Here is a 144,179-nt window from a genome sequence, read left to right as displayed (position 1 = left end):
AGGAAGAGCTAAATGCAAGCTTTTGGTACTGTAGCTTTGCAAATTTTATAAGCACTGAGTCTCAAGAAAGAGCGAAATAGTCTCTAGTTACTTTAGCTTTACAAAGCTTTCAAGCACTCAACCTCAAAGGAAGAGTTAAATGCAAGCTTTTGGTACTGCAGCGTTGCAAGTATTATAAGCACTGAGCCTCAAGAAAGAGCGAAATACAGTCTCTGGTTACAATAGCTTTACAAAGCTTTCAAGCACCCAATCTCAAAGGAAGAGTTAAATGCAAGCTTTTGGTACTGCAGCGTTGCAAGTATTATAAGCACTGAGCCTCAAGAAAGAGCGAAATACAGTCTCTGGTTACAATAGCTTTACAAAGCTTTCAAGCACTCAGCCTCAAGAAAAAGAGAAAGATAACCTCTGGATAATGTAGCTTTGCAAAGTTTACAAGCAAATATATGCAGCTTTGCAAAAATTGCAAGCAAATATCATGTATGTAATTCCACCTTAGCTTCACCGATATTAGCCAAAATGTAAAAAGTTTTCTGTTTGATGCTAGATTTGCTATGAGCCGAAATTAGGCAAGCTAGATGCTCGTTATTTTCCAGAAACATTCCCGATTTTTTTAGTTTATTTTAGTTGTGCATGCGTGTTTTTGTTAGGCTCACAACCGCGTCCCATCAAGATCATATGTCAAAACAAGAATATATACTGTCCGTTCTCGAAATCAAAGACTAGCACTCAGGACAGATTCTATTTTAAAAAGGGACGATAGGTTAAAGATGGGCACTTTCCGTTCGCACTGGTAGAACTGCTGAACACGCCATTTTGCTCCTTTTACTTCCGGGTTTCCCTCTCTATTTTGATAAAATCAGAACAGACCTGACGCATGTGCAAATTGGAGGAAAGTCTCGGCAAACGAAAACAGACAGTAACTGTCCATAAAACATAACATACAAATAATTTGAAATGTTCTATTTCAAATGGTAGAATTATCATTTTACTGTATTTCAATGAATATCAAATTAAAATGGCGAGTCTAAAATCAAATGTTGCCTACCATCGTTCACAAGATGATGATATTTCTTGATGTTTATCAGAAACTAACTAGCGTTGAAAGCTGTTTATCAAACCAGATTGCATCGAATTTCATCTAGAATGGTATCATTAAAGGTTAAATGTAAAATCAGTAATGATATTCGAATTAGGGCAAGAGATTATTGTAAATTCGATAATCTGCAGGATGTAGTTTGCAATTTCTAGATTTCTAAATCGCGTATTAAAGATAATAAGGATATCGAAATAGCAATTATGATTCAAATCTTACTTTACGAATATTTAGAGTACTAGTAATGAATGTTGTTAAATTACTATAAAATTACTGGAAGACTGATTTTAAGATTATTTACTGTAATTAATTGTTGTTTATTTATTTATTTATTTATTTATTTATTATTATTATTATTATTATTTTTTTGAGAATGCTTGGAACAGTTTAACAAATAACTTTCTCAACAGCAAAAAATATTCTCATTTGTAATTCAGTTTTTTTTTTTTTTTGAAACAATTTAAAGAAAATTTATGAAAGTGACAAAAATTCGCTCACAGAAATAAACAAGCTATAACTAAATCTAAAAAGTTGAAGTTTTAATTTTTAGAAAACAAGTTGATAGAAAAAGTATAGCATTAAAATTTTTAATTATAAATAATCAGCATCCGATTAATCGAAATCGATCGATTAACATTTGCCGATTAATTAATAATCTACCAGTTTGATGATCGGTGCATCTCGAATTTCTATTAACACTTTTGATTGTTTTCAATTTTTTTTTTTTACTTTTTGTAAATATTAGGGGATGAAAAAAATCAGATTAATATGTATCAGTTCCTTTTCATTGTAACTCAAAGGCCAAATTAAATTAATATAGTGACCGATCAACTAAGTTTTTTGCGTAAGCGAGTTTCTAATCTGCAAAACCTACGTACTTATCAATAACTATTGTGTCGACAAAATATCGGGGGGTTTTTTAGTTAGTATTCCAGACAGAGAAAAAGATATTCGAAACAAGAATTAAAAAGTAAATATATTTCTGCATTATCCTGTCAGCAATCTTACCTCGAAGTATCATTTTCGAACATATTTCTCGAGTGTCTCAGCTGATCTCTTGAGACAGAAAATACACATTTCTCATAATCATAAAATAACTTCAGACGCTCATTTCTACAACCGTATCTATCATTTTAATAAGTGAAATATTTTAGCTTTTAGCGATCTCTAACAAGGTAGTATCCCTTGAGAAATTCGCATGAACTTTCAATGTCTTGTAAATGGAGTTTCACACGGGATTAGGGGAAACATATTTTTAGATTAAATGTGCATTATATACCGAGTGATCCAAAAGTCAGGACCAACTTTAAAAGTGAACAATTCGAAAACGTATAAAAGAGAGAAAAAGATGCGGTTTACACTAAACGGATGGAAAATAATCCGGGTTTTGTCTGGCAATGAACCAAAAATAGTTCTGTTGGCCACTAACGGATAGCTCCTGTAACAATTTTGCTCCTGTATGCAATAATTTTGAGTTTATGCATATCAGGTAGTCATTCAGAAAATTTTAATTCAGACAGGTTTTTAGAATGATTCACAACTAAAAACAAATGTACGAACATAATTGTGAGGGGGGTGGGTGCCAATTATTATTTTGAAACTAAATTTGCACATGCAGCGCAAATACACTGTAAAAACAGATCAGAAACGTTTCTGGAAAATAATTGGCAGCTGATGAAGAAAACAGAAACGTTTTCCGCTAAATGTCAGTAACCTTTCATAAATTGTCCTTCAAACTTTCTGAAAATTTTCGAAATCTCACCGGTTAAAGCCAGCCCTGTATCGGAGGCCTTAGAAAAAAAATCATCTTTATATATTATTTCTGTAGCCTGTTTTTGGTTTCTACGCCAAATTTCCCTCAATTCTTGATCGATTTCTTTGATTTACGGCTTATTTTATAGCTTATGGTGCTGGCTACTGACGAAAAATCGACCCAAGGTCTGAAAATTGTTTCTTTTAGCCGAAAAACCTGTTTTAAAGAACCATAATAAGGTTTTCGGTCAAACTTATAACTTTAATTTTCGCTGTGACCGACAGAGCTGAGTAGCTTGATCGGCAGAGCGTTCTCTTCGTAACCAGAAGATTACGTGTTCGGGCCCACGTCCGAACAATCTGCAACAAAAAAATTAAGAGAAATATCGCGCATTACATGAACACTGAATTAAATGAATAACAACTATGAGGGAATAAAATAAATGAGAAGGAAATGCTCCTTGCTGATAGGAAAACATTCAGTGATTTTGTGCTAAATTACTTCGAAATTGCACGTGTTTTTTTTTTTTTTTTTTTTTTTTTTTGAAGCTTTGGCTCTGGAAAGAAAATTAAAGCATAATGTAAGCGAAAATATAAGTAACAGGTTTAAGATTTCAGACTACAATAGAATTGTTTTTTGTTCAGAAAAAAAATAATAAATCGTACATTGAAATATATATTCTTCTAATGAGTTTTTGACTCTTTGTACAAATAAATAAAATACTACCTCAATTTGAAGGGTAAAATATATATTTTTTCTTCTTTCTGCTAAAAAACAAATAGCTTATCACATTTTTACTACATTCGAAAGCATAGTTCAATTTATTTTGTATTTTAACCGTGCTGTTAAATGATGAACACGTGCTGCCATCTAAGTTATAACGGTTTAAGCAGCCTGCGATAACAAATTGTAAAAATTTTCAAAAATAAAAGCCATTTTTCTTCAATATCTTATCCTTATATATTATTTCTGTAGCCTGTTTTTGATTTCTACGCGAGATTTTCCTCAATTCTTGATCGATTTCTTTGATTTTCACCATATTTTAAAGCTTATCGTGCAGGCTACTGACGAAAAATAGACCCACGGTCTAAAAATTGTTTTTTTCGGACAAAAATACCTGTTTTAAAAAACCAGAATGAGGTGTTCGTTTAAATTTATATGTTTAACTTGCACTGTTACCGACAGAGCTGAATAGCTTGATCGGCAGAGCGTTCGCCTGGTAACCAGGAGACTGCGTGTTCGGGCCCACGTTCGGACAATCTGCATCAAAAAATTAGAAAAATATCGCGCATTACTTTAACAATGAAAAACAAATATGAGGGAATACGTGAGGTAGAAACGCTCGTAGCTGTTATGAAAACTGGTAGAAACGCTCCTAGCTGTTATGAAAACTTGATGGAACACGGAACTAAATTGATACTTAATTGTAAGGTTTTTTTTTTTTACGATTTGGCTAAGGGAATAAAATCAAAGCATAATGTAAGCGAAAATCTAAGTATCAGGTTTAAGATTTCAGACTACATTGAAATTGTTTTTTTGTTCAGTAAAATATAATGAATCGTATGTTAAATTCAGATTCTTCTAATGGGTTTTTGACTCTTTGTACAAATAAAAAAAATACCACCTCAATTTAAAGGGTAATATATATATTTTTCTTCTTTTTGCAAAAAAAAAAAAAAAACAAATAGCGTATCACATTTTTACTACATTTGAAAAGCTACGCTTAAAAAAGAACTTAGTTCAAATTATTTTGCATTTTAACCGTGCTGTTAAATGACGAGCACGTGCTGCCATCTAAGTCATAACGGTTCAAACAGCCTGCGATAGCAAATTGTAAAAATTTTCAAAAATAAAAACACTTCTCGGCAAAAAAAAAAAAAATTAAAATTACCTGTGGGTTTTTTTTTTTTTTTTTTTTCGGTAGAGCGTTCGGCTATAAACTGTTTGAACTTCGGGCCAGTTGGGGCTGTCCGACATAATAGCAAATTTACAGTAATATTACGCATTACATGTACTCATAACATACAACAGATAACACACGTTATAAAATAAATGCAGTGGGAATGCTATTTGGTGTTTCGACTCTTTATGCAGGCTACAGTTATCATTCAGATAAGTTGACTGCTAATCGAAGGGTGTTCTTCCCTTTTTTTTTTAAAGCTTTGACTCCGTCCAGACCACTGAGCATAATGTAAGCATAAAAAAAAGTATTAGATATACCTCAAGGGAATCCTTTTTGTGCAGAAAAACATTTTCATTGCATGCTGAAATGTAGATTTTTCCAATAGCAGTTTTCGAACTTTTGTACAAATGAAAAAATACTACGCCAAATGAAAAATACGAGTTTCAACCAGTAAATCTTTAATTATTTATTCGAATACGATATAAAACATTAAAATTATTATCAACTTCATTAGTAAGAAATCATTTTCTACTCCTTTGCTTTCGGCTGACAAAAGAAAAAACATTTTGTCTACGTTTGAAAAATTACGCTTAAAAAACGGACTCAGCTCAACTGGTTTTGGTTTTGAATTTAAAGTGTTCGATTAGAAGAAAAACAAGTGCGAGCATTTAAGCGGTACAGATTAAAGAAGCCTGTTATGGGAAATTGTTGAATATTCAAAAATAAAAACACTCATTTTCAATCGAATTTATTACTTCTCTAGAATGTTTGTTCCAATCACTACGTGAGATCTTCCTCATTCTTTAATCAAATTCCATGTTTTACGAATAATTTTAAATCGTATCATGCTGGCTAATGACAAAACATAGACGCATGATCTTATTATATTTTTTTCTGCGAAAAACTTTTTTACTGTGTTTTATTACGCATTCCTTTAATGAATAGCATTCGAAAAGGAAGGCACAGTTGCTAGGTTTGTTGGAGCGTCGTACTGTTAATCAGAATGGTGCCAGTTCGAATCCGTGCCACTAAATATTTTTAATGTTTCTTTTTTTTCCGTCAGATGATCACATGGGCAGGACTGTATTTGCCACAACCTGTTTTTTCACATGCAAAATTACTGATTTTTCACGTGTCACTCAGCCACTTTTAATGATATTTATATTTGCATTGAAAATACGTACAACCAAAAGGGGAGCGATGATCAAATTATCACAACGTTGTATTTAACGAGGTTTTGTTACTGATGTCTTCAAATTACATGCCTTCTCTTGTGCGCTTACTTTTTTCCGTTTACTTTTTTCGGTTTTTCTTCATAATATTCTTTCTTTGAAATTTTTAAACAGCGATTCGATTCTTATGAAACGATTCGAAGTGCAGTGCGGAGTTCCGCACGGGTCGACTAGTATGGGTTTATTATTGCAACCTATGGCCAATACCAAACCAGAATTGCAAAAAGTATTATGCCCTACCTAAGCCCTACAATACTGCAGCTTTCCACTTTCGCTCTATCGGGAGATTGATAAATCTGAACTAACCACATGCGGCTAGAAGCCGATACTCTTAATAACCACGCTGAGTCAATTTTTAAACTGGTAGCTAAAAATATTTCAATCTAAGAAACTTTTTTACAAATACGTTACTGAATTTTACGGGAACATTGCGAGTCCATCCGCAATCGCTGAAATTTAAGCCTCGCGATTTTTTTTTCTTCTTAAGAACATAATTCAGTTTATAGAAAATTTACAAAATTTTCAGCTTGTAAAATCATAGGTAATTTCATTTTCGATGGCAAATGTATTTTTTATGAGTCAAGTCTCTTGCATAAGGAAATTAAAACTCTTTAATTTAATACTTTCGAATTAGGAAGAGAACTGTGACTGAAGTAAGATAACTGATTATGGAGGCCTTGATTTAATGCGAATACTAGGTTTTGTGAATGTTCTTTCGATTAAAGCAGGATTACATTTATGCTTTACAAAGTATTTATCAGTATTTATTGACTTTGTGCTTGAAATTGAGCCTAGAAGAGTGTTATTAAAATAAAAAATATATTACATCTTGGGGTGGGAGGGGGGCAAATATGACTTTGTTTGATTTCGATAATGCATCAAAAAACAGTTGGCTTGTTCTTAAACAAAATTTTATTTTTCTCAAAAAAATTGAAAGAAACAATCGAATGCAAACATTGCAGAAATATTACAACATCAAATTATCATAAAGGACTGCTATTTTTTGTTAAATGTTATTTATTATATTGGTACTTATTAATTGAAAATAGAAGCATATTTTCCGCTGGGGTAGTTAAAGAGCTTAAGCATTAAAAAAAAAGTTCTATTTAATACCGTTAAAAAAAACACAAAATTGCAGAAAAAAGTGTTTTGTGTTTTTTGTATTTTTACAGGGCTATCGTTTATGTTTCTTTTCTTTTCTTTTTTTAAAAAACTTTTTACCACAAAAGTGTTTACATTTTTGAACGAATTAATGTTTCAAACCTTAGCACATGTAACCTCGTGCAGAAAAAAATATTTCTTGAAACTTTACGTTAAAAAATACCAGTATCTATGTTGGCAGTACCTTTTAACGTAAAATCCTATTTTACTGAAAATTTTTACAGTAAAAAAGGGGGAAAACTGTAATGCTGAGGCTGGTTGTGCCGATAAAAAACGGTGAGAAAGATCAAGCAGTTCGATTCGAACCAGCCTCCTCACAGTTTTTAGAACGACACGCTAACCCCAGTACTGAATGGGACTCGCAAGAGGTCTTAAAAAGGTGCATTGTACGCTTTGCATCATAAATCACGTGTTGTTGTACCAATTGATGCAGCAATAGTTTACTTTTTTACTTCCTTTTACAAAAAAGGAAGTATTGTATTCGCGAAAAAAATTTCACCCAAAAATCGACCTTTACTTTTTTCGGTACAATTTAAGACTAAAATCTTCTCTGCAGTGTAAACACTCCAAATTACAGTAATATTTATATTACACTTTTACTGATTTTTTAACAGTAGATAACTAAAAATATTGAAAATCCATTTTCTTAATTTAGAATCACGATAGGACACTTTCAATTCTTAAAAGTACATGATGTTTTTAAAATTACTTTTAAAAATCATAATTTATTTTTAATGTCTATATAGTTTTGCAAAAACTGAACCAATGGCGAAAGCAATAATAAACTCATCATCGGTGAAGTAATAAGTCAGTCGGAAATCATTTCGGAGTAAATATAAGAGGACATCTTTGGCATTGATCTTGCTCTTTTCCTGTTACCATGTCAACAGAAAATATATCTTATGAGAAATATTTCCTGGACAGATTCATTTCCTTCTGATAAGAATTCATTCTAATTTCAAAGCTATTATTTTCCAATAAATATTCCTATCCGGAAGTCGAACAGAATTATATTTCTAATATTAATCTGTCGCTCAGATTTCGTAAGGTATGATCCATTGCTCGGATATATGTTTCAGGGAATTGATAATTGTATGCCTATAAGTTCATTATCACATTTTCATGTAATTATTTATTTTGCATTAAACGAAATAAAACGCATATCTAATTTTTTAGATTATTCTTATGTTTTACCTTCTATTAGGCCTTCTACACATGAGGCATTTAGTTGACTTAACTTTTCGAAAAAGCCTGTCAACTTGTTGATTGGCGTTTTTCGCTGTTTTCACACGAGGCAACTAGTTGAATCAACGTTTCTTCTAGAACAAGACCGAGTTGACTCAACTTGTTTACTAGTGTGTAGACTTGAGTCAACGTTTTAGTTGATTCAACTCATCGGGATGATACTGGTAGCGGCACGAGTGCCTGACTAGTTAGCTGTCGTGTGGACGATGCCGATGGATTGCTTCACTTTTCTTCCTGTTACAAAATTCGGTAATTTCTGGGTGAGTTGAATCAACTAAAAAGTTGATTCAACTCTTCGGGATTGAGACTAGTAGCAACACATGTTTCTGACGAGTTAACTATCGTGTGAACGATGCCGAGCGATTCCTTCACATTTCTGCCTTGTTAGGCTGGAAAGCTTGTTTTGCATTGATAAGTTGTTAGGAGCGGAAGAAGTTTTGAGAAGCAGCTTTGTTACCCAATAACGGTATACCATTTCAACATCAAATCAAAATTTATTGAGTGAAACTGGGAACAGAAAAATTGGTTTCCAGCAGATGAACTCTGAAGTGCAATTATGATCCATACTCGAGCATGGACAGTGTCATAGGTTTTACAAATGAACAGTAATGGATTTTAACATCATGAAATATGTAGTTGCACTGCGTTTTCTTCATATTGATTGTTTCTGCCAGAAATTCCCTTTAAGAGATCAGAACATTCTTCTATGTTGTTCTTTTTAGGCAGGGAACACAAAAATTCAGCTTTCTCTTTAACGTTTTTTATGTTGTCTCACACAACAAATGTGGTTACTATTTGCCTTTGATGAAAATAGTCACTTGGTTCAGTTTATCAAAAAAAGTCGACCAAATAGTTATCAACCGTCGTACTTAATGTAAAACATCGAAAACAGCTGAAATATTGATGCCTTTTTGTTTTAGTTGAAAAATCCTCATTTCAACTTCATACCACCTTTTAAAAAGTTTTGTTTTGGATAGCCAGCATATTTCTTATGGAAAAGTAGTGATTTTTGCTACTTACTCCTTTGTTCATAAATCTTGCCAAGTAGTCTTAACTGAAGAAAATGAGATTTGTCAAAATAAACTATTTCTGAAGCTTCTCAAGAACTTCCCTCAAGTCCGATGGTATTGACACCTCCTTAGCTTTTTACTGATAGATTTAATGAAGAAAGTAGTTCCTAAATCTTAGCTAAGCCTAAAAAAGTTCGAGGTAAAAACGCAAATAACTCCCGCCGTATTTAAGTTAGAGAATTGAAACTAATTGCGTAGAACGCGGAGAATTCTACCCTTTCCAACCATGTGTATTATTAATATGTGCAAGTAATTTTTCACCCCTTTACTAGGCAATAATACGCAATTTACGCGAAATTTGAGCCAAACAATTAATTACAAAAAAACTAATTCGAATTTTAAGAAAGAAAGACCCACGTGCAAACCAACAGGGTTTGAAGTAATTTTGTACAAAATTGCAAGGATGTAGGTGCTATTGGGTCTCTTGGACGCAGGCCCGCCACAGACTTAATTCCAGAATTTCTTTGAAACTTTACTTTTATCTCTACATAGTGTAAAATGAAGTCTCCAAAAAGTGTCTGTGTGTTTGAACTCGCAAAACTCAAGAACTACACGGCCGATTTTGCTGAAGTTTTCAGTTTGTTCCTTTAAGTCCTGAAAGGTTGGCAGACCAGTTCGAAAAAAAAATCGATGAATTGTTCTTTTTTTATTCCAATTTAGGCCAAATTTTTACATTAATTCCTGAATATGGGGGTGAAAAATTACTTGCATATATTAATATTATGTATCGTTGGAAAGAGTAGAATTTCCCACGTTAAATGCAATTTATTTTAATGCTCTAACCTACTTACGGCGGGAGTTATTTGCTTTTTTAGCTCATATTCGTTTAGGCTTAGCTGAAACATAGGCACTACGTTCTTCATTAAATCTATCAATACAGAATGAAGAAATTGTCCCACAGTTTTTTTTTTTTTTTTTTGACACCCCAAGAAAAAACGACATTTTTTACTACGCATTTATCTCGACCTATGGTCAATAAAACTGAGCTTCTATCTCAAAAGGAAAAAAAAGTTATAAGACTTTTTAAATCAAGTTCAAAAAATCTCATTTCCATTCAAGTTGTTAACCATTTTATTTTCGCGTTTCCACGGTTACGCTTTTTGAATCCATTGTTTCTTTCCATCTTTCTCTTTTATTTTTTGTTTCCATGGTTACGCTTTTTAAATCCATAAAAGTATTTTAAAAGCTGTCGTCATTGTTTGAAAGGGAAATTTTGCATGATGTCTTTTTTTTCCTTCTTTTATTTAGTCCTAAATTTTAAATATACGTCACTTGACCCATTTTTTTTTCAAGGTAGACCGGGCAAAGCCAAGCAACGTAGCTAGTTTACTGTAAAGAGAAAACGTTTGGAATCGATCGATGGGTAACTTTAAACTCAATTTTCTTTCATGAAAGTTTCTTCCAATTTGATCTGGAGACACCAAGACATAAAAGTGAGCCTTCTGAAGCAGAATTAAAATTACAATTCGTATGTATACGCAGCGAAAACCTTAATTTGAAATCGTCATTTACTAAGATTTTACAAATATGAATTATGGCTTCTCAGAAATCGATAATCGATTTTTATTTTAATGGTGTAATTACTTTGTTTTCGTGCAGGAGGACAGTAGGACTTCTTGTGATGCGTGTTATCCTGTAAAATGCGGTCACGTGGGCCACAATCACGTAAACTGTAGAGAAAAGTCTATCGTGGATGAAGAATGCTAACAATAGATCCAAAATCATCATGCCTACATTTTTCTAAAAGAGTTGAAAAATCAGCAGAAAATTGTTCCCCTGTTCAAGGTTTCTTCGGACGTTCGCGGCGACAACTCGGAATGGACCCAAACCGACAAGTGCTAAAATCAACAGTAACATGGTCGCTTGGCGATAAATGGAGCTTTGAATTCATTTATTGAATTGATAGATTATTTTGCATTTCAATGCAACATTGGGAGATTTCGAAAACTGGAAAATTTACACGTTCTACAAATTTTGAGCAGCACACGTTTTGTTTTGAAAATATCAATAAGTCCAAAATGCATTAGTTCTTATAGTCTTTGGCATCAAAACATTTAGCTACAATTGAGAAAATTGCCAAACTTCGAGTTTTGTTAATCTACCCAGAACTTTGTAAGTTGTTTATTTCCTTGTTTAATTTATTTGCCAGAAAGTTTTAAATTTCAATAATTGTTCTTTTAAACCGTAATGTGTTTATTAGATGGAAATTTTACATTTAAGTGAACATTTTATAATGACTGTGGCACCTAGGTTTTTGAAAGCTTATCACAGCAAGGTTACCGTAACTCTGCTATCAAATTAGTTACACAAATAAAACGATGAAATTATAACTATACGGTTAAAAACAGAAAAAAGTTTAAAAATAGCAAGCCTTGACGATCGCCGCATAGCTGAACTTTGAAAAAATTGCTGTTAGCAACGATGTTATATTTAATTATCAGTTTGATTAAAAGTCAGGTAGATTATTGTACTCAGTAGCATATGCCGCCCAATATGAGCAACATTCGTGTTCGCGACAATTTAGAAAAGTGGTCGTTAACACGTGGTCCTTGTCACATATAACTGATTTTACCAATTTATAAAAATGAAAAGGAAAAAGAATATGAGAAAAGAAAATTTAAATTTCTGACATATTGAATTAAAGTAATGTTTTTCGCAATCACGTGTACTTGTGTGTGTGTGTATGTGTATGTAGTTAGATAGTGGCGTACCTAGCATGGGTGACACCCGGTGCAGCCCTTTGTGGTGTCACCCCCCCCCCCCCTTCTCCCACCACAAACGCAAAAAAAAAAAAAAGATTTAATATTCTCAAGCATGAAATGCCCAATTTTCAGTTTAACTACTTTCAATATGAAGCCAGTAGCGTAACTATGGAGTCTAGCGGCCCTGGCGAACTAAAGAAATTGCGCCAGGAACTAAAGAAATTGCCAGGGTCGCCCGCATGGGAAGGCATCGGTGTCATTGTGACCCCCCCCCCCCAAAAAAAAAAAAAAATTGTTGAACATTTTGATTAGTTGATTAGACAAATAGGAGGCAGCATTGTAAATTTATTTTCTTATTTTCCTTCTTAGAATTGTTTTCAATGATGGCCAAGGTTCCGTCTCAGTAGATGCTATGTATATTTTATTGCGAGTTTTTATTTTATTTTTTTTCCATTTTTTTAAAGCATTTTTCAAAAAAAAAAACTTTTTATTATTATTTTTTAATCAGTTGGAATGACACCTCCCTGGCTGCTGCGCCCCTGGCGACAGTCACTCCTGCCAACCCCTAGTTACGCTACTGTAAGAACCTAATGATGAGAACAGTATTCATCCCATGACGTGGAGTGGAAGAGAGGGGAATTCCGAGGGGGAGATGGGTTCTTCCTGAAAATTTTTTAATTTGTAGTCTTAAAAATGCCTTTTTGCTTCTTTTTTTTTTCCAGAAATTTGCTATTCCACTTCGGTGTCAACTCTCAGACAAGTAACACCTGGGCGAACCATCCCCCCCCCCGAATTGACGCCACTGGGTTAGGTGTATGTAGTTACGAGTGCATATGCGTGTGTCTTTAGCAACTGTGCGGGTGCTTAGGCGTGAGTGCGTGTGTATATGTGTGTGTGTGTGTATATGTGTGTGTGTGTGATAGTTCACAAGTGGACAAAACCATCTGTGGCATCCGAATGGAGGTGCTTGGTACGCAGCGAGTTATGTAGCGGTCTACCTTCCAAAGTTTGGATTAAATGTGAGGACTGTAAATCGTTTTCATGGGACTTGTCAGTGGCGTAGCTAGACCCGACTTTCGGGGGGGGGTTACTTCTTATATATATATATATATATATATATATATGTATAATCGCTTGGAATTTTTTCCTTTTCTTCTTTTTTTTTCTTTCTCTTCTCTCTTCTTTTTCTCTTTTTTTTTTTTGAGACTAACTTTTCGGGGGGGGGGTTTTGTCCCCAAAACCCCCCCCCCTTAGCTACGCCCCTGGGACTTGTCATGATGAAATGTCTTGACATTTAGTAACGTTAATAACAATCGGTGCGAAACAAATTATTTAGGTTAATAAAGACTAATTTTATGGTTGTGATTACAGTAAAAATGAATGCTTGCAACTATGAGCTGCGTTACCGTCCAAGTTGATTTGATCTCATTTATTTACTCGAGCTCACTTTGCCCGCTTTTGGCTACGGGAAAAGCGGGTTTTTGGAAAGGTCAAGGTTATTGTTACTTCTTACATTAAAATAAAGGATTTGTCTAGGATTATCTGTTCTTTAAACATAAGCAATTATTACTGTCGAAAATTATAAATGATTAAAGAAGCACGAAATGTAAATATAAACTTTGTTTTCATATTGCTATAAAGTTAACGTACCCACTTTTGGCTAACCTCCCCTCAAGAGGAACCAGAACATCAAACAATATTTTTAAGTATTATTCTATGACGCTATCCGTTTTATTACCAGTTATTTTTGTGATGTATAGCTAACATATAATTTAAAACTTTTTTTTAAATTATTTGCTTATTCTTTCGAAATTTTATAAGTTAATATTGAAAATTTCCAAAATTTAGGGATTTTTTTTTTTTTTAATATTTAGTTTTAGTTAAAATTTAGGTTCATATCATAAAAATATACCAGACAAACATGCATGAAAAGTTTTTGCGGAAATATATAAGAAACTTTCTGAGATATATCAAGCGCGCAAAACGAGAAAACCGAAGAAACCGGCACCTGAGAAAAAGTGGATTAAACAGCTGCTGTGAACATCTATCTCCATGGGGAAAGTTTACGCATTTTTGAGATAACTTGAAAAATTTTTGGCGTTTGGTAATAAATAACGTATCACATTGTTCAGAATTAAATTATGCATAACATATTTTTTTCCAGAAAATCGAAAATTTTGAAGATTAAAGGTCCTTAGACCCCTTAAGGGGTCTAAGACCTCGTCACATACTTGGATGTAACAAATATTAGTTAACTATGGCATCTCAAGAGGTCGACAATGTTTATTTCGGTGATGTTTAATTGATCGGTTGTTTGCACAAAAGAGCACAAGAACTTTCTTCGACACGTGATCTCCTGCAGAAAGTGGTCACGTGGGTCACATTCACCTTAAGAGTAGGGGGGGGGAGATTATCGTAGTAGAAGAAATCGTGCTACCGTTCGAAAATCAAAAAGCCTGTTTCATTCTAAAACAGCTCAAAAACCCCCAAAAATTTTGTTAAAAATCCCCCCTCCCTGTGCTAGTTTGAATTCAGTACCACTAATGTTCATGTTGGCGACAACTTGGAATGGACCATAACCGATGAGTGCAAAATTGACGATAACATGTTAACTTGACGATAAACAATAGAGCTTCCAAATCTTTTATTGAATTGATAAATTATTTTACGTTTCAATGGAACTTTGGACGATTTCGAAACGTGGGGAATTTGCACTATCACAACATTTTGAGCATTGCTTGTTTTGTTCTTTAAATATCAGCAACTCCGAAATGCATTAGTTCTTAATCTTTGGCGTCAAAATAAAAAAAAAAAGTTTCAAATGGGGCTTGTTTCCGAAATTTTTAAATTTTTTTTTTCTCAAAAAGCATGCTTCAAAATATAGGATTTAATATTTTTTAAAAATAATATGACTAAGGTTAATATTCTTAAACAATTATTTCAATCGGTGCGCAGATTCAATTTAATTTTTTACGCTTCTGCACATGTAATCACAAGTGATGAAATGCCATTCACCGATGCCATTAGCAAAGAGCAAAATATTTAATTCACTTCTTTACTCATATATAGTGGCAACGGTATGGTTGATAGCAAGCGTGTGGCGCAATATTTAATTCTCTTCTGAATTATCATAATCTGGAAACGCGGTAGACAGTAAGCGTAATCATTCAGTTAAAATACCTTCTACATATATAAATCAATCCAGAACTTTGATCGTTATTCGACATATTTAATGAATCTTGTTTCATTTCATTGGCGGGTACTTTTAGTTTTAATATAACTTTTTTTGTTCTTTCAAACCTAATTTATTTATTAGACGGATTTTTTTTCTTTTTGCATTTAAATGGACATTTTAGAATGGCTGGGGCACTGAGATTTTTGAAAAATTTCCATGACAACGTAACTGTAACTTTGATGGCAAGTTAGTTACACACATAAATGAAAGAAATTATAACTATACGCTCAGAAATAGCAAGGTCGTGACGAGCACCATGTAATTAAAATTTGACAAACGAGGTGTTAGCAACATCTTATATTTATCTATTTGATTAAAAGTAAATTAGATAATATACTCTGTAAAATAAAACCCCCAATATCGGCAGCGTTTGTGTTAGCGAACTCAGAAAAGCGGTCGTTAACACGTGGCCTATATCTAGTTTTGCCAATTTATAAAAATGAAACAAAAAAGAAAAAAAAAGGAAAGGAAAATTTTTAATTCCGACACATTGAATTCAAACTATGTTTTTCGCAATCACGCGCGCGCGCGCGCGTGTGTGTGTGAGTGTGTGTGTGTATGTGTGTAGACGTACGTAGTAGTGTGTGTGTCTTCAGACGTTTTTGCGAGTGTGCCGGCATGTGTGTGTAGGCGTTTGTACGTGTGCAGGTATGAGAGCGTCTTTATGTGTATGAAAGTTCAGAAGTGGGCAAAATCATCTATGGCATCTGAGTTAAGACGTTTGGTACACGCACACGCACACACACACACACACACACACACGCGCGCGCGCACTCGTAATTGTGAACAACATAATTTCAATGTGTCAAAATTCAAATTAATTTTACATATACAGTTAAGTCTCGACTTACGCGAGGGATGCGTTCCAAGACCCCTCGTGTAATCGAAATTTCGCGTTTGGGAAATGGGTATGCAAACGATTTTTTTGTAAATATACCTTGTTATTTAAGGCATTTGTAAATACCTCTGAAACTGTTTTAAACCATTTCTTAACCATGTATTACCATTTCTTACATAAAAAAGTGAATTTTTATTGAATGTTACAAAATCTGTATTATTCAACTTAAAATATTGTTACGATGCACAAAATTAATGATCGTTGGGAGAAAGAGGTATAAAGTAAAACAGTACGGTGCGTAAAATATGTAATAAATAATAAAATGCAGGACTATTATAGTCCTGAGCAGTAGGTACAGTAATTATATTTTTACTTAAAATATATAGATGACTAGCTGTACCCGACGCGCGTTGCTACGCCAACAAAAAAATACATCAATATACTGATTTTCATGACAGTCGGTTGAACGGGGCAGAAGTTGCTACTCTGCAGTGCCACCTGGTGGCGAGTGGCTTCAATGAGCATATTATACACCTTCTCCGTGGAAAAATACTTATATATATAGCAGTTTTCATAATGATCGGTACAGGTATCAAGTGAAGTCGTGACTATACTCAAATTTTGTACTCACGCAGCTTGCAAGATCAATCAATCGCTAAAAATATCAAATAGAAAAAGTTTTAAATCCATGAAAAGCCATAAAACAATAAAAAAAGAATTTATTTGTTCAAACTCAAGAAAAATGGCAACAGATAACTTCTTATCAATGAGATCTTTCACGAGAATTAATTTCTGCAGCCGATAATTTTATTCGTATTTATCCAATGAATTGTGACTTAAATTGGAATAAAAAAGGAACTATCGGTCGGATTTTTTTCGAACTGGTCTATAAACATTCCCAGTACCAAAAATAACAAACGGTGAAAGTTTCAGCCAAATCTGCCGCCAAATCTGCAGTGCCACCACTTGTGCCCACTTGCAGTGCCACCAGTTTTTGAGTTCATGGATGACATACAGACAAACATTCATTTATATATATATATATATATATGATGATGATGATCTAGGATGCGCGATTAGATCGTTATTAGTCTTCCCGTGACACTGCATTGACCTTGAGCCCCTTGAAAAGTACAGGGTGACTTATCCGATATTTTGGGTCCAAGACAAAATTTTATCCAACCTAGTTTCTAGTATTTATAAATACGTTATAATATTCGCTGGTTGCTATGTCGTAAAACAATTGATGATAAGTTGAGTAAAATGTCACTTAAGGTGAATCTAGAAAAATAACTTAGTTCACAAATTCAACAAAAATGTATCGGGATATGTTTACTGTAATGAACTTCATTTTCACACCTTATTTGCTTTTAATTTGTATTAATTAAATCGTCTTCATCTACAGAATAAAATAATCGAATATGAGGCAACACATTAGATCAGGCAACACATCTAAAGCTTCGTCACCAGTTTTCTGCAATGAGGCTTTTGCACAAATATTATTTTTTTCCCCCGACAATTTTGTAACCAAAATGTCAGATAAGTCAGCTCCCCTTAATAGGAACCTTGGATTGACCACATGCTTGTCAGGAAACTTTTTAGAGGAATGAGTGATGACTTGTTCTTCGACTCTCTGCCGAAGATTTTCGCGTTGTGCACGAAAAATTCGCGTTTGCTCTAAAATTCGTTCCTTGTGAAAAACTAGCGTTGTAGCTATTTCGCATAAGTCGAACTGCGATGCAGTGTATAATTTTTCTTTTGCTGATTTTGGCCATAGACTTGGCGCAGATTCCTTTTCAAATCTTCATGTAAACAGTACAAAATATGCATTTTATTTTACAAGAAGAAAGCGATAAAAAGGCTATTTTAACTAATTTATGACAGGAATTAAAACTGCCTAAATGTACGGTATGAAAAACTATTTCGTAAATTATCAATTAGCATAAGCAAATGAAAAATGCTGGATGGGAAAGTCACGCATTAAAAAGGCATATACGTTGTTTTGAATTTCATTGCAATCTTTCCAAAGTATCAATTTAGAGTAAAAGAAAGATTGTATCTAAAAAACGCCTGCCAAAGCTTCTGCATTTATTCAAGCAACGGCAGAACAAATAATTTAAAAAAAAACTTAAGGTTGCATTTCATTATTTCCGCCAGTAGCTTATTTCACGTTTCCCACCATATGCTAACAGAAAGTGATATTTTGTAACTTTAAAAAAAAGAAAATTAGCCAGCATAATTATTTTTCATTCAAAGCTGTTTTAGAATATCGCTTTTATCTATAACTGAAGTCATTAACTCATAGAAATATTTCATACGCTCAAACGTATTCCGTTTCAACTTAACGGGATAAAACAGTTATCTTTTAAAATTTGTTCACCATGATATTAAAGTACCATAAATTCCTGTGGCGTCATCAATCATTTTTCACTTTCTTTTTTTTTCTTTTGCTGTCAAATTAAGTTGGAGAGAAACTCTCGCTATTTGATAGAATCTGCGTTCCGTTAAAGCCTGTAAAGTTCACCAGGTTCTTTGTAACATGATTAATTCATGTTGTCGTATGCCATTTTTGAGCTTTTCTACGAAGAAAGCTTTGGTACCTGTATAATTTATTTATATTTTACCCATCATTTTCATAAATAAAAATTTTTGAAGTAAACAAAAGCGTGTTTTTATTAACTACGGGACAATAATGGACATCGTAAAGTTCGTTATTTAATAAATATAAAACATAAATCATCCTTGTTTGAGCAATCACGATTGCTAATTGTTTTTATTTGACCGTCTTTGATGTTATGGTCCCTTTTACAGCTCGGACCAGGGGCCTCTGCAGCACCACCACCCATCGGCCTCTGCAGGCGCGCCTCCTCCGGTTCCTGACCACTGTCTCCCGGAATCCGGTGGCGTGCATGTCTTACACACGTGCGCTCATACACACTCACACACACACACGCGCGCGCCTTTACACACTGACACACATACACGCTGACACACACACACACACACTCGCCTTTACTCACATACACTCATGCCTACGTGCATAGACGCAGTTCTACACACACACACACACAAGTTTAGCCTACACATGCATGTACGCACGCACGCCTACGCACACACACGTCTACACACACAACTATACACATGTAACCGCCCAGGAGGAGGGACAGGCTTGGGGGGACAGAAGCCGTTTCTAGAAACACTTTCTCCAATGAGTAGGGTCCTGCCGAAACTCGTGATTGTGAAAAACATCATTTGATTTCAAAATTTCTGAATTCAATTTAAATTTTTTTTCCGAAAAAAAATTTAGACATACAGTGGCTCCCAAAAGTGTTCGTACACCTACGATTTTCAATGAAATAGGCCATAATCCATTGGTTAGAATTAATATTTCGGAATAGGTATTTTATTATAAGATCTATGATCTATATTTAACAAAACTACATGAAAATTTTTAATAAAACATTAAACATAATTTTTAAAAAATCAAAAACCAAAAATTGCCGGAAATTTTATCTCACAAAAGTCTTCGTACACTTTGAAAAAATGTCAAAAAATTAGTAAATAATCTAACTTTTTGCAAAGTTATTATTTAGTAGAACATCATGCAGTATCAACAAGAGCTTTTAAACGTCTGGGAATAGATTTCATTGTTTTTTCTTTCTTTTTTCGCGTAATTTCTGAGTAAGTGTTCAACCACAGTTTGAGTCTTACTGTTTCTAGCTCTATTTTTGTTTCAAAGCGTTATTTTCGTAATCTAGCCGACAGATATCTCTAAATATGGTACATTAAGTTCAAATCTGGAGATTGAGGGGGTATTTCTAAGCTTAAGGACAATTTTTGAGGCACCAAACGCAAACGTGTGCTTCTTATCGTTATCTCGATAAAAAAACAAAGTTGTTTCCGATTACCGAATTTTGGGCTGATAGTTTAAAATTGCTTTTTAAAATATTTAAATGAACAGCATGATTCATTATTTAATCAAAAAATTCCAAATTTACAAGTCCGGATGCTGTAATGCACCCTCACACTAAAACACCTTCACCGTCCTGATTAACTGATCCAACTAAGTTCTTCAGATTAAATTCCTCATTTTTTTCTTCTATTTATAATTATACAACAATTTAACCCAAAATGTTGAATTTATTTTCATCTATAAGTAAGACGTTGTTCCAAAACGTTTTGAGCTTATTTATCATTGATTTTGCTACGGAAAGCGTAAGCTTACTGTTATTCGCACGAACAGGAAAATTTCTGCAGGAAGAGGTCCCATTTAATTCAGCTAATCAGAGAACTTGGCGAATAATTTTAGGTGAAAATTAAACGTAAAATGTTTCATTCAATTCTTCAGAAATTTTTTCAGGACTCAAATGTGTACTTTTCATAATTTTTTTAACTGTAAACCTCCGATCACGCATTGTTAACTTTGCTAGTTGACCTTTTCTTACCGTGTTTTCGATCCGATTCTTGTCTTTAAAGCATTTTATCAAGCACTTCACTATATAATGGTATGAATTACCTAATTTAGAGACATTTCAAACCAATTTACCGCTACTGTGAGGAAACAATTCAAATTTCGAATGGTGTTTGTGGTGTTTTTCTAATATCAGTCATTTTAAAGTAATAAGCACAATATTAAGGAATAAATCAACAAAAAATTAAAGCCAAAATGACTTTTAAGGGTCAACACAATGCAAAATAATAAAAAAATGACATATGATAGTTTTAATCATGAATTTTTTCGAAAAAATTTGAGCGTACGATGACTTTTGTGCCGTATTATTTCTGCGTCTCTTCATTTTTTGACAAATTTCAATAATAAAATCTCGCAATATTTGAAAAAAACTACTGGGTTTTATTCCGAATGGCATAAGAATGGTGTGAAAAAAGAATTGGACTTCATATTCAAATTCAGTTTTGCGTTATTTTGGTTTTACTACAAAATCTCAAGGTGTACGAACACTTTTGGGAGCCACTGTATATGTTATGGGATTCCAACTAAACGAGCATAACTCTAAGAGAAATAGATTAGGATATAAATTTGTTGAACATAATTTAACAATTTTTAAGTCCTAATATTTCCAAAAATATGTGTTATCAAGACGAAGTAAAAGTGTGTTCGTAAATAATCTGTTTTTGACATGAATCATACTGAACGATTGAAAGCAAATGTTGCAAACTTTGCGAAATCCGTCGCCTATCCAAGAATCATTGAAATTCATCTCATTAGATCGGTGATAACTTTCTAAAGCTTTCAGATATTGAAATGGAATTTTATTATGAGTTGAAAAATTTAGTTGGGTTTTAGATTATGAAAGTTACAAATTGCTATCTTACGCACATGCGCAATGGACAATTGATTGCTTTAAATGTCCATATTTTATCCAATTTTCAACATTTTGATTTCAAATTTTAGTATCATGCTTCTCTCGTACGCTGTCACGTTTTCTGAAAGTTTGGTAAGCTTTGATGGAAAACTTTGCGTGTTATGAGCCAAAAACCTTCACAGCATTCTGGATTTCACTAAATAATTTGCTTAATCTTAAGGTACAACTTAACGCTGAAAAATTAAAATTCTGAAATAAAATTATTATTTAGGATGGAATATAACAACTTTCATGTAATTTCCCCATTAAATGTTTAAATAATAAAACCCATTGTTACAAATTTCGTTGCCTTGCAGCAGTAATGTTAAAAGCAATCATAATGAAAATTTTGAATCAAGGCTTCTCTGAAGCAAGGATGAAATTAGCAATCATAAATCCTAAAGAGGAACAAAAATTAAATTTTAGTGCCAACTGCTTAAAATTTTTGACACGTATATAGTTTTTTTTTCCCTTACCGAGCATTTAAATGAAAAAATAAGGTGTAGTTTTGTGATGGTAAAATTATTCTATTTCTGAAATTGCATTTTCACTAAAAAGAACAAAATAACAATTTTTTTTAAAAAATACTAAGCATTTTTCATAACGTACTCAAAAGGACAAAATAATCTTTCTGGGTCAGAAAGGATAATTTAATTAATCCTGTAGTTTTCGAAAAATCCAAGATAATGACACCACTAACGAAGGAAAGTAACCTTCCTGAAATTATCCTTAAATTTCTCTGATGAATTTGGAAATATCCCCAGTTAAATCCAGTTCGGAACCTACAAGGAAAATTATAAATTAATTTAAATATTTTTATTAATTATTTTTATTTATTAAAAATTATTTAAAAAAATATTTTTATTAGTTATGTATTTTTAATTACAATTATAATTTGCATGTATTTTTCTCGTTTCAGTTAAACTTGAAGTTGAAGTATTTTAATGTAAATTCATCACGTGATCCTTTGAATTGACTAAATGCCGTTTTAGTTGACTTGATATGATTCGACTTGACTTAATCGATGCTGTAGTCTTGATGTTATCTTAGCACATTTGGCAATCACGATTGCCGTGACTGAATTATCCTGATGTTAAACACTTACCTATTTTGCATATATGTAAATAAACGTATTTATTTTAAAATAATGAGTCATGAATATATTGCTAGCATTTTAACTTAACTCGAATACTAAGGAAAATTATTATAATTAGACCAAACTTGGAAATTCAACTTGACACACTATATTTCCAATACTGATGAATTTGGAAATATTCCCAGTTAAATCCAGTCCGGAAGCTTCATGGGAAATTAGATACGGTTAACGAATGATTACAACCATCCTGATTTACTAACATTGCTCAAAAAGCGTTAACACAACCATGAGCAACGATCAGGCTGAATTGCAAGTAAAAACCGGACATGGGAACAGAGGCCTACTGGATGAAACGCAATTAGGCGATACACTTACAAACACGCTTATTCAATCCTGAAACCGGTATATTCAGTAAACTACAAAAAAGTAATATTCAGTAAATTACTAAAAAGAATGAGAAATATATTCAGTAGTATTCTGAAGAAATATATTTAGTAAAAAACTAAAAAGAATGAGGAAATAATTTACTGAATATACCTTGCCTTGCGTTCAATCTTCGAGTTGAACCGAACCATTGCTTCGGTCACTCGTCTGGTCTGCTAATTCTATATTAGATACCAGTTTGTTTCGCACTCTTGGCTTCCTTAAGAGGATTTCCATCTCCAGCTCAGTCACTTTCCTATGCCTGCTGATGAGTGCTAATGAGTACGAAACTGCAGTCCTCGGCTGGAAAATGACTGAGCTGGCGGTGTATTTCATGTACTTGAAACCGGTAGCTAAAAATAGTTTTCAGAACAGTGAAAGTCTGCATTCGTCTATCTTAAAGCAATTAAAGAAACGTTTTCGCAAAGATACTTGGCTTTACGGAGAAATAAATCAAAAACCGTGAAATCCTGAAACGTTGCACGGAAATAGTCAGTGACGTTTCTTAATTTTTGACAGTGTGTTTTAAACATCCCCAGTCTAACATTTAAAGCACCATACACACAACTTCTGCCATCAAACTTGATACCACTTTCCAAACTCACAAATGCCATTGATTGATTGTCAGATTATCTCATTCAAAGCCTCAAGCTGTGTGTGATTTATTTTCCGAGTTGCGTTATTTTGCGTCCAAACAATTTAGACTTTCAGCACTTCTCAAGTGTCTAAGAAAAACACAATGTTTGGAGAAAAAGTTAAAAGTTTCAGATAAATGAAGCCAAAAGTGTTTTCCTTTGGGAATCACAAATTGGATGGAATTGAAATAATGCTGAAGCAATGCAATTGACTTTTCAATGTTTTTCTTTGCTTATTTCTTTGAGAACAACATTAATTGTGTTTTTTTTTTTTTTTTTCAATGCCTCAGGCGTCATATCTCAAGAAGTAATGCTACGTTCTGGGTTAAATTTGGAATAAATGTGAATCTATTTGTAAATAGGCGTTGTTTCAATTTTGGCGCCAATCGCTCCATGGGGGGAGGGACTGATTTTTTTTTTTTTTTTTGTGTAAATAAAAATAGCTTTATAAATGCAGCAATAAGAAAGATAAATTGTAATACTGTCGTCTTCTTATTTCACGTGATTTTAATTTGGGGGAAATAATTGGAAATGTTATCGCAATGATTTAAAATTTTTAACTTTTGCAATCTTATTTTTGTTAACAAATAAGACATCTAATTAATTCAAGCAAGGCTTTTAAAATAACTTTCAAGTCGTTCTTTGCTTTGCTTTTGCGGGAATTCAGAAATTCGGACGGCCGTCAAGTTTTTGTGTGCATATTTTTTTTTTTTTTTTTTTTGAGCAATCACGATTGCTTATTGTTCTCACCGTCTTTAATGTCCGGTTCCTCTTTCAACTTGAATCAGCGGCGTCTGCTGCACCACCGCCCACCGGCCTCTGCAGGCGCGGCTCCTCCGGTCCTTGAGCAATCCACTTCTCTTAGTCGGAGGTGTCGATGTCGTACAAACACGCACGCTCACGCACTCACACACACTCGCCTTCACACACATACACACACACGCCTAACTGAATACACATTGGTCTATGCACGCAAACACACACAACTATTCACACGTAACCGCCCAAGAGAAGGGGCAGGTTTAGTGGGGCAGGAACCGTTTCTAGAAACAATAACTCCAATGAGCAGGGTTCTGCGGCAGCTCGTGATTGCGAAAAACATAATTTGAATTCAAAATTTCAGAATTGAAATTATTATTATTATTATTATTATTATTATTATTATTATTATTATTATTATTATTATTATTTTTATTTTTATTTTTTTTTTTGTTGCTGGGAATATTGCATTCTTCAAGCATAGGGAGGGATCATAATCCACAAGAAAGATAAAGAAGAAAGTTTCGTGATAGCCACAACATACTAGTTTCTTCTGAAAGACTGTCTATTACTTTAGATAATGTTTTGGTTCTATTACTTCAGTTAATGTTATGCACTATACATTTTGATATCATATAATTGCCTGTAATACTGTCAAAACTAGATTCAAAATAATGAGACTAAATAAATGATCATTTATTGAAATGGAAGGGTTTATATTATATTAAGAAGTAATACATTAGCCGCCTGCACTGTCTAGTGGTCAGAGAAGTCTGAGTGTGACAGGAAGGTCCGGGTTCGAACCCCGGCTAGGGCATGGACGTAATTTCTCTCTCCTGTCCTTGTCCTTTCTTTGTGTGAATGTTTTGTTATGCTGTGAATGGATGCCTACCCTATAAACGGGTCCTTATATCATATGTGTACTGTAGAAGTCGGACTTCACACCAAACTACGGTACAGTTGGAAAAGTGAAGCAGCGCACCTCAAATTGCCAGCCTAGCTGGCACACGACAACAACAAGTAATACATTTTTTATTTATGCTATATTAGAGGCACTGTCCCTGTTCGCTAGCACTTGCCAACTACCGAAGATTGCGAAGCACCCTTATTTGGTTCGCGTAAGAATTGATTTCTAGAAATCTTTTAATTCAAATACACTTCACGTTTAGATACAAAATAAAAATTCCGCTCCTATTTGTAGAAAAACTTTGGGATCCCAACTATTTTTGTCTAAAACTTCTCAGCAATAGGTGTTAAGTGGGTCCCTGTGCATAGCAAAATGTCCGTATATAGTGTTTGAAAAGTCGTTTTTAAATTCGTGGGCTCCAGGTTTGCTCTTTATTTTACACTGTAAAAAAATTCCAAAATGTTACTGATTATTTCCGAGGAACGTTTCGGGATTTCACAATTTTTTATCTATTTCCCCGTAAAATCAAGAAACTTTGCAAAAACGTTTCCTGAATTGCTACAAGTTACACGAATGCAGACTTTTCACTGTTGTGAAAAATATCTTTAGCTACCACTTTAAAGATTGACTGAGCTTGTTTATTAAGTGTACCTGCTTATAGTCGATTTCGGATTACCCAAACTGACTAAACTGCCAATGTATGAGCGAATAAGGCATTCGACCGTTGCAGCTTTGCAAGGTGCTTGATTTTTTTTTTTTTTTTTTCAATTCTATCTCAGAATTTCAGGAAGGTAGGGGAACATGGGACAAAGTGAAATGGTCAAATATTTACTCCACATTTATAGCCACCTGTCTAGTATTACTTTTATTATGTAGTACCATATGTAGTCTATTCTAGTCATTAAAAAAATTCCACCGAAGGTTAAAGCATTTGGAAATAGAGGCAATTTTTAAAAAATGATTCTCATATTGTAATATTTTGTTGTAAGTCAAAGATTATTTATGCTGCTATAAAATGATAAAGTTTTTGTAATCAACATTTTAGATATTAATTAAGACTTCCTAATATTCAATGCAATATTAATTTAGTTAATATTAAGCTTATTTGTATTTCAAATAAATTGTACAATTCGCCAAGTATTTGCGGGGCAAAATGGAAGGGGGCTGAGTGAAATAGTTTCTTTCATTTACTCATTCAATCATTTAATATAAATCACTTACGTTTTCATTTATTAATTAATTCATTTACATTCCTTCATTTGGTAATTTACTTATTCATTCATTTTTTCACTTATTTTCTTATTAATTCATTCTTGTACTCGCTCATTTATTTTTCTTCATCTTTTAAGTGAATGATTCATTTAATTATTCGTTTATTGCTTTATTATTTTTTCATTTATTCATTCAACCTTTTATTTACTGATTCTTTTGATAAAAAATATGTTTTATGATCGAATAAAAACTATTTCGTTAGAAAAATATTTTTATTTCTCTTTGCCCCAAGAAAAAAACGTAAAAAAAAAATCAAATTTTTTTGAAGAGCCAAATTTACTGCCAAAAAAAAAAAATACTGTTTCAATGCAAGTTTTATTATTAAATACAATGTTCTTTCTTTATGTACTATAATTTTCAAAACAAATTTCTGATTCGTTCATTTTGAAAAAACTTGATCATCTTAACCATTTTACTTTGCCCCACATTCCAGTACTAATCATTTACATTAGACATTTCTAAATTTTCTGGAAGGTTTCCAGACATGATTGGTTTAAACCGGGGATATTTTCAAATTCTTCAGAAAGATTCAAGGATAATTTCAGAAAGGTAACTGACATTTACCGGAAAACGTTCCAGTTTTTTTGCAAGATACTATGTTACTGATAAAAATTGGGCTCATCAGCTGTCCATTATTTTCCGGGAACGTTTCTGAATTGTTTTAACAGCGTAGTGCTCAAGTTGATATGTAGAAGAAAGAAGAAAAAAGTATTCTCACTTACTTCTTACAACGTTTTAGCAAATGAAAACAACTCTACTTTAACCTACTCTTTATTCTTTTACCCTAGCAATGGCATTTGTTTTCATTGCGTAATGTCCGGAAGGGCTTTTTAGTGTTACTTGTAAAAAGAAAGGGAAATAATTGTTCTCTCTCTTAATTGCAGCAATTCTATCTCGTTCCCACAAGCCACTAAAGCTGTGATACGATGTTTTGATGAAAGTGAGTTTAGAAAGTAATTTGTCGAATTGGGATAACAAGATGCTTATTTATGTTTGTGTGTGGATATGGATGCTGCAACTTATAAAATTTTAAAATAAATGGACTTATAAATAATTTTAAGGTTAACCTGGAATAAAATGAAACTTGAAGATAATAAAATAGATGTCTTATATATATATATATATATATATATATATATATATATATATATATATATATATATATATATATATATATATATATATATATATATATATATAATGGCATTTCTTGACCAAATCGAATAAAGTATTACATTCACTAAAAATGTGTCACTAAAATTGCAATGTAAACATTTTCATTTTCTTTTCCCCTAAAAAATTTTTGGTTCGTTTTTTTTTTCGCCACGTCTGTATGTGTGAATGCGTATGTGTAAGCAAATAAAATATACATTTGGACCATCGATGAGTTAATAGTAAGATTTTTTGGGAGGTGTGTATACGTGTAAATATAGGCAAACATAAGTCTTAAAAAAGTAAATAGCTAAAAAAAACGGTAAGCTGTAAATGATTGAAACTTCGAACTTAGGGTTTTTAGGGAGTCCAGTCATGTATTGTGTACCTCACTCTTAGTTGCAATCGGATGCTGAAAAGGATTTTTTTCTCGTTGTTGTGCAAAATCTGTGTTAACTTCGATGCAAATTAAAATAACGTTCTGAGTTGGCTACTACTTGGCGTTGTAACGCCAATATAGACTGCCAACTTGGCGATTTGTTGCCAAATATACGACGTAGAATGCGATAAAAATAGAACAGTGACGTGAATTAAACAATAATGTTTTTAGTGCTAAGCACATAGATTTTGAATTGCATTTTGGATTTTAAAAAATTCATAAAGTAAAGAAAAAATATGTATCTCAAGCGCAAGACGGGGGAACGTTTTTTGTCAACGCAATAATATTTTTTTTCCTTTTACTACGTATTAGAAAACTATTTAAAAAAGAGTAATTTCTAAAAGAAATGTCGAACTTAATTGAACAATATAAAATGTACAAAACACATTTTAGTTGAAAAAAACTAGCTTGTTCCTTTTTTTTTTTAGAAAGTCATTTTACATATCTAGAACAAATAAACGAATACGAAATCTATTTTAAATCTAAAATATGCGAATAAAATTAAATATTAGCAAAATGGATAGTTAAAACATTAATAAAACACCAACAGTTAAACAAAGAACACTTATTGTAAGCAAATAATAAATAAACATTGAGTTGTTTTATCGTTTTACATAGAACTCGAAGAACAATTGATTATATTTGTGAACACTTTTTCCATTTGAAACACTTTTCCCCGTTTTTTAACTTCTTTTCTGGGAAGTAGGGAATATGATCTAGGTAATGAACTTTTTGCGATACAAAACTTTTGCTACATTTAATGCATTTTTCTACTATATTTTTTCCTTGTTTAAAATTCGAGTGACTCTAGGTCAAACATATATCAACCATATTATAATTTTGAAGAAGTATTGTACCTTTTAGAAACACACTTGATTTGACAAATTAATCATTTTGGAAATCTTAAGCAAAAAAGTATATGATTTTATTTGAAAGTTGACATGCTAAAGAACAATAAACAATAAACTCCTTGAAATTATCTGAACTATTTCATCGTTAAGAAATAGAGAAATACCTCTGTTCAGAGAAGTAAAAGGAAATATTACAACGTTAAATTTTACAAATTTGCAAAGAACTGATTACACCTGTTTCGGGGTAACAATTTATCCCGTATTCAAGGCAAACGAAGTGAGTTTAAGTATGAAAAGACATTCAAGCTCCCATCTTTTGCGTTTAAAAGCACTTCCTTGTAACTCAGAAACACGTGTATGCAGTTCTCTGCAAATTTAGCATTGTAATGTTCACGTTTAATATGTCATCGTTGTTAGTGTGAGACAGTACGGTTTTGCAACGTTTTCGCTAGCATTAGAGACGTTTTTACACCTTATAACGGTAATTATTTTTTAATCATTAAAAAACAACAAACGATTAGTTTATACTTTTTAACCTAAATAAATTAATTTCCCATGATTCAAGTTTCAACAGACGCAATTAACCTATTTTAACAAATAGTTATAAATCCAATGATACAAATTTCCAATGGTGAAATCCATTGATAATAACAATTTCAGATAACGGCTTGTAAACCATTTGCGTAATGCTTCTCCAAACACACATTAATTACTCCACCTAATTTACTCTGCGGATGACAGATCTTCCTAAAAGATTATAAACATCTGTTTCAAAGTGGAAATGCGTAATTCAAGAGAAGCTCGATTAAATATAATGCATTCCCAAACAGCGCTCGTCGATACCGTCTGATAATTAGTCTTTTCAGTTGCTCAAATGAAGCTAAATCATCAAATAATATTTTATGGATAAAAAAAGAAAATAAGTAGAAATTCGTTTATCCGGCTTTCATTGATCCGGATCTCAATGCAACCCTGATCAAATCTCTCTCTCTCTCTCTCTTTTTTTCAATTTTGCGTTCAAGATGCTAATTTTAAAATAGTAAGAGTGTGACTAAGTGCGGCAACATACGCGCTTTATTTTTTTCTAATAATAATCTAAGAACCCACTGCAAATTTCTCCTCCCATTGCTTTTCTTAAACAAAACTCATCTTTTTTGCAGAATTAATGTCTGACGAATGTGTTTCTATCGTGTTGCTTATTACAATATGACGAAAAAAAAAAGTAGGAGAATTTCCCGCCACTGTCTTGGATTTTAGGAGCACTTCTTCAGTTTTCGGTTCATACCTCAAAATCTATCTACCTGAAAGTAAAATCATTAGTTAGTACTGTCTGACCACGGATTGTATGGAAAGGCAAACATCCGTTTTACAGCCGGAAATGGACGAATCTATTATTTTTTTAGGGATGTAAGCTTTTGCAGAAGCAGAGTCTCATTCAAATGAGCGGAATATGCGCATCAAATTTTTACTTTCCCCTCTCTATCAGATAGATTCGTCTTATTGGACGTTTGCCAATTCCATACAATACGTGGTTGGACAGTAATTACGGAGAAAAAAAATGACCTATAAAAAGGGGACTTTATTGTAGTTGCAGAAGGTGCAGATTTAAGCTCGTGAATTTCGAGCCGAAGATGGAACTAAAAAGAAATGTCGTTTGCGAGCCTTTTACAAAGCACCGAAAATGAAACAAGGAGAGAAAATAGTCATTTTTTTAGAAATTTACTAACTTTGAAAATAAATATCTCTGCACCTCCTATGGTGTCAGTAAGTATAAAATGTCTTCTTGAAGGGGACTTTATGTTCTTATAGTTTAGCAAATGCATTTAAACCTATTTTTCTGCCGTGGATAGGGACCGCATAAAAATCACGTTGAAAAAATCGTCCAAAACTTCAGAAGTACTATTAAAAGATAGTTTTCATAACAAAATTAAAAATATATAAAAATTCAGTGAATAAAAGTCGTATAAAAAAGTCCCTCGTAGAAAATAACTCAAAACCTTACGAAATGACTTGGAACTGCTTCAAAAATCAAGACACGGCAGTTACTTCGAATCTCTTCAAAATTACTTGAGTTATAACATAGAAATGCGAACATTTTTTTAAATATTTTATTTACATATGTTTTTGTTTTACACATGCAAAACTTTTCAAAACGTATGACCATTATCCTTCGTAGTCTGGTAACACGCTAACTTTCTTGTGGTAAACTAGTTCACTTTCGTCACGAGAAGACACTACCTCACGCTTTCTCAAAGGTAACTTCGTCAATAAATTGTGACCCAATTTGATTGAAATTTTCATAGACCGCACAAAAAGAAAAAAAAAAAGAAAGAATGAAAAATGCACCAAAAAATATTACACAAAAACAGGTTTCAATAATGACTTTGTTGGCAAGTGAATTGTTTTTTTTTTTTTTTTTGATATCAAACAAAAACTGAAATTAAGAAAAAAAAAGGGAGTTCTAAAATGCAAGATGGTGGCTCGAGTTGCTCCTTCTTCTAACCTTATTTTGATAGATAACGTTGCGGAAATTTCTCCACTCATAATGATGTGTAAAGATTGCGTTTTGTTTAAAAAGTAGATACGGGTATAAATTTGCATTGGGATCTTGAACTATAAAAAGTTAATTCCAGCGGTAACAGAAGGACAGTTTTTATAAAAAAATTGATGCATTTCTGTCTGTGAGCATATCAAAAAACATATATAAAATGCATATCAAATACTGATGCATAGATTTTTATATAAATCATGGTAAGCCAAAAACAATTTTTTGTAACTTTTTTTTCAATGAAATTTAAAAAACGGTAACGGAAGGACATTTTTGAGACAAAAATGTCCTTCCGTTCCCGTTTTTTAAATTTGATTTAAAAAAAAACGTTACTAACAAAAGATTATTGGATTTTGCTTTTTTAGCAAATTTACTATGTTGTGTATAAATGTCTATACATCAGTTTTTGAAAAATATGTATTTTGATAAGCTCACAGACAGAAATGAATCGATTTTTTTGTAAAAAATGTCTTTCCGTTACCGCTGAAGTTCACCAATAATAAAGCGTTAGCTCGACCGCTTTATTCAAACACCACTCATGATTGAAACAGAAGATAGTGGTGTAACACTTTATAAAGAAATATGAAAAATGATGCGCATACTTTTTAAAGTCATAATATTCATTCTTTATAGTTTCGTGGCAAAACGGCGTTTTTCTCATAGTAAACAGTACAGTTGCATATTAAAAAATTTGTTTTGCTTGTCACAGTCCGACGACCGATGAGATGGAAAGGCTAATATCCGGTTTACAATTGGAAATGAACGCATCCATTAGTTTTCAAGGATGCCAGGTTTTACAGATATGTGTAATCCTCTAAATTAAGCAGAGTCACATTCAAATAAACGGAGGACGATCATCAAATTTTTACTTTCCCCCCTCATTTAGATAGACTCGTCTTAACTGGACATTTGTCAATTCCATAGCAACCGTGGGAAGGCACACTACATTACACGGATCTATATTACACGGATTATTCAGATATTCAGTTCTCCGGATTGCCTGTGGTTCAGTTAGTCCGAATAAACGAGGATTTATTGAATCATATTTTCCCCCCATGGCTCACTTTTCCCGATTTTTTCAAAATGCCTCAAAAAGAGAGAAAGAAAATGAAGAAAATATTTCCACGCAATCAAAAAAGGATCAAGAAAAAGACCTTATCTTACTGGTTCTTGGACAACTCAATAAGGTTTGTAATACAAAAAGAAAAGAAATCAGCAAGGAAGGATGAAACTTTAAGAATGTTCTGCAGAGTTTCGAAGTCAATCCTATTTGTTGAATCCATTTTTGAAAATCTAACTTCTCAAACCTTTAAATTTGTTTTCAATCCTTTCATGCACGTCCTAAAACTAGGTAACAAGCGTATTTTGGGGTTTTGTTAAACCTTTTTCATACAAGAAGCGAAACATATTTTAAGAATTGCCTGTTTTGTGAGCCAAGAAGTTGCTTACAGATTCTACAAAATCAAAGTTATGTATTTCCACGCACAGACTATCCAACGCTTTTACAAACAAACGAGTAAACTACATTTATGGAAATACTTCCTAGCAAATCTATCTGTGGTCCATGAGGAAAAGAACGATAAAAATCTCTGAGAGATGAATAAATGCTTTTGTGTAACAAAGGAAAAGTAGGAAAACCCATAGCGCTGTTTTACATTCTGTTCTCAGTACAAAGTCGCAATAACGTTGTTTTTCCTAGAAACACTGTGGAGGGCAGGCGGACATTTTCGGTCTAAGAGCAGTTTGGTTCATCCCTTGTTTCAAGTGCAGTGGTAGTAAAAAAATTGCATCACCCGCGCCACAAAGGAGAGGAATATCATCCCGACTGCATTCAACACACAGTCAAGCATCCCGTTTCCCAGATGATTTGGGGATGTATTTCTGATCAAGGATTTGGTGGGCTTCGCTTTGTGCAAGGAAAAGTAAACGCCCAGGTGCATATTGGCATTTTGAAGGAGAGATTGCTTCCTACTATCCGGGATCACTTTACTTCAGTTCCAAACGTCATTTTCCGGGATGATTCTGCTTCGTGCCATAGGGTAAAACTGGTAAGTAACAATTTAAAGACTTTATCCTGCCGTTAGACTTAAATTGAGATGGGGTTAAGTAATTTTTTTTCTCTAAACTTACACGCAGGTTCAGAAATGGAGAAATGAGCATGGGGTCAGCAGTGTGCCTTGGTTCGGAAACAGACCCGATCTACGTAAAGAATTATCGTATTCCTGCTGTTAAATGTTTATTTCATAAGTTTTGCAAAATTTCACATACATTCATCGTTAATCAATCGACGAAAACTTCTCACTTAACCCCCATTGTTGTGAAAATGCGAGGGTGATGCAATTTTTTACCAGCACATACTTGAAATTATACCTTGTGGCAGTCGCTGATTGCTACGTCATGAAAGAGAATTGGAGTAAACCGCCACTTTTAGTATATCGAGCAAAGTTTTCTGAAGTTAATAAGATTTTCTAAATTAAATAATAGCTTTTGGAAATGCTTTTAGAAAAGAATCCTTTTTCCATTCCTCACTTGCTTTAAATCTGAATTAACTAGAAAATCGCCCGTCAAAGTATGACGGGTGAAAATTGCTTCTATATTTGAACGAAGCAATTACCTGTTTGGTGATATTTTGATAGTTGAAATTGTAACACTAACTCCAGTGGATTAACCCTAAACTTCAGTAGATAGCGTTCATTGTTGACCACTTTTTTGTTTCTTCATTCTCCTTAAATGACAGTGTTCCCAGTAGTTTAGCTACCGGATCCAGTTCACCCTTGTCAAAATAAAGTATTTCCCTGCATGGCAAATATAGCCAAAAAAATATTTAAAATTATAAATAACTCACTGAATTTTTGGTGCTTCAACAATGAAATAATGCCGTCGCGCATGCGATGGCGCGAGTTTCATTACTATTGACGTCAGAGCGTTACTCGATCACTGATTTTGGCTATTACATATATAAGGATGATATATTCTCCTTTGAAGCTTAATCGCCAGGTACTTTTCCATTTGGTTTTTGCACATTTTATGGTGGTATCTTGCGGATACTATTGGAACCAAAATGCTGAATGTGTTAGCTCCACATATATAGTGGCCTAAGGAAAAACTAAGGCAAGCTGACTCATCCGGATCCCAAATTTTGCAGGTGATTAAGTTTGAGCGTCTACAAAAGCCACGTTGCTGAAAACTGATTGTCCAAGCTTAAGATGAGTTGCCTGATTGCTATTTGATTATTTTATGGTGTAGATGAAGAAGTTTTAATATTTCAGATTAAAAACAAGTATAATGTATGAAAACCATTTTCATTACAGTAAACATTCCCGGATAAACTGTCGTTTAATTTGAGAAGAATGTTATCTTTCTTGATTTACCTTAAGTGAAATTTTACTCAACTCATCAATTGTTTTACCGCATACCAACCAACAACTATAAAAATGGGCCCTGGTGGCCTGATCGGTAAGGCATTGGACTTGGGGCCGGAGGGTCCCGGATTCGATCCTCGCTGGTCGAAGATCCACCGTCGTCATTTATGGTGACTGGGCAACGTTAAATATGTTCGTAGTCACAATGTCCTCCAAGTGAAACGATACTTCTGGGGGTGCCAGACCAAAAAGCTATTCTGTTCCTGGCCTGGTTCTAAATTCTCGAACTGTTCATAGATAGCACCACCATCTATTGTGTTGTCTTCTGAAGGCAAGCGCATGGCACGCAGTCCTTCATAGTTTGAGGGCCAGAGGTCCCTTTGATAGTTGAACTATAAAAATGTATTTATAAATACTAAAAATAACATACAGAGTCCCCGTTATGGACACCACAGTCTGGAATCGACAATGACAGAGCTTGAGGGAGATATCATTTCTTATATCCTGGAGTGACAAAAAATTGATAGCTGAAGTAAATTTAGTTTACCAGCGAGTGTCCGCAGCCATGGTGCTGTTCATAGATTGTATGCAGGATAGTTGAAATAAAATCAGATGTTCAGTTACGTATAACTTATATCTGCTTTTAAATATTTACCACAGTTTCTATACTGCCAGGTAAAGAGAATAAATTATTTCTTTTGTAAAGAGAAAACATAAGTGTTTTGCAGCGCTGTAGTGTGATTGTCAATAACACACAATTGGTTCGTGGTGACAAAATACAGGGTGTCCTGAAAAAGACTGTTTTAAAAAATTGATAACAGAAGAACGGTTAATGATAAAAAAGAAATTCTTGCAGAAAATTCATGTGGTTTGCGCTGAATTTTTTCCCCTCAGAGTTCCATATTTTAGTTCAAAAATGTTTCAATGGATGACTCTGCACATAGCAAGCCGGTAAGACAAAAAACAAGAATTGAAATTCAGCGATTTTTCCTCCGATTGTGACATGGGAACACAGCCGACGATTGTTTGAAAATATTGTTTTGTCCTTTTTTTCTTTTTTTCCGAAAAACTATGGTGTAATTTTCCATCTCATTTTTGATTTACGGGCTTACTATCTGCATCACCATCTATTGCAAAAATTTCTACTAAAATTTTAAAATCAGGGGGGAAAATTTACGGCCCGCCACATGAATTTTCTGCAAGAATTATTTTTTTATCATTTACCGTTTCCCTGCTATAATTTTTTTAAAAACTGTCAGTGTTTTTCAGGACACCCTGCATTTCGCTAACATAATACATTGATCGAAGTCAAAACACATCGAAAGTTGAAAATCTAATTAAAAATTTCCCTCAATGATTAAATCAAGTTTTTCCACACAATAACCGGCAGCTTTAGCTTTGCAAATCGTGACACGATTACTTAAATATGACTTTATCGTGGCTTTAACTAAAACGCAATACTGATGTTCACTAGAGTTATTAACCATTTACTCCAACGCTCAAACATTTTAAGACCTTTGTTTAAATGGGGTTGTTTCCTTCAGTCAAAAGTAGTACTTTTTGTCACTAAAATTGATAGAATAAGCAAAAAAAAAAAACATGGACTCGGAAAATACTTTCATTTTCCCAACAGTTATTTTTGAAGTTAATTTTTTAAAATGTAAGGCTCTTCAAACAAGGCGTGGTCTTAGTGACGTCACAAATGATGCACTATGGCGCATCTTTCTACCGCATTTCCACGTTATAATAATCAAGAAGCGAATTACAATTGCACTCTACGCTTGCTATCAACCATATCGTTGCCAATACACGTGACTAAAGATGCGAATTAAATATTTTGGACCGTGAATGGCAACACTGAATGGCATTTCATCATTTGTGATGTCATCCGCAGAAGCGTTAAACGATGAAAGAGCACCGATTTAAGTAATTTTTTAAAAAATATATTAAACTTAAAGAAATTATTTGAAAAAATGTCAGGTTCTATGTTTTTAACCACGCTCTTTCAGAAAAAATGCTTTTAAAATTTTGGAAACGACCCCATTATTTGAATGTATTTTGCACAACCACTTTTTTTTTTTTTTTTTGCCAATAGTCATGCGATTAGTGGAGCATTAATTTATTGATAGTTCACAAAGTGGGCAATGACGTTTAAGTAGCAATATGAACTAGTCAGTGTCGCAATTATTATGAAAACTTTTTCTTCCATTGGAACAGATTTTTGCACAAAAAACCTTTATTTTACAAATCGTTACCCTATTGGTGAATCATTAATTTATTATTGATTCACCAATACAGGCGCGTAGTACTTTCCTGGGAAGGTAAACAACAGTATATACAGACTTTGCACGTTCATTTAGAATTCGTTTACGATGACAATTAAGCACGAAAAGAACGTCCAATTACAATGTAAAAAAATTCGAAGAGTTACTGATTTTTTCCGTGGAACGTTGCAGATTTCGCGGGTTTTCACCTATTTCCCCGTAAAATCAAGTATCTTTAGAAAAACGTTTTCTGAATTGATTTAAGTTGCATGAATGCATACTCCTCAATTGTGTGAAAAATATTTTTAGCTCCCAGTTCAAGAGAAGTCTATTTGAGTCTATTTATTAAATGAATTTTCTTCAGTTCGACTACGGTCCGTCTAGGTTGACTAAGCTCTCACGGGGAACTTATCTCACAATGAGAGATCTCCATATTTTTCAGAAAGATTAAAGGATAATTTCACGAAGGATACTGAGTTTTAGCAATAAACATTTCCTTGGATTCTGCAAGTGATGTTATTGGCAGAAATTGGGCACATGAGCTGCCCATCATTTTCCAGGAACATTGCTGAATCGTGTTTACAGTGTACATGCCGACGAAAGAATAGTACTTTCCCTGTACTGTTAATTATTTTGCACAACAACCACCATTTTTACAAATAGGTTAAGTGGGCAGTATCGTTAAGGTAGGGAGGTAATCGGCGTCCAATTACCTGCCCACGAAAGAATAGTACTTTCCGTGTACTGTTAATTATTTTGCACTACCATCACCATTTTACAAATTGAATAGGTAAAGTGGGCAATATCGGTAAGGTAGGCAGGTAATCGACGTCCAATCACCTTCCCATGAACGAATAGTACTTTCCGTGTACTGTTAATTATTTTGTACAACAACCATCATTTTACAAATTGAATATGTAAAGTGGTCAGTATCGGTAAGGTAGGCAGGTAATCGACGTCCAGTTACCATCCCACGAAAGAATAGTACTTTCCGTGTACCGTTAATTACTTTGTACAACAACCATCATTTTTACAAATCGTGAAGAGAATAGTAAAACATTCAATTATTCATGTTTTAGCAAACGAGTATTAATGTTTAACTTGTATTACAGACTATTCAATTAACGCCGCCAACATTCTTAACCCTTTCAGACGGAATTTTGAAATACTCAACCAAAAATGTTTTTATTTGGTAGACAGAGTACTATGGTAAAGAGTATCTTATAGACAAATTTCAAGTTTATAGGTGAAAAATTAAAAGAGTTATGAGACGTCCAACATTCCGGACATTTGTTATTGAAATACATATTCCAAATTAAAAAAAAACGATTAAATATGGACCAAATTTATTTCTAAAATATTCTCTAAGCAATAACAAAACATAATATAAGCATTTGAAGTGATTAATAAAAGATTATATATTTTTTAGAAATCAGAAAAAAAAACCCTCGCTTTTGCGACGAGAATCCGTGTTTGAGCAGTCCCATTCTCCCAATCGCTATTTCTTAATGTTTTCAATCTCAAACGGAAAAATTTTTGCACAGATAATAATAAGCAAACTGTAAAGAGTTAACTACGAAAAAAATCGCGTAATTTATTCAACTAATAAATGATTAACAGCTGTTTAAAGTTCATGTCCGGTATACCGGACGCCACGTCTAAAAGGGTTAAACTTTTCATTCATTTAAAGGTTTTTGCTCAGTACCACTATTTTTTAAAATGTAACGTGATTGGTGCAACATTAATATAGATGATTCACGACTACTTAGTTGTAGTAGTTTCATCATCAAGTTGCTAGTGAAAATCCAGGTAGAAAACTTAACTCATATCCAGCTTTCTTCACTGAGAAAAATGAAGTTTTCAAGAAGGAGTACGTTCATGCTTTCAAATTTTCTTGAAACCTTGTGTTTCAAATATGGGTACGCATGTTTTAAAATAGCGTGTTGAATTATTTTAAATTACAGAATGAGTACGTCACTCGATTGATACTAAATTTTGAAATTATTACGTACTCAAAAATGAGCACATAATGTTTCATTCCTGAGTAAGTTCAAGGTTTCAAAATAAGTATTTGATTGCATCAAACTTGAAATCCACACCATCGTAGTCATATCAACTCGGCGATATGCTCAAATTTGAGTACTTTTTCGTTGTTTTTGAAATTGTCTGTTTTAGAGTGTTTAAATGCACAAGCCATAGCTCTTAGGAGTCATTGAAATAAATACATCTGTAAAAAAGTCTATAAAAATAAACAGAAGGGTTTTGAAACATGGTTTAAACCACGTGTTTTACTGATTTTTGTAAAATCTTTAAGTCGTTATTCATGTTAAAATAGTTTTTTATGCACATTTCATCATATTATTACGCTCTTAATGTTTGTGACATAACGCAATTTAACAACAGAATTATATTTTTATTAGATTTTCTGTGTTAAATATTGGAAGCTACTACTTGATGATTTAAAAAGTTTTCCACTCAAAGCATAAATTTCTTCTTCACACTTTCATCTAAATTTATACACGAACTCCTCAGGTAAATAAATGTAACGAAGTTCGATAAATTATATTCGAAAGAAATTATGAAAAAGAAACACTATTCTTGTTAACGAAGTTTGCTGTCTTTCCCAATCTCAGAAATTATGTTTCGTACAACAATACAAGTTCTTAGATTGAGATGGTTAGTTAAATTATGTAAAGGGTTAAAATGTGTTACATATTGTTTACATGTAGGGTACAAGATCATGTCGAACCTGTTGTCCTCTTTTAGCGTCTCATTTCAATTTCATCTTTTTTATAAAAATAGATTAGATCATCCAAAGAAAAGGACAACTCAAGCATCATGTAACATCATGCCATCTACCTCAAGCATCATGCGATGGAAAATGTGTTGCATACAATCTATGATAAAATAATTGAACCATTTGTTCTAGAAGTGCACTAAGTACTGAAGGTTTTTCATATAAAACTGAATTTATAGTGTATAACTGAATTTTAATGTTAAGTTGCAACTTAGAAGTACATAATAAATGACAGACGTGGCGTCCGGTATACCGGACATGAACTTTAAACAGCTGCTAATCATTTATTAATTGAATAAATTAGTCGATTTTTTCGTAGTTGACTCTTTACCTTCTGCTTATTATTATCTTTACAAGAATCTTTCATTTTGGGATTGACAACATAAAGAAATAGGGGTTGCGAGAATGGAACTGGCTCATTTTCCCTACCACGGATTCTCGTCGCAAAAACGAGTTTTTTTTCTGATTTTTTAAAAAGTATATAATTTTATATTAGTCATTTCAAATGCTTATATTATGTTTTATTATTGTTAAGAAAATATTTTAAAAAGAAGTTTGTTTGATGTTCTGTCGTTTTATTATCTGAAGTATGTATTTCAATAACATATGCCCGGATTATTGGACGTGTCATAACTCTTTTAATTTCTCACCTATAAACTTGAAATTTTGTCTATAAGATGATCTTTACCATAGTACACTGTTTACCAAATAAAAACACTTTTGGTTAAGTATTTCAAAATTCCGTCTGAAAGGGTTAAGTTTCTTTCAAAGCAGAAAAAATGATAAAACTAATAAGTGTATGGAGATACTAATTTGGCAAGCGCTGCAATTGCAAATTATTGCATACACTTGTTTGGGGGGTACAAAAACCATTTTAAATTCATAAGATGTGAACTATTTTCCATATTCTCATGTCTTTTCCATCGAAAAAGAGATCCTTTATAATGCGGAAACATGTCTTTGCAATAATTGGAATTTTGTGCTTGATTAATATTGTTTCAATAAAGTTACTTTCAGCAGAAACATTACATTTTGTTTCTTAATTTCTGCAATGAAAAAAAAGGATTGCTTCTAAATTAGGTAACTACAGATATATAAATCAAGAATTATTTTATAAGGAAATATTTGAATATTTTTGAAAAATTGAAAAGGATTTGTCAAAATAAATAGGTAAATGAATTAATGATGCCGAACTTAATGAATAATGGTGGATGGTAAATTTACCATGTGTTTGGCGTACGATAATTCCCCCATAACACATTAGCATGAATACTTAAGTATTTTTTTTTCTTCTTCAATCTGTTTCTTCCAAAATACATATGAACGTAAAGCTAATATTTATCGATTCACTCGACAAAAGTTTCCTTCTTTAAATTGAAAAACAAACCAATCGTTTTCAATTGGAAAAATATTAATCAAGGGCTGTTTTGCGGCGAACAATCACACAATATAAAAAATAGATATACAGTTTCGGTCCGACTAAATACTGGCAGCATCTTAGCCAGGTTATTTGTTTGACTCATTTAGTCAGTCTAGTTTTACTGTTTAAGTAGACAAATTTATTAATGTCCTTCAAAGTGAGTTAAGAACTTACTTTAAGTACGAAATATATATTTACTTATTTATCTATTTATTTATACAGAAGCCTAACAGTTTCACATGCATAGAGGTCTGCGTAGAAAACACATTCGCAACTCCAATAAACTATAGGGGAGCTGCAGCCACTCTAATGGCGGATGAAAAAGGTAAAACAAACAAATGCCTTAACTTATAACTTGCTTTGGCGCTTAGTGAATGACAGTAATTTTTCATCGTGTTTGTGGGAAGCTTTCTTTTCTATTCTTCTGAAATTACATTACATCAGAAACTGTCTGAAGGCTATAATTTACCCCAAAGAAAACACGTGGAATGGAATGTTTTACCTTTTTCTTTAGTATTGTTAATCACCGCAAGGTAGCGTATTCGAGCTCTGAAGTTGCGAATTACCTCCGGACACACAGAGGGTAAAATTACACCACAAGAGAATAAAATAACACTGTGGGCACGGACGGAAATAGAACCCACGGCTTCCGACTGAGAAGACGAAGATTCTACCACAAGCCACGGATGCCCTACGAAATAAAGGATGATTTGGGTGCGCTTCTGAGATAATGTGAAACTTTTTACCTGTTTTTGCAAAAGCGAAAATTTCATAGACGTGGTCAGCCACCCAAAAAAAAAAAAAACTTACTTACTGCAAGAACAGTATTGGTACGAAATTTTTACTTGAAAAAATTGCGTTTTACTTACATTGTAAAACTTATAAACGAATCTGTTACATCCGTCCCAATTCTAATAAATCTTCATCTTTTATAAAACCCATAAATCTTCCGAGGCATAAGTTTCCAAAGAAATTTTGCATTTCTTTGACACATTGTCATGCATTTGCAAATCCATAAATATTCGTTGGAATTGCGTTTTTCTGCCTTTTAAATCAGCATGTATTCTTTTTGTTTCATATTGCATTTTTACGACTTGTTTTACCAAAACATGTGTTGAAGAATTTCTCCTTTTTCTTCTTACAATGATTTGTGAAATGTCTTGAGACATGCGATGCATCGTGAGTCAAAACTATGATTGATGTTGCTTTTTTGTGCACAAATATCCGGTTTTGATTTGAAATTCAACCAAATGGCTGATAAATCCTGATAATAAACTTGAAATTTCTCTACACGCAAATGTGGAATTTTAGCATTTTCAAGTTTACTAGATAACTTACTTGGCATAAAAATGTTTTTCTCCTAAATTACGCTGCACGGCCCTGTTACCTTTGAACAAAGATATAGCTAGGGTTTATTTCTTTTTCTTTCTTTCTTCCTTTCTTTTTGTCCCTTGAATACGCAAAAATACTCCTTGATATTTTTAGAGTCATGAGTTTTGGAGGAATGACATTAATATAGAAATTATTAAAGCCCAAAGTCGTAATCAATTCCATAAAACTTTTCTGAAGATGAATGTGAGGGATGGAAATGATGTATGCTATTTTGACTTTTAACATTAAGACTGTTTACCTTTGTGTATCAAAAAAAAAAAAAAAAAACCATTCAAACACAATACTTTAGAATCTCTATTTGCTTATTTTCTGCATATTCATGCTGCAATTTTTTTTTAATAAAAAGGCGGGAAAATATGCTAGACTGAATTCTTGATGAGCATTCACGATTTTCAATGACTGGAATGCGCTTGCAGATGCGTTAAAAAATCTTTGACCTAACCCCTTCAGAGCTGGTGTCCAGTATACTGTACATGAACTTCAAACTGCTGCTAATCATTTAATTAAATCAAATATTCAAATGTTTTTGTAGTTGACTCTTTACATTCTGCTAATTATTATCTGTGCAAGAATTGAAGACTGAAATTGGAAAACGCATTAAGTGCCAAAAAAAAAAAAATTTTTTTTTCGTCAAAATTAAGTAATTGCCAAACATTTCACTGTGGTAAACGATTTATGTGCCTATGCCCCTAAAAGTAGTTAAAATAACGTTGCTAGGATCCGCCAGCGGAGCAAGTGTTAGCGCCCGTGCGGTGGAGAACGCAGTAAGTGCCATTGAAGGTTTTTGAAGGTTAACTATCTTGGTTGGTCCAAGTCCCTAATGCAAAAAAATGGAAAACGCAGTAGGTGCCTTAATCCGCCTGGAAGCTTTTTTTTTTTTTTTTGATGCCCTGTAAAATTTGTTTGTCTTAGCGCCCGTGTGGTGGAAAACGCAGTAAGTGCCATTGAAGGTTTTTGAAGGTTAACTATCTTGGTTGGTCCAAGTCCCTAATGCAAAAAAATGGAAAACGCAGTAAGTGCCTCAATCCGTCTGAAAGCTTATTTTTGATGCCCTGTAAAATTTGTTATTTGGCCCTTACTGCGTTTTCCATTTTTAGTCTTCAATTCTTCGTTTTAGGACTGACAACTTTAACACATAGAGAGTGGAAGATTGGGACTGGCTCATTTTTCAACGATTTGTTTTTAAATGATTGTTTGGAGAACATTTTACAATGGAAATTGTCTGATGTTTCATTTTTTTTTTGTCTGAAATATTTATTTTAAAAATGTGTATCCAGTTTTGGGTAAGTATCATTAACTCATTAATTTTTTTAAATCTACAAATGTGAAATTTTGTTTAAGGGATACAAATTACCGCAGTACACTGTCTACCATATGAAAATATGAAAACATTTTTGGTCAAGTATTTCAAAATTTCGACTGAATTAGTTTTAAAAAACCCATAATAACGAAACGAAATTCGAACCAAGTAAAATGTGAAATGTGTTTTAACAAAAAACGATCAACTTTACTGAGTTTTTACTTTTAAAAGATATTTCATTAGTACACAAAAAATCTTTTCTTCGTTTTCTATACGAAAAAAAATTTTTCACAATAAATATTTCACGTGATAAGAGCAGTAAGACACATAAAAAGGTTTATCCTTATGTAAAAGCACAAGCCCCTTCTCCTTACAAATGAAATGAAAACATAAATTCTCCCTGAAATCGTAATTTAAACCTTTTATCTCTGAATGCCGACAATGCAGCAATACAGTAAATTTTCTTTACTGCTACAGATAAGGTTATTGCAACTAATATTTATCCCATATTTATCCCTGTCTGCAAGGCAAGATATAAATGTCTCTTAGAAAATATATATGGAGAGAATTAAAGGATTTTTTTATGCAATAAGTGGAATTCTTTCGGCTTATTTCGTTATGCTTGTCGATGTAATTTTTTACACGAATACTTTTCTTACGGAATTCTTGATGCAATTTTGTTTTTCAGAAATGAAACACGGTAACCTCACGTTTGCCATTAATGGCCAATTTTAATTATAAGATTTTTGTTTCGATGAAAAGCAAAGCAAATGTCTTTTTAACACTTTAACATACAAAAACAATTCATTATATTTTAAACTGGTAGCAGCAAGTTTTGAAGTTTACTCCTTGTTTTGTTTCACATATATTTTTAGCAGCGACTCCTCTGAAAAGGTGTTGTTTAAAACTAAAATTCCCTGTAAAATAAGTAAACAAAGAAACATACGACAAATTCCGTTTCTGTTGGATGTCTTGCATTGAAAAAGGGGTTTATAAATAGAAATGTACATATTCTGGTAGTATATGGTAGATTAACCGAAGTTCTGGACGTCTTGGATTTTTTTTCAAACGCGTGAAATATCAGACCTCTCAAATTTTAAAAGAGGTCAAATTGTTGGAACGCGTCTAGCTGAAGCAAGTGTAACTGAAACATCTCAACTTTTTGGTGTTTCTAGAGGTACAGCATACACGCAGCGCGATAAGACATGCTCGGCAAAGCAAAATAGTGGAAGCAAAGAGAAGCTTAGCAAAAGAAACTGACGGTATTGAAGAGGATTGTAATGTCTAAAAAGCGAACAATATCATAAAAAATGACCAGAGAACTCATTCATCATCTGGATTCACCAGTGTGAGTGATTAGAGTCAGAAGGCATTTTTATCAACAGAACATTTAATGGCAGAGTAGCGATTCCCAACTAACTAGTCACAGAGTGTTTCCATTATTTTGATAACTACCTGTATATCCCGTTGTTATTTCTCATTTTACTTTTCTGCACAAAGGTATTCATTTAACTTCATGTCTTAGTTTACTATTAATATCGACTATTTTTTAACATAGCAACTGTAAAAACTGCTCACTAATTTAGTTAGAAAAGTATGTCAATTAAAAATGCTTTAAAACTCGTATATTAGTATTTGATAGTTACATTCTTGTAAATTATTTGCAACTGCATTGTTTTATAAATGGATGAGTCCAACAGAAAAAACACTCAGCTCCTGGGTTTTTACAAAGGAAATGACTGGCATTCGGACTCAAAGATGCCTATGTACCGCAGAGTTCCGTTCTTTCTTCGTTTCGCTCACCAACTCTCGTGTTCACTACGCTCACTAAGTTACTAAGTTGGCTGCTCCCGTTGGGAAGTTATCTTCGGTAGCTTCTTGCAGTTGGCTTCGAGTTTGACGAAATCTTCATGCAAGATGAACTGATTTTGTCTTTCATAATTTTTTTTTAACTCAGAATTGTCAAATTAAAATATACTGCAGTGACCTCCGCTTATATGAATCACGTTTGTTCTAAACAGTTTTGATTAAATAAAGTGACTGATTCAATAAAGCGGTTAATTCAATAAAGCTGAACTTTGTTCTAATTTCGGCAATTTGAATCATTAAAGCGGTCGATTCAATTAACCGGCGTCCACTGCACTCAACATATTCTACAAAGGTAAGTACGTATTTTTTGGTAAATGATATAATAACTGAATATAATAGTAACTATTAAGTTGATATCCAATGATTTCTTCAAATATTTTAGGTAATTTTCAAAACGTCTATCTTTGAAGTGCAGCAATTAAATTTTGAAACATTAAAAAAAAAAATAAAAAATGAAAAGCTTTTTAGCCTCTACGAGTTTTTCTTGAAAAACAAAATATAACAAGTAATAATAAATCATTTCAAGTTTTTATTAAAAGTTAAGTTATAATTTAAATTAATTATTGAGTGTTTTATTTAAGTATCTATTTCTGCTGTTGATTTTTCGATTAAGTCGTGTGTAAAGAGACCTATGCATCAGTTATTTTGAGTTGAACTACTAGCTGATCTAGTTTGCAGCAAAATTCAACATATTCTTTCAATGTGATGTAGCAAAAGACAGGGTGTTTGCTAAGACTCGCACTGGGAAAGAAAATTCATTTAAAAAAAAGCTCAAATGTAAACATAACTCTTTCCTCCTAAAAGTTTATTACACTTCTGTGAATGCAACTCTGGTGCTTCTGAAAAGATTTGGATTCTTTTCATCTGTTTTCAGGCACTAGCGCAACCAGAAATTATCATCTTGGGAATGAGGGTTTGGTTTTAGTAATCCTTGTCCGGATAAAAACATAAATTAGACTGGCAAAATCAGTTTCTTGAAGATTGACCCTCAAAAGCCCCTTGCGGAGCTCCTGAAAGTTTTTCCTTTCAAAGACTCCATTCTATTTTCGATGATAGTGCCATTTACGTACCTTTAAGCTGGTATTGTGCCAATGGAGTCAAAAATTTGATTAAATAAGGATCGAAATTTAAAATTAAAAAAAAAATTCACAAAACCTAAACTATTTTGTATTTATTTATTATTTTTATTTTATACTAACTAATAAATTAATTTGTTTAATTATTATTTTCATCATTGCAAGGCTTTATGTACACACTGCGCTGTATTACTTTGCCTTAAATAGGTTTAAAAATAAATTTCCTTTGAGTACATTCTCAATTTTTTTCACATTCTTCTGATATAATAAGTAACAAACTACAATAATCGACGCACGTTTAAGTGTAACAGACGCTATTTGTTTAATGGTTACGGTGAGTATAAAATTGCAATTATTGTTCCCGTAATTACTCATTCATTACACTAATTAAATCCCAAAAAAATTCGAGTTTGGGGCAATAAAGAAAAAAAGCGAGTAATTAATTTTAGCGCACATTTTTACGGATTAAAAATATTTACCGCTCCTGGTAAAAGCAGTAAATCATAAAACTTTTCACACGTAGTTTAATTACTTCATAACATCTTTTATTAATGATCCCTCTCTTAAAGTCAACTAATGTCACACATTAGCCTTCTTTCTCTCTGCTTTGAAGTTACCTTTGAAGAGTTGGCAAGTGCAGGCAGAACTTGTGGCTCATTAAAAGGCATTATGGACGGATTATGAATTTTAAAAAGATGAGGTGTTACTAACACTTGTTGTTTCACTGAGCTCAGACAATTTATCAACTGAGGTTGGAGTTGGCTGTAAAGTATAGGGTACATAAAAGTGTTTTCTTATAATTACATTTATTTCGACGCGAGTGAACGGTAAATTTAAGCTTAATAAATAAGCCATAACACAAATATCTTTGTTAAAATTGATTTTTTTTTTAGCAGAGAAATTTATAATGCTGAAAGCAGCGTTTTAAACTTTTGATGCTTATAATCAGTATGATTTCTTGAAGTAGTTTAAACATAAAAATTAGTTTATGTATACTAAATTAAGACAGCTCTTTTTTTCTTACATCGTATATTACGACACGAGAGTTCAGTAACGTTAATTTAAAAATAAATCTTCACATTTTTGAGTGTAGCGAAGGTAATAATAAACTTAACTCAGCTGCTTCAACTAACATTTGATGTTCTAATTTCAGTTAACGCTTTGTTATTTTAATTAATCTACACTATTTTTACTTAATTTGTTCATAGTTCTGGCAATAACTTTCTTCATTTTTTGAATTTTTTTTTAACTATAAATCGCAAAACTAAGTTCAGGTACGCTAAATTAAAACACATCTTTCTTCTTGTACATTTCCACCCAAGGATTGAATAATATCTTGGAATTCAAATTTGCATTTTTAAACGAAATGAAGAGATTTTCAAGATAAAGTTCAAGTTGCTTCAATTTACGCTTGATACTCTTTGTTCATAGAACTTTGTTACTTATACTTCTCTATAACAATTTGAATCAACTGGTGTAACTTCAGTCAAAGAAAAAATTTTAATTGAAAACTTTTATAATGTCCTTTAGAATCAAGAATGACGAGTTGGTAAAATATTCCTTCGTTTGTAATCATTATTGTTAAGGCACGTTAAACATTTCAAGATTTGATATTCACTGAAATTTTTATTTTTTATTTTGACAGTTTTATTGCACTTTATATTTTCTTAAAATATAGTCTTGCAGGTTAAAACGGAGCACCCTGACACCCTGCGCACACACACACACACACACACACACACACATATATATATATATATATATATATATATATATATATATATATATATTTTTATTTATTTATTTATTTATATACACACAGTAAACTCCCGATTATCCGCTGAATTGGGTGGCACAAGTGCCGCGGATAATAAAAATCGCGGATAACCTCAAAAAGACTAAAATGGGGGACAAATCAGATAAAAATTGTCCTATCTCAAATTCTTAACTGTATTGATGCATAACACTTTCTGCAAACAGTGAAAATTTATATAGAGTACAGTACAAATGTTTTGTATCTTTGCACAACCGAACTTAACATCAATAACAAACAAGTGTATGTACGATGAAGAACGCACAATAATAATAATAATAATATAATTGATAATAAAATTAAATTAAATCAATCAATCAAGCAAAAACAACTGAGTGTAAATTTACAATTTTCCAAAAAAAAAACAGCCACTGGTATTCGCTTTTTACTGCGAAAATACATGTTCGTGATTGTTGATTTATTCGCGGATAATCCACCCCGCGGATAAACCGCTCGCGGATAATCGGAAGTCTACTGTATATATATATATATATATATATATATATATATATATATATATATATATATATATATATATATATATATATATATATATATATATATATATATATATGTATGTATGTGTGTGTGTGTGGGTGGGTGGGTGTGTGTATATTTATATTATAAAGAGAGAGAGAGCAGGTTTTTGTATATTTATATGTTCGAGGTAATCTCCATTAAAACTATTTGAAAATTCTTTCACTACATGAAAAATGCATTCTTACAGAATGAAATTATGCATATATGTTTTTATACTAGTTTTTTAAACCAATAGTTTGTTTTTGCTACCAGTTTATGTTTCATATGGTTTCATTCTTATATACCTATATAAGCGATTGTTCCTCACATGCTGTAGTTATATGGTTGAAGGTTCATTCAAACTGAATTCAGAGGTAACCACGTGAAAAGAAAAAAAATCACGGTATCAGTGTAAATACATGCGTTTAATTGCCGCAAAGGATGAGGTATAAAACATGCTATTAGCCTTGGACATTGCAAATCATTAAGAGTCACACAATGTGTGTATATGCTTCACCATATATTTTAACTAATTATAACTGTGATGTGCTAGCAGGAAAATTAGTTTTTGAAGTCAAAAACTGCAAATAAACGCTAATAATCCGTGTTTCTATGAGTTGTAATTTTGCAAGCAGTTTGGGCTATCCTTTAAGGTTTTTATTCATTCTAAAATCGAAATGAGAAAAAGTTACTTATGACGAATGAATACCTTTGTGCTGAAAATTAAATGAATCATTTAACCAACGTTTTGAAGCCCAAAATTGAAAATTACTAAAGACGCGTGTTTCGGTACGTGTCTGCAGTAATTAGCAATTTTTGTGCTTCAAAACTTTGGTTAGTTGATTCATTTAATGCGCTAATGAATTCACATAAGTACATTTAGTTTAGAAAATTCTCAATCGAAAGAGTAATTGCGCATAATTATCGCACATTCAAAGTTAAGAGTTAATACTACATTGAACAAAGAACCATCGATAGGAAACAATTTGATAAACACGAAAAAATATAAAAAAAATATTTGGAGAAATATTCTTCATGATGGCTATATTTAAACATTTAGAAACGATATAATTGAATAACGTGACTTAAAAATATCATGTTAGAAAGGAATTGCCTAAAAAAAGGTATGTGGAAAAAGTAAGTTTCCCAAAGAAAACGAGTACAAGAGGTTGAAAGGCATCCTGGGATTGGGAAGCACTCACCTCTTAGTAGAATATAAAAAATTCATCCAACTAGCCAATCAGAAAATTGTCGCATAGAATTCATTTAGAACATTTTTGCGGTCCAACATATATCCTTTTTTTTTTTTTTTTTTTTGACAGTTAAAGGTCCTGCCAACCTATTAAGCACCCCGTGTAGAACTCAGTCTTATAGAAAACAACCAACCTTGGAAACTAACCTTATTTGATGCATAGAACTTTCTAACTCCGCTCCTAAACTCAGAGATTGTTTTGTAACTATTTTCTTTTTATGTAAACTTTTAGATCCTATTGCTTTATAGCAAACATTTAAAAAAGATCCCGTGACGACATATTTCAAGGAGAGAGTAAGCAGAAGTACTAAGTAAGTCATTCAATGTCAAACGATATAAACCAAAATCTATTTTTTTTAAAAAAGAGACAAACTTAATCAATGAAGCGGAAATTCAGTAGGGGACTTTAATTTGCCATCGCCCCGCAGAGAATCAACAGAAACAACTCTAGAAAAATAAGATTTGTCCATGGAAACCAGGAACGTAAATTAATGTTTTTTGACATTCCCGATAGAACTGGAAAACTTAATAAATTCAACACTTAGGGGAGGGTGGCTCAAAGCCGGTAAGTCGCCCAAAGCGGGTAGGCCTTCGCATGCCCCCCCCCCCCTCATGATTTGTAAGCGGCGATTCATACATATGTTGTGTTTACAGAAACACTCCCGAGTTTTAATCAGTCCCAGCAAAGCAGCGGTGAAGCGGCATGGCGCAACCAGGCTTAAAATTTATAAAATTTACATTTCTAAAAAAAGGGGAAGTTTTATAACTTGTGATTAGTCGAAGATCAGCTTATTTTTTTTATTGTCAATAATATGACGTTCTTCTGACACTATCCACCTACAAACTACGATAGTCATTTCGTTTGTTTCATTTTGAATTTTAAGATTATAATTATTGAAATAAATAATTATAATGTCGCTTTTCTACCGCTTCATGAAAAGCGGGTATAGGATTCAATCATGTATTTAATTATAATTTCTTGATTCGTGTGTTGACCTATATTTTCTATTTTAATAGGATAAGTATAACTTTAAAAAGATATTTTTTAGGATAGCAATTAACTAGTCTATTAATTTAATCAGTTATTTTTTTGTTTTATAAACAAATGTGCTGACTTTAAATTGGATAAGTACAACCGTTTTATATTATTTATCTAATGGCAGGTAGCTAGTCAACTATTTTAATCATTTATAATTTCATATTTGATTGGCAAATGCACCAAATCATCACAATTAGTTAGTCTTACCCCCTTTGGGCTCCCTGGTAGGGCAAAGCGGATTTTCGAAATGTTTGTAAAGTTTAATAATAAATAAATATTGGGTTTGAAATAACGCAAAAAATTACTTTACGTTTTGAAGTTCAAGAACCCTGCTAGGAAATAAAGCCTAAATTGTTATGATAAAAATAAAAAAGCTACAATTTTCGAGCGTTCTTCAAAAACTACCCGCTTTGGACCACCCTTCCCTAGCCAAAAACCAAACAGGCCGTGAAAAAACCTTCGCAAAAGCGAAGGTTTTTTTACGGAGCTGCCGGGACTTTACTTAGTGGTTCCAAAACTGATAGTTCCGCGTTTAAACTACTTTGAATATCTCATCCAGAAAGACTCCGCATGTTCCACTCGAAAAAACTGGCAATTAGCAAAAATTCTTTAAGAGGGTGTCTCATAATGTAGGACGAATTTTCGATAAACCAACGTTTGACTATAGAAGTCGTAAATAGAACCCTAAAAGGCCAAAAAGTAGGGAGCATGCACTATGTCGCAAAATATGATCAAGTTGGTGATATTTCAAAGATTTGATGATGGTGATGCCAAAAATCAACATTAAGATTTAAAAGAATCATTCACTTTAGCGTGAAGAGCAATTAGTCAATGTTCCTTTCCCAACACATTGCTTTTGCTATCGCTATAATTAACGCCCGAAAGTGGATGTCATTTCATTTTTTTTCGCTTTTTTTTTTTTTTTTTTGGCGTTTTTCCCGTTTTAGTGAACTTTTCAAAGACGTCTACAGCATTTTTCGCTTTTTCTTAAAATTTTTCAGGGCATTTTAATCTAATCTATGAGCCAAAAGTTTTCCATCTCCGATTTTTGAGATCAGCACAATCTCGAAGGAGCTGTGTCTTCTTTTGTGTGGGGGTCGATAGTCAGTTCGCATTGTTTACTTTGAAAAGGAAAATAAGGGGAACGAACAAAAAAAACAGGTTTTGACAATCTGTACTGTATAACATTTCTGATTCTGGGTGAAATCATTTTCTTAGAAGTCGATTTCTGAAGACTGTGTCCTTCTCAATACTGAAAAGCATTAATATTTTTCGCAAAAGGCAGCTTTGGGTGTCTGTGCCCTGATTCTTAGAAAAACAAACCCATGTATAAGTTATTAAAATATTTAAACTATTTAAAATGGGATTCTGGCATCATTCCTGAAGTGCAGTTTTAAAAATTATAACAGGATTTTTTCAAATTTAACTGCTTTTTCTAGGGACATTTTTTATTTTAGTTTAGTTGGGTTTTATTTTAGAGCATTTTTAGGGTTTTACTACGTCATCATCTTCCGGGCCTTGGTTACGAGCAACGATTTATGTTTTGTTTTAATTTCCTTTTTTAAGCGGATAAAACTAGTTTTTATGTGACGGAAGAAGGACTCGTCAAAGGCCAACCCGATGATTTGCCGACGTTGGATAAATGACCCTAAAAGTAAAAAATTTACCCTAAAAAAACAATTAAATTTAAAAAAATCCTGTTATAATTTTTAAAACTGCACTGGAAATGAGGTCAGAATCCCATTTTAAATAGTCTAAATATTTTAAAAAGTTACACATGGGGCTCTGTTTTTTTTTTTTTTGGCAAGACGCCCTAATATTATATCCAAGGAAATGAAAGGAGATAAAGCAATAAGTTGAGTCAAAAGCTTATACATTCGTAAAAAGGTCAAATATTCGTCTGATAAGTAACTTATCAACCAAAAAATAATAATTTAAAAACCAAATTTTATCAGTTTTAACATCCTTCCAATGTGTAAAGAAAAATTGATGCCATGCTGTACTTGATTTTATCATTTTAAATAAGTTACAGGCATAGTTAAGCGTTGTTTTTTTTAAAATATTTTATAACTGGAAAATTTATTTATTTTCAACTATTTATACTATTTTTAAACCTCGACACACAAAGGAAGGGGGTTATAAGTTTGACGTGTCTGTGTATCTCTGTGCTTGTGTATGACACTCTAGCGCCTAAACGGTTGTAGCGATTATGATTTTTATTTTTTTTTGTTCGAAAGGTGAGTTGATCGAGAGTGTTCTTAGCTAGGTTACGTCTTCGGATGACATTAATTAACGAAGATATTAATTAAAAACCTCTAAAAGGATTTTCGCGATTTTTTCAGTTTAAAAATTTAGTACCAAAATAAAAAGTAATTTTTTCTGCGTCTGATAGAAAATGTTTGGAACTTCCATGTTATATAGAATTCGAATTATAACGTTTTTTTAAAGGCTATTTTAAATATGATCAAGACTTTAACCACGCGATTGGTAACCGAATTCATTGTTGGTCGACAAGGAAAGAAAATGCAATGATTTAAAATGTTTACCTGTTGCCAGTTTATATTTGTTAACAAATAAAATACGTGTAATTAATTTTTAATTGAAAAGTATTTTAAAAGAATCTTCATATTTACATTCTAAATTTGTGACTCAGTTGTTCTTTGTTTTAAATTTTAATTTCAGTTATTATTCAACAATCTTAAAATGCTTATAGATTTCTAATGAAAGAATCTTATTAAACTTTAGTCACAATCCTCAAGAACATCAGAATTGCGTTGCATTTTGAAACTACAACATGATATTCTTAAATCGTAAAAAAAAAAAAAAAAAACTATCCAAAAACAAAATTCTTATATCGCAAAAAACTCTATGCAAGATCAATATTTGTCGTTGGATATGATTCATTCACAAAAATGTCTTCTATTCTACATTCCCCCCCCCCCCCCCTCTTCCCACTTAAAAGAAGAAAGCCTAATTTTTGCCTCGAAGTATAAAAGCCCTAGCTAAATGCTCTTAAAATGAGCCCTCTTTCGTAACTATAAGAATCCCTACTAAAGGGGGAAAAACAATACATAAAGCCTAATGACTTGTAAAGCCCTTATAACCATTGAACGCGTTCAACCTATGCCTTAAAACTTGTGTTTGGATGCGTTGATTCCATGTTCTCGGACTCCGCCATAGCAATGTAAAGCGCGAGCAGAATGTACGCACGGGGAAAAGTGTTTGCTGACGTTACAAGCTCTTTCCGCCCGGTACTTTCGTTTTTGCAGGGGCGTGGCCTAATCGCTTTTAAAACTCGTTTTAATTAGTTTAAATTAGTTTAATTGAGGTGTTATTGGTATATTTCGACAGTTTTTCATGATCTTTCGTTTACAAGTGAGTTTGAAAATCATGCATGTTCCCTATTCTTTTAAGTGTGAAAACTACTTGATACCAGGTAAATGCAAGCCTAAATATTTTGTAGGCTCACTCATAGCTTTGAGGGCAAAAGTCAGTTTAAAATGCTGCTTTTTTTATTTATTTTGAATTGTTTGGGCCCGGATATCTGCTAAAACAGGCAGTAACCCTCGGAAATAAGTATATTATTAACTACTCACCACAGTATAGTACTAAGAAAAACATAAAACAGCACTGTTTTCTCTTGGCTTTAGTAGTTAAACGGTCTCAAAGTCGATGATTTTTTAAAATTGGCCAAGTTTAGAGGTCAATGACTTTGTGCACGACGGGTCACCAACTTTGTAATACAGCTGTAGTTGTAGTCCGAGTGGTCTCGTTTAAGGTGCAGGTTAGGAATCCATGGCAACAAATTAAAATTTTCCAAATACGCGGTCACAAAAAGTTGATAATTTTTAAACAAAAAGAATCAAAATTTTTGGTCAATTACTCTAAAATGCCTGAATCAATAACTTAGAGCAAAAGCTGTAATTTTACATTAATTGGTGTAGTTTTAGACTCAGGTCAGAAAACCTCAAGGACAAACAAATCAGTTTTTCAAAAAAAGAAACTTCAATTTATCTTTTCATAGTACCATTAACAAATCCTGAAATTTTTGCGAAAGTTGAAGATATCAACTATCGGGGCCCCATTCACTTTGTCGAGCTTTTAGAAAAATGACTCTTAATGCTCTACCCTAAGCATTCTATTCAATAGCACCACAATGCACTTGAAGGCCTATATTTATGACACATCCTCACACAATCGCAAGGTTACTGGAGCAGAATTCAATAGGGCTCGACCGATGGCATTTTTTGGCCGACGGGCCGATGCCGATTGTTGGCCGATTGTTCAAAGGTGGCCGATGGCCGATGGCCGATTGTTTTCTTCCAAATGGCCGATGGCCGTTGGCCGATGCTGTTGGCCGATGGCAAAAAAAAAATCTAACAGAAAAAAACTGGTAAGATTGTCAGGGATTTAAAGGATCATTGATTCATTTCACTTTACTTCCTTTCAACGAATAAGGAATTGTAATCCCCCTCCCCCCCAAAAAAAATCAGATTTCGACCCAAATTTTTATTTTACGATCATCCAATTTAAACTTCACAAGTTTTTTCGGCGCACATGTACATGCATATGTACCTAAGAACACATAGATGACCAAAATATCCATTTTGAACGTCTCCTTAGTAAATTATCGCAAATTCTTTTGTGATGTCTTCATGCGCGTCAACTTACGTCACTCAAAAACGTTATGAAATAGTAAGTTGAAAACTCATACGTACGTAGTATGATCTAAAAGTTTGAGGACAAGTTGCATAAAAATTTACCGTGAATAGTTCACATTACCGAAGTACATCTATCTACAAAATAGTCACCTTGAACTACTATGCACTTCTGCCAACGTTCGTATAGCTTTTAGAAGGACTCCTGGAAGACATTTTTCGCAACCTCCTGTAAGGCCTCTTGTGCTGCTGCTTTAACTTCATCGTGGGGAAAAAAATTCAAAACTTCCTTTGTTTTCCAAATTATGTCACCATTCAAAACGTCTTTAATCAATTTCTTACGTTAATGCTCTAAATTCTTCCTAAACAATAGATAAAGCTTGAAAAAAAAAATTTCTAATTTTATGAATGGTGTTAGTTTTAAACAACTCAGAAGTACAACTAGAGTTTAATTTCAGAAATTGAGGGAGTGGGAGGAGGGGCACGCAAGTGTTCTCGGACATACAAAAAATAGTCGTAAAAAATAGAGTTCAAAATAATCATAAACATTCAGCAGAAAAACCCTTTTAAAACTTGCACCCGAGTTTGTTTTGACGTGCAGTGGCGGATTTAAAGTATAGCATAAGTTGCAATTGCGCGAGAGGCCCCATAACCATAGGGGCACCGCAGGAGTTACAAATAAATGCTTATGATAAATGTTTACAACTTCTGTGATAGAGAAATAGGGCCCCAAAATGTATTTCGATGGACCCTAAACTTGTAGCTCCGCCGAAGCGATACCGAAAAGACTGCATTACTGTGGTTCATATTACAAATATCGAAATATTAAAAATTATCGTCGGTTCAACGGGGATCTAACAAAATGAAACAAAACCGGTTTCGCCATTCATATTTGTTTCCATGGTCTCCATTTCTGCAATACATCACCAAATGAACGTCAGTCTGAGACGCTGTTAGTTTTGCATTGAAATAAGTAATTAATAGCCACAAAAAATCAGTTAGTAGGCTTTTTAGAACACCCGATCGAAAACAAAAAGGGAAGTGCATAACTGGAGCGTGCGCACATCCAACATGTGAAAATTTAGCCTTCTACAGCTTACTATTTTTGAGTGATGACTTATGAGAGATACATACGTACATCCAGCCGCAAGAAACAACGCAATAATTAACTTGTTTGGTACCTGAATGCAGTATTAAAATCTCTTTCAGGGGTGACTAAAATAGAAATTCATACTAAAATTTAAGTAAACAATTTTGTATGAAAACAATAACTCCTTTTATTTTGTATTACAAAGTAAAACAACAAAGGTCCTTTTTTTCAAAAACATCGGCCAATTCCATCGGCTTTTCGATGTTTTTAAGGCCGATGGGCCGATGTTTCCTGCAAGTTAGCATCGGCCGCCGATGCCGATGGCTAAATTGTTGAACCATCGGCGCCGATGCATCGGCCGGCCGATGCATCGGTCGAGTCCTAGAATTCAAGATTTCGAAACGACTACACCTTTACTTTGGCATATTATGCATGTTATATTTATTTAAGTAGTGTTCAAAACTGGTAGTAAAATTTATTCATATGTAAGCCGTTCCATGTGAAATCAACAAGGCACTCAACCTGATACTTAGAGACTTTCATGAGACTTTCAGAAATCTTAACCTTTCACATCTTAAAATTATGTATTGTACGAAAAACTATCATTCATGATGGTTAGGTAATTAATTTTCGAAACTCGTTAAAAAGGACTTTTTACTTCCAGTCAGTGCTTTAAGGGAAGTATTAAAGCCAAAAAAGTTGCAATTCGTGCGACTTGTAGCAATTCATAATACTTTTGTCAATTCAAATACTTTTAGTCGATGATACTTGATTTTTTCCAGGAGTTGGATAAAAACCATTGAAATCCCGAAACGTTTCACGGAAATCCTTTGTAACTTTTGAGAATTTTTTTACAGTGAATGTCTGAAAGAACTGCCCAAACTGTAGCCCTTGAGAAATCGGAAAGAACTATGTTCGAAAACACATAAGTATAGCGTACCATTAACCCACTGTGACTACCCGAAATGAGACTGCAAACTTTAAACTCGTTTTTCTCGAAACTACATTTTTTAATACGGTTGACAAGATATCTTACGTTCTAATGCACCGATTTATTTGAAATTTGGTACAGACTTGCTTAATACAATCAAAATTGTCTCTAATTAGGGGTTTCTGTATTTTTTTCACTTTTTAAAAAAAAATATCAAAGTTAAAAAAATATAATAATGAAATATTGTACTTTTAATACACTTTTCATGTATTATTTTTCCTGAAACTTCATTTACGTTTAGCCTTTTGGGTGAAATGTGAATGAATGAGGTTGATTTTAAACTGTGTGAACGTTTATCAAAGTTAACCCTTTTAAAAGTGACGTTAAATCTGAAATAATTTCCATGCCATTTGATCGGAGATCCATCATTTGTTTCAGAAAACTTTAAAATTTGATTTCTCAATATAAATGAGTTTTTATATTTTATTTTTTATTCTATAACACCAGAACACCAATCACAGTGAAATGTCATGCGTACAAGATTTTAGTACTCCAATAAATGTCACAGAATTGGTACGCAGCTAATTTAGATATCATTCCATCCTCAACTCAAAATTGAAATCATCAATTACTTCCATTTTTATTGATCATTGTTTAAACATATATTAATCAAAATGAAAGAATATGGAAGTCAGTGTGATTCGAAATATAGTTGATGCGAAACGAATTTAACCTGTTTTTTTAAATAGTAAGTTTTGATAGAAGGGTACCATAAAAAAAAATAGTGTTTTATGGCTTAAAACCGTATTGTTTTTATTCTTTTATCAACAGTCTGGACAAGACACAATACTTTAAATCATTTTAAAGACCTGACAATAGTTTAAAGAAAAATTTTTTTTTTCAATATTTACCTTACACTGTAAAAAAAATACGAAACGTCATTTTTTACTTCCGTGGAACGTGCGGGATTTCACAGGTTTACATTAATTTACTGTGAAATTCAAGTATCTTTGTTAAAAAGTTTCCTTAATAACCACAAGTTTCACGAATGACAACTTCTGATTGTTTTGAAAAATATTTTTAGCCACCAGTTGAAAGATAAACTTAATGCATTTATTTAGTGTGTTGGCTGCGGGCTCAGTTTAGGCTGTCAAAGGCAGCTAAACTCACTCTGAGCTTGAATTAATATTTGGGTTCAGTAGCTAAGCTCGCACTGAGAGTGAGCATTTGATGACATTTAAGTATTAGACTATAGAGTTTAATACTGCAAAATCAATTTCGTAATTTCCTATCTGAGACCAGGTAAAAGAGGTATCCTCGACTACGCCTAATGACGCCTGCCTGCAGCGGGCGCACATCCGAATGAAGTCTGTATTCTGCAAAAATAACGTTCTTCTCTGCAGAAAAACAACAATTAAATAAGTAACTCATTACTTATGTGCCTCATGTCATTTATCTCCACTCAGTTATCATTCGAGAAGTTGAAAGTAATTAAAACGAATTCTTTACCGAAAATGTAACAGCGTACGTTTATAAAATATGAATCGTTAACTTTTAAGAGAAGGTGAAAGAATGACAGAAAAGGTGATATTTGATACCTTCTTATTGCGGAGTGAAGTCTATGCATTATCTGAAAACAAATTCAAGTCTTGGCAAAGCCACTTTAAACTGCAACTAAAACTTTTAAAACTCGCAATACATATTCATTTACTCTTCATTTGCATTAGATTAGAATCTTTCTGAAGTTGCTGCTAAATGAAGCCATGAATATTCATTCGTAATTTGATGATTACTGCCCCAAAATATTTGCGAAAACTTGATATTTTCGATCATCAATTTATCATTGATTTACTCACCAGTTCAGTGTAATTAATATCAAATCCATTTTTCTTTTAAACATTTCTAACAAAAATTTTGATTATATCTCTTTGAGTGTCCTTAATAGGTACTTAAATTTTGTTTCTGGAATTTAGCTATGATGACGCGTTTAAAAGTAATTTCTCTTTATATTAAATAATGTGCAGGTAACAATATCATACAGAAAAGTTTTTTAAACTACGTTTTTCTCTTTTTTAAAAATTTCATTAGCAATATAAAAGCTTTCTTATAAAAATATTTTCTAAATGGAGCTTTTTCATTGAAGTGATTAGCAATACACTTTCAATAAATATCAGAATTACTCCGTCAAAATAAATAATAGTATGTCTTTAGGAGTCACGAAAATTATAGATGAGCCAGCACTATTTTAAGTAAAGCTGTACTGACGAAAGAAAAATTCCTTCGAAACAATGTCTAGTTGTCCAATAAAAAATATAATCGATTTGTGTTTTTTCAACCGGATTAGCACTTTTTGATCCAGCTTTTGCGTAGGACCACGTACATTGAAAAGCACACTGTTAGAGAAAAATTAAAGACAGTTAAAAAAAAAAAAATTCAAATTTTAGAATTTTTCTCAAAAAAAAAATCAATTTTAATTTTGTGTGTGTGTGTGTGTGTGTGTTGTTGATCATTACTATTGAGTACTGATCAACATGTTACAAAACTGCACATTCTCTGAAGAGGAGAGTTTCCACAATTGTAAAACGTTTCTTCAAACTAATGGTAGGGTTTCACAACTATTTCTGACATCCTTCTTACAACAGTCAACGCATCCATTCTAACACAACGAGTGTTAAAATTACACCGCATTCCACAATTGCAGCAAAAGAAAAAGAGTTATTACAATACAAATTAATGAACTTTTAACCAAAGCAACGCATTGGAATTTCCCTTTAAAAAATCGGAATATGAAGAGTTTTCTTTTCGTATGTTCTTACCTCAAAAGTTTGAAGTACTCTAAAACCGAATGAATTAGGTATTACGCAGGAAAAAGATTTTCTTTTTTAATTCCATGCTGTTTAGCGTAATGCCTTGGGAAATGAATTATTTATTACCCATGTGAACATGCGGGAAGAAACCGCTGTTTTTTAAAGAACCAAATTTTATATTCATTAAATGCGTGTTAACGCCTCTTTGAACATGGTTCAGGGAGGGGGGAGGAATGGACAACTCTTTCTTTTTCAATTGCCTTCAACGATTTCTTTATTTTCCATATGATCTTTCATATTGCATTCAAAGGATGATATGTGCAAAATTTATAAAAGCATGCTGAAATATTGACGGAAGGATTTTTTTTTTTTTTTCTCACCATTGAAGTGCGAAAAAAAGCATGAAAATAGCTCATATCGTACCTATAATTGTTTTGTGATTTCTTTCTTTCTTTCGTTCTTTTTCTTTATTTAATGGGGTTGTTTCCATCAGTCAAAAGTACTACTTTTAGTCTCTGAAGTTGACAGAATGAGCAAAAAGAATTTAAATGGAGCGAGGAAAATCTTTGATTTTCAAAACGTTTAATTATTAATTATTATTTTTTTTAATATCCAATTTTTCAAACAGGTCGTAATCTTTATGACGTCACAAGTGATGAACTTTGGCGCGTACTTCACTGGAGGACTAAATGCTGACGCTTTCTGCCTACCGCGTTTCCAGCTTATAATTCAGAAGCGAATTACTTACACTTGTTATCAACCATATCGTTGCCACTACATGTGAGTAAAGATGCGAACTAAATATTTCGCTCTGCGCTAAAGGCATCAGTGAATTTCATTTCATCACTTGTGATGTCAAGAGCAGAAGCGTAAAAAATGAAAATGAATCTGCGCACCAATTAAAATAATCTTTTAAAAATATTAATCTTTGTCAAGTTATTTAAAAATAATTCAGTCTCTATGTTTTTAAGCATGTTCTTTCAGAAAAAGAATACTTTTAAAATTTATGGAACGATCCCATTAGGTTTTAATTGAGTCCACAGCCTCTTTAGCTTTTTTTGCGATCGGAAAATGATAGAGTTAAAATGTTACCTTGTTCTCTGTGATGTATTTTACTGTAGTTCACCCATTCATTTTTTTGTTGTTCTCGTCATTTGAAAGTCTTTTAATGCCACAAAACTATCAGGTGAACTGTTTTTTTAATTTTTTATTTTTTATAAAACGATTTCGAATACTTTCGTTAACTTCACAACTAAGCGTTCTAATAGCGATTCAGAATTTAGCATACATTATCTTTTCTCTTAAAAACAAAGTTAAATAACTTTCCCGTGTTTTCTTGGTTTTATTATTATTATTATTTTGTTATTATTACTATTATATTGACTGTGCAGGTGTTGAGAGGATTGATATTTTCAGAAACTTTTACTGTCTTTTAGTGCATGATTTCTTCAATATTCCCGGTCTCGTGTAGTCGCAGGCTAGACAAGGTGGAATAAGTCAACAAGTCGTTCCTTTTAAACTTTCTGCTCAGAATTTGAGTAAATCATCCATATTTTTATTTTTTTATTCTGATGAATACTCTGAGAACTTTTCTACATATCATAATATTATAAGTAGTTTTTTTTTTTTTTTTTTTTTTTTTTTTTTTTTTGCTTTGATACCGATACAGAATGTTAAATAATTCAATTACTGAACTGTCGATATTTTCCGAAGATCGCAGAACTAAGAACGCATTTCGGTAGAAAATGTATTTTTGTTTCAAGAAAATAAGGTCCGTAACATTCTTCAAAATAGAAAGTTGAATAACTTACTTTAGCTATTTTTTTTTTTCATTTTATCAAATCAGTTTATTTGTTTTTATCTTTATGACTAATTCTCATTTTTTCAGTCAGCTTTTACGAGCAGAACTATCTGAAAAAATCACTTTGCTCTAATAACAGTAAATCCAGAATAATCTGATAAGAGTATAACATTTCTTAATTAAATCTTTTTTTCACATTTATCCTCAAAAAATTAATTAGAAATGTTTAAAACTCAATGTTATCAGCATAGATAATAGATAAGATTCATCTGTTTTGATTATTTTAACTAATGAGGTCATCTAGAACAGAAAAAAAAAATCGTATTATACTCTTGAATAAGTTTGCTTTAATAAATGTTTTACTAATTTTATCCTTGATTTCGAACTGTAATTCTACTGTAATATTATAAAATAGTACAATGAACGCCTTAAACACATCCGACGCATGTTGATTTGAAGTAATTAATTACTTTAATTAAAACCCATCAAACATCTCTAGGCAGCCATAATTAAAACTTGCTATGATATGGATGTCGGTTTAGAAAAAAAAGGGGCTGCAACAAAAAAGAGAACCAAAAAATGCAACGTTATTTTCATTAATTACTCAGTGTTAGATCTAATTAAAATCCAGTTTTAAACGCACCGTTATCGCTTTGCTGTGCATGTAGTTCATTAGTAGTTTTTTGAGGGGAAAAATGTTCGTTAAAATGATTCAATAAAAAAAAAAAAATACAAGAAAAAAAGGCGCATTTCAAAATTTTTCAGCAACTTTTTTTTTTTTTTTTTTTTCGTATTTCATCAAGCATTCCTTGTATTTCAAGTACAGTGCTGGTCAAATTATTAGACTTAAGAGGGTTTTTTTAGTTTTTGTACACTATTTGTACTAAAATAAAATTTATTTTACTGTTAAAGTACAGTACATACTGTGGACTGATTATTACGTTATTTAGCATAGTTTAAAGTTTGCAAGTGGCAGCACTGTCTGCTTTGTTTATGTTCTTTACTTATCTATCTACCAGGAACATAACCTCAATCAGCTTAAACAGCTCACTAGTTCTTTTTATTAGTGTGTTCTGTTATATTTAAAGTTAGTTTTTGGTAATTAGTGAGTATGTGTATGTGAGTATATATAATAGTGAGTATAAACAATTTTTTACCTCTTTTTTAAAAAAGTTAAGAAATGGTGTAAACCTTGTGAAAAGTATGCCAAAAAGACCCTAAAATGCTCATCAAGAACAAGGGAATGCATACTAAAAATTAGATAATTATTTCACTGTCAGTTAATATGTCTATAGTTATGTAATCAATAAAGAATTTGCTTTTAAAACAGTCTTAGTCTAATAATTTGACCAGCACTGTATATCAGTATATGCTTCTAAAAGTTGCTTTTAATGCTTAATTTATTTTTTAATCAAAATTATAAAAAGAGTACGATGCAAATTCAGAAACTTTACTGGTAAATAGTGAACAGCTAGTGTGCGTAAATTCTGTCATTAACATCTAGCAAAAACAAAAAATATTCCGCCTAACAGTTAACCTTTTTGAAATAAAACTGGAAGACTTACATTAAAGGTCAATCTTGTTTCTAGAATTTATAAGAATCCTTCTAAGAATACTTAGATACAGTTATTGACGTTGTTAAGCACTTTCTGCTTCACCAGGAAACTTTTATAAGTAGAATGGGGGGGGGGGTAAGAGTTTAATTCAACATTTGCCGGCAATTCCTCCATTGCTGCAAAATCCTGAGCCTGCCTGCCACCCGCTCTGGAAGAATAATCAGCCCGGCAGGAACGATAATTGCATACGCAATATTAAAAAAAAAAAAAAAAAGCTAAATACCTTTTTGGTGTAAGCCCTATACTGGTAGCTAAAAAAATATTTTATAAGGTGCCTGAAAACATGAAACTTGTAACAAATCTGGAAACTTTTCACAAATATGCTTGTTTTCTCAGGAAATTAGAGGAAACTTGTTAAAATTGCAAGACGTTGCCTGAAAATAATCAGTGACAGTTTGGAATTTTCTTACAGTGAAAATCATATTCGCTATCTCTTTTCTAAGATTAATGTTAAATTGGAAATATCACGAAAATAAAGGATAGATACATTTGGATACTTATGTAATAATTTACCTTCGTTATAAAAATAGTATAAGTGCAGTTACGAAAGATGGGACCGACGGAAGAAATTGGAGAATGTTTTGAAAGTGTATATATGTAATATGTAATGTACTATGGAATCAAATATGAATAAATGATGCAATATTGTGATTCAGTGTGTAAAATATTCTCCGGACACTTGTTTCGCTACAACGAGAAACACCTTTCCGCAACCGAAATTATTTTGATACATAAAGCATATGTAATGGTTTTATTGTCCTTTCGTATGGTAAAGAAAATTTCAATCTTTAAGTCAAAAAATTAACGCACTGGAAGTCAATAGTTTCCAAAAAAAAAGGAAGAATGTTAAAAAGCATTGCTTTTCATCTCCTAATTCTGTTTTAAAACAATAGGAGAAAGAGCACATTAGTAACAATAGTAAACCATGTATTTTAAGCACAAGTTGGCAAACTGATTGCTAACACGTGTTTCATACCAGTGGTTGGAAAAACTACTTTTTTTTGTAGCGAACTACAACTACAACTACTTTATTACAAATGTAATTAACTACAACTACAACTACTTTTTTAAAAATGTAGCAACTACAAACTACTTTTGAAAAGTAGTCGCTACTTCGCTACTTTTTTAAAAATAAATAAATGAAAAGCATACACATACACACAGTTTAAGGATTGAGCAAAAAAATTCAAAAAGTGGTTTAGCTTTAATAAATTGGCTCATTTGAACATGGAATATTACTAATAATTAGTTATTCTTTCATTCCTTTACTGAGCCAATTTGTCATTCCAAACCTTTTTTTTACGATTTTTACGAATATTCGTTGCGAGAAAGAATTGAAATAGTTGAAAAATTTCCACCTTCAAGTTTTTAATACTTTCTTGACTGAATATTTCGTTTAAGAAGTGCAAAGATAGCCATACATATATGAACATAAAACGGATTTAGATGGTGAAAAACATCTTTTAAACAAAGGAGAAAATTTTAATTTTCATTATAAGAGTTAATTTTATAGGAGCTTACATTTTGTAGGAACTACTTAATTGATTTTGAATTTCAAGCTAGTGGTCGGGACCTGGACACCATCTCCTTTCTTACGCTACTGATAAAATGAAATAAGAGTAGTTTCCAATGACCTCAAAAACTAACAGTGTTTAATAATTGACTTTTAGTTTGTTGATATATCAGCATTCAATTAGTAAAAAATCAAAAGTAAAGAAATAATGAAAATATTCCATACGGTACTAATATTTATTATCAAATATTAATAAATATCCGAAATATGAAACGTAACTAAGAACGCTTACTTTTCTTCAATGTGCAATTTTAAACTACAGTGGACTCTCGCTCCGATTTACGCGAATTGGCTAAATAGAGAGCTTTTCTCGAGTAAAGAATTTTGGAGCTTACGCGAATTCCTCATCCCGCAACGTGAAAGTTTTCGGAAGGGAATCATAAGACTTAGGTATCACCTTTTTTATTGGGTACTAAATATTAGTTTCGTAAATTCCCTTTCCCTTTACCATCACTGAAAGTAAAAGCACCCGGCACTGTACTAGTCAAAACATCGTTTTGTTAATTTGCAAATCGCCACTCCGCATCTCTTTCATTTTAAATATGAAGTTGATGAAGAATAATTTCACATAAGCGGGCTATTAATCTAATTTTTTAAAATGGAAGTAGAAATAGAAAGTTTCTGACAGCTAAAGAAATTTAAAAATTTTCGATATGCTTGAACAACTAAAAAGTGCGTGGAATATAATTACTGTATCTACCGTACAGTATTATAGTAGTACTGTATTTTATTATTGCTACATACTATGTCTACCGTCTGTTTAATTTTATGTTATGCTCTCCCATTGATTTTGTGCATTCTAACCATATTTTTACTCAATAACAGAGCTTTTATTTAAATACAGTAAAATTTCACTTCTCTATGTTTAAATTCGGTAATAGGAAGTTAAGAAATGGGTTAAAACATTTTGAAGGATGTTTTCAAATGTCTAAAATAATTGGTATGTTCAAAAAAATCTTATAGATACCCTTTTCCACAAAGCGAAATTTTAACCTGCGCAGGAAGTTTTGGAACTCATCCCTCACGTTAGCTGAGATTGTAAGACGGCCAAGGCAGTTCAATATCATCCTCTTACATAACATTTACAGTAGCTTCCATATCAGGAGGATATTGGCACAATAATCTCGTTGACGTCTAAAATGTTCATCCACGGGACAATCTCTGCTGACAGAAAACTCAAACGTCGCACCACTTGGCAGTTATCGCTTATTCCTTTTTTGTTAAACCATGCTCTACTCGAGGTAAATATTGGGAAAATGTGAACATTTCGATGCCAAACAAACTAATGGTGTTAAACTGATGGAACGTATGGTGTCAAAATACACTGGTGTGCAAAAAATAAGGACGAAGTCGAAAAATTAGCATATCAGCTGAACGAAGAGGCAGAGCGGACAGAAAAACCAATCAGGAGATTAAGTAAGGTGATGTACGGTAGCACATGCGCAGATATGCAGGCAGACGTAATGGGGGAGTGTCTGAGTAGTATAAAGCATGTTGTCGGTGTAAAATCAGTATTTCTGGCAAAGAGATTGCACGAAGTATAGCAGTTAAAATCACACCGAGTTGCTGCCTCAGCGAGAAATGGCGAATAATCAATCTGTTAGACGACATCTGGATGCTTTTACCCGAGGTCGAATCATTGGGAAGTTGGAGGAAGGCCGCAGTGGGACAAGTGTGGCTGCAGAGTTCGGAATTGCTCGCAGCATCGTTTCACGACTTTGGAGACAATTTCAAACTACAGGAACAGCTATCTGGGGGTTCAATAGTGGTCGTCCACGAGGAACCACACCCGCAGATGACCGGTATATTGTCTTATAGGCAGAAGAAACAGGCGGCAGACAGCGGGAGAAATCGCTAGACACACGACACAGCCGACTGGACGACCGATATCGCGTTTTACCGTGGCCAGAAGACTGCACGGTGGTGGTCTGTTTGCACGACGCCCTATACGATGTGTACCTCTCATGCCTGCCCATCGGAGAAGGCGTTCTCTGTGGTGCCAGGAACACCGGAATTGGAGAGACAATGAATGGGGACGAGTACTCTTTACAGATGAGAGCAGATTCAGTCTGAGTAGCGATTCTCATCGCATACTCATCTGGAGAGAGCGGGGAAGCCGCAATCATCCCTCGAACATCATTGAAAGGGACAGATATGGAGGTCGCGGTGTTCTCGTTTGGGGAGGCATCATGGATGGTAGTCGTACAGACCTTCACATCTTCGACGCAGGTTCAGTCAACAGGACCCGTTATTATAACGAGATTCTTCCATATGTGCGTCTTTTTAGAGGCGCTATGGGTCCGCAGTTCCTTTTCATGGACGACAATGCACCATGTCATCGCACAGTAGCTGCCGAACAGCTCTTAGAGAGTGAGGATATTGAACGTATGGATTGGCGACACGATCTCCAGATCTCAATCCCATCGAGCATGTATAGGATTTTCTAGGCAGACGCTTGGCAGCTCGTACCTTACCACCAGTAACGATTCGGGAGCTTCGATTGGCGCTGCAAGACGAACGGGCAGCAATGCCTCAACAACTCATTGACACCCTCATTCTCAGCATGGGCAGACGCTGTGAAACCTGCCTAGCAGTCGGGGGAGATCATATCCCTTACTAAAGACCGAAAGTTTCTTGCTGGACACCCATCACAGGGATGTTTCGGCCTTCAGTCGCATTGCGCTCCATGCTACTTTTTCAATAAAGCTTCTTTTTATCCCTCTGATTTCTCTTTTAGTAAGTGTTGCTTACATTACACATGTCCTTACGTATTGGGGATCTTACGGTATTAAATGTGTTGATTTGGAAAGCTTTTGTGCAAAGTTATATTGAAAAAACCGTCTCGTCCTTAATTTTTGCACACCAGTATATGTCTGATGTCAACTCGCATTTTTCAGAGTCTTTTACGAGTCTGATTGATGCAAGTTTTACTCGCGTAAGATTTAAACTAGTTAAATTGTTTGAAACCACTTTTTTTGGAACTTTATTTAAAAGTAGTTACTAGAAATCGCTACAAACTACTTTTTTTTTCTAGCAAACTACTCGCTACTCTACTTTATTTAAAAAGTAGTGCGCTACACTACAAACTACTTAGCTACTACAGTGGCGTCGCTACTTGTAGCGCGCTACTTCCAACCACTGTTTCATACTATTACTTATAACATTAACTTATTCCCAAATGTTGATTACAGATCTGCTGTGTGCAGGTAAACGGCAGTATCTGCAGAAATGAGTTTTCGAGATATTTGGAGAAATGTGTGGTGGATTCAATACTAAGAATAGGAAGATGTTGGAATTAAAAGTTTTTTTTTTTTTTTAGCGGAAACCAAATAAGCGAGCTTGTAAACTAAAGATAACGTACAATAGATGACAAAAACGCAAAAAAAGAAAAAGAAAAAAAATCAAAAGTTTGCATTTGCAGTTACTGCGCTTTACCTGCACACGGCAGCTATAGTCTTAAAGTATAGTAAACGGGATTTGTTATGATATAATAGCAGAAAAATAGGTTCATTTTCCAGTCATCAAGGGAAGCATTATCTGTTACATAAAATATATGTTCAATAGCACACTCTACAATGATTCCTGGGATCACTTCATATCAAGATTCGACGAAGGTATAAGATGCTTAATTTGGCATTTTTGAAACGAGACCATCTGTTACAGATGTTTCACTAATGAACAAATTAGTAAGTGCTATTTATAATGGAACTTTCACTGTAATTACTTTGTCATTGCGAGAGCTTAGGCAGGGAGTATTAAGTGTCCTGTTGATTGCTTACTCGTTTCATTTGGAAGAATGGAGTCATTTGAATATTAAAGTGACTACAATGTAGCCCTTGAGTTGGAGACCTCTCGACCTCTGGTCTAAGTAGAGAATGTAAATGTGAAAACAGATGATCATCTGCGTTTGAGTTTGAATTGCATTTCAGTTGTTCGCACGATAAACTAGCATCTATCTCACGCAATATACAAGGCTGAATTTTGACAAAGTGAATGGGGTCGTTTCCAAAATTTTAAAAGTATTTTTTTCTGAAAGAGTATGCTTAAAAAACATAGGATCTGACCATTTTTAAAAAAAATTGTTTAAGTTTAATATTAAAAAATAAATAAAAAGAATACTTTAATCGATGCGCTTTCATTGTTTATGTCTTCTGCCGATGACATCACAAATGATGAAATGCCATTCGGTGTTGACATTCACAGAGCAAAATATTTAATTCGCATCTTTACTCATGTGTATTGGCAACGATATGGTTGATAGCAAGCGCAGAGCGCAATATTCATTCGCTGCTTAATTATCATAACGTGGAAACGTAGTAGAAAGATGCGGCAAAGTGCATCATTTGTGACGTCATCAAGACCACGCTTTGTTTGAAAAGTCGGACATTTAAAAAAAATTAATTAAAAAATAACTGTTGGGAAAATAAAATAATTTTCTCTGTCCATGTTTTTTTTTTTTTTTTGCTTATTCTATCAATTTCACTGACAAAAAGTATTACTTTTGACTGAAGGAAACAACCCCATTCCTATATCACAGTAGTTAAGCTGCTACTGATGCCACAAGTTTGAAACAAAAGAGGAAATTGTAAGCTCTCTTGGCAAACAAATATTAAAACCAATTTAAGGTTAATTTTTAAGAGAGCAATGTTTCTTTTGTCTTAAGTCCACGGTAACACGTATTAAACTAAGGATATACGTTTCTAACTACAATGAAACCTGGGTATAACAATACTCTTAATTCTATAACTAGTGTTACCCGCACGGCTTTGCCCTGTCGTTGAAAAATTAAAAGGTCTTTTGGTTCGCCTGTATATTTACAAATAATGTATGATGAATTTCTCACCAATTCTCTTGCCCATGTTACGGTTCCACGCTATAACTTGGTAATTTACTCATCCTTCTTATGACAATTTTGCTCAGGAAAATTTTCTTAAAATTGGAATAGAAAACGAACAAAATCGAATTTTCGAAAAATCGCTTCGAGGTGCACCCCCCCCCCCCATGCTACAAACTAATTCTGTGCCAAATTTCATAAAAATCGGCCGAACGGTCTAGGCGCTATGCGTGTCACAGAGACAAACAGAAATCCGGACAGAGAGAAATTCAGACAGAGAGACTTTTTTCAGCTTTATTATTAGTAAAGAAGATAAAGGTCAAGTTAAACATGTGCATAACGATACTTTCTCTGCTCCCGGCAAAATTCTTATTTACTCAATGCATTTTCAACCTGCCTATAACAATAGTTACATTTCAGATGCAGCTGTATTTAACTTTAATCTTTTAACCTTTTCTTTCTTTTTCTTTTTCAAAGAACGAAAAACTAGTTTATTTAATTTTCACTAACGTTTCTTCCCTTAAATTTTATCCTTAATATAATTGTAAATTATGTAAAGATAATGCTAAAAAATGATGTCAGAACAGTGTGGGGGAAATAGCTTAACTGTACTGATCCATGCTAATTTGGTAAGGGATTAAAGCAAGTTGATTAAAAGGAAAAGTATGCATTTTTTTCGTCAACCATACACTGTAAAAAAAAATTCGGAACTTCACTGATAATTTCCGTGGAAAGTTTCGGACTTTCAGTTTTTCATTCATTTTCCGTGAACATTGAAATAAAAAATGTTTCATGGCGTACTACAAGTTGCACGAATGCAGGCACCTCAAACCGTTGTAAAACATATTTTTAAATACCAGTTTAAAGATTAACTGAGCGCATTTATAAAGTGCATCGACTTCGGTTTGCGCAGTGGCGCCGAAATCGCTAACAAACTTGCTATTTCATCTCAGCATCGACCACGGTTGCATAAGAAAATGTGCAATTGTCTATAGCGGTAATCTTTCTACAAAAATATCTTTTTGAATTCCCAATGGTACTGTTTGACCACGGATTGTATGGAATTGGCAAACATCCAATTAAGGCGATTCCATCTGAATGAGGGGAAAAATAAAAATTTTATGCGCATATTCCGCTCATTTGAATGAGTTTCTGCTTAATTTAGAGGCTAACATATATCTGCATAAGCTGACATCCCTGAAAACTAATAGATGCTCCCATTTCCGCGTGTAAACCGGATGTTTGCCTTTCCATACAATCCGTGGTTAGACAGTATCGTTAAAGACCGGTTTTACTATATTGCCTCAATTTATTCGCACGAATGTAATGTTTTTACGCATATACTTGCACTTTTTTCCAGGAATTTTAAACAATGGGTTTAAACAGTGATCTATTAAGCACAAGGAATCATGATGTAACAAAATATAAAAAATAAACTTTCTTTGGAAAAAAAATATGTTCTTGAAAAATAGTGATAAGTTGAGAAATGTGGGGCAAAGTAAAATAGTTAAGAGCCATTGTCTGTAAGGATCAGGCAGGTTGTGATTGTTGACATTTTTAATTTTCTTTATTTTTGCAAATGTTGTTCCTTATCATGAATGTAATGTTTGTGCAAAATATGAGCTTTGTCTGCCGTACCGTTTTTGGGAAATTATTTTTTTTAATTTAGGGGGCGTGGCACATTTTTGCGTGTTTTTCAAATTTGCAGATTTTTAAAGTTCTTGTTGCTTTAAGCGACCCTATAATGACATGGATTTTAAAATTCTATACTATTATATGGTCAGATACTATTGCAGCTGTCAAATCGGTGTCACTACGAGGGCGACGGCCACAAACTCCGTTTAAAAATGACCGAAAATGAATTTTTTTCTATATTCAAGGCCAATTTTCTCAAAGCGCCTTCATGATGACACCAACATTTTTAGATCATTTTCTAGCCACACTTACATACATCAAAAATATGTATCAAAATCGGTGTCACTATAAGGGCGCCAGAAGATATTGGAACTTTTATTCGATAAATTTCACAAAAACACAAATATTTAAAATCTAACTACAACTGTCGCCCTCATAGCAGAGATCTGATACTAAATTAGGTTGATAATCAACATGTTTGTCTAACATTTGCACAAAAAAAATCGGTGTCACTCCTATTATTGTTGGAAATATAATCGTTCGAAGTTAGTACGTTATGGCGTTTTTTTTATATTTATTTATTTAATCTTTTCACCCCCAGATAGTTTTTTTGAACATATTTAATTTAAACAAAAATGTGTATCTTTTAACATAAACAGCTTTGGACAGTAAGAGCGTCTTTTTCTTGAATAGAAAATGCCCGTTTTGATATAGGTACAGGCAGATGTATTGTGCATAATATGTCTAGATTATCATACCAATACTCATCTTGTTTTTTCGGCCAAACAAATCTATTTATTCCAATTGTTCTTGACATACATTTGACCTCAACTTGCAAATGGATTTTATACGAAAGATGTATAGAGAGAAGCTCTTACAAACATCTTATATAAATGCTTCAAATTTTCAACTAATAAATACCCCTGCATTGCCAAAAGTTCAATTTAATGAAATTGGATGGTCCCTATCTTTACGAGTTCAGTTCAAGTTCACTTCAAAGCAGAAGGAGTATTTATAAGAACAATTTACGATTAGTGAAAATACTGGGAAAAAACAACATCCCTGTCAAGTTGCACACTAGATAAGAAATGCAGTTTGTAACGGGGAAAAAACTGTTCGTTGCTTCAGAGTATTGTACTATGAAACAAATCCTATCCCTTTTTTTCGATGGAAGAAACAAAAAAAAAAAACGAATGCATTCTCAATACATCAAATGAGAATATTGAAGAAAGCGAACATTCAGAATCTGAAACTGAATTTGAGGATAACGTAGACCAAAACGAAGAAAACATTAAGAATCAAGTCAAACCAAATTCAGAAAGACGGTCATCTCTTATTGAAAACTGCTAATTTTGTAGCACTAAAGCATGGGAAAACATGGTATCCCAGAAAAAGAGTAGAAGTTGACCATTTGCAAGTTTATGTCAAATGCATGTCAAGAACAATTGGAATAAATAAATTTGTTTGACCGGAAAGAACAAGACGAGTATTAGTATAATAGTCTAGATATGTTATGCACAATAGATCCACCTGGTACCTATATCAAAACCGGCATTTTCTATTCAAGAAAAAGACTCTCTTGCTTCCCAAAGCTGTTTATGTTATAAGGTACACTTCTTTGCATTAAATTAAAAATAAATATGTACAAAAAAAATCTGGGTGTGAAACTATTAAATAAATAAATATTAAAAAAACGCTATAACGTACTAACTTGGAACGATTATATTTCCAAAAATAATAGGAGTGACACCGATTTTTTTTGTGCAAATGTTAGACAAACATGTTGGTTATCTACCTAATGTAGTATCATATCTGCTATGAGGGCGACAGTTGTAATTAGATTCTAAATATTTGTGTTTTTGTGAAATTTATTGAATAAAAGTTCCAATATCTGCTGGCGCCCTTATAGTGACGCCGATTTTGATACATATTTTTGATGTATGTAAGTGTGGCTAGAAAATGATCTAAAAATGTTGGTGTCATCATGAAGGCGCTTTGAGAAAATTGGCCTTGAATATAGAAAAAAATTCATTTTCGGTCATTTTTAAACGGAGTTTGTGGGCGTCGCCCTCGTAGTGTTACCGATTTGACAGCTGTAACAGTATCTAACAAGACCATATAGTAATATGGAATTAAAAAATCCATGTCATTATAAGGGCGCTTCAAGCAACAACCACATTAAAATCTGCAAATTTGAAAAACTGGCAAAAATGTGCCACGCCCCCTAAACAAAAAAAAATTGTTTTCTCAAAAATGGTGAGTCAGAGAAAGCTCAAATTTCGGATTTACATTACATTTATGATAAGGAACAACATATGTGAAAATAAAAAAAATTAAAAATGTCAACAATCACAAATGCTTTAAACTGCCTGATTCTTACAGACAATGGCTCTTAAAATGATTGAGCTTTTTCAATATGAACAAATTGTCTAGTCCGATCACCGCTACTAATTGACTACAAATTAATAAATACCACTAATTAATTTTAAAGGTGAATATGGGGGAAGAATATAAATAAACTACTAAGAACGTCAGTAGATGGCAGCACACTCAAGGCCCATGTTCTTAATGAGGCTAAATCGCTTTGCTTTGCGACAGTGCTATCCTCGTAGGCTACGCAATAGGGAACATTGTTCATCTCGCCATCTATTGGACAAAAGTGCAACTTTTTCAACTAATCTCTTTAATTTTTGTTAGCGAGTTAACTGCAGTAAGAACTTTTACCGAAGAACGAAATTTTATTATTTAACATCTCATTGATAGAAAAATGGAGAGTTAAATTTAGATAAAAGTCAAAATTTTAAAATTTTCTTTTAGAAAGTGGAAAACAAACAATTTGAGAAATGTTTTATGTTTTCTTTAGAAATTGTAAGTAAATATTCTATTTAAACAGAACAAAATGCGGGACCGTCATTTCAAAGTTTTCCAGGGAGAGGAGATGCAAGGGGCATCCATTTCATCAAAACCAACAAAAAGCAAGCTTTTTTACATGTTTAAACATTTATTTTCATCGACGAGGCAACCAGTGAGAGGCAATTGATCCCTCACGGCTAATATACATTAAATTATCAGCTGAAAATGATTGCAGAAAAAAATGCGTATTAATATTCAGAAAGATTTAAAAAGACAGTGCAACAGAATTAAAAAATGGCAGCTCCGTACAACTGTATATGTAAAAAGTTGTCCATAAAGGATGTCAGACTTCATTTCAACCTTTTGTAATCCCTCATTTCACCTTACCTCCTCCCCTGCTCTTGTCACATGCCCCACTGTCTTTCAAAAGCATATTCTCATAAAAATGCGCGATGTCTCATTTCTCGCAACCTTCTCCACTCCCCTTGTCATAAACTGTCTCAACTTTACGATCCCCCCCCCCCCTGCATTCAGTCAAAGCGTGACGAAAATTGTGGGCAGTCTCTAGTACTTTTAAATTTAGAGAAACATAAGAATTTGTAGCTGTCTCTATTCTGAAATTTTAAGTATTTAATTACGTATTTTATTAATAAATTATAGGTGCAAACGAAGAAAATTATGCATGTTTACAAAAGGTCTGACAAGTCCTGGGTGCCAAGTCTCCCGGACAATTAAATAAAAGAATAATGCAGTATCTACTTCGGTGGCTCTCCGAAATCCTTACCTATTCAAAAAATACGCCCTAGTGTGTTTTTTCTGGGTACTTCTAATAATGCTCTACCCCGACATAAGCCCTCATTCAGTTCATCTTTCAAAATAACTTCTTCTGACCAGGGCTGCGAGTCGTAGGGTCGGTGTCGGGCACTTATGAATTCTGGAAAAGAAAAATTAATAATATATATATATATATATATATATATATATATATATATATATATATATATATATATATATATATATATATATATATATATATATATATATATATATATATATATATATATATATATATATATATATATATATATATATATATATATATATATATATATATATATATATATATATTAATCACACATGTAACACAAATAAATTTTGCATATTCGGTGTTCGAACGTCATAGCTACTAACAGTTTTGCCGTGAAAGGCTGTTTTGGATTGATTGTCTCTCCTGATCATTAAAAGCGAAAAATACTTGCAATCGTAGTTTATGCAATTACTTTGCCATGATGTAAAAAAAGAAAAAAAAAAGGGTCTGTTAAAAAAAAAACAGGATCTGCTTGGTTTAGCTAATATAGGTTGAGGTTCAATTACTGAGCTACTTCAAGATTTAAGATGTGATAAACAACATGGTGTAAAATTTCAGAAAATAGCTTGTTTGAATGTGCAAGTAATAGGATAAAGAAGAATAAATTTACAGATGAGAAGATTGTAAGGTATAAGCTATGAGAAAAAAAAAAATACTGCATTAAACTGACGATGGGGTAAAATTAGTTGGTTAGTTGGCGAGAATGGTTACATGCTTAATCCTTCAGAAGACTTGATCCCCCCTCTCGATTCTCGACACTGCTTTAAAGCACAGTTTGAATACTGAACTGCCAAGGTAGGCTCCCCAAGTGTCAGATGATCCGCTTTAAAAGTGCTTAGAGGTTATGTGTTATTGTCAGTTTTCAGATGTGAGAAAGCATTTCTTGACTGTAGATCAAAAACGTCGCTTCTTTTTTGAAAAAGCTAAGCAGCACATACGTTTTTTTTATAATATGGTAGAAAGTTAAAAAATACAGTAGTAGCTCGATTAACCGAGGTTTGTGTTAACGGAGCCGTTAGTAAAGTTTTTTTTTTTTTTTTCAAAAATAATGTAAATTTTACTAAATAATGAATTTTGAATTTAAAAATAAAAATATTTTATGGGAATTTTTATTTTTTTTAAATGCGTCTTTCAATATTTAACGTGGCATTGTAAAAAATGTCAATAATCTTTTTAAAATGTAACTAGTCGACCAGTGCGGAACGCCGTACTGTGCTTCGAATCGTTTCATAAGGTATTTCGCTCTTTAAGAATTTCAAAGGAAGAACATTATGAAGAAGAACCGAAAAAAAAGTAAGCGCAGAAGAGAAGGCATGTAATTTAAAGACATCAGTAACAAAACCTCGTTAAATACAACGTTGTGATAATTTGATCATCGCTCACCTTTTGGTCGTACATATTTTCAATTCAAACATAAATATCATTAAAAGTGTGGCTGAGTAGTGACTCGTGAAAAAGCAATAATTGTGCATGTAAAGAAACAGGTTGTGGCAAATACAGTCCTGCCCATGTGAGCATCTGACGGGAAAAAAAGAAATATTAAAGAGATATTTATTGGCACGGATTCGAATTGGCGCCATACTGATTAACAGCCCGACACCCCCAACAAACCTAGCAATTGCGCCTTCCTTTTCGGAAGCTATTCATTGAAGGAATGCGTAGTAAAAAACAGCAAAAAAGCTTTTTGGCCAAAAAAAAAAAATAATAATAATAAGATCATGCTTCTATGTTTTATCATCAACCAGCATGATACGATTTAAAATTATTCGAAAAGCATGGAGTTTGATTAAAGAATGACGAAGATCTCACGTAGCGATTGAAACGAACATTCTAGAGAAGTAATAAATTAGATTGAAAATAAGTGTTTTTATCTTTGAATATTGAACTATTTCACATAGAAGGTTGCTTCAACAGTTACGGCTTAAATGCCCGCACATGTTTCTCTTTAAATCGAACACTTAAAATTCAAAACCAAAACCAGTTGAACTGAGTCCGTTTTTTAAGTGTAATTTTTCGAATGTAGACAAAATGTTTTTTTTTTTTTTTTTTTTTCAGCAGAAAGCAGATGAGTAGAAAATGAATTCTTGCTAATGAAGTTGATAATAATTTTAATGCTTTATATCGTATTCGCGCGAATAAAAAATTAAAGGTTTACTGGGTGAAAATCGTAGTTTTAATTTGGCGTAGTATTTTTTCATTTGTACAAAAGGTCGAACACTGCTATTAGAAACATCTACATTTCAGCATACAATGAAAATGTTTTTCTGCACAAAAAGGATTACCTTTAGGTAAATCTAATACTTTTTTATGTTTACATTATGCTGAGTGGTCTAGAAAAAATATATATTTTACTCTTCAAATTGAGGTAGTAATTTTTTTATTTGTACAAAGAGTCAAAAACTCATTAGAAGAATATATATTTCAATATACGATTTATTATTTTTTTCTGAACAAAAAACAATTCTATTGTAGTCTGAAATTTTAAACCTGTTACTTATATTTTCGCTTACATTATGCTTTAATTTTCTTACCAGAACCAAAGCTTTAAAAAAAATTTAAAAAAACGTACAATTCTGAAGTAATTTAGCACAAAGTCACTTCAAGTTTTCATATCAGCAAGGAGCGTTTCCTTCTTACTTATTCTATTCCTTCATAGTTGTTCTTCACTTAATTAAATGTTCATGTAATGCGCGATATTTCTCTAATTTTTTGTTGCAGATTGTCCGGACGTGGGCCCGAACACGCATTCTCCTGGTTACGAAGAGAAAGCTCTGCCGATCAAGCTATTCAGCTCTGTCGGTCATAGCGCAAATTAAAGTTATAAGTTTAACCGAAAATCTCATTCTGGTTCTTTAAAACAGGTTTTTTGGCTGAAAAAAACAATTTTTAGACCGTGGGTCTATTTTTCGTCAGTAGCCAGCACCATAAGCTTTAAAATAAGGCGTAAATCAAAGAAATCGATCAAGAATTGAGGAAAATCTGGCGTAGAAACTAAAAACAGGCTTCAGAAATAATATATAAGGATACAAGTTATTTTTGTATTTTAGTGTTTTAACTGTAAATCATTAATTTTTGTGTTCATTTTTATGTTTTGAAAAAATTCTATTGTATTTTTAGTTAATTATTTTTAAAAATTTGCGATCCTGATAAGTGTTATGCAAAGTTTCTATTAACCGAGATTTCCGACATCCGATGCACTAGCGGTCCCAATTAGCTCGGATAATCGAGGTTCTATTGTATATTGAAACTGTGAGAAGAATCAATTTGTAGCTTTTTTGCTGTAATCTTAAATTATATTTGAAAAGTATACTAGGGGATGCTTGATCAGGGGCGGATTCAGGGGAGGGTCAAAGGGTCAGCTGATCTCCCTGTGACAGGAATTTTATTGAAACTATTATCAAACTTCACATTTTTAGATCAGAAAAAATAGTTCATTGAATCAATGTTAACCTTTTTTTGCTTGTGTTCTGTAAAAGGTATTTCTGCTTAGAGAGTCATAATTGCTATTTTGAATTTTTGCTCATTTTCAAAAGCACAATCATCTGTAATGAGCTTAACGTTTTTTCAGAGCACTCTTCCACCTCAAACCACATGTCGCGCATATTTGTTGTGTGTGATTTTCCAACAAATTTATAGCTGTTTTCTCGTATATTCAAAGCAGATGGTAACGTGACCAGTCCGTCTGCTTAAAGAAACATGACTTTTGATGAAATTTTGAGGGAATAGTATCCATGGCGCATTTTACGACATTGGAAAATTTAGGAGAGGGGGGAGGATGGTCTATAATTTGGAGGGGGGATGCTCCGTATTTTATGAGGGTGTGCACCATCGACCTTGGGTGCATGAATACCCCTGCTTAACTGATACTTTTTTTACGCGCTTTTTTTTTTAGCTATAGCCCTCGACATTGAAATTTCTGTATCCGCCCCTGTACTTGATCCCTTCGAATCAAGCTCATTTGATCCGGAATCAAGTGTCCTTTAGCATGGTTTTAAGTAGGGGAATATGGAGTAAAGTAAAGTATCGGGGCAAAGTGAAATGGTGAAATATTTACTCTGCTTTTTGTTCCTCCTATCTGGTATTATTTTATGTAGTGTCATATGTAGTCGATTCCAGTCAAGAAAAAAATACCGCCGAAGTTTAAAGCATTTGGTAATACAGGAAATTTAAAATTAATACTCATATTTTAATATTTTGGTGTAAGTCAAAAATGATTTTTGTTACTATATAATTATAAAGTTCTTGTTATTAACATTTTAAATATTAATTGAGGCTTCCTAGTATTCAGTGCAGCAAAAATTTAGTTAATATTTAGCTTATTTGTATTTGAAATAAATTGCACAATTAGTCAAGTACATACGGGACAAAGTGAATGGGGCAAAGTGAAATAGTTTGTTTTATTTATTCACTCAATCATTTAATATAAATCACTTACATTTACATTCAATCTCTTATTTTTCTTTCTTCGTACATTAATTGATTTATTCATTTAAATATTCGTTTTTTGTTTCATTATCTTTTCATTGATTCATTCAACCTTTCCTTTACTGATTCTTTTGATCAAAAATATGTTTTATGATCAAATAGAAAATATTTCGTTGCAAAAAATATTTTACCTTTCACTTTGCCCGATGGAAAAAAAGTGAACATTTTCCACTTTTTTTTTTTTGAAGACTCAAATTTACTGCCAAAAATAAAAATTACTATTTCAGCGCAAGTTTTATTACAAAATTCAATTTTCTTCCTTTACGTACTATAGTTTTCAAAACATATTTACGATTTGTTCATTTTGAAAAAGCTTAGTCATCTAAATCATTTCACTTTGCCCCACATTCCTCAACATATGTAAGATTTCAACGAAGGTAGCTATACTTTGTCTTGTACGGTGAAATACCTTAAAATATCACTACTATCCAGCATAAATAAAAATGTTGTTAGTAAATAATGAGGAAAAAATGATGTTAAGTGCATTATTTCTAATATTTTTGATGTTTGATGCTAATTATTTTTGAAGTTATTTTTTTTAACTTTGGATGTTTTATTTGATAAGTAGAACTGAAGCTCATAATAAAAAGTTTTTCGATGATTATATTGAAAAAAAATTAATACTTTAGCAATTTTCTGGGCCGTATTTAAGGGATAGGCTTTTGGGGTAAAACCTCCCTCTGAAAAGTTTCAAAACTATTCTAAAAAACATATGTTATTACTTTTTTTATTTTTTATTTACTTTCCGATTTCACTTGAAAAATGTAATTATTATTATTGTAGAGCTTTAAAAACCTGGCGCTAAAAAAAGCATAAGAATTCCTCAAACTTGAAAGTGCCAAACTCAATATTACTCTATACATTATTCTACAGTTATAGCATATCATCTACCTGCCAAAAAATGCGAATTTAAGAAGTATTACTTCGAATGCACGTTTATGAGTACACGCATCTATTCTTTTGAGTTGTTAGAAACACATTCACCTTTTCCATTGCATTACATCGAATATTTAATAGGGGTGAAGTTATGTAGTGCAGTGGATGCCGGTTAATTGAACGAGTGGTTAATTGAATCAACTGCTTTAATAAATCAAATCGACAAACACAGAACAAAATCCAGCTTTATTGAAATAGCCGTTTTATTGAATCATTCGTTTCATGGGATCAAAACTGTTTAGAGCAAACGTGATTCATATAATCGGCGGCCACTGCATACAAATCAGGTCTTTTAATGGATAGGTCAATTTTTACATTTGCTCATGTTAATGCCCTTAAAGCATCCCCCCTCATTTAAGGCCCCTATATATACGAGTCGACGCATCAGCTTAAGATTAGCCATTTTGGATCGGAGCGCGTGTTTCAGTGGTTGTCTTTTCTGGCAAGTTATCGCGTTTGATGATAGTTCACTGTAAGCAATTATTAGCGGCACGTGAATTGTTTATTAAATAAAGTATTATTTTCGGCAAATTTGGCGAAACCCGAAACTTTGCTGTGGTAACCGTAGCAGTGCAACAATGAAAAATCCGATCCAAAATGGCTAAACTTAAGCTGATGCGTCGGCCTATCTATATAGCGGCTCTACCCTCATTGAAATTACTTATTGTATCACAAATCATAAGAAATCAAATTTTATTGATCATATAGATTTTACGAGAAATGTGATTGGTAAAACCTGGAACAACAGTCTTGTTATCAGGGGTGGATACAGGAACCCATTTAGAGGGGGGGGGGGAGGCTTGCTGAAAAATGCCCTCTCCCCATGAACGGACCTACAGTTTTGGGTACAAAAAAATTCTGAAACTGCCTGGGGGTCAAAAAAAAAAAAAAAAAAAAGCACCAAATCGGACAGAAATATGTCATCTAATTGGGGATGAACGCTGCAAATTAATTTTATCAGCAGTGAAACGAAGTAGTAGCTCAAATATTTACTTTCAATCGTTCACATTTTATACATGAAGTGTTTGAACACAATGTGTACGGTTTAGGGGGGGGGGGCATTCCACCCCCCCCCATGACCCTCCCCTTGTATCCGCCACTGCTTGTTACGTCCCTAGCAATTTTAGCGCATTTATTTTGATATGTTCGACGATAAACTTTATTAAGTAATCATTAATCAATTAATTCATGAATTAAAATTAAAGGAAACTGCAAAAAAAGTTGCATATTGACGATTTTTATCAAATTTACAAATTCAATCCTCAATATCTCTAAAATAAATGAAGATGTATTTCGTGAACTTTTTCAGTTTAACAGAAATACTATTGTCTAAAAGACTGACTTCTGACAATACTATACTGTCTCTTTAGACAGTATAGTATTGTCAAAAATACTATACTGTCTAAAAATTGCCAAATTGCACCCGCTGTAAAAAGTTGAAAATTTTGGATCAAAAAAAAGAAAAAAAAAACTTTTGCAGAGAATTGCCTGGATATGAAACATTTTCAATATTTGATCCTAAATTGTAATAGTTACGTTTATTATGTAACGATACTGAGTTATGTAAACGACATGTATCAATTCATATACCTCCGAAGAACGAACACCTCGATTTAAGAGACAAAATGAAAATTAGCTTTAATATTCCTTATTGGGAGCTTATTGTTATTATTTCCATTTTAGGACTTTTTTGGCACTGGAGCAATTTTATGGAGCATTTTTCAAGTATTATTGTCTTTTTTAAATGCAACGTTTGTTTTGGACTCGTGTAAAAGTGGCACTTTAATTTCTCTTAATGTAGAACTTTTAATTTCAATTGGTATAAATTATGGAGTGAAATAACGTTGAATAAAAATTTCGTTTGTTTGAACATAACGTTTTTTTTTTTAATTTTAAGGTTTCTTTCAAATGTGTGCAAGAGCATTTTGCTTCGTTCATACAAACTGTATATTTCTATTACTCAATGCACATAAAATAGAAATGCATCTTTAGAGTATCAAATCCTCTTAGCAAACTTTTTTTTTTCTTTGCTAAGGTCGTTTATTATGTAAACTACTAGGGGACAGAGACTCCTGAAATCTGTAGCTCGCCAGCCCATGGAATAGGGTCGGATCGTTAATCTTGGCATATGTTGGTAAGGGCGGGTTCATTAATGATGTCAACATTTTTCAACATATTGAACTCCCCCTCCAGGACTGCCGGACTTTAAGGGACAGTCCCGTATTTTGAGGCATTGTCCCGCGTCCCGGAAAACTTCAATATGGGACGATTTAAGTCCTGTATTATTACCTAGAGTATATAATACTGTTGTGGAAACATCAGTGTTGCCAGATGGTCAAATCCAGATTTCCCCAATTCCCTTCCAACCTTTCCCCAAAAAGCTATGTTTTCTATCAAAATTCCTCAAATTCAAAAATTATTTTTCCACAAATATTTTCATAAAATGAATCGACTTCCTCTGATATTTTTGTCTCCTGAAAAAAAATTTTTCCCCCAAATAGCCAAATTTTCTTATAAAATTCCCCAACTTTTTTTTCTTCCCATTTTCGCTATTTTTTTTTTTTTTTTTTTTTTGTCTTCTTTATCTTTTTTTTATCTTTACTTCTCTCTGTCAGGATCTCTGTGACGCGCATAGCACCTAGACCGTTTGACCGATTTTCGTGAAATTTGGCAAAGAATTAGTTTGTAGTATGGGGGTGTGCACCTTTAAGCGATTTTTCGAAAATTCGATTTTTTTTTTTTTCTGTTCCAATTTTAAGAACATTTTCCCGAGCAAAATTATCATAAGATGGACGACTAAATTACCAAGTTTTCATAATGAGGAACCGTAACGTGGCAAGCCAATTGGCGAGAAATTCATCATGCATTTTTTGTAAATATACAGGGGGACCAAAATACCTTCTAATTTTCTACTACGGGCAAAGCTGTGGGGGAGACACTAGTCATAAATACAAGCCCCTGGCCGAGAGACAAGAATTTGCCAAATGTTTTTCTTCAACTCACATTTACTACTTTGCTTCTGTATGTACATTTAAACTATGATTTTCGTATATATTTATGCAAGAACATTCTTCATCACACTTATTTTTGCCTGTTCCTCGTATCAACTAGTTACTCACGCAGAACTATGAATGCGAATGCCGTAGCATATTATTCCACATAATGCGAAGTGCGAATTCCATAAAGTTAAGCAAAGCTAAACCAATGCTGTTTGATACAAACAATGTAACTACCAGATGTCAAGACGCGAATTCAAATACGAAAAAAAAAATTTTTCCCCAGATTTTCCCCAAGAAAATTTTTTTTCCCCAAAGAATTCCCCTCAAAACCCATTTCCCCAAAATTTCCCCAGAGAGCACCAGATTTCCCCAAAATGGGGAAATTTCACCCAATCTGGCAACACTGGGAAACATTCGCGTTGAGTACAAATCAAATGTGTTCTGTGTGTTCATACCATGCAGTCTTTCACAGTGAAGATGCACTAACATTAAACCTCATTGTACTGGAAGGCTGCAACATGCCCCTATCGCTTCGGCAAACAGGAATTGAATCTCGGAACATTTAGGAAAACAACATTGTTTCATTTGACCCTTAATCAAATTAACGAATTTACAGAAAGTGCAACAGAATAACTATTCAAAGTTTTTCTTAATTTTCAAACTTTTGGAAGACATTAATATGTGTCACTTTGAAGTTAATAATTATCAATTATTCAACTCAAGACATATTTTGTAATAGTGGCATGAAAGTTCAGTTAATTAACTCTGAATGGAAGTTAATAATTATCAATTATTCAATTCAAGACATTTTTTTATTAGTGGCATGAAAGTTCAGTTAATTAACTCTCAATTTCCTTTTGCTATAGGTTCAGAACGGTGACGCAACTATAAGTTTTATGACAGACATTTTTTAAAAAAAGAATGTCAATCTAATCGGCAGAGTTTTGTATCAAGATAGTGCGATTTCTTGCTTCTCTTTCTTTTGCACGTTTTATACATTAGTCACCTGGGACCTGGAGCGCTCCGAGCCCCCTACCGTTGCCACTAGGAGCCTGTCCGGTATTCGCGAATTTAAAATTTATCAAACTTGCTCTCTTTCCCTCATGGAAAAAAGTGTGTCACACTTCACATTACCGCCCCCCCCCCCCCCCTTATCACATATCACGCTGTATATTACTGAAACCCATAAAAAAGTTTTTTTTTCTATCAATCACGATTGCTTACTTCTCGTGTTCTTACTACACGTGTTCTCACTTGACAGCTTTGAATTCCTATGATTTTATCCCCCCCCCGCCTCCCTTTACAGAACCACCGTCGGCCGGCCGCCTCACGATGCTGCTCCTCTAGTGAAAACCGTCTCCAGGTTGCGTCACTTACTTGCCTACACTTACACACACACCTAAACACACAAAACACATACTAACACTCATACACACACACACTTACACATACACACAACTATACACACGCATACACATACCCCCACACAAACACACAACTACCCACACACACACACAAACACACACGCATACATACACACACACACACACAAACACACACGCATACATACACACACACACACACACTCGTGATTGCGAGAAACATAATTTGAATTCAAGATGTCAAAGTTCAAATTCATTTTTTTTTCCAGTCAAACTGTGTCGTATGTCACATTTTTGGTTACTTCTTCCCCCTTGTCACGAACTGTGACGATTTCACGAGCTCCCCCTTCTCCCTTCCGAGCTTGGCATCATTAGTAGACGGCCTCTAAATAGTAGAATAAGTGATAGCCTCCAATCATAGGGCCACTAAGTGAGAAAGAGGGAAAAAATGACCCGGAGGTAAATCAATTATTTATTATCTGTTTGCTGCAATATTAAAAGGCAAAAATTAATAATAGATGGAAATTTTATATTGTTTACAACTATTTTCAGTCTTTCAAAGCAATATAACTCAGTAATATTTTATCATGCATTTTTTTTCTGTTTGATAGCGTTTCTGAACACGTTACTCATACAATAAAGTGTAAAATTTATTTTGTACAATGAAAACTAAATAACTACAACTAGAAAATGACATGTGCATTTATATAGCTTTGTACTTTTTGTTTTTAATGAAATATTTCCTTTTCCAATGTTTATGATATTTCAATGATATTTGAACATTCCAACATACATTTTGAAACTTGTAAATTTCACTTTTTTACTGTTAGTTTTGAAAACAATTCTACGGTCGAAAGTTTTATAGCAGGTCCTGTCCATATACAAATTTTCGTATACGTGTCAAGTCATTTATTAACAAAACTTATAACTACTATTACACACATAACAAATAATTTACTGTCTTCATCCAGTGAAGAGCTTTGTGCAAAATTGAAATTTTTCAACAATAATTTATAAAAATCTTCAACCAGTGAAGCCTATGAAAACAAAATGACTAATGTCATAGTCTGGACAATATATCTGATTGTTCTTCAATATTTAACAGCGTTAAAAGTTCTTGTATGTCAGCTTCTAGTGCTGAATACGCCTCGCCATTAATTTCTTTTGACGAGTTCTGCAATAGTTTTATTGGTGATAAGAGTTCTGAAATGTTTTTATTTTCTGATGAACCAGCTGTATCCTGTGATTCACCTTTGGGAATATCAACTGGTAACCATCGGCTTGTTTCAGATTCTGTTCGCTTCAGGATTGCATCCCTTATGAAATCTGGAAGCATAGAGTACATCACATCTAAATATTCCAAATCATGCTCGGAAAAAGATTCGCCAAGATCCACTAGTTTCGAACTTTTTGGATGATTGTTACTGGATGAAGTTTCAATTGTTTCATTTGATTTAGTTTCTTCTAAAGGCTTTTCGATGTCTTTTTTGTTGCCATATATTTCGACAGGAGGCTTGTTGCCTTTGTATACAAGTATCGGTGGACGAATGCCATCTTTGGCAAATTCTTCATCAACAGACCTTCGGTCGGAAAATTTATGGGCGTTATTAATTGGAATGGTTATTCCATCTAAGCCGTGTTCCGTCATCAGAATAGTAGATCTAGGAGAAGCACTAAGCTCAGCATCTTTGATATTTTCATCATTAAAATCTTCAACTTCTCTTCGTGAAATTTGAGGTTTTAATCTGAGCTGAGATACTTTGGAAGCAAGTCTACCCATCAAACCTCTCTGTTGGCCTGGTCCTATCGTACCGCCAAAGCCAGTTCCAGCCAAACCAGGCCTTCGAAATCTGTTGCGGTGTCTTCCAAGCAAAGGCTGTCTAAGTCGTGGATAATTTCCCATCATCGGGTTCATGTGCATAGGTTGAGGAATGGCTGGATGTCCAAAGGGCTGTTGCGGATAGTATCCGTAAGGTGGCGGTAATGGCATATTTGGCACTGGCACTGACGCAGGAGGGACTGGCATCGGTGGACCTGGAAGGAGAACTGGCGATGGATTCATCAGTTCATGAGGATGTGCCGCGACAGCATATTCTAAAAGAGGATCATTTGTTATGGCATCCTTAGTAATTTTGTGAACAAGTTTGTCAAAGGTTTCATCTTCCAACTTTTTCTTGCCATGTCCTAGACTATTGGAGCCAAATATATCATGACCTGAACTAAGAAATTGGTTAATTTCATCGAAATTAACATCGTCTAGTAGATTAGTAATATTATCCGATAAAATAAATTGGTTTTTATGCTTAAAATTAAACGGTGGAACGGTTGATTCAGTCATTGTTGTCGGAGAAGTGAGCGATCCATCTGCTTCCCCGGAGTTTGAAGAAAACTCAGGATGAGAAATTGAAGCACTGGCTTTGTAAGGTGCATCCTTTATCATAGATCTATGTGGCCTTTTGGTCGATGGGGGAGGACGTATGGAAGTAAACCGTTGATGGGAACCACTTGCATAAAGACCTGGATGACCACCTCGGTGAGGTACGACAGGTTTGCTTCTATAGTTTCCAAAATTTTGCTGTTTTTTTCGAACATCTTGATTAATATTGCTTGACATTTTCGACATCTCATGACCTCTGTTGAAGGGCAAATTTCTATTAGCAATAGGTCTTCGAATATTTTGTTGAGATTGGCCCTGAGGTGCAAATCTTTCATGCGGTCTCGCAGGAGGTGGACCTCGCTGGTTATTATTTGGTGGTCTATTTGGATATTGTCTATGCGGTTGCACATTTGAGGCAAATGGTCTTAATCTGCCTCGTTCATCTGAGTTCCCCCCTTGATGATGTCCATTATACCTAGGGCCACCCATAAAGTTACCTCTCACATGAGGAACTCTTACTGGCTCTTTGTGCTGAACGTTCACTGAAGGGGAGTATTGCTGTTGTCTTATTCCATTATGGAAAGGTGCAACATTGTTAGCTTCTGGAGTTTTATTTGGCCCTCGGAAAAAATTACCAGTTTGTGCTGTGCCCGTATATGGCCTACTTGATTGATCAGAGGCAGATGGTTGGGCCTGAGGTTGGGACAAGATATTGTGTGGTATTTGGATAAATATTTGTGGAAACTTAGTTTCAGTTTGAGAATTATAGGGATTGTTCGGTTGATTTGGATTTGTGTATGTCTGCTCTTGTTGATGGGTTGGATTAACACTTTGTGTGTATATCTGTTCTTGTTGCTGGTTTACGTTTTGTGTGTATCTCTGTTCTTGTTGTTGGTTTACGTTTTGCATGTATCTCTGTTCTTGTTGATAATTCATAGGATAAACTGGAGGGTTTCTGACTTCCTTCACCATATTCAGGGGGCTATTATTTGGAAAAGCATTTCTTGGTTGTTCGGAATTTTGTTTAGCTAATCCCGTCAAATCTATACTGATAACTTGATACCCAGGATTAGATTGTGAATTCTCACTCAGAGGTATAGGATCGGGTTTTATTACAGTTGTTTCCGTTAGTATGGGCTTATATCTAGCTGAATTTAAATTTTGTTCCAGTTCGTTACCAACAGCATAATTCATATTTTGCACTACCTGCTTATTGTTAGCATAACTCATACTTTGCCCTATTGATTTGCTGTTTGCATAATTCATGTTTTCTGGCAGCGGTTTATCATCTGCTATGTTTATATATTGTTGTTGACTGTTTTGAGAAGGAGCCATAAGATTGTAGTATTGTTGATTTCCTTGAGTATTTCCATTTCCTGGTATATTTAATGGATATACTCCTATACTAACAAACTGCTGATTTAAATCATAATTTCCTTCTGAAGTATCTTGAACTTGTGGTTGAGCATATTGCTGTTGAGCAATTTCTTGCTTCTGGTTCACGTCGTTGTAACTTTGTTGTTCAGTGGAAACAGGCGCCGATTCTGGTTGCTGAATTATTGTTATACCGACATGTTGGAACGGTTGTGAATCTTCTGCCTGTGTATAGGCTTGTTGAACCTGTTGATAGTTAACACTTGGCTCATTTTGATAATTTATTGCCGATTGCTGCTGATTTAATGATTCCTGTTGTTGCTGCTTTACGTTCTGTTGAATCATGTACGCAATCTGTTGTTGTAATTGAGGAGAAAGCTGTTGATATCCAGTACTTTCAGAGGTAGTTGGCTGCTGTGAGTACTGCTGAGAATTAACGGCTTGAACCGGCTGGTACTGTTGTAAAATATTTTGGTTTGAACTATAATCCACAGAAGTAGCTGCGTTCTGATCTGAAGCTTGAAGCAAACTTTGTACTGGATAAGGAATTTGAATTACCATATGTTGGTCATCACTCGCTTGATGGGCGACATATTTGTATTGATTTCCATCATTCTGTTGTTGATAATGACTAGCAGGTTGCTGAATTTCTTTTCCGCTCTGAATCTGCGCATCATTGCTAGGCAAATCAGTTTGTATTGTCGAAATACCTATGCTGACAAACTGCTGATTTTGTGGGTTATTATCATTCAAAATCTGCTGATTACTTGGCAGGCTTACTTCAGCATATTGGTTATTTGGAACACCTTGATCAACTAAACTTGATAAAGATTGCACACTTTTGTACTGTTGTTGACGTTGGCCGTAGTCTTGCTGATATATAGCAGATACAGCAGGACTGGTTGTAATTGTTACAGTGCTTTCTTCAGCCTTTCCTCCTGGTTGTTCGTTCTGAGTTGATTCTTGACTAGAAGTTTTTTCAACGACATGCACAGGCGGTTGCTTTTTTGACTGATATACCAGCAGAGGCAAGTCTTTGTAGGGAAATGGCACATATTCAATTCGCTTATCTTGCACATCTCCGTCAGAACCGCGATTCGAAATCTTCGGCTTTGGCGGAAAACTGGGAAAATACAGCACTGGCGGAGGCAAGTTGGAGTAAACAACTGGTCCATTGTATTTGATATCAGAGCTCTTTCCAGAAGATTCATCACCCAATAACACTTCAAAGGTTGCAGCTGCCAACAACAGGCAAAGAAGAAGCTGAAAAATGATGAAGAAATTAAATCATAACAGCCTTTTAATTTGAAATATTATTTAAATGAATACTGGTTGATGAATGGATTTTTTTTTTTTTTTTTTGTATTTTTAAATATTTTTCAAATGCTAAACAAGAACCATATGTTTTAAAGCACATTAAAAAAAAAAAAAAAACATGGACGAAAAGTAAATTATGAAACTTTTAACGTTCAAGAAAATCACATTTGATAGTCGAAATCCCCAGTCTATGTTTTTTTTTTAATACAATAAACTTTTCGGTGATTTTCGCCTTAATCGTTTTCTTTTATTACCCCTTTTAATAGAGCTACAAATTTACTACTTCACAAATTTGTCTCTCTACTGAAACAGATAAGAAAGGAGAAAATGAAGCAAATAAAACAAGATTCTTATAGATTCTTATGATAGTTCCTATGCGAAGTTATAAATTGTTTTTTCCCTGTCATTTTATTTATAGAGTAGTTGCATTTGTGGAACTGAAAAATTCATTTAAATAATCACCACTTTAAAATCGATACCCAGTAAAGTAATGACAGTACGGAAGAAAAGAAAGCTATGTAAAAAAATAAAACAAAATTAATAAATAGATACATAATAACAGTAATAAAATATCTCAGAATTGTTTCGCTGGGCAGTGATTCTTACCAGAATCGCTTCTAGAAATCCATCTATGTCACATGTCCGTGATGACTTTAAATTAAGGCATAGCCTATTAAGGCTTTTGCACTAAAAATCCAATTGATTCCACCAACATTGTACAAAGAAATACAATAGTTTTTACTTAACTGCTCTATTTTATGTTCTTTTTTTTTACTAACTTCCTTGTGAAAAAGAAGTAACGAAACTTTTTTTTTTTGCGATAAGTCCTAGGTACATGCAAAGCACCCTCTATGTCGCATTTTTCTTTCTGCATTATTTGAGTATTTTGTACTGATTATTGATACTGATGATTTTATGATTTTGTTTGAACCATTTTTTTAAAGATTCGAGGGTGATTTTCTATCAAATGAAAACGTATACTTATTAAGCATATCCTCCTTCCTGCCTTAAATCAGTACCAAAGTACTTTCAAAAAGCTACTTTGTTATTGAACGCACTTTAAAGCTACGTCCTAAGTTGCACGGACCCTACCACATGCGTACTTAAAAGATCACTTTGCTTTCTAATTGATTTTCGATATACTAGCTAGAACCATCGTCATTAATGGTGACTGGCGACGTTAAATACGCTCGTGGGGACATTGTCCTCCAAGTGAAACGATACCTTTGGGGGTGCCAGACCAGAAAGTTATTCGACTCCTGGCCTGGTTCTAAATTCTCGAACTGTCCATAGATGGCACTACCATCTATTGTGTTGTCTTCTGAAGGCAAGGCGCCTGACACGCAGTCCTTCATAGTTTGCGGGCCAGAGGTCCCTTTGATAGTTGATACTAGCTAGAAGACAGTTTTAAGCGATTACTGGTGGAAGAGGTTTGACTAAGTAGGGCGTAGGTTAAAAGTGTATAACCCTGGATCATTGAAACAAATTTGGTTCTGATTTAAGGAAATATGGATTCTTGGTAAGTAAATAGTGTTGATTGCAGCATAGCACTCTGAAATCCCCGAAAAGTGTTAAAGTAAAGGTATAAAATTATCAGTTTTAGTATTTAGTGCAAAAGTACTCAAATAAAATGTCTGACTTAAATGTAACAACTAATTTAAAATAGAATTTTTGATCTAAATGTAGCAACTAATTTAAGATAAAATTTTGGACCTAAATGTAGAAACTACTTTAAGATACATTTTTGACCTAAATGTGAAGCAAATAATTTAATTATGTATTTTTTACATAAATGTAGCAATAATTCTAGATGGAGGGAGTATACATTTTTACTCAAGCATTTTATGTAAACCTTTTAAAGGTATGCATGTAATCTGTTATTGCAATTTTTATGTGTTGGATCTTTACGAAATTTAGTTCAGATATTCAGTTGTGTAGCTTTAAAATTTTCATCTACCTTTAATTTAAGTATTGAATAGTGTAGCTTTGAAACGTTCATCTACCTTTTATACGATAAAAAATATTTACTACATGAAAACGGGTCACTAGGGATTTCAATACCGGATCAAAAATGCAAAACCGGTATTCGGTATTTTTTTAACGTGATACCGAAATACCGGTATTAGAAATTTCCCCAAAACACATTCAAAAACATAATGTTTCGTAGCCATACTTTATTATTTTGTGCAAATTAATAAAGTATGGCTACTTATTGTTACATTTACTTATTGTTAACGAATATAAAATGAAGGGACGAGTATCATAATAAAAAATCACTAATAGCAGGAAATATAATGCATCTATTTAATTGTCACAAGCCTGCATATCATTTTAGTGAAAAAAATTACAGCAGTTGAAAATATTTTTTCTGAATTCACGCAGGCCAATAGTAATGTTAAAAATGCACGATACCCTTCTGTAGTTGCCTCGAAGTCTTTCATCTTCAAATAGGGTTGGTTGGGGGAAGTTGGGTCACTGGGGTAAGTTTGTTAACCCCCTAAAACTGAAATATGGATTAAGTTTAATTTTTTTTTTTTTACACTGATCACGATAAATTTAATCAAAGTGATTGGTTTTGCATATATTTGAGCTTCGTGGAATATTTTTCTAGGTTATAGCACTTAATCAAAAACATTTCTGATAAAAACAATTTACAGCAAATTAACATTACGCGTATACAAGATACCCACTCCCCTTAAAAAACAACAGAACTGTGTTCATTGACTTATGTGGAAACACGTCTAGATTTATCGTTTGATAAAAAGTTCAACACAGAATAATTTCTTAATGTTTATTGACCTGGGAAAAAAATAAAAAATCAAGCAAGAGTTCTCTGTCAAGTCCAGAAGATAATAGAAATGGGAAATAAATCTCGACTTTCAGATTTAACCTGAAGTGCAATGTCGCAAATTAAAATTATTTATACCCAACAGTAAATGATTATTTAATGTTTGAACAAATATAGAACAATAATTACAGTAATTGGACTCCGCAATTAGGAAGGTTAGGTCTTTGCTTAGCCATTTATAAATAATTGGGAAACATTTGGGGCTTCATAAGCATATCTGCTATTTATTTCCTTCTTTATGTCCCAATTTCCTTTCCGTGCCATCTAATTATTTTTTTATGCAAATGGAACTATTTTGCCATTAATATAATAAAGATGATGCTTCAAGCTTAGAAAGATAACCTTATTTCTATTGTTTCTGACTCAGAGTTTGTTTATCGTTTTTGTTGATTCATTGTGATGGTAATATATTAATGATTAACATTTGAACTTGAGTTACCCTATGTTCTATTTTCTTTTGAATATTGATTTACCAGAAATTAGTTGATATTTAGTTTGAGTCGTCTACGGGTTTACGTACTACTAAAAGTTTACTTACATATATATATTTTTTAAATAGATGTAGGGGGATGTGGGGTAAAGTGAAATAGTTGGGCATAGTGAATTGGTAGAATCTTTTATTCAGCTTGCAGCACTACCTGTTCTGGAGTACTTTGCATGTGTCGTTAGCCACGTATCAAATTTTAGTTCTAAAAGAGTTTTTGCTGCCTTGGGAGGGTAAATGGCAGTATCTTCAGAAATGAGTTTTTAGGATATTTGAAGAAACGCGTTTTGGATTCCATACTAACAAGTGGGAAATGTTGCCATTTGAATTTATTTCGTGCTCTATTTTCAGCGGAAATCAAACAAGCAAAGCTTGCGCAATGAAGCTGAAGTACAAGAAATGACAAATAAATAAATAAATAAATAAAATAAAATAAAATAAAATAAAAAAATGAAAAATGAAAAAAATTTTTAAAAAAAATGCAGATACTGTCTTTTACCTAGTATGATAATATAGGCCGCTTTCAAAACCGAATGCCAATATTGTAATATCGTAAAACAATTTTTGTTAGTATAAAATTTTGTTAGTTTCTGTTATTATCATCTATATAAATAAAACAGAGACTGTATGTGTGTTAGGGTGCCCCCCCCCAAAAAAAAAAAAACGAAAGTCGATTCTTCAAGTCACACACCCTCTAATATATTTTTTCTTTTAGGTCAAAATGGTTGTAAAAAAAGTTTATTTAATTTGCACAGCGACAACCCGGGCCGACTTGCTCCTGAAAGCGCAAACTGCCTCCTGTATTCTAGGTCGAATAAAAGGAAAAAAAAATAATTTTTGTAAGTTCAAAATTTTGTTTTGATAAAACGTTGCCCCTACAGCCCCACATGCACCACGAAAAAAATATCCAAATTAAACATTATTTAGGTGTCCATCAGAAGACCTAAAATTTATAATTTTGTTTTCAAAAATTTGATTTTTTTCGGTTTATCTTTAAAAAAATTACACACACATTTCAATAAAAATCAAATTAAAAAATCAATAGCGAGCACATTTTCAAATCAACATTTGCAAATGAATATTAAAAAATAATATATTTAAATGAAAAATTTAACTTAAACTTGAAAAAATCCATATATTGAGTACAGTCGACTCCCGCTACAACGCGATCCGACTTACGCGAAATGGCTATAACGCGAATTTTTCACGAGTAACGAATTTTAGAGCTAACGCGAATTTTTCGCCCACAACATGAATTTTTTAGAAGGAAGTAGTATCTTCGTTATTGGCTACTAAATATTGATTTCGTGAATGTTATTACGTCTCTTTGAGCATCACCGACAGCCAAAGTTCCCACGCCAAACTAGTCTAGTGCATCAAATAACCGTAATGGCACCTTAGTGTCACCTTCATCTAAGTTTGAAAATGTGAAGAAAAAGAAAGTTTCTGATAAAAAAATTTAAAAAAGCTAAGATTCTCGATATGCTTAAACAATTACAAAACGTCGAAGGTAGCGCGACAATAAGTATGAGTGAATCTTTCATATGTACAGTTGAAAGTCCAAACAAAAAGATGCCCGTAAAAGTTTAGAACTTAGTTTCAATATTGAAGCTTACAGAGCAGTCTAGCAAAGTAAAAATTATGAAAATGGAAGCTACGCGCGCTCTTTGCATTGTGGATTAATAAAAAGATCAGGTAGAGGAGATGTAGTCACAAATTGAAACGTTTTAAATAAAAGGTGAAGCGTATTTAAAACTATATTACATAAGAATAACGATCCGATCTTGGAGCATAAATCATCACTAATATCCTCATTTTTTAACTCGTAAATATTGCTACTGTATCTACTGTACAGTACTATTTTGTGCATCATTTTAATTTTACTGCATGCAGTGCACACCGTGTTGTTATATTTTATATCTTTTATTCCCATTGGTCATTTATTTTGTGCATCTTAAATATTTCATGTTGAATAACAGTTTTTTATTTTTTATATACAGTAAAAGTTCAGTTCTTTATGGAAGAAACTGTAATGGTTAAGGAATGCTTTAGAGCAGTTTGATGGGTGTTAATAAGTGCCTAAAGGTATTTGGTATGCTTTAAAAAATGTCTATGCATATATTTTTCCACAACGCCAAATTTCAACTTACGCGAGGAGTCTTGGAACGCATCCCTCGCGTAAGTCGGGATTCGACTGTACTGTGTGGGAGACTTTAATATTGCAAGAGATCAAAATTTTATGTTCAACGCTTATTACCGACATTACTGTTTATATTTTTCTGCTTGATAACTTTTACAAAAATTACCTTACATCTTTATCTTCTTTACTAATATTAAAGCTCAAAGTCTGTCTGGATGCCTGGATCTCTGTCCGGATCTATACGACGCGCATAGCGCCTAAACCGTTCGGCCGAATTTCACGAAATTTGATTCAGAATTAGTTTGTAGCATGGGGACGTGCACCTCGAAGCGATTTTTCGAAAATTGGACTTTGTTCTTTTTCTATACCAATTTTAAGAAAATTTTATTGAGCAAATTATCATAACGTGAACTAACGCAAATTACCATAACGTGGTGAACGAGAAAATTATTATAACGTGTAACAATGGGCGAGCAAATGAACATAGCAAATTGGCGAGAAATTCATCATCCATTATTTGTAAATATACAAGCTAACAAATAACCTCTTAATTTTATACTTAATGGCAAAGCCGTGAAGGTAACGCTAGTTTAAAATAAAGTGTATAGAGAAAAATCATTTTTTTGAGGAAAATTTCGAATTTCAGGCATCTTGTTGGATGCCTTAATATTTCAAAATTTAAACAAATATTTTTGTCGCACACGTGGTTCTATAATGGCAACTTTTTATCAACATAAAGTTTCAAACTTTCGATTTTTTTTTTTCGATTCGGCTTAGTACACAGTGTTGTTTTACTTTTTCAAGCGCAAGTTGGCACGGGTTGCCGTTGTTCAAATTACGTGAAACCTTTTTTATCATTCCCTTGACCTAAAAGGAAAAATGTAAGAGGGTGTGCGACTTGACAAATCGACTTTCCTTTTTTTTGTGACACCCTAATGTGTGTATGTACATATGTATGTATGTTCTTTATACAAATCCACAGTTTACGGCGGTAACAAAAACTTTCGAGTCCACCCCCTTCCCTTAACATTTCACATCTGGCCACTCATGCTTCATTAGTTGCTTAGGCTATATTTATAATGTGTAAAACAAAGCTCACTTTACATTAGACATCAGTATTGAAGAATTACAGTCTCTGAGACAATTTCTGGTTACAATGGACTGCTCACCCAATACAATCGAACTCGCTTATAGCGAGCCCTGTTTTAACGAGAACTCGGTTTAGCGAGGAAACCAAAAAGATTTGGTTGGTACAATGTTAAGCCTATAGGAACAAAACTTACTTTTAACGAGCGAACCCCGCTTAAAGCGAGCAATATTTTTGTAATTCATAAAATGTATGTTGATTTCCTCCTCAGAAAAGATTATTCTATTTTTGGAAAAATTACATTAATATTTTGAATTAAACTGAAAGTTAGATGAGACATAAATCATGAGAACAAGTTATGACATTTCCCTTTTTTGAAGTTAGTGGAATAGAAGAGCATTTAAAAATTATAATGTTATCATTTCCGGGATACACTTAGGTGAAAGTCAAGAGAGAGAAAAAAAACAGATAATTAATTTGAATTCTGAAATTTTGAATTCAAATTATGTTTTTCGCAATACAAGTTACGACAGGGCCCTACTCATTGGGGGCTATTGTTTCTAGAAACAGCTCCTGTCCCCCCAAGTCTACGCCTCCTGCTGGGCGGTTACGTGTGTATAGTTGTGTGTATGTGTGCAGTCGTGTGTGTATGTGTAGGCGCGTGCGTGCATCTGTTGGCTTGTGTGTGTACGTAGACCTGTGTGTATGCACGTAGACGTGTGTAAAAAGGCTTGTGTGTATGAGCGTGTGTATGTATGTATGTGTGTGTGTGCGGATTCCAGGAGGCAGTGCTCGGAGCCGCGCCTGCGGAGGCCGGTGGTGCTGGTGTTCCTGGTCAAAACTGAAAAAGGAACCACAACATCAAGGACCGTGAAATGAAAGCAATAAGCAATCGTGATTGCTCAAAAAAAAAAAAAAAAAAACAATGAAAGCCACCACCATAACGATAAATGTGAAGAATTTGAAGTTAAATAGCCCTCGACAAACTTGGGAAAGTGCCGAAAAACTTCAACCTATTTTGAAGCCAAGGATAAGAACGAGGATGTTTTTCGGACCTCATGTTCCTCGAAAACAATAACAAGAAGGAGACAGTTCAAATGAAATAACCCATTTCTTTGGTACTGTATAGAAATATAAAAACAACAAAGTAAGCATGCATAATTTTTTATGATTTTTTTCATAAAAAAATAATTTTTCATAAAAATTTTACGAGAACTTTGTTATAATGAGCTAAGTATTCCAGATCTTCTTCCATACTCAAAGGTGGGAGAATATTACGGCGGCGGAAGAGGGCCCGCAAAAATTAGACTCCGAAAAACGAACTCTCATTGCCGGAGATTTTTGACATGAGAACAATAATAAACAAACCGATCTGTGAACGTCGGGGTGAAGTGTTTTGACGTAAAAGGGACGTTAGTTTTGTAAATTTGTATAAAGATGTAAATAGTTTAGTGTGAGTCATTAAAATATTTGTATCTGTAAATAGTTTAGTGTGTTTAGTGTGTAAATATTTGTATCTGTTTTCATAGAAGGACTGTTTATAACCTTTGAGCATTGATCATCGTCCTTGGAATTTATTTATTCTATAGCGAGGAATCACTAACAAACAAGCCTGTAAGCTACCTTGTTCTTACCTAGTTATAATTAGAATTGTATTTTGCAATATATCTTTAAGAGATTGTGTTTGCGAAGAATGTCACGATCTCTTCGCGCTTTTTTAAGCGAGTCCGACTGTATTACAATTAGTAACTCTAGCTTTGATAGATTTCATAATAGATACGCTTGGTTTTTCTCCCTTGAATGATCTTAGGTGACTATACGTTGAGCATGATAAATCTAATTCCTAAGGATGCATTATTTGGGGAGTAAGCATCTTTTGGCAATTATCATCTACTGGTACAAAAGTTTGTACATAAAACATCTTTAATGGGGTCGTTTCCAAAATTTTAATAATATTTTTTTCTGAAAGAGCATGCTTAAAAACGTAGGATTTGACCTTTTTTTAAATAAATTTTTAAGTTTAATATTTGAAAAAAATTACTTAAATCGGTATGCTTTCATTGTTTATACTTCTGCCGATGACATCACAAATGATGAAATGCCATTCAGTGTTGCCATTTTCATGGAGAAAAATATTTAATTCGCATCTTTACTCACGTGTACTGGCAACGATATGGTTGATAGCAAGCGTAGAGCGCAATTTTAATTCGCTTATTGGTTATCATAACGTGGAATCGCTGTAAAAAGGTGCGGCAAAGTGCATAATTTGTGATCAAGACCACGTCTAGTTTGAAAAATCGGACATTTAAAACATTAATGAAAAAAATAACTGTTGGGAAAATGAAAGTATTTTCTGGGTCCATGTTATTATTATTATTATTATTATTTTTTTTTTTTTTTTGCTGATTTTATCCATTTCAGAGACAAAAAGTACCGTAAAATGGGGCTGCTTGAGCCTCCAGGGGCTACTTGAACCCACGAGAAAAAAATGTTTAAAATCCGTCCTGGTCCTAAGTAACTCAATGTATAGACTTAAAAAACTTTCTCCATGATAGATAGCAGTACTAGGTAGAGGCTGGAACATGAAACAAAGTTTCTGCTATTCTTACCTTTTTCTGATTGAGGTTATGATTGCAAGTTGTCTAAACAGTTGTTTTTTGTGTCTGCAAACTTTCACATGTTATTTCATGGAAACATCTGATATCATCAAGGTGTGAAAATAGTTTTATGTTTGCATTCTATTTCTTAAAAAAATAACAGTGTTTTAAGGTTATAGCTATATATTTAACACAGTAACCAATATAAGTTAGTGAAAGTGCACTGGTTGCCTTAAAATGGGGCTACTTGAACCCAGCGTTCAAACAGCCCCAAACCATGTTTCATCACTAAATTATGTTAAGTAAGGTTTGTAATCTTTTAAATTAAAGAGGTTAGTTACTATTTATACCCGATTTTTGCAGATCTGGGGCTAAAAAGGGTCCGAAAGTAAAAGAGAACCCCTTGAAGTAGGAAGTAATGCGGATTATTTAAAGGAAAAATTACAATTGTGTCCAGATTCAACTACTTCCGGAGAAATGTCTTAGAGAGTAGCATCAGCCCATTTTGACTTTAGTATATCAACTCTAAAATGGAAATTAAAAGATCGTTCACAACACAAGCCTTTGCATCCTGTAGTGTTTAGTAGCTGGGAAGAGCAGGTTTTAAATAATCCTATCATAGAAAAAAAAAATCACCCAAACCATTGAATTGACGGGTTTTCCTTCTTTCTAATGTTCAAATAATGAGCATTTCAATTGGTTTTAGCTGTAGTTAGATTATACTCCTGTTTGAGAAATTATGTTTGCATAAAAATATATTTTTATCTATACGTTGATTTTATATTAATTTATTTAAATAATTTGTAATTTATATAAATAGTTTGTTCACTAATTTATATAAATGTACGTTTCGAGTTTATTTTTCAAAATCATTGGTCCTTCTTGTTACCACCACCTGTTTTATAGCTTTTTCTAAAGGATTTGCTGAGTGGGTCCAAGTAGCCCCAGCGCGGGGCTACTTGAACCCAATTTTTAAAAAGAGAAAAAAATATATAAAGAGTTAAAATTGTTGTTTAAAAAAGGCTTAAGGTGGTAGCAGAACGTTTGAAAAGTGGTAAAAACAAGGTTATCAATTAACATTATGGGTTTAACAAAGCATTCAGTGTAAAACGCGCAAAAATTTTGAAATTCCGGGTCCAAGTAGCCCCACTCTACGGTACTGCTTTTGACTGAAGAAAACAACCCCATTGTGATAATTTTCATACAGTATAATTGATGTTACCTTTACTAGCAAAATTTATTGTTCCTAACTTAATTATTTAGACGCTTTTGGTAAAGTTTGTTTTATGCATTTTTTTTACGTAAATTATTATAAGTTTCGACTCATTTCCTATTTCTGCTACCGAAGGGGAAAAAATCAAGATTTTGATTGTAAATATCATGTGAATAAATTGGAAAAAAATATTGAAAAAATTCATCAGAAAAGGTAGAAGCTCCTCTATTATTCTTAAAATCATTTCTAGTTCTATATAAAAACCATTTTATAACGCTAAACTTAAAAAAAAAGTGCTAAGACGTATATCTTAAATGTTTTTTTAAGCGAAGCTTATAAAAAAGAAACCATTCAAATGACGAGAAAATATTTCAAGAGATTAGTCGAGTCATTAGTTTTATCTTCACATGGTTATATGATGCCATCACTTGCTTTTGCTGTACATTAGGGTGGAGTGAAAAAACCGAAAGAAAGAAATATCTAGCGGCTATAGGTGGGAAAGTTGTCTTTTACTTTTTACTTCATTTTTCACACAAAATTTCAGCAAAGCTTTGGGCAGCAGCTTTGGCTGCCCAAATGGCATTTAGTTTCAGTCATTTTAGCCTTTTCACTAAACTAGCGAAAACGGAGAGATAAAATGTGATATCTCTCATTTGAAACTACAAGTGGTTGAAATTAAACTCTAGAGAAATAAATACTAATTTTATAGTTAGTTAATAACCTTGGGAATGGGATTGTTTCCTTTAGTCAAAAATACTACTTTTATTTACTGAAATCGATAAATTAAGCAAAAAAAAAAAATATGGACCCAGAAAATACTTTCATTTTCCCAACAGTTAGTTTTGAAAATGTCCGATTTTTCAAACAAAGCGTGGTCTTTATGACGTCACGAATGAAGCACTTTGGCGCATCTTTCTACCCCGCTTCCACGTTATGATAATCAAGAAGCGAATTAAATATTGTGCTCTACGCTTGCTCTCAACCATATCGTTGACAATACACGTGAGTAAAGATGCGAACTAAATATTTTGCTCTGTGAATGGCAACAGTGAATGGCATTTCTTCATTTGTGATGTCATCGGCAGAAACGTAAGCAATAAAAGCGCACCGATTAAAGTAATTTTTTAAAAATATTAAACTTAAACAAATTATTTTTCAAAAATGGTCAGATCCTATGTTTTTAAGCATGCTCTTTCAGAAAAAAATCCTTTTTAAATTTAGAAACGACCCCACATTATGGAATCGCCTTCAAAAGTTAAAAATAAAAAACGTCTAAAAATCCGAACACTCTCTCATAAAATTTTAATGATTTTTACCTTTATGCTCAGTAAAAAATAAGAGTTAAATTTCAAATAAAAATATAATCACATAGTGCAGCGTTATGTGTTGTATTATATGTTATGTACTGTACATACATATTGTATAACCACTTTATTTCGCTAAATGGCACACAAGTTTCCTAAACGGTTTTTTCCCTCGGTTATTTTTGAATATTCGAGCAATTTGAAAATTCGAACCATATATGGATCAATTAGCTCGTATTTTTGACGAAAAACAAGCAGAAAAGAACACTTGAAAAAGAATTGATGCAGCATTATGTTTCAAATTCAGAAATGACTTAAGAAATTTGGTGCTGATTTTTACAATAAATAAAACTCTTGGCAAGATTTCATGTAGTTTGTAAACTTTATTTTTTCTTCTAACAACCAACATTACTTTAATAACTGCTATTTACAACTCGGCTAGTCAAATTGTTAACACTAGAAAGACGGAGGGGCCTGTGTGGCCCCTCGCGTAGTTTGTTGTTTAATAACTCGGATAATTTCTAACGGAACTTAATGGAATTTTCTGACTTTTCATTATATGACACTATTTGAATGCTTGTTTAATCATTTAATCATTCGCCTCATAGTACTGTTAATATTGATCCTTATACCTAGAAAGACGAGAGGGGCCACAGTGGCCTCTAAGCATTTTGACAATTAAAAAATTTATTTTTTTCCTTTCTCCTAATTGTTGTAGCATAAAAAAATGCCATTCACTCCAGTTTAACCTGTAACTTCCTCTTTATGCAGCCGATTGGATATCCAAATGCTATAAACAGTACCGACTGATTACCATCCTAACGGTGGCCATTGCTCTTAGAAAGGAAAACTAATTCAACCTTTTGCCCAGTATAGAGAGAAAAACTAAAAATAATTAAGTACTAAGTTTTTTTTTAGTCATGAAAGAAGGTGTATCAGGCTTGTGGACTCCCTCAGGAAGAATTTTTAAAAGAATTCACTCCAAAAATGGGTAGGGGTCACACTGGCCCCTTCAGTCTTTCTAGGTATACAGAAAATGTCAGTCATTCTAGTGTTAAGACTCAAAAATATCATTTCAGCGCTGCATTAAAGCCGGGTATTCGTAAAGAAAATGCTATCAACACACGTTCGCATAAGTCAAATTATTGGTATGAAGCAGCTTTTAAACCTCAGTGTTTCATTCTGCCACTTATAAAAAATATAAAAAATAATGTATGTCGTAAAGACACACGACAGGAGTTAAACTTTTATCTTTTTTTTACACTCTGAACTATCACTCTCCTCCCCCCCCCCCTCCGCTCCCCGTTTTCTCTCACGTCACGCTCTTGTTCTTTCTACACCTGACTTAGGCATATGCAGAACGAAATTTAATACATCAATGAAGAAAATAAATTACAAACTATTCAACACTCAAAATCTGCTTTTCTGCTTTTTAAATTGTTGCCAAAAAAATATGTAATCATAAAGAACCATTTTGTTGATAAAAGTTAATAAACTAATTTTAAGACTGAATTTAAGCACTGTGTATTGCTCTTTAAAACTTATAACTTGACTTCAATTAAAGAAATCTTCAAAAATCTGCATTATATAAAAGGTTTAAAATGCTCAATACCCAAAAAAATATTATTGCTGAAGTCCAGCCTTGAAAATAATTTCTTAATTTTATTGACAAAACTATCTTTATGATTACTTTTATTTTTATTTGTTTGCGGCAACAATTAAAATGTGGAAGTATTTAAAATTTTGCAATTGCTATTACTTTTCATTGTTTGGTAAAACTTTAAAAACATCTACGTCACTTCCGTCGCACAAAACGGTTGCAGATCAGAATTTCAAAGCCCTCGCATTACAATTACCACCTCAAAAAATCAAAACATTTCAGCGTCCCGCAGCTACGAGCGGGCGGGATTACTTCCCGTGTTACGTGTAAAATTTACTCTACCTCTATTTCTCCTCCACACGCACACACCAAGTCTTTTCTTTTCATTTTTTTTTAAATTTATTTTTTGAATATATTCCAATTGACTTCTGAGGCTATCGGTTTCTCAACGTGTTGTGGTGAACAACTCATCACTCTCATCGCTTCATTATTAGACAATTTTGAAGAAGTATCTAAAAGGGTATGATTTGGGATTTTATCGACTGTTTATTAGGGTGCGCCGAATAAATGATATGTTTATTAGCAATTTCTAATAGCAAAAAAAAAAAAAATGTTGTTCATTGTCAAACTAAGTATGAGAAAAGTAATTTTAAAAATAAATATTTGTGTTTTTTGATCGCGCATGGGCTTTAAAGTTTGAAAAAAAAAGGTAAATTTGATCAGTTTTCAAATGATTTTATGAAAATACAAATATTTAAAATTTTTGCTCTTATACAGTTCAGATGTTTCCTTTTAAAACATTTTCATAAATCTTTAAAATTATTTACATTCCTTTAGAGTTTTTAGCTTGCTCATAAGTCGTAACGTTTCGTAAACTTAACCAAAAGCGAGTTTTTTTTTTTTTTTAATTTTTCCAGTTAGAAACTGCTAAAAGAATATAAAAGACTTAAACACGCAAATGAGAAAATATTTTCCGAGAATTGTTATTAAAAATATTTTTACAACTATACACACTAGTTCCTAGATCAGTCGTTTTAAAATGAATTTTTAGAAGATTCTATTTTGCTAATATGACTGAATAATATACTTAAATCATATTACTTTCTACACTACTGAGTCTGAGTATTAATGCACTGAAACTGTAAATTGCTTAATACAAATGATGCCTTAACAATTACATGTATTTGGAGTCTCACAAATTAAGTGCTAATAATTAGAATGACAAAATAATGTATTTATAACAATGCATTTACATCAAAAGCGTTTCATCACTATTGAACTATTTCTGTTATATAACTTTGAAAGAAAAAAAAATAAATAAATGAATAAACACTAACTTCTGACGATAGTTCGGTTGTCATAAGTTGAGTCTTGACCTTCACAGTATAAACTTCCTTTTGGAGGAATTGGGAAAGATGACTGGCGCTGAGTTAAGGTGGATCACCTTTGAAAGTGTTTTGCGAAAGTATTCCAATTCAAATCCGCTCCAATAACGTTTCCCCTTTTCACTGAACTCCCCAAAAAGAAGTAAACACTGTCAAGGTCAAGCCTTAGGTTATCCAAGCCACATGTTACATCTATTTAGGTCTGGACCTAGACATTTGGCCTGGTCACTCGGTAAGTTCCTTCGAAGGATTTATTTTATCTAGGTAAACATTTTTCCTTCGAGAAAATTTGATTGAAACAATGTTTTTACTCTACTATGTACCAGCACTCTACTATGAGAAATGTATAACACTCTATAGAGTTAACAAGTGCTTTAAATGTTAATTTCTCTGCGCAAACAAGCCAATAAAGAGATTTATTGGCTAATAATCTGATTATTAGTATCCCGAAGGTTATTTTTCACCCCTATTTTCTAAATAGAACAACTATTTTCCGCTTAAAACAGGATGTTTATACTTCCTCGGAATATAGGACTGGAACATTTGTCTTCGATTTATCTTCACGGAAAAAAAAAACATTTACTTAATTTTTATTCAATCGTCTGCGCTCTTATTTTTTTCTGCAACAAGGTATTCTTTTATTAATCACATGTCCCTGTCGATATGAACGAACAAAAACACACGTAAACTGTTTAAAACTTTTCCTTGTTCGAAAATTAAAGGTGAACAATAAAACTCTTTAAAATGAGATCAAAAAACAACAAGTATTTTAATACAGGTTATAATTTTCAGCTGTTTCTACAACTGTAGACATTCTTCTTTGGGTGAATAATAGACTGTGTCGAAACCCGAATGGAAACTTGCTTACTGGAATGACCTCTTGAATAACCTCTCTAGGAAAAAAACTAAAAGAAATAGAAGCTGATAAACTTGCTCCACGAAGAAGAAAGACATTTCAATTAAACCTCGACGAGCGCACGTACTACAGTAGGAGGGTTTCAAGGGGGGGGGGGGGATAAGACAACCAAATGCGCTAACAAAAAGTCTAAAAAGTAGAATTCGAATTCTGTAAATGTTTCAAAACGGGGGAGGGGGAGGATGGAATGGGAAAATATTGAAACGGATAAATTACAAAAAAGGGGGAGTTTGAAAAGGAATGGATTTAAATCTAAAGCACTTAAAATACCGAAAAAAAAGTTACATGTGAAAAAATAATGTAATATATGACACAACGTGGCATGTAAAATTTCACAAAATGTCAAAAAATAGCTGTGAACCACCCTAAAGAGCTAAACAGGGGCGGCAATAAATAAATAAATAAATAAATAAATAAAAAAAGAAAAACTTTTCATGTGAACTTCTTGTCATGACTTTACTTGGCATCTCCCCAGTGATTTGGCGGAATATTCGGTATTCGTTCAAATCACTTGGGAGCATGCCAAGTAAAATCATGACAATAAATTTTCACGTAAAGTTTTTAATTGCGAACCGAATGTAAAGATTTCTTTTGCCCGTACTTTAAAAGTGAAAGAAAATAATAATATACCTAAGTCATTTTCGAAATTTGATACACATATTGTAATGTTTTGTCAAAAATAATTTAGTAGTTTTTTAATAATCAAGTTTAAAGGAATAAACTTTCTGCAAGTAGCAACTAATATCTACTCAGCCGAGAGATAGTATCTGCAAATTTTTCATTTTTATGCATTTTTGTCATCAAATGTACTTTATTACAGGGAGGAGGATGGCGGTCATGGCAGGGACTGCGCCATTGAAAATTTTAGGGAAGGGGGTTAGGGATTTATTTTCACTTTTTTAGGAGGGAGTCTTGCTTTTGGGGGGTCGTTGCGATATTTAGCGCGAGGTTCAGACTTGCTCTTAGGGGGGGGAGACACCCTTGTTTATTATACATGCTTACTTACTTGGTTTCCGTTGAAAATAAAACACGAAACTAAAGTCAAATTCAAACATTTCCCTATTGTTAGTATGGGGTTCAAAACGTATTTCTTCTAATATTCCTCTAAGGCTCATTTCTGCAGATACTGCCCTTTACCTTCCCACGGCAGAAATGATGTTCAATGCAATACTCATTTAATCAGTGTTACATATGTTTTCATTTTAAATATTCATACAGTTTGTCGTGTGCACACGGAGCAACGCGAAATAGTTCGTTTCGTTTACTTGTGCATTTATTTATTAACTCACTTACCACTATCTATGCATTAAGTAGTTCGTTTATTTTCTTTTATTCCCTCGCTATTTTGTTCACTTATTTATTTTTCTAAATACAGTGAAGCACCGTTTACACGTTTTTGAAGGGACTGTATGAAAAAAGCGTAGAAGCGAAAAAACGTATAATAGGTGTAGGTTAATGTGTATTAGACTTTGCAGGGATCAATTATAAAAACGTATAATTGATAAAAACGTATAAAAGAGAAACGTATAAACGGTGCTTCCCTGTATTTTAATTTATTTATTCGATTATTGTTTAAATAAATATTCATGAATACTTTTTTTTTAAAATTATTCATCCATTCATTTAATGAAAAATATTTTCAATAACCGAATAGAAAAATTATTAACCATTAGAAAAAAAATTTTTTTTTTCACTTTGTCCGATTTCAGGTGCAAGAGATAAAGTGAAAAATTCCCCCTTTTTTGAAGCTAGCAGTTTAATGCCAATAGTGGAAAATAATATTTCAATGCAAGTTTTACTATAAAAAAGAAGCATTGCTCTTTCTTTATAAAGGGAGATATGGTGCAAACGTGGGACCGGTATCAATTATTTTAATACTATTCATATTTTGTGTTCTAATTTATGACTAACAAATGGCACCTACGGTTCGACAAATCCTATAATGAAATCACACACTACAGTTATATTGAACAAATTTTATTCTATGTAGAAAGTGTTATTTCAGTAGTCCTAAGAAATTTTCAGAAAACTACAACTTTATTTTTTTTATTGGGAAGAAAAAGAAATGCAGAAAAAAAATTGAACTTCTTTCTCAAAAAAAAAGTTAGTTTATGTCACAATTATTTGCAGTTTTTTATTTTTTTGTCACATAGGAAAAAATTATGATATTAATTTTTCCGACCAAGAACGTGGGGTACGTTGATCCACTTTTTCGTTGGGCACGTTGGATCGGACCCACCTACCATAAGAAATTTTAAAACTTTTTTTTCCCTCTTAAATCTCAGTAATTAGAGCAATATTCTAAAGGTTTGTTTATTATACATTCATTTCGTTTTATGTTACCTATATTTGGAAATAATAGTAATAAAAACTTAGGGTAAATAAAAATCTAGGTATATTTTATAATTACTTAACAAAAATTATGCTAAATTAATTTTACCAAAAGATATATTTCATATCTGCACTTTTTTACTTTTTATATTGACAAATATTTTTCTAAATTTTTGCCGACAGTTATTTTCAAAGAGAAAAAATGTGCTATAACAAAGTTCCTGTATTAAACATAAATTTTTTGCCAAACAAGCATTCTACATAGAAACAAAATAAAACAAATTATTGATTGAAAGAAGAAAAAAAATATAATTTTTCTTATGATTATCTTATTTCATTTTCTATAATTGATTTCAGAAAACAAAGATATAATAACTTAAAAATGTCAATTTTCTTGTACTTCTTTTTGAGATATATGGTCTTGGTATAGCAGTATTCTTTTCTTTTTGGAATTCTTTCACGCGATGCAATGAAGAAAAAAAAACTTTTTTGCCCAAGCAAATATTGATATAACAGTACATGAAAAAAACATATGACTTATCCTTCCCAAATCTAGTGTTTGCTCTGGAAATAAAGCTCTTATATTTCCAGATATCATTTAACACATCTTTTGTTAACTTTAATCTGCAGTAATTTTCTCCTGACTATTCAATAATAAATTTTTCTTTTGATTTTTAAAAAATAATTGTGTACTAATGGTGAATACTTATTACTGTTTTTAATTAAAGATGATTTATCAAGTAAAATTAATTTGACACGCTATATCGATCTTTAAACTTTATGTTTTTCAGTCTATGCAACAAAGAATAGAAGTTAGTTACAGTACTGGATAATATTGATTGCTAAAATTTTAGCAGTAGTTGTTTTCGCAATGTGGTCCAACTTGCCCCGCAAGGCGGTTTAACGTGCCCCACGTTGGTTCACGTTACAAGGTTCTGTTAAAAAATTAATGTAAAAAAAATCTAATCCTTTCAACATTTTCAAAAACATCTGAGATCATGAGAATGGTTTATTAAAACTTACTGTTGAAAATTGAACTGCTCATTGCATTTTTTGAGGAGGTAAAAATATGAAAAGTATACAAACGAACCTACGGACCCATTTCCTCCTACTGTATCCTACCTTTGTCCTACCTACTGTAATTTTCAAAAAGAAATTTCCATTTGTTCATTTTCGAGAAAAAAAAGAACTCATATTATAAATTTCAATTTGCCTCACATTCCGCTAAACTCTGAGGTTTGATTGTTTAAAGGTAACACTGGGGAAGAAGAAGATTTTAAATAGCCAAGTATGTCCCCAGAAACTTTTATCCAAAAAAAAGAAAAAGAAAAAAAAACCTTGTGCATTGCCCAGCTTGGCATTTAAAAAGTAATTTCTAGTTAAATGAAGGAAAATAAATCTCTAATACCTGACTCATACCCCAAGTAGTTTCCTTCAGTCAAAAATAGTACTTTTTGTCACTAAGATTGATAGAATAAGCAAAAAAAAAAAAAAAAAAGAAAAACATGGACTCAAAAAATACTTTCACTTTCCCAAAAGTTATTTTTTAATTATTTTTTTTAAATCTCCGATTCTTCAAACAAGGCGTGGTCTTAATGATGTCACAAATGATGCATTATGGCGCATCTTCCTACTGCATTTCCACGTTATGGTAATCAAGAAGCGAATTACAACTGCACGCTACGCTTGCTGTCAACCACATCGTTGCCAATACACGTGAGAAAAGATGCGAATTAAATATTTTGGACCGTGAATGGCAACACTGAATGGCATTTCATCATTTGTGATGTCATCGGCAGAAGCGTTAAACGATGAAAGCGCACCGACTTAAGTAATTTTTTAAAAATATTAATCTTCAAGAAATTATTTAAAAAATGGTCAGATTCTATGTTTTTGCATGCTCTTTCGGAAAAAAATACTTTTAAAATTTTGGAAATGACCCCATTGAAAGGCTCGGGGCATGAATGTGATATGCCACATGATGTGAATTTTACAGTAGAATTATTTCAACTTATGAAACATATTTCTATACTTTTTCAAAGGCATGATGCATCGTATATTCAGCAATACTAAAACCAGATATATTTTTCTCCAAATGACATAATCCATTGTCATAGTTTTTTCAATTTTAGTTATGAGAAACGAAAATTGTGATCATAAAGTCACTAGTTGTGGTTTGTCACATTTTTGCCCCGAGCCCTTCAGTTGAATCAAGTGTAGATAACGAAAAGAAATGCATTTTATCTCTCCAGTTATTATATATATATTTTTTTTTTGTTATATTACATAGCTAATTTTTTGAAACATTGATTTAACATAACGCTTTTCATGACTCATATAGTGCAAAATGTATTTTTTTAAACAAACATTTTATAGTACGTTTATTTTTTAGGGAATTAATTGAAGAGTCTTCCGAAAATGATGGGGAGGAAATATTTAAAATAGTGACAGTTTGTGACGAGGGGGAGAGAGAGGATGACAAGAAGGTAAAATTTGTAGAAAAAATACTCAAGAAGTATTAGGCGTTTCTCCATCGTGTTTTGAAAGCACGCATGATTTGAGTTCTTTTTTTTTCTTCAAAAGGGGCTGCATTTTTTAGGCTATTTAGCCTTTTCTTAGCCCTTATTTAGCGATCCTCCAATACGGCATCCAGTCTTTCATGTGCCACCATTAAGGCGCAGATGTCAATGGCATGGATAATTTGGACGCCCAGTTTCCACCAGATGGAGGCACCTGGACTCTCTCTTGATGCAAAATTGCACTAGAAATTTAATTTTGCCGAGGAAATTCTAAGCCAAACGAATACCTAAGGGATCTTTTATATGCCGCATAATCTTACGACGTTGGTCCTAATGATTTTCTGCATCTCGAAAATCCACCGACTGACCACCCCAGGACAGAACCTGGGTACATGGGCGTAGAAGGCTAGCGCCTAGCCATCACGCCACCAGCCGGGCATGATAGGAGTTATAAGATGGGCAATTTGTTATGGATCTTTCATCGCAAAGAAAATCAGGTTCAACATTTTTCATAAAATTTTCAAGCCATAAATCAGCTTCTAATTGTGATTAAGCTTAACAGTTTGAACAGTATATTTAGAAAAAACTTTATTTCCCTTCGTTGATGAAGTTAAATGGTAGAAATAAAAATTAGCTGTTGAACTATTTATGTTTGAACTCTTTTGTGTCTGAGTGAAAGTTTCGTTGGATAAATGAGGCAATTGGTTTTTTATTAGTTTATTTTTTCAACTTAAACTTAAACTTTTATTTGTTTGAAAGATTAAGCTAGTTTACAATAATAATTCATTTCGAAAATTTGTATATTATTTCTTCTTTTTTTGTGTATTTATGTGTTACATGTAAGAAACTTTTATTTATTAATTCATTTATTTTTTCGTTTATAAAAACACTTTTGAATAAAAAAAAATAATAATAATAATTTTTTCAATTCTTTGCACAATTTGATTTAAGAATGTCAATTGTTTCTTTACCATCCGATCTGGTGAAAATTAATTAAGTGAATTTTCATTTCATGAAGTTGTTAATTTTGTTCATTAATCGATATCACTGACAAAGCATTTTTTTTTTTTTTTTTTTGTAAACGTAGAAACAGTGAAATGTTACGTATTTCGGAACTTAACTGTTTGTATTAGGGATGCGCCGAAAAGGAAATTATCCGATTACCGATCACCGATTAATCGGCTGTTTATAATCGGCAGAGCCGATGCATGCCCATAATAATGACTAGTTTTATTACTTCCAATTTCTACATCATATTTTTTTTCTCTTATAATTTCGACTTTAGAATTAGTTAATGGTTTACTTCTGAGAGACGATTTTCTTCAATTTCCTATTTTTTCCGAAGTAATTTCAAAATTCCATCCAATTACTTTGAGATCGTTTTCTCATTGTTGTTAATAAAATTAAATTATTTTTACTAGACATGAAAACTTAAAAATATAAGGGAGTAGCCTATGGTCAGCAAGCTTGTTTAGGAGCACTTTTAACCTAAATTATGTTTTTAACTATTAGTAGCCGTGTCATCCAAGCCTTTTATTCTTAATAAAAAGGATTAGGTTATCTAAAAGCATGATGGTAAAGGAGAAAAGTATCGACAAATGAAAAATGTTGCAACGTCGTTAGACATATGTATATTTATTCAAAATATAAAACACCAAAAAATAAATACATAAAAAAAATAAATAAATAAAATGAATAAATTAAATAAATTAACTAAATAAATAAAATAAATTAAATAAATAAATAAAATAAATTAAATAATTACATAAAATAAATTAACTAAATAAATAAAATAAATTAACTAAATAAATAAAATAATGATAATAACATTTCTTCAATTATCAGTTTGCTAAAAAATATAATGACACATGTACATACTTTTTTAAATCAAATATTCAATAGTAATTAATTTTTTGTTCAATCAAAAATTTCATTTAAAGAGTAAGTTGTAAAATGTATGATGTGTGTGAAATGAAATGAATGCATATGTATAGTTAGAAGGAGCAAAATAACCGAAAAAAAACTATGCCATCAAAAGCAGGGGTGAGGGTATCATAACATAAACGTAGGAAATGATTCATAAATATTTCATTCAGTTTTACCCATATTCTAAACTATTTTTGTTATTTTTTTACTCTGTACACTTTCATACTACATGTTATAGTAATGTGTGTAGAAAATTACATTCATTTATTGTTAACAAATGTACTCAACACTGTTTTTAGCTGTAGGTTTGCTTTTAAAAAAATGTTTTGAAAAATATTTTTTCATTGATCGGCAAATTTTTTTGCAACTATGTATAATCGGCGAAGTGGCCGGTTATAGCCGATTAATTGGTACTGTAGACTAATTGGCGCATCCCTAGTTTTTACTTAAAGTTTTCCAAAGGTACAAACAAATTTGAGCATTTAATGTTTTGAATTTTAACCACTTAATCCGAAATAATAGTAAAAATAAGCAAACTGATAATATTAACAATAACAATAGTAAGAATAGTAATAGTAATAATAGCAATAACACTAGTAATAATAGTAATAGTAATAATAGTAATCGTAATAATAGTAATCGTAATAATAGTAATAACAATAGTAATAATAGTAATAGTAATATTAGTAATCATCATATAAATAATAGCCGATGATCGAGTAACCCGCGTGCTTCAACAATGAAACTTGCGTCACGGCATGATAATTTGATAATATGTTTTGATAAAGGTTTAATATGCAGGGAAAGGTTTTATTGTCACAAGGCTGAACTCGATCCCGTAACTGAGCTGTTTTACTGGTAAGACTTTAATTTTACGAAAAAGAAGAAACCAAAGCAATTATAACGCGATATACTGGAGTTTGGAGTTAATCCACTGGTGTTAGAGTTAAAATTCCAACAATCAAAATATCACCAAACAGGCAATTGCTTTGTTCAAAGTAGAAACAATGCTCACCCGTCATACCATGACGGGCGATTTTCTAGCAACAATAGTAATAATAACAGTATTTAAGTATTTTCGTAATGGAATAACTTTTAAGGGTATAACAATGTACTGACAACTTTTACTGTTTGGGAAGTAAAACAAAACACAAATGCAAACTATAGGATTAAAATAAATTAATAATTTAAAACTACTGTCTAGTCGAAAACTTAAACATTTTACAAGTGAAATACTCACAAACATTGAGTAAATTTATTGAAACTTTGATTTCAAATATGTGTGATATCGGATCCCATAGCCCTGTTTTCGTAAATGGATCAACATTATAAGGTTTCACAATGATGAACAACATTAATTTGTCTTATTTAAAAACACAATTGAAAGAGAAGATAAACTTCAAGCAAATTCGTCAAAAATAAAGATCATCTAACAATGTAAAGGCATTTAATCCGATGTGTAATTTAGCCCAAGCTTCTACTTAAAAATGTTTGCTTGCCACTATCTAGCCTTCAGGTTTTTCTGCGGTCCTATACAGCACCGCAAACCACTTTCACTAGTACACCATGATCAAGTTTCCATTTCAAATTAGTATCCCTGGGACTGTTTAATTAGGAGGAGTTTTTTTTCGAACTAGATTAAAAAAGAAAATGTTTGACTAGTTGAAACCATCACTGTAGCGTAAACACGCAATATCCTGAAGTGAGAAGTGTAGTTCTACCAATGGTTGCACTGTGATCATCAGTCTGCCACCAATTTCAAATACAATTTACATTTCGCTTTGCAACTTAGTTCACATTAAATTAATTTCTTAGAACTAGTTTTATACTAAAAGCAGGGGCTCCTCGATAGTAGCTCATGGAACGTCACTCTAACCTCCCCAAAATTTCCTTATTCAGCAAGCTTTGTGCGATTCGGCAAAATTTTCCTCATTCGGCGAAATTCCGGAGTTCCATTCGGCAAACTGAATGTTTCTGCCCTCTCAAAAACTTAAGTTCGGGGCACCCCTTAGTGAAATTAACAAATTTGAGATTTCCCATGATTACAAATTGAGTAAAAATTTCACTTTGGTAAATTCAAAGTTATTTAAATGAAGCAAACATTAACTTAATTGAACAAAACTAAAAATTATAGCTCTGTAAACAGCATAGTGAGATATTTGTTCTTGGCGTTATCATAAATTCATGCTCGTGAGAAAGAGGGGGAAAATCTGCAAACCTGAATCAATAAAAAGTCAATGGGTGTTGTAATTAAAATAATGTCTTAATTAATCTGAAAAATATATTTAAATATATATTATATATTAATTTGAAAAATAGATAGCTTTTTCTTAATGTCTTTACATTCATCCTGACATTTAAACGATGTGATGGAAAACATTAATTATTTTAAAAAGGATGTTTAAGTCTCGAAAAAAAAAAGTTTGTTATTTAAAACTCGTTTCGAAAGCAATATAAGTAATATAATAAGCCGAACAACTCCAAAATACTAAACCCATTGCTTCACAAAAGTGCTTCTTTTAGGTGCTTAGTAAAAAAAACACTGTAATTCTAAATGGAAGAACGATGAAATATACTTAAAATTGAAGAACATAAGAAAAAGTAGTCTTAAGTCACATTTAGCGAAAGTCTCATAAATATACAAAAGCGAAGATTACCAGAAATGTAGGGTAACTCAGTAAAAGCTAAAATTAATCAAACTGCATAAAAATTATCATGATAAAAACCAGAGATCAATAATTAAAAAAAAAAAAAAACAAATGAAGTTCATATCTTCAGTTAGATTTGTTTTTAGTAATAGTGATGCTTTTAAAATGCTGTCTTTAAATAATGTCACACATTTTTTCAACAAATTTGACCCCCAGATTCCCCTTGTCATTAAGTGTCACGCTTCACCGTACCCCCTCTCCTTCCCTTTTTCATGTCACACTGTTTTTCATAAGCACATCGTTACAAGAAAAGGTGTGATGTCACAGCTTTTGTTATCCTTCCATCTCTATGATCACGAACTGTCTCAAACTCACGAACCCCCTTTTCTGTCAAAGTACACATTAGCTGTATACGACTCTTAAGTCGTAATGAAAACAAGTAGTCCAAACTATATAAACTAAAATTTACTAAAGACTGAACACCACAGGAAGAAATACTACCTTTGTTACCAACATTTGGCAAATATTGACAAATATGTATATATAGGTGAAAGTAAATTTAACAGAAATCTAGGGTGACTTAACAACAATCTATATACTGATCAAATTTAATTGAAAACAATTTCATGCCTTAAATTATGCTTCACAGAAGGGAGTGTTTTAAATCTTAATGAAAAAGGGGACCATTAAAGGGATGTCTAAAATTTACTTAGAAAGTACCCAGTAGAAAACCTTAATATTTAGTCACACTTTGAAAACTTCACATTATACAAAGCGAAGATTAGTTCAACATAAATCCAGTATAATCTAATGTAAACCAATTTTAAATAAATTCAATTAAAACCAAGTTCATACCTTTAGGCATAATTCTGCTTACCAAAAGCATAAGCTTAAAGTCGTATTAAAAACTAATAATCCTCACTATACTATTATTTCTTTTAAACTGAAGAACATAGTAAGAAATGTTGTTGTTTTTAGTTTAGTTTTGGTAAAACTTAAAAAATATACACAACCGAAAATTAATTTAACATAAATCCATGGTGGTGTAATGAAAAACAATATTCATTCAATTCAAGCAACCTAGTTTACCTTTTTAGTCAAATTTGTGCTTCACAAAAGTAAGTATTTAAGTTAAAATTTTTTTAAATCCTAATCGAGAAAAGAATGAAGAACGTTGTAAGAAATATCGGTCTTTAGTCAAACTTTTGTATAGCGAGACAAATATACAAAAGGGAAGGTCAATTAAGTAGAAATCTTAATTAACCTTCAACTTAATAACTCAATAAAAACTCACTATTAATTGGATTCATTTGAAGCAAAAGGCATATTTTTAGTCATGTTTGTGCTTCACAAAAATTAGATGCTTTAAGTCGGAATAAAAATTTGTATCCTATCCGAATACACTAAAATTTACTGGAAAATAAAGAACATAGTAATAAATATTTGTTAAACTTTGGCTAAACTTGCCAAATATACGAAAGAGAAGGTTAATTTAAGATAAATCCCAGAATAGCATAATAAAAGCCAATATTCTTTCAATTTAATCAAAATAAAAGTAGTTGTATATTTATTTATAACTCTGCTTCACAAAAGTGAGGGTTTTAAGTCGTAAGAACTTTGTAATCCTAACTGAGCATAGTAAACAATGTTGGTCTTTTTTCAAAATTTTGCAAAATTTCAAAGTTATAGAAAATGATTATTTTACAGCAACACTGGTTAACTTCATAAAATTCACAAAAAATTAAATTCAATTAAAAAAGTTTGTATCTTTAATTATGATTTTGAAAGAGCGTAATGAGAAATGTGCGCTTACCGCTGTCATGGTGTAAGGTTTGTCAACGGCCCTATGCTATGCCTACGACCACCTCTATCCCATTTGGCGATCTTCCCCACAGATTCACAACAAAACAAAACCTTGACCGTGACCGAATTACGCGTCTATATACCCGGATCACACCCCTTCCCCCATAACCCTTTCAGTGCCAAGCCCAGGGGTGAAAAAAAGAGAAACAGCAGGGTCGTTAGCGCCTCGGACGCCACTTGACCCAAGGGCATTTGATGCGTTCCGCATGGAAAAAGGAATCCAGAAGTGGAGCAGTGCTCCTTTGATGACAGAAGGTTCAAGTCACGAATTCGATAGCTGATAAATTCGATTCGAAATTCTTTCTTCCTTCGATTAAATGGGACAGATTGTAAATTATTTTCCCCGGAGAACAAGTGGTAGTTGAGCTGTTAATAGGTATCCACGCGAGGGCTTTGTCACGAAAAAGTACTAATCTGTAACAAAGAGAAATCGGGGTGGAAGCAAAAACTTTCACATCGCTCCATTGTTGTCTTATCGTTTCGTCCACCCTGACCTTGTTTCATTTTGTTTTCAAGGGTGGATTACGAGTGGGTGATGTCAAAGAGGTGTGTCATGTTCACAAGTGAATTTTGTTTCGCTACATGATGTATTCTTTGACTGGAAGAGGAACATAATGGATAGATCGTAAAGAATATCTTTTAATTAGTTGTTGCTACGCAAAAAGGGATATGTTTTATAATTCAGATCACACGCAAACGGTGTTCGTATTTTTAAATAGCAAAATCTCTGTGCAAAAATTTGCTGACCTAGTAATAAAAGTGGACGTGATATTTTTCTATTAGCCTATTGATCAAGTTTAGAGAGAGCAAATGAAGAAAACAACTTTCTTAAAATATTAAGGCCATATGGATGCCTCAGTTGCAAAATCGATTAACTCCACTTTAAAAAAAAATCCTCATTTCTGCTTTAATTCTGCTTAATCAATGCTTAAAAAGTTATTTTTCATATTAAACTTTTGGTTCAGTACATTTCTGATCCTGCGATGGCAGACAATTTAACACGAGGGTCCATTCACTACTATGGATAACACTATCTTCTTGATCACTTTTCTCGACTTTTTGTTTTATTGAATTAATCGATTTGGCAAGTAAAGCATCCATATATCTTTTAAAAAGTGCTACGTAATTTAGAAGAACAATGTCGTTCCTTTAATTGATCTGTTCATCGGAGGATCGTTCATTTAATTAACTGTACATTGAACCTGTTCATTTGAACGAATTTATTCATTTTAAAAAGTTGCAGGTAACTTCTTTACAAATAACTCACTTAAATTAAAAATGTTTCAAGGGAAAAGCAACGAAAATGACCTAAGAGTAAGAAAAGAAGTTAATAAAATTTAATCAAAAAATATTTCCAGAAAATGTAACTTTTGAAAGCAAATAATTTACAATCTCGAAAACTTTTGTTTTCTTTTTTTCTTTATTCTTACATGAAAATATTACCTGCTAGAAGTAACCATAAACAATAGCCCAGCTAAGATCCAATTATTTTATTCATTTTAAAAAAGTAATAATAATAACTTGTTCAAGGGAAAAAAAAGAAGAAAAAACTTTTAATGTTAAAAAACCGGGGCCAATTTAAAAGTAGTAATTTTGTTAATTGTTCAAGCAATAAACTATTTTTATGATTAGTAGGAATCTGATATTAAGCTCTCTTAATTAAAGTACGACCTAATTTTTAGTCATTCTTTCAGTAAAAATGTGTGTTAAAAATACTATTTAGTAAATTTGAGAATATACTGGCAATTTATAATTTTGGTAGAATGTCTAATATTGATGTATTTTCCCTCAATCATTTATTTTCACCACAGAAATGATGGCATTGATAAGGTCTGTCACGGAGTTGAGGAATTTTCCATTAATATAGACCTAATGGATACATTTTTTAGGGAAATATATATTTTTTTTCCGTTGCTACAATCTGCGCATCTTAAATATATGAAAACATGTTCACTTCGCGTGACATGCCACGGAGGTGAGAATTCACATGTTGTGAACCAAAAATATATTAAAATAAAAATTATTATTAAAAACTTGTTGGCAGGTTTAAATAGATAGGGAAAGGTTGCCGCCAATAAACCACACAACAGTTTTTGATTTTTTAGAAAAGAGATACAACTCAAATTTCACGTTAATTATAGGAACAATTTCTCAGTATATTTCTCTTTTAATAATAATATTCACTTTCATGATAACTATACACAATAAAGAATGAAAATTAAAAATGAATATTTTAGCATGTGGTCCATTCATGGCAACAGCATTCTCAAATTAAAAACTAATGCGTAACTTACAAATATTTCTAACAGGCGATCAATAAACACTACAAATAACAATAAGTCATAGAAAAAGAGATTTATTTTCTAAAATGTTTTATTTTCGGATAAGAGGAACATTTAAAAAAAAAAAAAAAACGTCACACAACACACAGCTATTGTCATCATACCTCGTTCACCAATTGATATTTTCCCAACCTGTGCAATACCGTTCTGAGCTAATATCTTTTCAACCTCTTTTGAGCTGTTGGGAGTTTTGTTAAATCTATTTTGAAAATTTTCGTTCGACGCAAGATTGTACTTGCTCTCTAAAATGTCAAAGAACTTATTGACCATTTTGTTACTAAAACCAGAAGCTTAAGTCTCAAACTACCAAAGAATATAGTACTAACATACTTTTTATCTTAATTAAACCTATGGAGCAGGTTATTTTTCTCAGCCTCTTGAAAAGCCAATTCTCCCAAATTTTCGGAAGCAATTCCAAAAACGTCTTCTCTAATTTCAAAATATGATTCACTAATTATATACATATTTCAGATCGCTTATCTCTTAAATTTCTAATAAGTGACTAACCAGTTTTTATTTTCCATGCTACTGTTAGAGTTGTTTTCAGGATTTTATATTGTCGGCAGACTTCGTTAAGCAAATATTTCTGTAAGATAGTGTAGCACGTTACATGCTCTCACTTGTCCACTGGTCATATATTTCTATTTTTTCATTTTTCTTGAGCAGCAAAAGTCTTTGAAACTGTGTTATTATATTTTAAATTTTTAATCAATTTTATTAAAAAAATTGAGTTTAAATTATAACAAAGTAAAAGAGTGTTCAAGAATTACTGAAAAACATTTTTTCATTATTATCATATTTATTTTAAAACAATTGAGAAATTTTCAAAGGTAATTGAGCTGAAGTTACACCAATATATGAAATTTTCGATTAATGAACCACTCGTGGAAACACCTAGAGGTCCAGTAATAGCAACTGCGTCATTTTGAATATTATTATAGATGTTACTGCTGTGACAAATCATGATGAAACATGAAGTATGTGAATTGTACTTGAAAAGGCACTCTTTTAAGTCAATTTTCACGTTTAATTCATTAGTGATATTCAAAGCATGTTATAACTAAATGAAACTCTTAATAATTAGTAAGATAATGGTAGAAATCTTATCTGAGCGGTTAACAATATGATGAAGTAGTTTTAACTACTTGACTACTCTGCAATAGACTGTTTTCAGACCAAGGAAGGTACTAAAACTGATCACGCGTCTGCACAAACTCTGCTACGGGAAATATCTTTGTGGTTTAGTCATGGAACCGGTTCATTGACGGCAACCTTCCTCTATATGTTTGATGAAATTTAAAAAAAAAGTTTTTAAATTAATTGTTCTTTAAAGTTTTTACAGTAAAAGGCGTGTGACAGAAAATTTTTACTTTTTGAAGAATTACCCGTATATTATAATTCATTTCATAAGATTCGTAGTGACTAAGTGGCAACTAGGTAAGATGTAACATCTGTTTTTTACCTCCAAAGTCATAGGTTTAACTCCAACATAGTATGAAAGTGGATAATTAAATTTCATTTAGTGAAAACAAAATAGTTAAAATGCCTTAACGTTATAAAACTTCTTTAAAAAAATCGCCAATTACCTCACCATAGAACATTTTCTGTATTAAAAACTTAAAATAGGGAACAACACATCAACTTATGTGAAATGGTGGACTATTTTTAAACAGAAATATCTTTGAATACAGTATGGTTACAAATGAAAAAAAAAAAAATATTTTGAATGCGTGTAAAATGAAAGTTGTCTTAAAAGACATCAACGAAAAGTTAATTAAGAATTTTAAATAAGATAGAAGGAACTTTTAAATAAATGTCACCGTTCAAGAGAAAAATCGTTCATTTCTTAGGAGTATTCTATCTATTAGACCCACTCGTTCATGAACGACATATTTCCTACTACGTAATACTATATAGTATAATGAACTGTTTTAAACCATATAAAACTAAGTCATTGCTCTATATAAATTCCGATGAAGAAACCTTAGTCAAAATTATGTCAAATTAGTTCCAAATATATGTCAAAATTAGTGATTCCGTCAATAATATTTTAACAATAACGATCATTGTTCTAGCAGGCCATCTTTGAGGTGTCGAGTGGTAAATGTTTCAATGTTTGGAATACTTATTAATTGATGCTATATATGCTTGGCGTCTAGAGATTTTTTTTTGGTTTTCTCCCCAAATTCTACAATATACTGTATTTAATTTCCACGTAACTTTCACGAAATTCTTTAGTTCGTCTAGCCATTTTCACCGTGACGCTTTTTCAAATGTTTATACCAACAGGCTAGCAATCAAAAGCTGTTCAATGTGCATATGCCCGAGTAAAATTTTAAAACAACAAATTTTTGTTGCACAAAACTTGCAGATTACTGTGTACACATGTTTCGACGTTAAAAGGAACACCTTTTTCAATGCAAAAGAATATGCAATGCTTATGAATAAAATGTCATCCGATTTGGTTAAAATGTCTGGTCCCTGCTGTCAATTTTTCCAACTGAAACATCATGTCAGCGTCATTTAAAACCCTTGACCGTTTCCCTAGCGCATCATGCATAACAGTTTAATTTTTTATCCTCTTTGAATTTTTCTATTTTTTTTTTCTTCTTGTAATTTTCAGAAGAAAAAAATTGCTGTACTAAGCATAAAATTATACCGGCTCATACCTACAGCTGCGCTTAAAACAAGATTTTGTTTCTTAAAGTTTTACCCCTCCACTTTTTCAGATTTTTAAAAAATACTTTCTACTCACTCATGACCGTATAACGTTGCATTAAAGTAACGTATACTACAGAAAACCTCCTTGCCACAATAACTCAATTTTGATAAGAAGTGCAGATGCGACTTTTTTGCTTTGAACGACAGAGTAACCTTCCGCTCTTCCTACAATGTAGATCAGTCAGAGCGCGCAATTTTTTTATCAGTACGTGGGGGATTATCGAGCACAGTAGTAACAACCGAAGTTGATACCCTTAAGTACACATGTGCTAAAATTTAGAAATAACAATATTGAAGCAAAAAGAAATACCGTCAAATCCACTTAGTGTAATAGCCAATTTGAAACGAAGAACTATTTTAATAAGCGGAATGTACCATTATCAGGGATCAAAATGACGAGTTGCAACAGTTTTGTCAATTGAAAATTTACTACAATAAGCGCGATAGGTTTTTAACCGATACTAAAAAAAGTGATCTAGACTGTAATACCAAAAATACAATTCTCATCTTTTTAAATACTTTTATTTTTCTTGGCCTGATTGTCACGGAAAAATCTGAGGCCTGCTTTTGCTTATATCTCAGCAACTAGACTATTTAGAGGCTTCGGGATTTCACTTAATGATTTGCTTAATCTTAAGGTACAATTTAACCCTAAAAAATTCAAATTCTAAAATAAAACTATTTTTTCGGGTGGCATGGAAAATAGCAAATTTCATATAATTTCCCCATTAAATGTTCAAATATAAAATCCATTGTCACAAATTTTGTTGCCTACAATAGCAATATTAATTCAATTCAATTCATTTTATTTCAATCAGGGAAATATATATATTTTTTACAAATATGCATTTCACATATAAAATAAAAAGAAATTACAAACAGAAATATATTTCTCTCTGTCTATTTGAGAATCCCTGATTGAGTAGATGGGAGTAAAGGCTATACAATGGCCTGACTAGCTCCCACCACTCAGAGAAGAGCTTAACTTAGAGCCAGTTTATAACATAAGATAAAAATTAACAAAAAAAATAAATAAATGCATAATCATACAAAGAACACATAAACACAACACAAGTAATGCAATTAAGTACGTCTAATTTTATAACGGAACCGAGGCATACTATTACGAATATGCTACTTTATCCTAAATTGACTGCAATAGAATTAAGTATAAATTTTTTTAGCCTATTCTTAAACAAATTTCGATTATTAATGGTTTTTAAACAATTGGGTAAGGTGTTCCACAATCTTGGTCCGTAGGAGTTAATGCCATTAATCGATAGATTTGTTTTTGCGTTAATAGGTATAATGTTTTCACGGTTTCTAGTGGGGTAATTATGAAACAATTCATGAATTGTTATTATTTCTAAATTCAAACCATTTGTGACTAAATCATGCATAAAAATACCAACATTATATTTATAAATTTGTTCCACGGTCTTTAAAAAGCTTCTATTACTGTTACCCACAATATTATCTCTATTAATTATTCTGTGAAATCTTTTTAATAAAATATTTATTCTATTTAGATTATTTTTAGTTGTTTGGCCCCAAGAAAGAACACCATAATTGAGAACTGAATATATCAAAGAAAAATACAAAATAAACAGAACATTAGCAGGAAGGAAATTAGACATAAAATTAATTAAAACCAAATTACGAGAAATCTTTTTTGAGACAAACTCAATGTGATTGTCCCACCGTAAGTTATTTTGAAGATTTACCCCCAAAAAATTTATATTCTCAACATGTTGATAAGTTTTTCCAATCAATTTTAGTTCAAAATTATCAATTTTTTTATTTTTCCAATGAAAAACAGTGTAGTTAGTTTTTTCATAATTAATAAATAATTTATTAGTTAAAAACCATGTCATGACTTGCTCTAAAATTACCTGACATTTATTATAAAAGAAAACTACATCTTTTTCTCCAATAAAAACAGATGTGTCATCAGCATAAGACACTATTAATGAGTTACTTGCAATAGAGAAAATGTTTAGAAAAATGATAAATAACAGCGGGCTCAAAATTGATCCTTGAGGAACATCATGAGTAACGGTAAGTAATTTCGATTTTGTATTTTTTATATAAACATAGGGGAAAGGAGGGAGGATTGGGACACTTTTCACATTAATGATTCTTATTCATAATCCTCTACTTATTCATAAATGCAAAAGCTCACACAATAAACTTGCATATTATAACTACATTTTAAAAATATACACAATATTTAAACATTTTATTATTTTCACACTTGACTAATTACACATTTCAAGAATTTTGTCCCATTCCTCCCTCCTGGGTGGGAGGAGTGGGACATGAGTATGGGAGGAGTGGGACACATTTGAAAATTACAGACAAATTAGCGAATGTCATAATTAGAAAGGTCCACATTAAAAGAAAAACAAGACTGTGCTCTACTAGTCCCACCAACCAATTGTGATGGCCGTAATTTCATGATAATATCTGTTTTATTCATAATGCTACAGTCATCCTGCTGAGGAAATTAAAATTTCCTTTCATGTCCTTTCTGTTAAATTTTGCATTGTAGCTTTCAGTATCATAAATGCTCTCCACGTAATATTTGAACAACCCCTTTACAGAAGGGACATGTTTATGGGGCATATTCCATTCCTCCCTCTTCGGAGTGTCCCATTCCTCCCTCTATTATTAAATAGAGGGAGTAATTAATTAAATTGCAGATAAGCATACATTATATACTTAAGATTACAATGATAATATATTATGTTAGTTTTGCAAATTACATAAATAAAGAAATAAAACTAAAAATAGATTAAAAACTTTCTTTGGAGGTGAGAAATTTAACTTTTTCCAACTATTAAATGAAATTTCCTGCTGGATAAACTGCAAGTATGAAACAAAAAGAAGCTATAAACAGGCCCTCTAGTGGTCAAACTGACAATAAAATAAAGTGATTTATTTTGCCACAGTTTTAGCTGCCCCACTCCTCCCACTGTCCCATTCCTCCTTCCTCTCCCCTATTGTTTTCTATTTCTTAAATAAATCTGGAACAATTTAAATGCCTCCCCCCCTCTTATACCATAAAACTTTAATTTGTGCAGCAAAATATTGTGATCAATAAACTCAAAAGCTTTTGTGAGATCTAGGAAAAAAAACAAGTACAATATTCTTTTTAATATCAATCTCTTTTTGAATATAATCAATTGCTAGAGTTATAGCTGCTTCTGTTTATTTATTTTTAGTGAAACCATACTGGTTATTAAATAATAACTTGTTATTATAAAAGTAGTTCCAAATCCTTGTATAAATTATTTTCTCAAGAATTTTAGTAAATGTGCAAGCAATAGAAATTGGTCTTTAATTTTTAATATCCTTAGGGTTACCTTTTTTCTTTCTTTTTTTTTTTTTTTTTTGAAAATGGGAACAACTTTACAAATTTTTAAATTGTTAGGTATTTTAAACTCAGAAAAAACATTATTAAATAATATAGTAAGTATAGGAGAAATCTCTATATTTATGTATTTTATCACTCTAGGTGTATTCCATCATGACCTGCACTTTTTGAAGCATTCAATTTAATAATTGTCATATAAATTTCAGTAGTAGTAATTTCATAAAGATAAAAGGAGTTAGGCACTGACTCCAAAATTTTTAAATACTCTTGGAATGAAAGATCATTAGAAACATCAGTATCATTAGCATTGATTAAATTATCAGTTATATTAAGAAAATAATTATTCAAGAACTCAGCCTTATCTGCATCATTCACAACAATTACATCGCCATTGTTTAAATCTCCAATATCACACTGTTCCATTCCCTTAACCTTGACATTAATTTTCTTTAAATTATTTCATATAGCTTTAGTTGATTTATCAACGGAAAATAAATCGCAATAGAACTGTCTTTTCACTCTTTTAATTTCCTTATTTATTCTATTTCTATAAGTCTTGTAGGTTAATAAATCGTCGTAGTTTCTAGTGTGAATGAATTTCTGATACAGCTTATTTCTGTATTTAATCTTTTTTAGTAAAACATTGTTCATCCAACACTTTCTCATTTTTTTCTTCTTTTTAAAGGCAATAAAAGGGAAACAAATATCATAGTACTCAGAAAATGTTTTTAAAAAAGCATGGTAGTTGTCATCAATGTTATTAAATGTTAAGATATCTTTCCAGTTTACTGTAGAAATAAAAAGTCTGAAATCTTCAACAGATTGCGGATTATAAGACCGGATCATAGATTCAGCGCAAACATTATTTTGATTTAGAACGATATGATTATTAAAAATTAATTTCTGATTAATTTTGACAAAAACAAGTAGATGATCAGAAATATCTGAGATAATTATGCCAGCAAAAATTTCCCGATTAAAACCAACAGAACCAAAGTGATCGAAACTTGCAACGTCAAAATTGCCCAAGTTTTCGGGGTTGAGATGAAAAAAATTATCATATGCGTTTGTAGCAATTATATCAATTAAAGTAGAAGTACTATGAGTTATTCGAGTAGGTTTGTTAATGTAATTAATGCAGCAATGGGATCTGAATAAGTCTTCTATCATATTAACATGGTCATTTTTTTCAAGAAAATTAATATTAAAATCTCCAAAAATGCATATTTGTTTTCTGACTTCTTTAGCATAATCACACAGAGATTCAATCACAGAAAAAAAGGCAGTAAAGTCACCTTTTGGAGGTTTATAAATAGTTGAGAATACAACTTTATCAGATTCAACAGTGACAATTTCACAAAATTCAGTTATAAAAGTAAATTTGACACATGTAAAAACATTATTAAAGTCTTGTTTTACAAAAAGAGCTACTCGTCCACCAATTTTATTCATTCTGTTAATAAAATGACAGTTGAAACCCGGAAAATATGTAAACCCATCCAAAATACCCCACGTTTCAGTGATTCCAATTATCATGTCGTTAATTATGTCATGTCGTCGTAATGTCCATAATAGTAGTCCTTATAAAAATTTTGAATTAAGACTTCTCTGGAGCAAGTATGAAATTTATCCTCTATCATTGCGTTCCTAGGATTTTTATCCTCATCTATGCCAATTATCGAAAACGGGGCAAAGTAAAGACACATATTAGGATCTTTATCACGAGTAACTTGTATGTTGCGAACTATGAATTAGTTTCGCAAACCTTTAATACTTAAATGAATCTATTTAAATTAGCACACAAAAAAATCCTAGAGGGGAACAAGGATTAATTTTTAGTGTCAAATGCTTAAAATTTTAGACAAAAAAATAATTTTCTTTCTTTTTTATTATGACATATTTATAAGAAAAAGAGTTGAAATTTCGTGAAGGTAACATTATCCTATTTTCGAAATACATTTACACTAAAAAGAATAAAATAACAGCATTAAAAAAAAAATACTAAGCACTTTTCATAGTGCACTCAAAAGAACAAAATAACTTTTCTGGGTCAGAAAGGACAATATTTGAAAATTCCTGTAGTTTTCAATTAGACCAAGAAAACGACGACTCCAGAAACGAGGAAAAGTGCGGCTCAAGTTAGTTCAAAACAAACTTTCCCTGAAAAATTTCAACACTCAAATTTATGACAGGAAGTTAGATAATGATGAGAAATTCTCTACCTGACTTGAGCCGCACTTTTCCTCGTTTGTGGAGTTATTTTCTTGGAATAACTGAAAACTACAGGAGTACTTTTTAATATTGTTCTTTCTGACCCAGAAAAGTTATTTTGTCCTTTTGAGTGCATTATGAAAAGTGCTTAGTGTTTAAAAAAAAATCTTTTATTCTCTCTTCTGTTAGGACATAAATATTATTTTGGTTAAAAATGAAAAAAATACCTTTGTGCATTAAAAATATAATAAGACAAAACAGCGTTTAATTGCACCAAATTGTACATTGCTGCTGACACTTGTTTCAGCGTTAGAAAGATTTTTTTTTAATGCAAAGGATGTGAACCTGTGGATGAAAAGACATCCAACAGAAGACTTTTTTCGGATATCTTTAGATCCACAATCTCACTTCTTTTGCATTGAAAACGCGTTCCTTTTAACATTGAAACACGTGTCTGCAGAAATCTACAATTATGTGCAAATAAACGCTGTTTAATTTAATTTTATTTATTTATTTATTTATTTATTTATTTATTTGATGTCATTTTATATATATACTAGTGGTACCGGCACGGTTTTTGCCCGTAGTTGAACATTTAAAGGTCATTCGGTTCGCCTGTATATTTACAAATAATGAATGACGAATTTCTCGCCAATTGGCTATGTTCATTCGCTCTCCCATTCCACGTCATGATAATTTCGCAATTTACTCGTCCATCTTATGATAATTTTGCTCCGGAAAATGTTCTTAAAATTGAAATAGAAAAAGAACAAAATCGAATTTGCAAAAAATTGCTTCGAAGTGCACACCTCCATGCTACAAACTAACTTTGTGCCAAATTTCATGAAAATCGGCCGAACGCTAGGCGCTATGCGCGTCACAGAGATCCAGACATCCCACAGACATCCAGACAGAGAGACTTAGAGCTTTATTATTAGTAAAGATATAAAAACACACACCCATACCGCGGAGAACATTGACGGTTGTCATTTCCACCTCTCCTGATGTTTGAAAGAAAAAAGGTTCAGCAATGAGTTAAACCTGAAATGTTGTAAGATATTTTTCACATCTATGTCATCATTTTAGAACTAAAAATCCTTGATTTTATTTTGGAAGATTTGTAAGAGTGGTTTGTGCATATACGTGCATCCTGTTTTGAATAGAATGATTTCTGTGAACTTTTTTTTATAATTTTGTTTCTAAAGATTTGTTTACTTACAAATAACAAGTAAAGGTATTGCTTGTCTTAGAGGGTTTGGTGGACTAAAGTGGTCATGAAATACAGGTTTTGAAACTTAGATGGAAAGTAAGTACAGAAAGTTCTTCGAAGAATTCAATTTTTATTGCATTTGTAATCCCCAAAAAAGAAGTCCAGGGCATAGCTCACCCTTGCAGAGCCACGCTATACCTGCCACCACAATACCTATTTCCTATCGAAAAATGTAACGGTTCTATTGGTGATAAACATGTATAAAATTATGCAAATTTTTCCCTTTAGATAATATTGTAAAAGCACTTAGTTTTTTTAGCCCCTCGTTATTGCGAAAATTTAAATCTCGTGAAATATTTCAACTTTACATAAAATTCTACTTTCTGTTCTGCTCATATGAAATTCGCAAAATTTGCAGATTGCGAAATCACCAATATCTTCATTTTCGCGAAAACTACCGTTCGCGAAATAAGTACTTTTACAAGTAGTTTTTTCCTACCCTTCTTCAGCCTTTGGTAGCAATTTTAAGAAAATTGACAGCAATATCAACATTAGTTTCAACGGTTTTATTTACGCACGCTTCCTCTATACATTAATCTTATACAATTATATACTTTTTTTTTTGCAAATAACTTATGTGTTTATGATTTTGAGAATTTCTCTTATTAAAGAAAGGCAGCTAAATTTTAAGTTTCCAAGAAATTTAGATATTTCTCTTTTAATAAACTTCATTGCTTTTTCTCTATAAACTACTGTCGTAACAAATTAAGAAAGAGCAACGTCACAACGCACAAATTACATATTACTGCAGACACGTGTTTCGGCTTTACAAGGAACGGATTTTTCAATGCAAAAAGTAATGAGCTTATGGATGAAAAGACATCTAAGAAAAGCTTTTGGTCGGCTTTTGCTTTTGCTTGGCTTTTGCTTTTGTCAGCTGCCTTTTCATTCATAAGCTCATTATTTTTTGCATTGAAAAGAGCGTTCCTTGTAACGCCGAAACACGTGTCTGCAGTAAACTGCAATTTGTGCGTTTTGACTTTGTTATTTCTTAATTTACTATTCAGCACAAAGGTATTTATTTATCTTACTGTCGTAACAGTTGGTTACTATAAATTTAGAGTTAAAAAATAAATGATTTAATAATTTTAGATTTAGTTAGCAAAATACATGACTGAAACTTTACACACAGAATCGGAAACCAATATCGGTTCCACCTATAATTAAATGTAAATATTTGTTTTAAATTGGCGATATAACGCTCTGGTTACACTTGGAAATGCAAAATGTTTTCATCACAGCTGTAAATGAAAACATTCCGGGTGAAATGTTATTCCAACAGGGAAGCTATACTTCGTTCGAAATTGCGTCAAGGGAGTTGTGTACTTTGTGAATTAGAAGAATTCTTTTATTTTAATATTCGTTCTTGCAATGAGGTTGAATTCTCAATATCATCTAGGGATGCAGTTGTCAACATATAACACATTTTTCGATATTTGGCTTCGTATTCAATAGCAATTTTAGCGAAATGGTAGGACGATATTTTCTCCTCGGATGCTGACGTAAACTGTGCCATGGGTGGGTGGGGGGGAGGGAGCTGAAATGGTATTGTTAGTGTAAAATACGAGAAAGGAGTTAAAATTTAAAATTGCGTATTGTAAATTTGAATTCATTTCACGCCGTTAAAATTTTAAAATGTGATCTAATTCTTTGCACAGCAACTTTTAGTATCAATTTATGTAATTATTTTCAGATTAAAGTTTATGACATGCACACGGAAAGCAAATACTTTGATTAACAACAGAATTCAACCAGTGGCTGCCCGAACTAAAATTTATGGGAGTTGGGAATTTCCTAATTTGTCGAATTTAACTCCGAGTTTTACCGAATGATATAATATGAGTCGGCACACACCTACATCTAATCTAATGAAAAGAGACACAAGGCATCATTAAACGTATAAAATAAAAATATGGAAAGAGACCACAATATTGAAATAGTTTACATTTTACGATACAGCAGACAAAATATGCTGGATAAGGACAATTTTTGGGAGGAAAAAATGACCTCCATGACTTTCAACTAAAATTCGCATAAAACCACATATTTTCTTTTATAAACTGAATAGAAAATTTCTTTTGTTTGTCTGTAAGTGATGCGTAAAGTTTGATTTAGTTATTTAGAATTTATTTTAAGCATTTTTCTCTTAGTTGTTTTAAAAAATATAATTTGAACTTTGACATCTTGAATTCAAATTATGTTTTTCGCAATCACGAGTGGGGGTCATTCCATAGAAATGTCAACCTCAACCTCAGAAATTTTTTTACCACAAAGCCTTAATTGTGACCTATCATTTCATTCAGCATACTTTCTAGTACATAAATCCAGAAACAGTTTGCAAAAATTTTATTCGGTGTTTTTCTTCTGGCTCTAAACGTGCGAAGTTGTAGAAAAGGCTTAGCATGTGTAAAAAACATGCGTCTACGTTTTCTTGTGTAATGTAAAAAGTTTTGCAAATTTTTAAAATAACTATGTTTATTCTAAATGATTAGATGTTGGCCCAATAAAATTGACTGTTCTTTTTGCATACATTATAAGATAAGTATTTTAATCAGTTTGGTTATTTCACTGAAAATATTTACGTTACGTTAGTCACGAAAATGTACTATTTTCTGCTTAAAAACTAAACCAGATGATTGAACCAAACAGCACTTTTTATTTTCTTACATCTGTGTCATATCTACTTAAAAAGTGCAAAATATTTATTTTAGTATCAGTAGATATAAAATAATTAGTGTGACTAACGTAACATTTGTGCTGTGACTAACGTAACAGTTTGCATGTGACTAACGAAACATTTTAAAAATGACTGCTAATATTTAAAACTTATTTAATTGAATGTACATTTTCATAAACAATTTTGAATATGTAGGCATTCTATATTGATTAAAAATATAAAAGGTGAAAAATACCAGCAATATTACATTTTAGACCTTCTGTTTACTTAGAAAATACTTTTTTAAGGGTCTTTATAAAGATACTTCCAAGTTTAAAGAATTATTAAAAAAGAAAAAAGGTGAGTAAAGCAAAATGAGTACTCTACTGAATGTGCATTCAACGCAAGAATCCAAGCTTAAGAATTAAGATAATAGAAATCAAGTCTTAACAAAGAAGAACGTCTCTATTTTTTCGAAAATACATCTCCACCTAATATTAAAATGACGTAACGGCTGCTCGTTGGAAAACATTTGAAGATGTTACATGATACAGTGACAATAAGCGCTGCTGCCATATATTTCAGAAAATGCAAAAATGATTATTTAGAAATTCAAACATTTGCGGTGATATCTGGAATTAAAATGCATTCTGCAAAAATGTTCGAATATTTTTTTTCAATATTACATTTTAATTCAAAAGGATGCACAACACTATTTGTTCGAGGAATCAGTATAAAAAATAATATGCCACTGAATAGTACTACGGAGTTTCTTATGACGATAACTAGTATATCAGCAGAATACTAGAATTCAGTGAAACTACCAACTTGCAAAAATTTAATTTTTTAAAAGAGAGATATTTAGGATTTAATTAGCCCAAGAATGATGTTATTCAGTTTGTAAAAGCAGTTTTTTTATTTGTTTATTTTTTTTTCGCACATTCAAATTTAGTTAAATGAACTGAATCCTTCCATTCAATTTCTTACACAAATATAGAAAAAAAGTAAAGAAATAACCATAATACGACACAAAGAAGGTTCCTTAAAAGTGTAAAAGTAATATAAGAGCAAGAAATTAATTATAAAAAGTTTTTTATATGCATTCATTGGTTGTTATTCGATGGTTACGTTAGTCACGTTACGTTAGTCACACACAGTTTTTCGGAAAAGTAGCATTTAGGGCCAAAAAAGATTCATCTGTAACAAATCTGTAGTACAATTTTAAAAATAGATTGTTTACCTCTTACAAATATATCGGCCAATTTTAAATGTCTGCGTAAGTTTCAGAAAAAATTGCCTCGTAACATAAGCATTGTTTCTCAGGGTTGCAAAAATGTTACGTTAGTCACGATGCCTTTTTTGGTGAAAAAACACCTTCCAGCGCTTATTTTGCTTCAAATTCTTGGTAGAAATGAAAAAAAGTCACCTTGTACATTTTAAATCTGCATATTAAACCAAAACACATTTATTTTTACTCCCGGTGTAAGTAAAAAGAGTTTGAAAATCAGCTGCGAATGTTACGTTAGTCACTATGGAATGACCCGTGGGTGTATGTATGTAGGCGTGTGTGTTTGTGCGTGTGGGGGGTATGTGTATGCGTGGGTTGTTGTGTGTATGTGTGGGTAGATGTGTGTATGTGTAGGTGTGTGTGTATGTGTTTGTGTGTGTATGTGTAGGTGTCTGTATGTATGTGTTTGTGTGTGTAGGTGTATGTGTGTGGGTAGTTGCGTGTTTGTGTGGGGGTAAGTGTATGTGTAGGTGTGTGTATATGTTTGTGTGTGTGTAGGTGTCTGTATGCATGCGTGTGTGTATGTGTATGTGTGTGTAGGTGTATGTGTAAGTGTAGGCAAGTAAGTGACGCAACCTGGAGCCGGTTTTCGCTAGAGGAGCAGCATCGTGAGGCCGGCCGACGGTGGTGCTGCAGAGAGAGGCGGGGAAAATAAAATCAGAGGACATCAAAATCCTTTAAGTGAGAACAATAAGCAATGTGATTGCTCAAAAAAAAAGAAATCTCAATGTGCGATGTTAGTAATAACTTTATCAACGATATCTGAAACAAAAATACATTGAGTGCATAATATAAAGCAAACATAAATAGAAACTTTGTTTGTAATATTAAAACCCTCTGTTATCAGTTATCTACCGAATGATCTCATTGTCAAACGTAGAAGTGAAATCTTCATTACTTAGAATTCGAACATATAAATGAATAACTTTCATCCATAAAATATTTATAAGAGAAAAGTTCTATTTACATATGGACGCTGCTTTTTTTTTGGAGCCAATAATTAGATTTCCTACAACAATTTCTTCCTAAGTAACAGTTAATGAAATTTTACTGTTTCATAATCACGTAGAATTTAAAACGAGCAGTTCGTGATAAAATTGCTGATACGATGTTTATGCACTACAACGTGGTATAAAGTTTATTTTGTACAATGCATTCTAATTTTGGCCTACATTGAAGCACAAAAGTAATTAGATTTTATTACAATGCAGAGGGAAAATTGAATCCCCCGTTCATGTGATGTTACGTACTAGAAATAGAAAAGGAACTTTTTTTTACTTACCATGACACACTTTCTTTTATTTCTTATTCATGAACGAAATAGTAATTATCGCTTCAGTTTTACTGCTAGAAATTACGAATCTAATTTCTTCTTAGTCTCTCCGAAAGAAATAATTTTAGTACATAGCTTTTATTGGCCGTAATTATTAACTGGTAAAACCGACCTTTTTTTTTCTTTCTCTTTTCTTTTTTTTTTGTTGATCTCAATAAATATATTTTTAATGAAGACTCTGTTAAGCGTCAATGCTTAACGCTTTGATTAACATTTATGTTTTTCATTCTACGTTTTTTCCCTTGAAATATTTTTTAAAAATCGTATAATCTAATGCATTATTAGTGTATTATTTCAAATAATGACGATAATCATGTCCAGCTGAAAAACGAGTATACAATGAAAAGATTTCTAAAATGTCATATTTTATTTAATTTTTAAATGATTTCCATGCACTACACTGCGCGGCAAAAAAAAAAAAAAAAAAGAAAAGAAAAGAAATCATCTCAAAATGTTTCTAACACCATTTTTGCTGATATTTATCTTCTATCTTACATATAATAAAATAAGATGTTTGTGTGTGTGTGTGTGGCGCGCATCCCGGGAAAACGGTAAGGCCTAGAAAGATGAAATTTGGTATACAGGTGTAGTTTTTGCTGAAGTTGTGCACCTCGGGCTTCGATTTTTGATATTTTAATTAAACAAAAAGTTATTTAATGTTTTATGTGATTTTTAGCACTTTTTAGTACTTTTAACCTCACAGACCCCAAACCAATCGCGCCAGACAAATATTTTCGGTACTCTAGTGTCGGAAATTTAATTTTAAATATGATGACCAAAAAGTTTTGAAGATAGAGCAATTTTTGGATTTTTTTTGAATTTTTGAAAAAACCTTTATTTTGCATTTTTTTTTTTTTTTTTTGGTTTTAATTTTTTTCTAAACGCATCCCGTGAAAAATATAATAACCTCTTTTCTACAATTTTACTATGTAGTAGCCAGAACATTTCGTCCTCTACAGAAAAAAAAAGTTTTCAAAAATATTCAAAAGTTTTTTTTTACAATTTTTTAAAGGCAGAACGAAGATATGAGCTATCGCTTCACCGAAGATCCGCTGACCGCTTTGAATATGACGTAACGCACCCACGTGATCTAACTGAAGTACGTAACTTGCTTTTTTCTTTTCTTCCTTTCGAAGGATTCATTCGCTTTTTTTTTTCTTTCCAGGTATTTCATTTGTTTCTCCCCCCCCCCCCCCCGGATGTTTTGCTAAACATTCGATTTCGGTTAATCAGACGGACCACATCGGATCATTTTGGTCCCAGTCGCTTTTTTTTTTTTTTGAATTTCAATAAAAACAATGATTTTTATACTTTGGCAAACTCCGGGTACCACAGAGACACCAATTTTTTGTGCTATTTTAATAAATAAGTAAGCACGCTTCTTTTGCATGATTTTCTTTTTGTTAGGGAATAAGATTGGAGGTTAGATCAAAATAAATAGAGATAGATGAGAAAATTTAGAGGTAGGTCGAATAGGTAGATAGATATCATTGAGCGTACAAAAAATGTTTTTTTTTTTTCGAATTAATATTTTTTTTTCTTAGAAAAAAAGATTGTTTATTACTATCAGAGGTAAATTTACATGGATCTAGAGAAAGATAAATCTACAGGTCAATGTACAGTGAGAGATAGACAGACCCGTTATAAGGAACAACAACGGGGGTTGGGGGGGGGGGCGCCGCTATGATTTGAAAACATAATGCTTTCATATAAAAATGGACGCGATTTTTGTTATTTAACGACTTTTTGGCGTAAAATGGTGAATGACAAGTAAGCCAAACACGGCCGCCGTAGGCGGCTGCTTGTATATAAATAAAAAAAGATTGTTAATTACTGTCAGAGGTAGATACGCATAGATCGTATAGATAGATAGATAGACAAATGCAGAGGTCGATATAGTAGATGGACAGCAAGAAAGAGACATGCCCGTCATTTAAGGAACTTCAACGGGGTGTCAGAGCCCCCCCCCCCCTACACACACACACCATGACATTGAAAAAACAATGTTTTCAAGTAAAAGTAGAAGTGTTTTTTGTTATTTTTCGACAAAATTTGCATGAAGAGCAAGCCGTTTGTGTCTCCCCTCCCTCTCCTTTAAAAATATTCCAAACGACGGAACTGGAGATAGATATAGAAAATATTTAAATTAATAATGATATAGATGTAGATTGATTGATACCGCCACGAAACTTATTTAAGCAGCCGCCGAAGGCGGCAACATTGTCGTAAAAAGGCAGATGATAATATTGATATATAGAGAAAAACATCGATTAATACCGTCGCTAAATTGTCTAAGCTGCGCCGAAGGCGGCAACCCTGGCGTAAAAAGGCGGACCAGCTGGTTGCCGAAGGCGGCTAGTGTAAAATAAATATCTAAATCCAAATATGACTACTGTGTCTCTTCATCACACACTACGTTTTGACACTTCCGGTTTTTTTTTCAGTTCAAAAGTTTTATAGGCATTATTTTTTTCCTTTTTGGGGGGAGGGGGGAGAAAAGAACATTATATTAACCGATAACGTTATTTTGAGAGGCGAAAGAGGTAAAAAGTTTAAAAGCATGAACATTACAATTTGCAAATTTGTAGTAATGAGGGAGACTCATTAGGGTAAACTAAAGTAATTAAAATATCATCAAAAAAGGATTTTGTTCACTGTGTTTTTCACCAATTTTTCTGTGTAAAACCGGAGCATCGGCCTTAATTCCATGAGCCTGAGAATGTTTTCGCGTTGTAAAATTGAAAACAAAACCAAAAACTTGGAAGCATCGCATGTTGCATATGAGTCGCATCACAGATCTTCATTGAAGAGATAGTGGAGGAGCTGGAAGTAGAAACAATACACTTCATTTCATGTTTGCTAGTAGGATCAGCGAGAACGCGCGAGCAGTAAAAACTTTTCTGCTTGCAGATTCTTGTTAACCTTACCTATTTCAAAATTAAATGTTCTGTTTCCAACTTCCAGTTCTTCCGCCATCTCTCCATGGCACAACTTTAAAGACCTTTTCGTGTTTCTAAAACATATTTAAATTACATTCACACATTCCATTAGGAATTATAAATGAAATTAGTTATGTTTATAGAAAAGCATTTGTGTTTATTTATGTTTCTGGGGATCCACGACCCTCATTAATTATCATTTCTTGATATAATGAAAAACAATGGGAATGGTGCATCCCCAGAAAAATTAGTATACATCAATGCTATATTATAAGCATACTTAATTTTATTTTAAATTTTAATTATATCTGTGAGTGTAACTTGAATAAATATAAACTAGCTGATCCACGCAATGCATTCGGGGCTCGAAGGAAATATTTTCTGATTTAAATGCAACCTCAGGATGCTATAGACTAAAACAACAAAATAAATTAAAAATTTACGCTTCCACTTTGTTAAAATATTTTTTTTAAAGTTAAACTGCGATTTACGGTGTTAAAATCAATGCTTTGTTTTCTGATATGAACAACAACAGAAACTGTTGTTCAAAACGTTGCTATGAGGTGCTTTTTATATTTTTCGGCCCACTCGCACTGTTCTTCTCATTAGCACGTCGCTCTATCCTACCAAGTTAATGTGTTTCCGCTTTCGAATGCTGTTCTTTGAAGTAATGGGAAGGGGGGGGGGAGAACTTTTTTTTTTTGACAAAGGCAAAAAAAAAAGGGGGGGGGGGTTCATTTTTAGCCGTTAGTCGGCCCGTTAGGCTTTAAAATAAGGTATAAAGCATGGAATTTGCTAAAGAAATAAGGAAGATCTCGCATAGCGGCAGAAAAACAGGATAGAGAAACATAAAACTATAAGGGAGGGTTCTTTATTAAAGATCTGCAATGCTTCCAAGGTTTAAAATAATAATAATAAAAAAAACATGAATTTTTTTTCAGAAAGAGGGGGGGCGGGGGAGGGGTTACATCGACAAATAAATGGAAGAAAATGGGGAAAGTTCAGAAAAAAAAATCGATTTTGATGATTTATTCAATATTTTAGTTTGGAATTCCCTTCTAAGTGTTCCTTCTTGCTACGAATTGTTCATGCTGTTCAAATTTCCCCTTTCTAGCCCCTCACAAGAATGTTAAACGGTTAATATAAAGCTCCTTTATCCTCCAAATCAAAATAATGGCTCGGGAAAACGGTGATCATATTTGGATTCAGGGGGTCATTTTACATCTAAATCAGCAGGAATGGTGTCAGAAGCATTGGGCAAATCCATTTCAGATCAATCACTTTTCGATCTCACCATCTCCGACTTTATCGAAAATTGGTGTGAGGGACACATATGTCAAGATAAGTTATTCTGCCAATTTTTAGAATTCTAATTTAAAAGTTTTACGAAATGCAGGGCTGTTGCAGGAAAAAAAACGAAACGTTGTGACATTCAAAAATGACTGTAACTTCTCTCCTAATTATAGTAGAATAAAAATTTAAAAAACATTGTAAAGCTAAAAAATAGAGCTTTCTATTGGTATCAAACATCATTGGCAGGTTTAAGTTTCAAAGTCATTCACTGTGACTTTTTATCTTGAATATCTCAAAACATGTCCCATGACCTCCTCAACATTTCCGATTTTAATAAAATTTAGTTGAAGGAGACATACAACACAATAAGTAATCTTACCAATTTTCAGAATTCTACTTCAAAAATGTTGTGAACTACAGGGCTGTTAAAATCTTTAAAAGTGCAAAACAAACGGAAAGTTGTGACATGCAAATGACTAAATTCTATCGTTCTATCCTAATTATAGTAGAAAAAAATTGAAATTCATTGTAAAGTTAAAGAATAGAGTTTTCTATTGGCATAAAACATGGCTTTCTCGCGACATTAAGTCATTCTTTTCAATAGAAAGCTCTATTCTTTAGCTTTACAATGATTTTTGAATTTTTTCTCTACTATAATTAGGAGATAAGTTAGTCATTTGAATGTCACAACTTTTTGTTTCTTTCGTACTTTTTCAGTTTTTTAACAGTCCTGTATTTCGTAAATTTTTAAAATAAAATTCTAAAAATTTTCAGGATAACTTATTTTTAAATATGTGACCTTCACACCAATTTTCGTTAAAATCGGAGATGGTGAGGTCGAAAAGTGATTGATATGACATGGAATTGCCCATTTATAAGTTTCTTTTCTTTTCTTTCCTTTTTTTTTCCCCCAACTCAATGTCACTTATAGTTAAGTAGAATAGCCGGCATTGTTGCAGTTATCACAAAATGAACCTCTTTTGTATTCATATCATTCCTTATTGAAAAGTTCGATTGGTTCGATCACCTGTTGGAGGCCTTCTGAATGCGTAATTAAGAAAACAAGTAAATTTCCCGTAATGACATGCCACTCGACTTAAAAAGAAAAATAGATAGAAGAACTCAATTCCGGCCAACCTTGTTAATCACCCATAATACATTAAGCTGCTTCATCCTTTAGGCGGCATCGAATATTTAGGGAATAAGGCTTGCTATACATCAAAATTCGAATTTTTGCATAAATTTCGTTTGACCCGTACCATTCTTCTGTTTTTTTTCCATTGCTTAATGTGTCAACGAACGATAAAAGTAGAGAGGAATTGTACATTTATATATATATATATATATATATATATATATATATATATATATATATATATATATATATATATATATATATATATATATATATATATATATATATATATATATATATATATATATATATATATATATATATATACATGGTCTCACTCTTTTACATGGTTTCTGGGGACACTTAGGGCAAATAATTTATGTGGCCAGAAACATCTTCACAATTCTCTTTCAAATGCTACTTATCTTTTTTTTTTTTCATTATTACACTATTCGCGCGGGTACCCAGGTTAGAACAGCAATATATTTTCAATGATATCATGGTTTGAAAAAAAAAATCGCTTATAAGCAAACCCACACGTCGAATCAATATTGTATTGATATTTGACTAATATTGTGTGTAAAACATATACTTTTATGTAATTTTGTGTGAATTCCCAAAAGTTCTAAAACAAGCAAATCTCCCATTATACTATAATAACTGTATTTTGCGGCATAAAAACTATCTCAGTACATTGAAATAAGTACTTAAAAAATCCGTTCTAGTTTCAAATCTCTTTAAAGAATTAAAGTACAAGGAGAAATTAAATAATTTACTTCTTTGTTTCAAAAATGTTTCACTTCTTTAAGGTTAAATTTTGCATTTCAATCAAAACCATTTTCATCACCTACTACTTCGTATGTGGGGCATGGTTGGATCTTAATTTTCCCATCATGCTTATTTTGGCACATAAAATATCACCGAAAGATGAAAACGTAACTTGCATTGAACTACATTTTTTTGGCGTTCGCATTAGACATAATTTACTTTCTTCCGACAACTTTAGCCCCACTTTCTTCCACCTCAAAACACTCCCTATCGAACTTAGTCATAAATTTTTAAGTGTGCGATTTTGTGTGGTCAAACTGCGTGCATATAATTCGTCCATTTCATAACCCTACTTTTAAGCTTTATATTTTAGAATTTATTAAACTAATTTATGTTTCTTTATATGATAATGGCTCTTTTTTATTTATTTATTTTTTAAAATGCATAAGGCCGCTTTTTAACTTCCTTTTACAAAAAAGGATTGAATTCGCGAAAAAATTTTCTCTCAAAAATCGACCTTAATTTCCATTTTGTTTACCCCTGAATGAATGTTGAGTTTTTTTTCGACTCGACCACACGTGGATACGTGCCTAAGAACGTATAGACACGCGAAATATCCATTTTGACGATTCTCGAGTTAGTTACAATGAGTTTTCTAGTGACGTCTGTATGTACGTATGCGGATGTGCGTATGTTTGTATGTGCGTATGTATGTCGCACAACTCAAAAACGGTATGTCCTAGAACGTTGAAATTTGGTACGTAGACCCCTAGTGAAGTCTAGTTGTGCACCTCCTCTTTTGGTTGCATTTGGGTGTTTCTAAAGGGGTCTTTTGCCCCTTTTTGGGGGGAAATTCATTGCTGATTTCGATGTAAACTAAAGTGGTGTTACAATTTGGCGGACATTTGGCGATATCCATATCGCCAGTCTTTTGATCGGCAAGTTTTGTCGCCAACTTGGCGACAAAATTCATGATTTTTTTTTTTTTAATTTTTAAATCTGTTTTCGATTTGGCCATTGTTGGTGATAATTAGAGAGTAAACTATTGAATCACATTAAAATTACCAATAACGTGAAAATGACATTAAATTGGAGTAAATGTCATGTGAGGCGCACATTAGCTCGTTTTTTTTTTTTTTTTTTCCTAAGCTGACAGTTATAGCTTGTGATAATGTTTCTCGAGTCGCGTTCCGGTTTGTTTTCAAAGCAAGATGATTTTTATGATGTGAACGAATTGAAACAATGAAAATTATATTATTGAAAAAAACTAAAAAAGTACTTTTCCGTGTTCGGTAATGAGTATTGCCTTCTGATTTTTTACGCGTAAAAATCTTCATGGTTTCTTTTTGTTCTTCTCTCTTTTTCAGCGATTTCTTTCGGGTCGGATATTGTTAAACTTTTTATAATTTTTGTGCATTTTGAAACACTATTTAAGGGGACGGTGGACCTTGAAATCTTTTTCTTTTATTTATTAATTTTGAAATATGAAACTGTGAATAAATGTTAGTAAGTTTATTAGCATGCAAAATATCAAGCAAAAAAATGCAACAAAATAAAAATTTAGTTAAAATTAAAAATTTTGAAATTTAAAGTAAAAATTTTAAAATGCTCCACGCGAATCAATTTTTGTTTTTTTCTCAAACAAGTTGCATTTTATCAGGGAACAGAACATTTCCAAGAACTTTGGGTATCCATTTAAGGATTGATCCATTATTAACTGCACAGTATTTTTTTTCGCGTAAAGCAATAGTTTTTGTTGCGAATATTACATGAAAATCAAAAATTTAGTATTTTTAAGCAACATAAAATTTTCTTAAACCTTAATGTATACCCAGTTTCATCAAACTACTACCAAAGTAGCATATTCTGCAATTTTAAGCATATCAAACAAAAATTAAGTCGCATGGAGCACTTTTCAATCTGTGTCAGCATCGGATTTTCCAGTCCGAGAAAAATGACGTTAAAGTCTAATTTCACCTACATTTCATGATCTTCGTATTTTAATACCTCCCGAAAGACATTTTCACGACGACTAAATATTTGACATTAATACGAATGTAAGAATTTATTGCAACTTAGTTTACATAATTGACACTTAGTTTTACTTAGTTTTTCGATTTTGTTTACATGTTTTACAGCCATTTTAATCGAAAACACGCTATGTTTATTTTTTTTAACGCATATAACTTCGCGAGAAAACATCAGATCAACAAGAGGTTTTTTTTTCATACGATTCAGCACACTTCATATTTTGTTACTTCCACAGAATAAAAGAATCATATTTTTGACTGATTTGAGCTATTTGAAAGGTCCACTGTTCCCTTGAAGTTAGAAGCTTAGATACAACAATATTATAAATGATTTGTCATTAAACCTTATCTGACTTACGAATTTCTATATAAACAGCCACATATGCTTAATTGTATTTATTTGGAACTAGTGGTACGCGCACGGCTTTGCCCATAGTTGAAAATTAAAAGGTCATTCGGTTCGCCTGTATATTTACAAATAATGGATGATGAATTTCTCGCCAATTCATTCTGCTCATTCGCTCTCCCATTCCACGTCATGCTAATTTCGTAATTTACGTGTTCATCTTATGATAATTTTGATCCGGGAAGTGTTCTTAAAATTGAAATAGAAAAAGGAACAAAATCAAATTTTCGAAAA

Source organism: Uloborus diversus, chromosome 9 (assembly GCF_026930045.1).
Source record: "Uloborus diversus isolate 005 chromosome 9, Udiv.v.3.1, whole genome shotgun sequence".
Taxonomy (NCBI): domain Eukaryota; kingdom Metazoa; phylum Arthropoda; class Arachnida; order Araneae; family Uloboridae; genus Uloborus; species Uloborus diversus.
Note: the sequence above shows the minus strand (reverse complement) of the source record.